At 42.3% G+C, this 135,527-nt stretch overlaps 2 protein-coding genes and 1 non-coding gene across 3 annotated transcripts; 1 reads left to right on the plus strand and 2 right to left on the minus strand.

Annotated features, from left to right (window-relative positions):
* Positions 1 to 24,772: 24,772 nt before the first annotated feature.
* On the minus strand, positions 24,773 to 44,361 carry F11 (coagulation factor XI). The gene is made up of 15 exons (XM_047716704.1): positions 43,647 to 44,361; positions 42,515 to 42,570; positions 40,153 to 40,315; positions 38,329 to 38,435; positions 37,529 to 37,688; positions 36,111 to 36,220; positions 35,291 to 35,450; positions 32,856 to 32,965; positions 32,591 to 32,753; positions 32,395 to 32,501; positions 28,967 to 29,135; positions 27,691 to 27,866; positions 27,001 to 27,096; positions 25,941 to 26,080; positions 24,773 to 25,511 (listed from the first exon to the last, which is right to left on the minus strand). The coding sequence occupies exons 1-15, from the start codon at positions 43,676 to 43,678 to the stop codon at positions 25,350 to 25,352; spliced, it is 1,911 nt and encodes a 636-aa protein (XP_047572660.1). The 5' UTR covers positions 43,679 to 44,361; the 3' UTR covers positions 24,773 to 25,349.
* Positions 44,362 to 49,178: 4,817 nt separating this feature from the next.
* Positions 49,179 to 72,152, minus strand: KLKB1 (kallikrein B1). The gene is made up of 15 exons (XM_047719771.1): positions 72,047 to 72,152; positions 71,395 to 71,453; positions 66,808 to 66,970; positions 65,342 to 65,448; positions 63,262 to 63,421; positions 62,735 to 62,844; positions 58,447 to 58,606; positions 57,618 to 57,724; positions 57,295 to 57,457; positions 57,083 to 57,195; positions 56,750 to 56,918; positions 53,284 to 53,462; positions 52,230 to 52,325; positions 50,163 to 50,302; positions 49,179 to 49,660 (listed from the first exon to the last, which is right to left on the minus strand). Exons 2-15 carry the CDS (start codon positions 71,450 to 71,452, stop codon positions 49,481 to 49,483), a joined length of 1,905 nt encoding a protein of 634 aa, XP_047575727.1. The 5' UTR covers position 71,453; positions 72,047 to 72,152; the 3' UTR covers positions 49,179 to 49,480.
* Positions 72,153 to 101,755: 29,603 nt separating this feature from the next.
* Positions 101,756 to 101,881, plus strand: LOC125094623 (U4atac minor spliceosomal RNA). Its single transcript, XR_007125632.1, has one exon. It is a non-coding gene; the product is annotated as a U4atac minor spliceosomal RNA (small nuclear RNA).
* Positions 101,882 to 135,527: the final 33,646 nt, after the last annotated feature.

Raw genomic sequence — 135,527 nt, forward strand, 5'->3', positions numbered from 1 at the left:
GATTATTCACCACGACCAAGTGGGATTCATTCCAGGGCTGCAAGGTTGGTTCAACATCTGCAAATCAATCAATGTGATACAACACATTAATAAAAGAAAGAACAAGAACCATATGATACTCTCCATAGATGCTGAAAAAGCATTTGACAAAGTACAGCATCCCTTCCTGATCAAAACTCTTCAAAGTGTAGGGATAGAGGGCACATACCTCAATATTATCAAAGCCATCTATGAAAAACCCACCGCAAATATCATTCTCAATGGAGAAAAACTGAAAGCTTTTCCGCTAAGGTCAGGAACACAGCAGGGATGTCCATTATCACCACTGCTATTCAACATAGTACTAGAAGTCCTAGCCTCAGCAATCAGACAACAAAAGGAAATTAAAGGCATCCAAATCGGCAAAGAAGAAGTCAAACTATCACTCTTTGCAGATGATATGATACTATATGTGGAAAACCCAAAAGACTCCACTCCAAAACTGCTAGAACTTGTACAGGAATTCAGTAAAGTGTCAGGATATAAAATCAATGCACAGAAATCAGTTGCATTTCTCTACACCAACAAGAAGACAGAAGAAAGAGAAATTAAGAAGTCAATCCCATTTACAATGGCACCCAAAACTATAAGATAGCTAGGAATAAACCTAACCAAAGAGGCTAAGAATCTATACTCAGAAAACTATAAAGTACTCATGAAAGAAATTGAGGAAGACACAAAGAAATGGAAAAATGTTCCATGCTCCTGGATTAGAAGAATAAATATTGTGAAAATATCTATGCTACCTAAAGCATTCTACACATTTAATGCAATTCCTATCAAAGTACCATCTATTTTTTTCAAAGAAATGGAACAAATAATCCTAAAATTTATATGGAACCAGAAAAGACCTTGAATAGCCAAAGGAATATTGAAAAAGTAAACCAAAGTTGGTGGCATCACAATTCCGGACTTCAAGCTCTATTACAAAGCTGTCATCATCAAGACAGCATGGTATTGGCACAAAAACAGACACATAGATCAATGGAACAGAAAAGAGATCCCAGAAATAGACCCTCAACTCTATGGTCAACTAATCTTTGACAAAGCAGGAAAGAATGTCCAATGGAAAAAAGATAGCCTCTTCAATAAATGGTGTTGGGAAAATTGGACAGCCACATGCAGAAAAATGAAATTGGATCATTTCCTTACACCACACATGAAAATAGACTCAAAATGGATGAAGGACCTCAATGTGAGAAAGGAATCCATCCAAATCCTCGAGGAGAACACAGGCAGCAACCTCTTCGACCTCAGCCGCAGCAACGTCTTCCTAGGAACATCCCCAAAGGCAAGGGAAGCAAGGGCAAAAATGAACTATTGGGATTTCATCAAGATCAAAAGCTTTGCATAGCAAAGGAAACAGTTAATAAAACCAAAAGACAACTGACAGAATGGGAGAAGATATTTGCAAATGACATATCAGATAAAGGGCTAGTATCCAAAATCTATAAAGAGCTTAGCAAACTCAACACCCAAAGAACAAATAATCCAATCAAGAAATGGGCAGAGGACATGAACAGACATTTCTGCAAAGAAGACATCCAGATGGCCAACAGACACATGAAAAAGTGCTCCATATCACTCGGCATCAGGGAAATACAAATCAAAACCACCATGAGATATCACCTCACACCAGTCAGAATGGCTAAAATTAACAAGTCAGGAAATGACAGATGCTGGCGAGGATGCGGAGAAAGGGGAACCCTCCTACACTGTTGGTGGGAATGCAAGCTGGTGCAACCACTCTGGAAAACAGCATGGAGGTTCCTCAAAATGTTGAAAATAGAACTACCCTATGACCCAGCAATTGCACTACTGGGTATTTACCCTAAAGATACAAACGTAGTGATCCAAAGGCCACATGCACCCGAATGTTTATTTTTTTTTAAAGATTTTATTTATTTGACAGAGAGAGATCACAAGTAGACAGAGAGGCAGGCAGAGAGAGAGAGAGGGAAGCAGGCTCCCCGCTGAGCAGAGAGCCCGATGCAAGGCTCGATCCCAGGACCCTGAGATCATGACCTGAGCCAAAGGCAGCGGCTTAACCCACTAAGCCACCCAGACGCGCCCACCCGAATGTTTATTGCAGCAATGTCTACAATAGTCAAACTATGGAAAGAACCTAGATGTCCATCATCAGATGAAAGGATAAAGAAGAAGTGGTGTGTGTGTGTATATATATATATATATATATATATATATATATATATATGAATGATGGAATACTATGTAGCCATCAAAAGAAATGAAATCTTGCCATTTGGAACAATGTGGATGGAACTAGAGTGTTTTATGCTTAGCAAAATAAGTCAACTGGAGAAAGACAACTATCATATGATCTCCCTGATATGAGGAAGTGGAGATGCAATGTGGGGGGTTTCGGGGTAGGAAAAGAATAAGTGAAGCAAGATGGCATTGGGAGGGAGACAAACTATCAGAGACTCTTAATCTCACGAAACAAACAGAGGGTTGCCGGGGGGAGGGGGGTCGGGAGAGGGTGGTGGGGTTATGGACATTGGGGAGGGTATGTGCTATGGTGAGTGCTGTGAAGTGTGTAAACCTGGCAATTCACAGACCTGTACCCCTGGGGCTAAAAATACATTATATGTTTATAAAAAAATTTTTAAATTAAACAAAAAAAAACTAAACAAAAAAAAAAATGAACTGAGAAATAGAGCATCAAAACCTCAAATAAATTTCCTATTAATGATTGTAAAGATGATTTAATAGATAAAATATATTTTGCATTAAAAGAATTTTTATTCTTTATATACATAAAAATTAAAAAATAAATTAAATTACCTATTAGAATAGCTAAAAATTTTAAAAACTGATAATACCAATTGCTGGTGAGAATGTGAAACAACAGGAACTCCCAGCCATGACTGACAAGAAAACAAGATGTATGGCCCCTTAAAAATATAAGCTGGCAGTTCCTCACAAAGCAGAACATAGTCATAATATATGACCCAGCAATCTTGCTCTTAGGTGTTTACCCAAATGATTTGAAGACAGTCTATGGAAAAACTTGCATGCAGATGTTTACAGCAGCTCAAACTCACCAAAATATTGGAAGTAATCAAGATGTCCTTCAATAGGTGAATGGATAAACATATTGATACATCTGTCATGGAATATCACTAAGTAATCAGAAAGAACAAACAAGCCATAAAAAAGACATAGATAAATCTTATTATTGCTAAGTTAAAGAAATCAATCTGTGAATGCTACATACTACATGATTCCAGCTATGTGACTTTCTGAAAAGTCAAAATTACGGAGGCAGTAACCAGACCAGTGGTTGCCAGGGATTCATGGAAAGATGGGGGAGGGGAGGACAGGAGCGCGGTGTTAAATACAAGACGTGTAGGTTATTTTACTGGTGAAATTATTCTGTATGATCCTGCAATGGCAAATGCATGACACTAACATTGTCAAATACTACATACAGAACTGAATATCACAAAGAATAAACCGTCAAACTGTTAGCAGATGGACTGAGGCATGCTAAAATTTGTGAGTTTATTTGCACAAACATTAATTCCAACTGGGCAGTGCTTAACTGAAACTGGTTAGGAGCACTCTACCAACAGAAACTACAGGAAAGGTTTTTACAGAGGAGACGTGGAAGCAAAGCAAAGAAGTTATTTGATTGGCTATAGCTTAGAGGGAGTTGTTCTTCCCTTCATTATTGTCCTTTGGGTATTTAGCTATGTACTCTGCCCATATCAAATAGGTATCAAATAGGTGTAAAAATACATTGAATGAGCTGGCTAATAAGGTTATTAAATACTGAAATACTTCATTTTTACTTTGGCATTAGACCAATTACTGGGAGCAGGATGTGGCTGACAACCTACATGGACTCCCAGGCCATCTGGAGAGAGACCTCTGTGACTGCAGCCCCGAAAGGACCCACTGGCAATGCTGGAGGGGTAAAGGCACTGCCTGGTATGGGAAGAGTAGAATGGGGGAGACTGGAGAGAACTCCATGCAGGAAAACAAATAGAAAGGTTACTACCTCTGCAAAGAATGGCCCTCCTGTGCAACTCTGACCCACCTCACAGGTTGGATAACCATTTTTTCCAGTAGGAGGGAAAGTGGTTTTATTCCATCACAAGCAATATTGAGAATATTCTGTTTTTAATGGACCTAAAGAGAGGAAATGGAAAGGGGATCTTTGCTTTCACAAATTAGCCCCTCTGCTCCAGCAGGTGAGCTGGGACGGATGGGGTAGGGGTGGGGGAGGTGCGGTTTGGGACGGTTTTCTAGGGTGGCCAGGTGGGAAGCTGGAAGCAAAGCAGCTGAAATTCTATCACCAGGCTCTTGCCAGCACACAGTAAGTGTCCCATACATTCCCTCTACTTCTGAATAAAAGCTTGAATTATTTAGTTCAATATCATCTTCTATTTCACAGCAAAATTTAGTTAGAGCTGGTTTTAAATTGGATTTTTTTTTTCTCTCCTCTATTGGGACAGGAATGCACAGTGTCATCTACCCTGATCAGGTCATGGACAATGTCAAAAACCAGAATCTTGTTCTCTGGAAATCAGCCTTTCTTCTCTCTGTGTGGATCACTACATCATCCTTTGCAAGTAAAAGAACACAGTCACTTTTCCATGATAAACACCATGACATTCCTTGCATATTAGAGTAATGGAAAGAGGTAAGTAGTGCTCAGGGAAGCCCAAAAGGAGAAAGGAAAGCAGACTAATAGGTGTAACCTGATCTCTAAGATCAAAATAAGTAATTTATGATACAATTAATGACACGGAGACTGCTAAGAAAAGGAACTTATTTTAAGTTTACAATGTAACCCGGCAAAACAATCATTGTAACCACTTGTTGAGTGTCTATGTGTACACTGGATAGTCTCTAGTGACTTTTAGTCACATTACTTATTTCTCATAATAACCACAATGTAGGTATTATGATGATCAGAGTCAGTATAGCATAGTGTGGGGACCAGCCAAAGTGTAAAGGACAAGATACTAAATATTTTAGGTTTTATGAGCTATAGGGTATCTGTTGCAACTTCTCAACTCTGACATTATAGTGCAAAAATAGATAATTTGTAAATGAATGGTTTTGTGTTCCAATACAACTTCATTTACAAAAACAGGAATGCATTGTGTAGTAGAGAAAAGCACAGATTCATAAACCAGACACTCTGGATTTGATTTTCTAATCTATCTCTTACTAGTTCTGATACTTAATCTCTCTTTGCCTCAGTTTTCTTATCTGCAAAATTATAACAATAATAGTACCTCATACAGTAAGTGCCTAGTACATCGTTAGTACTATATAAGTACTTGATATTTGATTTCCAATTAAATCCGATTTTTCTATTTCCAATTAAGTTCAATTTTCAATTAAAAGTGGCATACAAAGATGGTATTGGGATTCAGAGATGTTAATGCATATCTAGTGAAATCTTTTTTTCTTTTAAGATTTTATTTATTTGACAGAGAGAGACAGGGAGAGAGGGAACTCAAGCAGGGGTAGTGGGAGAGGGAGAAGCAGTCTTCCTGCTGAGCAGAGAGCCAGACATGGGGCTCCATCTATCCCAGGACCCTGGGATCATGACCTGAGCCTAAGCCAGATGCTTAACCACTGAGCCACCCAGATGCCCTATGAAATCTCTTTAAAATGTTGCTCCAGAATCTTAATTATCACATAAAACAAAATCTCCCCAAATGATATTCAAGTACATTGAGAGGAAAAGCACACAAACCATTTTAAAACCATAAATGGTAATGTTTCAGGAGTCCTGCTTCATATGCCATTGGAACTGGTAGTTGGATTTTCAAAAGGCCTATTAAAATGGAAACCAAATAAAATATGACTTGTAGGGGTGCCCGCGTGGCTCAGTGGGTTGGGGCCTCTGCCTTCAGCTCAGGTCGTGATCCCAGGGTCCTGGAATCGAACCCCGCATCGGGCTCTCTGCTCAGCAGGGAGCCTGCTTCCTCCTCTCTCTCTCTCTGCCTGCCTCTCTGCCTGCTTGTGATCTGTCAGATGAATAAATAAAATCTAAAAATATATATATATATGACTTGTATGCCCACTGCACTTTAGAAAGTAAGCCAAGCAAAAGCAAGCAACAGGAAGGAAATAATCAAGAATAGAAATAAATGAGAGAAGAGAAAAACAAAATAATAACTTAATGAACACATGTCATTCATTTGAAACTATCAATAAAACCAACAAGCCATTAGTGAGACAAGGAAAAAAAAAAAAAAAAAAACCAAGAGAAACTCAAATGACTAAAATCAGGACCAGGAGGAAACAGCACTACTAATCCTACAGATTCAAAAAAAAAAAAAGGATTATAATGGAATACTATGAACAACTCTATGCAACTAACATAGAAGATAGGGACAAATTCCTAGAAAGATATAAAGTACTGAAACTGACTCAAGAAACAGGATAACCTGAATAGACCTAACATAAATCAAGACATTAAATCAGTAATTTTAAAAATTTGAGAAAACCCGAAGCAAGCTGCAGATTCAGTGCAATCTCTATCAAAATCCCAATGGCATTTTTCACAAAAATAAAACAATCCTAAAATTTTGTATGGAGCCACAAGGCATCCCAAATGGCCAAAATAATCTTGAGAAAGGACAAAGTTAGAGGCATCGTGCTTCTTAATTTCAAACTATATATTTATATTTATATTACCTGTAATAATCAAAACAGTATGGTATTGGCACAAAAACAGATAAATGAAGGGAAAAGAACAGAAAGCCCCCAAATAAACCCACATATATAGTCGATTAATTTAAAACAAAGGAGCCAAGAACACATGATAGGGAAAATAGTCTCTTCAATAAATGATGTTGAGAAAACTGGACAGCCACGTGCAAAAGAATGAAACTGGACCCCTATCTTACACCATACACAAAAATCAACTCAAAATAGATTAAAGATTTAAATGCAAGACCTGAATCCCTAAAACTCCTAGAAGAAAACATAGGCAGTAAGTGCCTTGATATCAGTCTTGGTGATGATTTTTTGGATTTGACACCCAAAGCAAAGGCAACAGAAGCTAAAATAAGTAAGTGGGACTACATCAAACTAAAAAGTTCTGGCACAGCAAAAGAAGTCATCAATAAAATGAAAAGGCAGCCTTTCCAATGGGAGAAAATATTTGCAAATCATGTATCTGATGAGGGGGTTAATATTCAAAATATATAAAGAACTCACACAATTCAATAGAAAAAAATTTGATTTTAAAATGGGCAGAGGATTGGAGCGCCTGGATTGCTCAGTGGGTTAAAGCCTCTGCCTTTGGCTCAGGTCATGAGCCCCACATCACGCTCTCTGCTCAGCAGGGAGCCTGCTTCCCTTCCTCTCTCTTTGCCTACTTGTGATCTCTGTCAAATAAATAAATAAAATCTTAAAAAAAAAAATGGGCAAAGGATCCAATTTGGTATTTTTCCAGAGGAGACAGATGGTCAACAGGTACATGAAAAGATTCTCAATACTAATCATCAGGGAAATGCAAATCAAAACCATGAGATATTACCTCCCATCTATTAGAAAGGGTATTATCAAAAAGACAAGAGGGGCGCCTGGGTGGCTCAGTCAGTTGAGCATCTGCCTTCAGCTCAGGTCATGATCCCAGGGTCCTGGGGTCAAGCCCCAGATGGGCTATCTATGAAGTGGGGAGTCCACTTCTCCCTCTCCCTCTAACTGCCACTCCTCCTGGCTTGTGCATGTTCACTCACTCCCTCTCTCTTTAGAGAAAAACAAAAGACAAGAACGACTGTTGGTGGAAATATGGAGAAAAAGGAACTTGTGCACTGTTGGTAGGAATGTAAATTGGTGGAAAGAGTATCGAAATTTCTAAAAAAAATTAAAAGTAGAATTACCATATGATCCAACAATTCCACTTCTGGATATCCAAAGGAAGCAAAGACTCCAATTCAAAAAGGTTATCTGCACTCCCATGTTTATTGCACATTTATTGCATTATTTATTTATAATAGCCAAGTATGGAAGCAAGCTAGATGTCCACTGATAGGTGAATGGGTAAAGAAAATGTGGTATATATACACAATGGAATATAGGTCAGCCATAAAAAAGAACTCTTGCCAGTTACAACAACATAGGTGGACCTTGAAGGCATTATACTAAATGAAATAAGATAAAGACAAGTACGAATGAACTGACTTCCACAGGGAGTCCGAAAAGAAAACCCCCTCAAAACAAAAAACTACATTCACAGATTCAGAGAACAGATTGGTGGTTACCAGAGAACAAGTTGGCGGTTAGGGATGGGAGGTAGGCAAAATGGGTGAAGAGGTCAAAAGGTACAAACTTCCCATTATAAAAGAATTAAGTCACAGAGATTTAATGTACAGCATGGTGACTATAGTTAATTAACACCCTATTATTTATTTGTAAGTTGCTGAGAGATCTTTAGAGTTCTTCTCACAAGAAAAAACAATTGCAGCTATGTGCAGTGATGGATGTTAACTAGATCTATTGTGATCGTTTCACAATGTATACAAATATCGAATTGTTATGTTGTATACCCGAAACTAATAGAATGTTACATGTCAATTATATTCTAATTTTAAAAAGTCCTTCAAAACATTAAGTATACTGTTACCATATAACCGAGCAATTCTGCATCTAAGGTATATACCCAAGAGCAAGGGAAATGTATGTCAACACAAAATCTCGTGTCTGAATATTAAGAGCAACATTATTCATTATAGTTAAAATGAGGAATCCAAATGTTCATGTACTGATGAGTGGATAAGCACCACGTACATCTATGCAGTGGGCTCTTTGGCCATAAAAAAGGAATGAAGTATTGATACATGCTACTACATCGATGAATCTTGAAAATGCTTTGGTAAGGGAATGAAGCCAGATACAAGAAAATGGCATCCTGTAGGATTCCATTTATACGGAATGTCCAGAATAGGCAAACCTATAGATACGGAAAGCAGATGGCTGGGGTACGGGGGAGGGAAAACAGAGATGGGATGGTAAATGGCTGCTAATGGGTATGAGGTTTCTTTTTGAGAGTGAAGATGTTCTGAAATTAGAATCATAGTTGCACTACTCTGTGGATATTTTAATCATCACTGAACTGTACACTTCAAATGAGTATATTTTGGTATTTGTGAATTATAGCTCAATAAATCTGATTTTAAAAGAATACATACTACTATTACAGATGACTTATTAACGTGACTTACCACGGATGACGTCAACCTCATTCACCTAGCTGGTTTCACATTATAAGACTACCTTTTCATCCCTCTCCATCCTCTAGCCATCAGAAGAAATGGAGAGAGGATTAACCCCCATTTCTGTGACAGGAGGAATACCTCCACAAGTTATTTGTAATTCTTCTGTGTAGGAGTTTTATTTCTCCATTCTCACTCATTTTTATGTTTTTTTCAGTAGCTTTTTTATCAGCCTAAACTCATGGGTATTTGTATTTTTTGCTTTGGAATATAATCCAATGCTACATTATTCATTTCACTACTCAAATTGTTCCAGCTTTGGTCATGGGAACTCTTTCAGGTCCAGGCTTATGTAATTATAAATAAATTACTACTTTACAATAACAAGTAGCGGTGTTCTGGACATGCAAACAAACAGGCAGTTCAGAAGCCGGCCGTCAGTGAACAGAAGCTCACATGTGCACTGCAAAGTAGCCTTTAAGCCGTGAGCATTTCATGGATGGTGGAATCAGCCAGGGTGTCCTACAGGAGTTGTGCGGAGGGCTGGCAATGAATCTGAAAGTCAATTTAAGAGCTTCAGCTCAAATGTTAACTCAAAAACAAAGCCTACCATGCAGACAGAAAATATCGAAACCCCCAAATGCAATTGTCCAATGTTTTCAGAGACATTTTGTTACTATCCAGGCAAAGAATCTTTTTTCTTTAAGATTTTATTTATTTGACAGAGAGAGACAGCCAGAGAGGGAACAACCAGGGGGAGTGGGAGGAGAAGCAGGCTTCCCACTAAGCGGGGAGCCCTATGCAAGACTCAATCCCAGGATCCTGGGATCATGACCTGAGCCAAAGGCAGATGTTTAACGACAGAGGCACCCAGGCACCCAGGCAAAGAATCCTATGGTTTTCAAACAACACCCGCTACCCGTCCCCACTACCTGATAGGAGATGACTTAGCATTAAAACAATCCAGACATGCTAATGAGACTTCTGAAAGGAATGCAACCTCTTTCTAGAGCTACAGAGGTTGTCTTGGGTGAAGAGCACAGCCTGGGCTGCAGAGAATTTATTGCTCTGTTCTGTTCCAAAGCCCATTTCTTGCTCTGTTCTGTTCCAAAGCATGTTTCAGACCCTCTCCAAGCTTTAAATGGCAACTTTTTTTTTTTTTCAGCATAACAGTATTCATTATTTTTGCACCACACCCAGTGCTCCATGCAATCCGTGCCCTCTACAATACCCACCACCTGGTGCCCCCAACCTCCCACCCCCCACCCCTTCAAAATTCTCAGATCGTTTTTCAGAGTCCATAGTCTCTCATGGTTCACCTCCCCTTCCAATTTCCCTCAACTCCCTTCTCCTCTCCATCTCCCCTTGTCCTCCATGCTATTTGTTATGCTCCACAAATAAGTGAAACCATATGATAATTGACTCTCTCTGCTTGACTTATTTCACTCAGCATAATCTCTTCCAGTCCCATCCATGTTGCTACAAAACTTGGGTATTCATCCTTTCTTTTTTTTTTTTTTTTTTTTTTTTACAGCTTTATAAACATATATTTTTATCCCCAGGGGTACAGGTCTGCGAATCGCCAGGTTTACACACTTCGCAGCACTCACCATAGCACATACCCTCCCCAATATCCATAACCCCACCCCCTCTCCCAACCCCCTCCCCCCATCAACCCTCAGTTTGTTTTGTGAGATTAAGAGTCACTTATGGTTTGTCTCCCTCCCAATCCCATCTTGTTCCATTTACTCTTCTCCTACCCCCTCAACCCCCCATGTTGCATCTCCTCTCCCTCATATCAGGGAGATCATATGATAGTTGTCTTTCTCCGATTGACTTATTTCGCTAAGCATGATACCCTCTAGTTCCATCCACGTCGTCGCAAATGGCAGGATTTCATTTCTTTTGATGGCTGCATAGTATTCCATTGTGTATATATACCACATCTTCTTTATCCATTCGTCTGTAGATGGACATCTAGGTTCTTTCCATAGTTTGGCTATTGTAGACATTGCTGCTATAAACATTCGGGTGCATGTGCCCCTTCGGATCACTACGTTTGTATCTTTAGGGTAAATACCCAGCAGTGCAATTGCAGGGTCATAGGGTAGTTCTATTTTCAACATTTTGAGGAACCTCCATGCTGTTTTCCAGAGTGGTTGCACCAGCTTGCATTCCCACCAACAGTGTAGGAGGGTTCCCCTTTCTCCGCATCCTCGCCAGCATCTGTCATTTCCTGACTTGTTAATTTTAGTAAATGGCAACTTCTTAAAGAATCTAAGTAAATCTCAACATTTTGTTGACCTGTGATAGAGTCCCTTTTAGAGAATAGAAGAATCTATTCAGTTGTTTGCTTGCCATGTTAACAGTAATGCTTTCATTATGATAGATGTCTACTCCAGGGGACAGATGTTTCGGGGCAATTACATTCTATTAGGGAAAATTACACAGAAATTTGAATTTCCAGTAACAAACATGGGAAAACAGAAAAGCATTATGAACTGAAACGTTATGTTGCTCTAGTTTTATAAATGTATGTTTAGGATAAGCCCCCAAGAAGCAACTGGCTTTCTGCATATTCATTAACTCATTTGTGTATTCATTCACTCAACAAATAGTTACTGAAGATCAACTATATTTTAGAAGTAGAATGTCTAGGATAGAAAATAGGAAAAAAATGTAAGATATATTTTAGTGTGATAAAGTCATAAAGTTATCATGTTGGTGAGGACTCATGTCAGGGTTTAGTTTGTCTGGATAAGCAAGACTTCTCTACAGATGTGGCATTTTTATTAAATTTATAATGTTAAACTATGTTAAATTAATATTTAAATATTTTTATATATTAAAATAATAAGATCCACTCAAGTGAGAGCTGAGAATGGTACCTTCCAGACAGAGAAGCCAGTACCGAGGGCCTCAGCAAAGTGCATTGGTGGAGAATGGGAACAAAGATGGGGAGTGATGGGTAAGGAGGTCAGTCAGAGATGCAGGAGCCAGAAAGGTCAGGGATGAGAAGTCTCAGGCAAGGAGTCTGAATTAAGTAAAAATCAAAGACCTTAGAAAGATATGATCTAGAAGCCCAATAATCCGCTTCCTATGTTGAAAAATTCGGCTTACTTGAAGAGAATGCATTGTAAGAAAACAACAAGAGGCGGTAAGGATAACCATTTGGAGACTCGAGTTAGTTCAGGCAGGAAAGTGGTGGTGGTTTGTGGGCATTGCCTGGCAGCAAAGAAGAGGTACTGAAATTGAAAGCAAACACCCTGCTGATCAATGAGATGTGTAAAGAAGGCCAGGGTTCCTGAATTCAGGGAAGAGACTTGCACCTTGTAAGATTACAATTTATTCAATAATACAGAAAATATCTGAAGGGGGGGTGGTCACACAAACCGTGGGTGAGGTAGAGTATCTTAACCTAGATTTCCTAGCTACCTCAGAGAAATTTACAGTTTCGTTTTACTAAATGTCCACCATATTTTTCTTACTTGAAGGGAAGTAAGAGGCTTTATTTGAAAGTAGTTAATTTTCTTCAGAAGCTGTACATTCATGAATGTGAGAAACAGGGAGATCAAAGCCAAATCTGTCTGGGCCAGCATTGTGTTCCCAACCCTGTCTTCCCACAGTTGAACAAAATCAGTTCTGCACTCCCCTGGGTGCATTAATAATGCTACTAAGTGCGTGTGGAAAAGAGCAATGGACCCCCAACATGGCTGACCTTTCCTCTGTCAGTTCACCATAGAACAGTTCAGAGTGGGGGCAGCTCCTTCAGCCTCCTCACTGTCTCCCTTTGCTTATCCTTCCAACAGTGGAGCCTCACACAGTTCTGACAAGATCATTATTCTTAGGACATTTAAGAAAAAAATCTGCTAATACAGATGGTGTCTTTGAATAATAGGAGTTTGCATTCAGGACGGAATTTCAGCAGCAACAGAAATACACCCCGGTAAAGCAAACGTTTTTAATGTATGCATTCGTACTTTTAATGGTCTTCTATAAAAAAGTCAACTCCACCTACAGGGAGGTTTTTAAAGGTGTGGGCATTAATTTCCTATTGCTGCTCTGACAAATTACCACAGACTCAGGAAGCTTAAAACAACACAAATGTATCATCGAATAGTTCCAGAGGTCAGAAGTCTCAATTCAGTCTCACTGGACGAAAGTCAAGCTGTGGGCAGGGCTGCAGTGTTTCTGGAGGCTCTGAGGGGAATATCCCTTTCCTTGCCCTTTCCAGCTTCTAGAAGGACCTGCACTCCTTGGCCGGTGGCCCTTCCTTGCATCTCACCAACCTCTTGCTTCCATGGTAATATTACTGGGTCTGGTCCTCCTGTCTCCTTCTCATAAGGACCCAGTGATTGTATGAGGCTCACTGGGATAATACAGGATAATCTCCCCCAACACAAGATGCTTCATCACCTCAGTAATGTCCCCTTTGCTGTGTAAGTTAACAAAGTCATGGGTTCTGAGGATTAGGACATGGACATGATGGGGGGCAGGGGGCAGTTAGAATAACCCAGCCTACCATACCCTCTGTAGTCAAATTTCACATCCTGGTCTCTGCAATGTGCAATGAGGGAGGGAGAATACAACTGGTAACTCCTGACTTTAAAAAATAACTTACTAGAAGTAAAAATAAGAAAAACAAATAAGACATTTGAAAAAATGCCATCAAATTAGTAAAATCTCATTCAAGGCATCAACTTAATTTTAGCGGCCTTGACTGTCATAAGATTTATCATGGTCTTTTTGCTTCTTAAAAGTATTTGTGGACAAGTAGGACTTTAAAATGTGGGGGGAAAAGGGAAGACTGTAAAGCCTCAGACAGTGATTATCTGCGATTCATAATAAACAGAGTACCAGATATGAATGCCAGTGAAATATACACAACTATTTGATGGCATGATGTTTTGGTCTGTGGGTGCACTGGTGCTAAAAATGAAATTCATAATAAACAAGGTTCTTCCCGTATTTAAATTATCTCCAGATTAATTCAGGAGTCCCTTTAGGGCAGTTGAGCAGCTTTTCATTCTGCAAATACACTACGACTGGAGAATTAAGAGTATTAGAGGAAGGGGGTTTTAAAAAACTCACTGGAACTAGAACAGAAACTCTATTATGTTGCCTGTATGGTAGCTTATTTTTTAAATACTTCCATATCCATTGGTTCTTTTGTTTGGTTATTTGTACAAAAATATTTGAGCCTTTCCCCTCCATATGCCAGGTGTGTCTTGTTGAGGATCCAATAGGCCATTACATGAGGCAGGTTCTAAAGGGGTCACTTTGACTCCTAGGTTGACACCGGATAAAGAGAAGGACTAAATGGAGGAGACTGGTGTGAACAGTGTGATGTCTGTGTGTGACAGGTTACTCTCAACAGTAACAGGAATGCTTACTTAGGATCTAATGTACTCGAATCAGTAGAATCAGTAACCTAGAGACGGTTCCTTAGTATTTCAAAGGATGCTATCAGAATCCACCACAGGGTTTGGTAGTTAGCAAAATTAACAAAGAAGCACAATTGTGTTGTTTAGAATGGTTGAAGGCCAGTTGGAAATAATCTGCACAGGCCCTACTACCCTTGCCTGAGTGGAGTATGAGAAGCCTGCAAGCCCACGCTTGTGGCTTCAGTCCGCCTTCAAGGTCTGGAGCTGTTGCCCCACTAATTCTCGATTTGTCTACTGAACCCCACCTTGAGGTGGACTGATCCTTTTATCAGAATTCTGTGTCCCCCTAAAAGTAAACCTGATGACACCTCAAAACTACACAGATAGGTTGTATAACCTTTTGTTACATGCTTGCTAACAAATATTTATATTTGGCAGAATTTGGTCCAAGACTTGCTTTCTCTGTCACATACTATCTTACAGGCAGTTAGTGGGGGAAGGGAGGGTAAGGCAGCCAACCTTTCTCTAGCCGATGAGAAGCTATTCACCAAAAGAACCTGACATTTTTTGGAGAGGTCAAATCAGTTTAGACCCATTCACATCTAATAAAATGATTTAGCTCTTTATTTTAACCCAAATCTGGATTCTATGCACCTATGTTTCATGTTGGATGTTTCTATGTTCAAATATAATATTGCTCTGAAGTTTCCCTTTCAAGCTATCTTTATTAGGTTCTAGAAATATAAAAATGGACAAAATTCAGTCAGAGCATGAGCAGTGCATTGGGATTATGGGTAATTTTTATTCATATCTCTGTACTGTGATGTAGCTTAAAGTTTCAAGAAACATACTTACAGTCCTAAAATTCCATGAAAAATTCTTAAACATTTTAAAGGGCATTCAATCATTATTTTTGGTATTTTGAAAGTGAACTTGGGCCAAAAGCTTCCATTAGTTAAGAAAACAAAGTTTTTTAGATAATATTTAACAGAAACTTTATGATTTTATATAACTACTTTTTAGGGTGTACAACATACACAAAAATCTTTAAGGAATCATATTTATATTAGTATTTATGCATTAGTTATATTTTAAATTCACCCATTGTTTTTGAGAAAAAAAATTCAATGTGAAATATAATGAAAATATTTTCAATAAATTCTCATAGAACATTTAACATTTCTCATTTATATTGTTACCAATTGTGTTTTATTTTATTTTTTTTAAAGATTTTATTTATTTATTTGACAGACAGAGATCATAAGCAGGCAGAGAGGCAGGCAGAGAGAGAGGAGGAAGCAGGCTCCCTGCTGAGCAGAGAGCCCGATGCGGGGCTCGATCCCAGGACCCTGAGATCATGACCTGAGCCGAAGGCAGCGGCTTAACCCACTGAGCCACCCAGGCGCCCCACCAATTGTGTTTTAAAAGTTTCTTCCCCCTCACCCTCCATTATAAAAAAATGACAGGTACAGTCTCAAAATCGATTTTAATGATTATTCTTGGATGAAGTGGGTTATGGGTGAGGCAGTTCCTTTTGTTAGTTTTTCTCTGGAAGTTTTGAATGTTTTGGTATTTGCATCTTTGCGTCCTCTGCTTTGTAGCAATCATTAATTAAGTTTAAAAAGAAACATTTAAAGTGAAATTCATTCATCATACTTCTGTGTAGAAGTTTGCTCTGTATTCTAATAGAGACTATGCTCTCTTTTTTAGGTAAACAATTCAATGGGTTACATCTGAATAAAGTATGACTTCTAAGGCTTCACTCCCCCCCCACCCAGTTATGTGGTTCTCAAATAGCTGCACACCAGGCACCTCTTGCCAAGAGGGTCATCACCTGAACTCACTTTCTGAAGGGAGCTTTTAAGAAAAAAATTTCCAGGGGCACCTGGGTGGCTCAGTGGGTTAAAGCCTCTGCCTTCGGCTCAGGTCATGGTCCCAGGGTCCTAGGATCAAGCCCCACATTGGGCTCTCTGCTCCGTGGAGAGCCTGCTTCCTCCTCTCTCTGCCTGCCTCTCTGCCTACTTGGGATCTCTCTCTGTCAAAAAAATAAATAAAATCTTTAAAAAAAAAAAATGTCCACAGGTGATTTTAACTTAGTGCTGTAATGGCAGAGCTGGGGAGACATTTCAAGTGTATTCCTGCAATGCCCAGGCACGGCAGAGTTCTCCAGCCAGGCTTCATGGGAACCAGATGAAAATGGACAGTATCTGCAAATTCCCAGCAGCTCTGCACCACAGGACCTTCCACAACACTTGAGTATCTATAGTTGGTAGCATGAGCGATAATTTTGGTATAGGCTGTTCCAGCGAGGCGCTTTTGGAAAACACGACAGCTACAGATTGGAGGCAGGATAAGGTGGGACTGAGGGAGGATGCCATTTTAAGGCTGCAAGCAATTTCTCAACTTCTGGAAATTCTGCTGCCTGGCTTTGGCATGCCAGTTCTTAGGATAACTGCACCCTCTGGTGGGCACCTTTGGAAGCTATGAAGATTTCACGCTAAGCCCTTCAGAGAACTGCAACCTTAATATTTGTTCACTGCACTGTCTTTCCACCAGTTTTTTATTTTCTTTTTAGAAGCTCCTAAGCCAGCTAGCCAACAGACTGCACACTGTCCACGAGTCAGGGAAGATCCATGCGTGAAGCCTTTGCTCTGTTCACGTGAATTGGACAAACCAAAACCAGATGAACCTTCTGGCCCTAAGAGGCTTTACTAAGGTCAAGAGTAGTTCCCCCCCCCACCATGCCTGGGGGCACGTTCCCAGATCTCCAGCGGATGCCTGAAACCGCAGATAGTACCCAACCCTCTCTATATTATGGGTTTTTTCCCTATATGGACACAACTGTGATGAAGTTTAATTTATAAATGAGGCACAGTAAGAGATCAACAGTAATTAATCAGAACAGTAACAATATGCCAAAATAAAAGTTATGTGAATGTGGTCTCGCTCTCCCTCTAGACATATTCTCCCAAGGTACTCACCCTTCTTCCCGTGATGATGGGAGACAGAGACGACGAATTGCGGTCGCAGGGGAGGAAGTGAGGTAAATATCCCGCAGCCACTTTGTGACGTAGGGTGAGGCTGCCGTTGACGTTATGACGCTGCGTCAGAAGGAGGAACAGCTGCTTCTGGACCCCGGGGAACTGAAACCAGATGGTAGGGACTCCTGTGGTCACAGATCAGTATGGGCAGAATGCCCTGTGGACCCTGTGGCTGGAGTGTGCTGAAGCCGGGCCTTGCCGCACACAGCCAGCAGGGAAACCTCCAGGAAGGACCTTCACCCCTGGAGTTTTGGAATCACTGTGTCCATGTCTACTTCTGAGCGTGTGCATGTGCATGTCTGTGTGTTTGCCTGTACGTGTATATGTTTGTGGGAGAGGTGTTTTTTTTTTCTTTTTCTGTTATCAAACCTCTAGTATTCAAAGACTGTGTTCATCTTAAATATTGCAACTTGATGTTAATATTCTGAGTAATCAAGGGAGGGCCTTCCGTTCCCATGTTCAGCAAAGCAGCTGTGGTGGAGAGGCAGGGAGTGACCAGAGGGTTGAGGGGGCGGTAGAAAGGCGTGGGGAGGGCTGTAAAGGCTTAAAGGAATCCACAAAGACGTGGCAAGAAGTAATTCTGAGCCACGTGACTCAGCTACATGGCAAATGACAACAGGGATGGTTTGGGGGAACAAAGGAGAGCTGTCCGCCTACCGCCCTCCAGGTGTCTGAGGGGCACAGCTGTGCACCTCAACCCCTTGTGCACCCAGTGTTGGGGGCTCACAGTAGTCAGTCACTAAAAGGAAGCGAGGTTCCCCCAAAGCTGAGGACTCTGGAGCATATTGTTCAAAGGAGAAACTACTATCCAGAGACTAGATATTTACAACAATTATATTTGAAAAGTCAAGCATATCTGAATTGGTGTAGTTGATTCAATGTTTCCAGATATTGTAGCTACATAGAATTGTTTAGATAAATTAAGCGCATTCTGTCTGGACTATTGTGGTTTAAAATGTAACAAAAAGAGGTATCAAAGTGCCATCTAGTGGGATGATGGAGAATTAAGCTGAAAACATGTACCAGCTGATGGGGTTTTTTCCCTGTAAAAACAAGTAACATTATATTATGTTGTAATGGAAATGCTAATACCTTGTCATACGTGGTGGTAATAAGGGGTATGAGGCGGTAGGAGGGGTAAAGTACACGGAACAGCGTGCAGCAGGTAGCAGGCACTCCGGAAGAGGTAGAGATTGGAATTCCTTATTTGTATCTGCCTTCAGCTCAGGTCATTATCTCAGGGTCCTGGGATCAAGTCCCACATCAGGCTGTCTGCTTGGCGGGGAGCCTGCTTCCCCTCTCTCTCTGCCTGTCTTTCCGCCTACTTGTGATCTCTCTGTCAAATAAAAATCTTTAAAAAAAAAAAAAAGCGGGGGGGGGGGGGAGGGCACCAGGGTAGTTCAGGTTAAAGCCTCTGCCTTCGGCTCAGGTCATGATCTCAGGGTCATGGGATCGAGCCCCGCATCAGGCTCTCTGCTTAGCGGGGAGCCTGCTTCCCCCTCTCTCTCTGCCTGCCTCTCTGCCTTGTGATCTCTGTCTGTCAAATAAATAAATAAAATCTTAAAAAAAAATTCTCTGCTAACTTCTGCTAATCAAATGATATTATTAACAATATGAATCACTGATTGTTGGGCCTACTGAATCTCAGGTTTAAGATATCCATTTAACAAGCTCTCTGCTTAACTCTAGAACGTCCATTTTAACTATTTGGGGATAGAACGAAATGATAATGATGGGAGAGCCTATGGTCACCCCTTCCATGGGATTGCTTAAAATGCTGCTCAAGAAGTTTGTTTCCACATACAGTATTCCCCAACACTGAACTAGAAGCTGCTGGAGTTCAGAGGAAGGAGAGAGGAAAACACATATCCAGTGAAATACCTTCAGTGTCGATGCCATGGGAGCACACAGAAGAGCAGTTAAATGTAAAATGCCTGTGGGTAACGTGTGGCATCTTAGAAACCTGTTTCTTTCTAATGCATCCCACAGGGCAGCAGAGACGACTCTCTTCACATGGGATTTAATACCCTGAGTACCGCAGGGCAGGGAGGTGAGGGGAGAGACTGGAAACATAGATATCAATGTAAAATGCCCAGAATTCAGATAAATTGGACCGATGAGCAAATTGAGTGTCTGAGCTCTAATGGAGCTGCAGACCGTTTTCATAACGAGTCATCAGTATGTTGTTAAACTCACGTACCGATGTCAGAACATTAAAGCTGCCAGTCCCACCTGAGATTTTCATTCCGTTTCTCATTTACAAAGTAGACTCTGAATAAAGGAAAATTAACTTTCGAGTCTGGGAAAATAGTCTTACCTTGATTGCTACCACTCTACACATTGAAATACAGATGATGCAGAAATATCACTCTAAAATAGCTTTATTAATCCTTCCCTCAACTAAGTGAAGGAATGACTTGAAAAATATATCCAGATCCTCCAAGCCAAATCCAAATTAATCATATGATTATGTAGATACTCCTGAGAAAGGAACTTCTGGCCCTGATTCCTCTTCACTGCTTTACCATTTTTATAATGGGGCTAATTACTTTAATTGTGACAGCAGAGACTTTAAAAAAAAAAAAAACACCTATTTTGTGGTTGATACGGTTTTCCATGTAAGAACCAAGGTTTCATATTTTTGTATACTTTGTTAAGGTGCCTTTCTGGCCAAGATCACGAGCGCTGCCCTGGCTGTTCTTTTAAGAGTATCCAAGCATTGATATTACCTATAAATCCTCACCAAATTTAGAAATTCCTGCCTGTGCACAGCAGTGTCCTTTGAAAGTACCTTGTGGTTACAAAGTGTGTACCTGTTCACTGGGGGGTGTTGGATGAAATGGGAAAGCTGCCTCAATAGATAAAAGTTGACATCTTTTTAGGTAAAACAAACACGTACATACACAATTATAATCTCCATCTGGAAATCCCACCATTTATTATTACATTCGTCACAAAATTACCTGATACCCCAAGGACAAGAGGGAGGGAAGTCATTTATTGGATATGCTTCATGCCAGTTACCACATGAGTCATTTGAATAGTCTCTTCTCTGAACATTTGGGTTAAATGGACAATGACAGTAAATGATACATTATTTTACACGGAAGGTTGGGGCTCTTAATCCAACATGACTGGCATCCTTATACAGGGGAAGAGACAAAGGGGAGGAGGCCATGTGGGGACAGAGAAAGAGATCAGAGAGAGGCAGGCAGAAGCCAGAGAATAGCTGGGGCCACCAGCAGCTGGAAGAGGCAAGGAAGGACCCTCCCCTGGAGGCCTCAGAGGGAGTGAGGCCCTGCTGACACCTCAGTTTTGGACATCTAGTCTTGAGAACTGTGAGAGAATAAATTTCTGTTGTTTTAAAACAGTTTGTTGTAATTTGTTACAAAAGCCATAAGACAAAAACCACATGTGAAGATGAAGAAGCTTCGAGACCCAGAGAGGAGGTGAAGCTGAGGTGACTGTTAAATATTCATTTCATTCTGTCTGTCTCTCTCTCACTCTCTCTCTCTCACACACACACACACACACACACACACACACAGGTACATTCCTATGGGATGACCTTGGAAATGGCAAAAATGTTCTCCCAAGAAGGAAGAGAAGCCCACGCTGCTCTGATTAATGGACACCACATGCACACAATTTGAGTCGGAGTTGGGTAGAGCCCACAGACCACAGCTGGCCTCCACCTCTTCCTGACATGGAGAGAAGCCCTCTCAAGGGGGACAAGCTCGCCCACAGACATCATGTAGAAAGGCCCACTGACAAAACCTACTGTGACAACACACCACGACCAGTAACTGCTGCTGGGACATCCATGTGGTTGGTGATATCTCTGAAGGTGACCTTCTAGTCACTGTCAACCAGGATGTGGAAAATCTTCTCACACAAGGAAAGGGAAAAGCCATTCTAACCCAGATTGGTGTAAGGTGTGGAAAAGCACGCAAAAAAGGAAGTTAACACAATGTAGAGCCCAGAGGATGAAGAAAAAAGAGGGACTAAATGGGCCCAGAGGGAAAGATGTTTCTTCATCAAAATGGATCAGGTACCCCGAGTGTTTAATGAGGTTGGGCAACAGGTAGGGCCCTAAGAGTAACATATATAATACAAAATGTGTTGTTTACAAAGTCTTTCTTAAATAAATGTCTTAATATTGTATATGATTCTCATTCCAAAGTTTGGGTTCACTTCCTAGAATCTGTGATAATGACAGCCTACAGGTGCCCAGGGTGCCAGCCTGTGAGAATCGCTCTAGGTGTGGCCCATTTGTGGCCTCATTACTTGCTTTCCCAAGCACCACTCATCAGAGAGACACGTGGCTCTATAAAGAGTCCCAACCAAAATTATTCAAGAAAATAGAACTTCTAAAATTAGAAGAAAAAATAAAGGATGTGCTGTCAAATAGTACAGTTCTAAGTGCCTAATATATATAGGCTAAAGTTAATTGAATCAGGGTAGTAATAATACTTGAGGTCACTAAGTCCCAGTGCATCCCAATGTTTCAGCTGCAAGTAACAGAAAACCCAATTTGAACTGCCTTAAACACAAAAGGGGATTGATTTACTGCTATGAAATAAGGAAGCCCAAAGTTGGTTCAGCCTTCGGGCATTCTGTCTCCATGTCTCGGTGGGCCCTGGGCTGGCTTCTCGAATTTTGCTGCCATGAGTGCTTCCTCATTCGCATGGAGGTGGAGGAGAAAGCCATTCCCTCAACAATTAAAGTCTTACATGTTGCTCAGACTGACATCTCTGAGCCAATTCCAGGAGCTGGGGGAGGCCATGTGCCAGCTACCTAGACCTGCTCAGCCACAGACGGATGGATCCATCCCTGGAACCAGAGATGGCACTCCTTCCACACCAAATCTATGCCTGTAACCTGCAAGGACAACCAACCAATATTTTCACAATACTGAGCTACTGTCCAGTTTTAATAAGATAAGCTCTGGAAGTTTGGTTTTTGTTTTTGTTTTTTTTTTTCCTTGCAAGAATTCTTACCATGTTGTAGGGCTGCAAGGATCGTACTCTATTTTTGTCTACATGGTAACTACTAAATATTTAAATAAAAATTAAGCTGTTAATAAGTTGGTGACCTTATACATGTGATGTTTAATGTCATTTGTATTAAGGAAATCACAAAAACAAAACTATATTGAGACACCTTTTTCCAACTATCAGGCTGTCAAAAATTCCCAAGTTTAATGTCATCAAGTTAGCCAAAGTGTGGCCCTGCTATATTGCTAATGGGAGAGAAAATTGCCATAGGTTTTTGGAAATTGGATAACATTGAAATACAAATGCATTTACTCTTTTGGTTTTGTTTCGTTCTCAGCAATTCTACTTCTGGAATATATGCTACAAATTTACCACATGTGAGTGAGTGAAAAAACTGAAAACCACTTAAGTGTCTATCAGTAGGTGTTTGGGTGTTTGGAATCCCCACACTGGAATACCATACTTTTGTAAAAAAAAAAAAAAAAAAAAATACAAACTGAGGAAGCCCATTGGGTACCAATCAGAAATATTTCCAAGGCAGAGTATAAAAAGGATAACAGTGCTGAACAGTTAGGGTGTGCAATCTTTTGGTGTGGGGCAGGGAACCTTCTCATTATAGGTATAAGGTGTATTTTATATGTTCTCCCAGTATTTTCATTTCTGAATCATGGGCATATGCTTACTGTTCAAAAATTAAGATAATATTCAATGTTAAGTATGACAAAACTAAAGTGTGTGTTTTTCTCAAATATTTGTCAGGGAAGACTTTTCAGAAAGATCTTTCTCTCTCTGCCTCTTTTAAAGAGCAAACATTTATTCAGAAATGGATTAGTAACACATGGTCTCCTCCCCCTTTCATGCCTCTTCCTCTCGTTTTGAACCACAAAAAAGACACAAATGGGGAACATAGAGGGAAGATCTCTTCCTACGAAGAATTATATCCCAATTTTTTTTTAATGTGAAGTGTTACATCAAGACTACTAAGGTAATAAGCAGATAATAAGAAAATTATTACTACTGTTTGGTAATTTTAATGTGCTCAAGTCTCAGTCTCAGTCTTGTTTGACTCTAAAAATGTTTTGGATCTGGCCCTGTTAGACCATCCCGGTCTTTTTGATTTGGGGTTCTGTTCGCTTTTGTTTTTCATTTGTCCTCCTCAGCACAAGCTCATTTTTATCCCAGTCTTTGAACCTGCCCCAAATGTTCTTCTTCCTGTCCATTGTCACAGAGCCCTGTACGTCCCTCCCACTGAAGTTTCACACTTGTGTCATTCTTTGATTTTTGTTGTTCATGCTAACTAGACTGGGGTTCCATGAAGGTAAAGACATAGCACTTTGCTTACCACTATGTCCTCATAGTTCAGTGTGCTCCCTAAGTATTTTTCATACTGGATAAGATGTAATGTTGTTGACACAGGTTGAAAACGGCAGGGGAAACAGTGCACAGTCTAGTCATCAGAAACAATAACCAAATACTCGCACTAGAGGGCAAACCCCAACACTTAGCATACAGGGAGCTGTTTTGAAGATAAAGAAGACTCTACAAGAGCCATCCACTTGTTCCCAAATTGTTTTTTCCCTGAAGTCTGGAGGTACTTTGTATTGAATTCTGTCAAACCCTTTATTACCATGAATGCAGATTTGTAAACTCACACTCACCATGGCAGCTTCTCTTCGGAAAGCTCTAGCTTGCTCCCCTCACCTCCATCAGCTTCCCTTATCCAGAATCACACCAAATAAATATACAATCTACGCACCAGTAGTTTTCTAGGCAAGTACAACTTTAAGATTCTTCCCTTAAGATACCACGTCCAGGTGAATTACAGCCTTCAATCCATATAGAAACCATATAGAAATCCTAGAGTCCACATTCACATGCATTCATGGTTCATGTCCACCCAAACTACTTTAAAAACATATTAAAAACCGAAATGACAGGGGTGCCTGGGTGGCTTAGTTGGCTGAGCAACCAACTCTCAATTTTGGCTCAGGTTATGATCTCAGGGGCATGGGATCAAATCCTGCATCAAGCTCTGTGCTGAGCATGGAGCCTGCTTAAGATTCTCCCTCTCTCCCTTCCCTCTGCCCCACCCTCCACCCATTGCTCTCTCCCTCTTAAAAAAAAAAAATTGAAATGACAAAAATTCCTGATTATTCTGAAAACCACCCATTGAATCCAGTCAAGTTCTTCTTTCACAAAAGAAAGATGTTCACGTAGGCAGAGTACAGATTCTTGCAAAATGAGGGTGACTGTCCTTGTCCCCCTTTTCTCCAGCTCCCCGTTCTCACTTCATGAATTTTTTTATGGTGGTTGCTTCTGGCAGCTCTACTGGAGCCTCTGGTGCCACAACTGGATTCTTGAATCTTAAAAAATATCAATACTTGAATTTTTAAAAAATCACCATAGAGTATTTCTTTGGCCCAGTAACATGTGATCAAAAACCAAGAGACTGGATGCTGAAAACAACGATTATCATAGAATGGAAGTTTTGAAGATGATCATTTGTTTCTCTTGGCACATTCTCACAAATACCCACCCCCTTCACTGCGTTACTATCTCAGTACCATAACCTGTGGAGGAAAATGGAGGCCCAGCTTCTGTCTTCAGTGCAATCAAAACCCTCCTCCCAGAAATAATCTGGTTTGCCTTTCAGGTGTCAAATGGCATGTGGGGACTCTTTCACACTGCTTGAGTTTTCTCCAAAATCCAGTCCACATACTTAACCACGTTGGTGTAAACCCCTGGCCGTTCCCTTTGACCACAGCCTTCTCCCCAGCTGGTGATGCCCACCAAATGCCAGACCTCGTTGTGTTTACAGGACAGGGGGCCCCCTGAGTCTCCCTGTGATGGGGTGAAGAAGGGGGAAGAAAAGGTGCACATGTGAGTTCAGATGCTTCTGATCTAAATACATTTCCCTCAGAGTGATTTTGCTTAAAATTCTGTTCTTGGCTCTTCAATAAACTTCAATGTAAATAAAATAATATATCATGGTTTCCAGAAGATTGCTTTTTAAATGCATTAAACTTTCTGGGGTGCCTGGGTGGCTCAGTCAGTAAAGTGTCCAACTCTTGGTTTTGGCTCAAGTCATGATCTCAGGGTCGTGAGATCAATCCCCACATCAGGCTCCTTGTGTGGAACATGCTTGGGATTCTCTCCTTCGCCTGCTGCCCTTCCCCCGCTTGTGTGCATGCGCTCGCTCTCGCTCTCTCTTTAAAAAATGCATTAAACATTCTAATGTGAATGTATTCAACTGGTTGAAAACACTCTTACCTTACAAGCATCCTTCCCTCCCTCTTTATAGCCTGCACAGATCATCTTATTCGTTATTTTATGCCTTCTGTATCTTATCTGGCATTCTTCAGTCGTCACCAAGGGTATGCTAGCTTTCTGGAGAGTATTTTGTATTTTGCCTGAAAAAAAAAAATGGTTAATGGAATCATCATATATATATAATATAAAGGTATGAATTTAAAATCAAAATCATACTTATATAAAAATCTAGAAAAAATATTAGGTTTACCTCATAAACCTTTTATAATTACAAAATATAGAGATTATTTGTGAACATTAAGTTCAAAATTAAGTATGCCTCTAACTGGAATTATAGCCCAGAGAAAATAACTGAATAGGCCAGGACATTTCATGGAAAGTGCTAGGTTTCACATTAAACGTCAATTAAAAATAATTAGTCTTTAAATGAGATTGTCATGTTTAAAATTTCCAATCAAACAGATGTGGGATCCTCCTCACTTGGGCAACTTTACCTTTTTATTTTATTTAAAGATTTTATTTATTTATTTATTTGACAGACAGAGATCACAAGCAGGCAGAGAGGCAGGCAGAGAGAGAGGAGGAAGCAGGCTCCCTGCTGAGCAGAGAGCCCGATACGGGGGCTGGATCCCAGGACCCTGAGATCATGACCTGAGCCGAAGGCAGCGGCTTAACCCACTGAGCCACCCAGGCGCCCCTACCTTTTTATTTTTTTAAAGGTTTTATTTATTTATTTATTTGAGAAAGAGAGAGAGAGAGACCAAGAGCATGAGCAGGAAGAGGGGCAGAGGGAGAAACAGACTCTCCGCTGAGCAGGGAGCCTGATGTGGGGATTGATCCCAGGACCCTGAGATCGTGACCTGAGCTGAAGGCAGACGCCTAACTGACCGAGCCACCTAGGTGCCCTGCCTTTCACTTTTATTATATGCTTTCTGTAGTTGAAGGACATGATTATTTTACTCACATTTTAGCTGTATGCCATGATACAGCAGATAAGGGTAAACCTGAGCTATGTTCTTTACCTTTAGGATGGAGCACACTGAGAAACATCATTTCTTACCTCTTAACTTTCTGTACCCCCATCCAGTCACCCAGCAATCAGTATATATTACATTTCTATCTCCTTTGGAAGGTAGACATATGGGCCTCTGAGCATCTAAATTTTAAAAATCATAGTTTAGTCATCAGAATCAAATTATATCTTCTCTCCCAGGAGAGACTCTCTTCTTTAGCTTTACATCATGTTGGTGTTCTCTATTTATTATATTTGGGTTTTGCCTCATTTCCACTCATTTTCACTCATGTTCAGCATTATCCGTCACATACTAGATGGGTAAGAATGAGGCAGAGACAAGGCACAGCCCTCCCCATGAACTCCATCTCTCTAACTAGGTCTGTGACCCTGTAGAAATTGCTTACTTGTTCTGACCTGCAGTCTTTTTGTCTCTAAAAGAGAGATATAAATCATCTTTAATATTCCAACATGTTATAGAGTTATGTCATTTGGTGCATCTGAGAAAACCTGCAGAAAACTTAGCTCTTCACCCACATCCCACAATAAAATTTATTTATTTAATAATCAGGAAAGAGTGCCAGTCTTAACAGACTAAAAGACTAGCTTTGCAGACCCTCTCTCTTTCACGATCACACCACCTTGAGATTGCGGAGGTCAGGTCATGAATCTGGAGATGTTAAACATTACCTCTAAGAAATCATTCTTGATAACTTCCCATTTAAAATTCCAACATACCTGTGTAATTTATTGCGGTTTCCAGTTTCAACAAGGCAATATCATACCCACTTTCTGCCACTTCATATTGATCATGAATTATTATTTCTTGAACCCCAAAGAAAGATGTGTCCTTTTTAATTTCTGATTGGTTTAGAATGCCACTATAGACACGCAAGATTTTAGGTGACTCTACCCTAAGGAAAAAACAATAAGAGGATAAGAAATTCCCATTACCAAGTTGCTAATTACCTATTACTAACGTTTTCTACAGGTGGTGGGCTTTCTGATGGAAAGGAGTGATTGCATAGTAAGCTTTTTCACTCACATATTCCTCCCATAGAAAGCTCTGGGTTAGTATATACTATAAAAAACACATAAAAATGAATGAAGGCTCTTTTCACCCAACACACCCCCCCCACACACACACACACACGTGTTCTCTCTCTTTTTCTCTCTCAATCTCCCTCTCATGAAGAGTTCTAGGTTCTAGTCTCAATCCTAGCATTATTAGCTGTGATCTTGAGAAATTCACTTGGATTTCTGGTACTCCATTTTCTCATAGGAAAAAGGTGTTAAAAAAAAAAAAGGTAAAGGAGACTATGGACTTCAAACATATCTGTGAGTTATAATGTGAGTATGCTACATATTGGCGGAAAAACACACACACACACACACACACACACACAATACCATGTCTGGAAACTCAGAGAATTCTGAGTACAAAGAGCAAGTTTGGCCAACTAAAATTCCCTGGGATACACATAATCTCCCGATGGAGCTTTTAGGTCTGGCCAATATTGAAAATGACCTAAGTAGGGAATCCAATTTGAGGATTTATAATGAACTCTTCCTTCTGTATTTGGAAACATAGGGAGAGAAGAGAGAGAGAGAGAGGAGGAGGGGGAAGAGAAAAGAGAGACGGGGAAGAAGCAGCAAGGGAGAGAATGGCATATTAGATTTAGAGAAGGGGAAATTCTCCTTGTGTTTAGTTCTGGACCCGAGGCCCAAGACAATGCACAGAAGATATGTCCTGAAGGAACTACCAAGAACACTCCTGGACATTTGGATGCATTTAAATGGGCACATGAAATAGTATGCCATCATGTTTCCGCACCTCATCTGATGCTGGCAGACCATAAGTGGTTCTTACCTTCTGCATTTCTTTTTTTCACTCTAGAAATTTAATTTAGCAAATAGGATAATTTGCATTTTTAAAGTACTTACTAAAATGCTAACGACAGATTTAATATATGTGTGAGCCTGGGGAACTAATAAAAACAGGAATGGTACCAACTCGTCGAAACAGTGAGCAGCTGTTAATATCCACCGGTTTCCAATGATGGAGCCTCCACACAGGTGTCTCTGGCTGGGTGACGTGATCTGCAAAGTTATCTGCCATGGCCACTCGCCATGAACAGATGCCGTTCCTCCAACAATTCTGGGTTTGATTTTGGTTGTACACACTGCAACAGAGGGGTGGCAATGAGGAGCTTCCTAAATCTTCCTTTTCCATCAGTAGTTACGTCCCTTCAGGTTCAAAGAGGAGAAAACCTTCCCTTGATTCCATATTCTATCATGACGCTGACATGAAGAAATTTTGTAATCAAGTTGGCAAGCGAAGCATACACAGGAAAACTGAATGACTGAGGCGCCTGGTAATCACACGTCCCCAAAGAAAGTCTCATCCAGTATTGCATGCAGTCTTATCCTCCCTCACATGATAAACCCTAATGGTTCTTTCAAAGAAGTCATTGTCAAGGGTGGCCCTTAGACCTATCACATCAGCTGGGAATTTGTTAGAGATGCAACCTCTTGAGCTTCCCTCAGACCTGATAGATCAGAAACTTGGACAGCAGAGCCTAGGAATCTGAATTTAAATCATCCCTGAAGCTTGAGAATATCCTTCCACTCAGTTTACAGCATCTGTCCAATTCCCCCATCTTCTTCCCTTCGGGCTGACCTTTGATCCCAGTCTCTCCTGCTCCAGCTGCGTTCCATCTAAACCTGAGCTGCTCTTCTGTTTTTGAACTGTTTCTGCCTTTGGGTCTTGTTGACAGTTGGACGTTCTCTCAAGGACTTTGATTCTGATTTACCCCTCTGTTTCTTCCTGTCTTAGCTGCCCTGGGTAGGACAGTCCATTCTGCTTCTACTTCCTAAGATGCCAAACATGAGCACCCACCCTCCTGATGGGAGTCTTGGCCAAATCTGGCCCAGCAACCCAGGTAGAATGGGAATGAGGTGCTCATAGACAACAGTTTTCTAGAGCAATTCTTCTCATATTTTAATGTGCATATGGATCACCGGGTTATCTTTTATTTTATTTTTACTTTATTTTTTCACTGATTGTTTTTTAAAATACTGATTCTGATTCAGTCTAGGGTGAAACCTGAAATTCTTTCTAGCAAGTTTACTGGTAACCTCAACATGCTACACTCAGACCACACTTAGAATAGCAAGGCCCAGAGGATCAGGGAAGGTTCATGGCCTTAGCTAAAGGAGGAGTGTGAAATTAGCAAGAGAGTCACTAGTCAGAAGCCTAGATGGTCCGCCTCCTGGTTTTGTGGGTAAACACAAAGTATGGGTAAACACAAAGTCAGTAAACAGTCTATCCAGGCCTTTTTTTCCTCAACAGGGAAACGGATATATAATCCTGGGGCAGACTTCAAATCAAAAGAGAAGTCAGGAAAAGGAGTCTTGGAGAAAACACCAGTTGGTGCATGTGGAGGCAGGAATAAGCTTGATGTGCTTAAGAAAGCCTAAACAGGCTGGGATGCTGAGAGAAGAGTTCTCACCTGAGAGTAGATGGAGTGAGATTAGCTTCAGAGTAACATTTTGAAGATTTTGACTAGATTCTGGAATTTCAGGGAAGCCATTATGATTTACAAGAAAGGAACGGCAAAGTTTAGGAAAATTAATAGGTAAGCCATAACTAAAATATGTTACAAACAAGAAAGTCTTTCTTAGGGATAAGTAATAGGTCTTGTTCATTCCCTTTCATCTCTCAGTTTAAACAAAATGCTAAAGATATGTGTTTAGCGTTAGATTTTGTGTCAGGAAACATTTTTTTTTTATGGCAATTGCTATGTATCTTTAAGAAGTTATGAAGACCAATGACAGTGTAATACATGATAACTATCTCCAGTAGGTATCCCCCCTCCCCCTGCCAACTAGGGTATTATTTCATCTAGTATAGTGCAGGAAAATCTAATTATCTAGTTTCAGAAGGTGCCCTAAAAAGTTGTAAGATTTTATTTCCCTTTATCTTGTATTTTCTGCTTCAGCTATCAATTTCTACGTGATATATACTGTAGCCTTCACGGACCAGAATCCATACATTTGTTAGAGAAAAAGCTAAGAAGGAAGGTGGGTGGGGAATGGATTCTGCAATTTAAGGTGTAAGTGTGATTCCCATTTTAGAAACTATATCAATATCACTAACAACAAAATCTGCCAAATGTCAAGCATCCCTTCTAGTGCTTAGCAGATGACAGAATTATTGTAAATGCTCCTTCCGTCTCAGGTAAATGTATTGTGAGGAAAACAGAGAATATTTGAGATACAACATCATTGGCTGGCTTTTTAAAGGAGCTTAAGGAGCTTGGGCCATCCAAAGATTCCCATCAGACCCCTCTACACCCCAGGAAGGCACGGTTTCCTAGTTAGGATGTTAAGCACTACACACAATATGGTATATGCTATGTGACAAGTTCTCAGAAGTTAAGGATTTACTCATCTTCTCAGCAGAGAATTCTAACACAAAAAAATTTTCATACTCTGAAAACCATTACAAAGTATAATCATCACTCCTTTTTATTCACTAAATCTCATTGAATCTTAAATTTGTAGTACTTTATAATACTGGACATTAAGCAACAAAAATCTAAAATGTAGTTTTATGTAAATCAGTAAATACTGAAGTCATAATGGGTAATTTAGGGAGGAGTGTGGTATATTCTTTCCTCTTGGGGATTCTGTCCCTTAGATCGTCTGTTTGCCTAAAAACCAGCACTTGGTACTATGCTTAGAAATTAGCCCCTGGAATTGGCCACAGCTGGTCTGATTTCCATTAAAATGTTTATGTTAGTATAGGTCTTCTTTAATGTATACAATCTTTTTATTTCCTTTCTACCCTACCACACTCATTGTTATAAATTAAAAAGGTTTTACTGTAAATTTTTGCCAATAGTAATAGATATGCAGAACACTTGTAGACAATCAGAAAGAATGAAGGCCCCTGAGAAGGAACTACTTTATTTTTTGAATAAATGCATAATTTTTCAAACATATGATAATTATTTATCTTTCAGTTAAAAGTCAAGTCATGGCCGATGGACAGAAAATGAATGATTTGATTAACCAAAATGTTGGCTGATATTCATTTTTTAAAGGATGATAAGAAAGATCACTGGCCTTCATAATAAGAATCAAACATCAAAGTGTTGGCTAAACCTGAGTCTCACCATGAAACACCAGCTGTATAAATGTGTCAAATTAAAACACATATTCATTTAATACTAGCAGAGTCTAGTTAAGGCCCAATAATTACCCATAAAAAATGGTCAGCCTGAGTGACGGGAGCAAAAATAAGAGAAAATTGCATCTAAGTTTGTATCGTACTAATTTTCTCCCCTTTAAGGCTATTAATGACTCTCTCTGTCGTGATATATTTGGTACAGAGTAACTCCTTCAGATGTATTTTTCCTCAGGTAACATTAAACTCACCATTATCCATTTTACATAACCTTAATGTATATCCAGAGATGCCTCCTCTCCCATGAAGTATTTTAGTTGGAGATCCATTTGAAGAAAGTTTTAAGTAACATTTACCCCTGCAAGTTGGAAACAAAAGAGTATAAACATAACGCACCCCTCTAGAAGATGGGACAAGAGTGTATACGTAACTCTTCATAGGTCTTACTTCCCTCCGTTGCAAGATTCTGGAGATGGGGAATAGGTAAAAAACTGGCAGCGTATGGCGTCAGTACACATTTTCTGGCAAGCTTCGTGCCCTTTCGCATCAACAATGTCCAGTTCTTCTCCCAAGAAATCAGTGTCGTGGTAAAATGAGGAGTGACAAAACACTAGGCAGCAAACCACAGATCAGATATGAGACACAAAACCTCAGCACTGGTCAGCCTCGGCTGTGCTGAGCTCGAGCAGGAGAAAGTACTTTCACAGCTTACCTGGGACACTGTGCCTGCAGCTTTGCAGACTGAACCCAGAAAGAACTTTGTTCTTTTTAATGCGTGTACTCGGTAATCCACTTTCAGATGTTTTCAGGAGACAAAGATTTCTGACCATAAAAAAAGTGGGGGGGGGGTAATGTAAATATATCATGTAAGACATATCAAAGAGAAGAACCATTTTTTATAGCACATACAAAAGGCAATTAATTCATGTTGATCCTGGACAGTGAAAAAATTTTCATTTTGTAAGTACACTTCATAAATCATTGAGTGAGACCCCATGATCCACAGGTGGCAGACAGATCTTCAAAACGAAACCACTTGCCTCCATAAAAATTTTCTGAGCTGGTTCTATTGTCAGTGTTCCGAGCACTTTCCTTCTTTACCCCCTTTCTTTCAAATCTCCTAACCCAACTAAAAGATTCCATCACTTTCGTGTTAACGGAGAAATCTGGCGTCCGGAGTTGCTGGGTGACTCTGGATGGCAGATTTATTCGTGGCTTAGACAGGGATAAATGCATTCCAACACAGACTCTGCACAGGGAGCATCTTCCTAGAAGGAAGGAACTTTTCCTAATTAGCCCCAAATCACAGTGCAGAGCAGAGCTGTCCAACAGAATTTTCCGCAGTGATAGAAATAGTCCATGTCTGTGCCATCCAAGGCAATGGCCATTAGCTACATGTGGCTAGTGAGCACTTGGATGTGGCTAATACAACTGTAGAAATGAATATATACTTCTATTTAATTTTAATTAATTTAAATGTAAAAAGCCAAGGCTTGGCCTATAGTGTTCATCCCCCTCTCTCACCCTGTACTGAGGATCCAATGTGTTACTCCTCTTACATTGATTGAGAATTTTATAAAAGGAATACAAAGAAAAAGAACAGCGATGAACCCAATGGTATCAAAGCCATCTTTCTAATTTGTGGCATTTATCATGTCCCACGGCTCAATCTCTGAACCTCCTTTCTTCTCTGCCTGCTTTCAGTTCTTTAATGTTCTCACCCAGTTTCAGTCACTTCAATTACCATGTATGCTGGTAACACCTGAACACAGATCTAGAACATAAACCTCTCTTCTTCATTCCAGATTTCTCTTTCCAATTGCCAATTCAACACTTCTGGATGTCTACTAGGCATCTCTTCCCTCTTGAAATCTACATCCCCGTGATGGGGTTTTCATCCTCTCAGCTCCCTGGGCCAAAAGTCTTAGCGCTATCATTGACTTTTTTTCCTCCAGAGCCGATGTCAAATTCATCAGCAAATCTTATTGGCCCTACGTGGACAATATATCCTAATATGATTACTTCTCTATCACTTTCACTCTGGTCCAAATAGGGCAGGGTTTTTATCTGTTTATTTCATTAATAGTATCCCTGGTATTTAGAACAGTGCCTGGGGGCGCCTGGGTGGCTCAGTGGGTTGGGCCGCTGCCTTCGGGCTCAGGTCATGATCTCAGGGTCCTGGGATCGAGTCCCACATCGGGCTCTCTGCTCGGCGGGGAGCCTGCTTCCCTCTCTCTCTCTGCCTGCCTCTCTGTCTACTTGTGATCTCTCTCTGTCAAATAAATAAATAAAATCTTTAGAACAGTGCCTGGTATACAGTAGGCACCGAATAAATTACATTATGTTGTTGAGTAAATGAAAGCAACAGATATATTTTCATGTGACAGACTGAATACTTTTGAAAGTTGCTCAATGGAAAACCAGGCTTGCTTGATGGACAAGGAACTTGAGGGCTACCCTGGTTGGATTGCTCTTGGGGATACAATCCCCATGTGGGCAACCAAATCAAGTGAATACCAAGGATTCTGAGAATTCTGATTCAGATAATACAGAGAACCTAGATTTTGAAATAGACTTAGGGTTTTTTTTTAGTAGGTCTTATTAATGAGGGGCAGCAACCCCAAAAAATAACCCTTTAATGATCAAAGACAATTCTTACGCTTTACTATGGTTTCCTGTATTAATACCTATCAGTAGGGAAACACCACCTCAAGTATCAAAACTCCCTCCGCAATTATCCCCCATTTCATTAATATAGGCCTTCACTTCCCCTTCTCTTCACAGTGATTGGACATTTCACTGGTATTCCTAGCTTTTTCTGCTCAATGATCTCAAACTGGGCATTGGATGAAGTTGCCTCTTAATGGTCATCCATGTTTTCTTCATTCCGTTAAGAGCTAGGCAACTCTCTTTGCTGAAGGCAGGGACCTCCCCCAGCTAAAGAAAACAAGAGTTCTTGCTAACATGGGATTTGTGGCCATTAGGTTGGGAACAGAAAGAGAGAGGAGCTAGGAATTCTTCTTTGCAAATTTGATCTACTCTATGCAGGCATTTAGATCAAATGTGTAGCCGCTCAGAATTGTTAACAATGGATTTTGAGCAGTTGTTTTAAAAGATACCACATTAATCTTAATCTGAACTCCTTACCTTTCAGATTCCTTTGGCCATTCTTGAGAAAAGAAGGTAAAAAACAAACAACTGGGATGGTGAGTACAAATGCGGCGACAGACAAAGGCATCTGGAGCCACGACACTGTCAATGTTACTGTCTGCAAACGCCGTACCAGGGAAAATGTCCCTAATGCAAGCTGCACAACAGAAGACACTATGCTTAAGGAATCAGTTCTCCCACACAATCGGTAAAATCCCAGTTATCATATTTGTAAATGCCATATGAAAAGTTAGGGGGCGAGGGAGGGATGAATAGGCTGAGCACAGAAGAATTTGAGGGCAGTGGAAATTCTCTGTATGATACTGTAATGACATTGTCCAAACCCACAGAATACACACCACCAAGAGTGCAAGTGAAAGTGAACCATGGACATGAGGGGATTAGGATGGGTTCACGTACATTAATCAACTGTAACGAACATACCACTCTGGAGGGGAATATTGATCATGAGGGAGTCTGCGCATGGGTGGGGCACAAGGGTATATGGGGCATCTCTACTTTCCCCTCAACTCTGCAGCAAATCTAAAATTGTTCTAAGGTAATAAAGTCTCCATAACAATTTTTTAAAGTTTTTTTTAATCTCAGGATCTTCAAAATTTTCTTTTAAATGAGGAAACGTAAAGTGATTATTTTAAATTCCAACGTAGCTCTAATTATACAGGACATAATGAATTTTTTCACAGGAAGAAGGTAAAAGATCATTTGGTCCATTTCATCAGTGAGCACCCATCATACATACCATCAGCACGCATTACTATTTAATGGCCAAACCATCTCACGAAGTAATAATAGTTACCCAGGTTAGAAAGCGCACAGGATTTCAAGGAAAATCCAGACACCACTGAACCAAGCTTCATTATTCTGGTTGGTAGCCCCATTTGGGTGTACTTCAGGAGACAAATGTTACTGATTAAAAACAAAAATGGAAAAATGTTTTACTCCTCTAAATACAAGCAGGAAAAAGCGTAAGGTGATAAGAAATTCCAATGTAGACACTACCTGGGCATTACAGCTAAGGGATCGCTCTGAAAAGCATGAATCTGAGAACGGGACAGCTGGACTTCAGTCCTTGCTCTGCCAAGACCTGGTGGGCCTGTGAATTTTGTCAAGTTTGTTTTTCATCACAAAAATGCCAGCTTTGGAGGAAGGATGGTCTAAAGAGTATCAGGTGGGAAGTAATGAATTCTCAAGCCCTTCTCAATTTTAGCAGTTTAACTTTTTTATAATGCCCAGCAACTTCCAAGTTCCTGGCTTGCTGTCCCCATTGTGTTAAGTCTTAGATATAAAATATGTAAAAAGATATATGAACTAAGCTAAATACAAACCATGAAAGCTTGCTTATTAGGGTTTTATCATTGTTTTTGAAATAAATCTCTATTGCTTTATTTGCTTTGCATTCATGTCCCTGTTGTGAATATGGAGAGTGGCAATGTTAAAACCCAAAAGTAAATTCAAATGTTAGTCATTTGAACTTATTTCTCTTTCTCTATGGATTCTACATAAGTATAATTTACCATAGTACTCAAAAACATCGCAAATATTTGTAAATCTAAGTCAGTGATATTTCTTCCCTAAACTTTTTTTAAAAAGAGAACACAGATTCATCATTAGAGATCAAGTCCTTTTTATATCCTACCCATTTATCTCTAGAATATTTCAAAATCCAATATGGGAAAGATTTTAAAACACTTCACATGGGTTTCAGTTATTTTGTCTTAGGTAAGAAACTTTCATTTAAAGAGGCCTGAGCGGGTTTTTCCTTTTGGTTCTATAATCCTTTAGGCAAGGAATGGCATAGTCAGACCAATAATAACTCTCAAAACTATCAATGAAGAAATGTGTCATTTTTAAATTAGTTAGGAGATGGGTTAATCTTTTTTTTTTTAATGTAACAATGTCAGTAAAAGACAGACTCCTTACTATAAGGAAATGCATCCGAGTTGGGCCTTAAACGCGACTTTCTGTGAAGAAGACTATCAGCACTGTACTTACTGTAATAATGTCATTTAGGGGCTAAAAGTAAATTCTGGCATTTAGCTAAAGAGAAATTTTGTTTTTCTTTTTTTTTCTCCTTTTTTAAAAATTTTTATCTTTTCAGTGTTCCAACATTCACTGCTTCTGCACCACACCCAGTGCTCCATGCAATACATGTTTTTCATCCGATAATGTAATGATCTACTTACTGTCCTTGGATTCAGCCCATTGCTCACTCACCGATGCTCTGCGCTGGGAAACTGGCTTGTTGCGTATGTGAAAAAGTGACAGTGCACATCATTCGTACACCTCTCTTGGCATTCCTGAACATTCCTAGCGATCGAGCCATTATAGTTCATGCCTTTCATGTCCAAGCCCACATACACCTTTTTGTTGCAAGCTGGAAACAAAAGCAGAAAATGGCAATCTTCCAGACTCCAGGGGCAATTGGAATAATGCTACCTTAGCAACTGTCCCTCCTGACTTCCTCTTTCCACACTTACTGCCACTGTTCCTCAGAAATCCTTTGTTTTCATCTTAATCTGCTTAATTTCTACTCTCAGGTGGAAGCCGCAAAACAATGCCCATGTCCTTCTTATATTGCAACAATGTAAACTTGTAAATCACTGTTTCAGTTTTCTGCCCTCGCCTCCCTGATCTCCTTTAACCCTCTGACTGATTGACTAAACTATCCAGGAATCTTTTGACTATTAAGGCAAGTGTCATCTCAACTTTTACAGCTGCTCTTTTGATTTGAAGTCATATGTTTAATAAGGACTTTTATATAAAACTTTAAACTGGGAAAGAGAAAGACAACAAACGAATGGTGAGGACTAATGTAGTAAGATCATGTCCTTTTATTGTGTAAATTTTAATGAATGGGGGGGATATGCATGCTTAGTTTTTATTCTACACTGAAGAAACTAACTTCATTTGGAGACTCTATGACCATACAGCAGGGTTTTGTTTTATAATTATAAAACCATATGTGATATACATCACAGTAACTAGTATTTACAAATTCTAATAAGACAACTTACCACTTATTTGGTGTGAGCATTGCTTGAAAGAATATCCAGAAATGGCTCCTGTCATATTCACCCTTGGCAGTGTTTCTGTTACACTGTCTTTCAGGATACAAGTAAACCTGTTTAAAAAAAAAAAAAAAAAATTACTGCATGAGAATTTATATTTTAAAAGAATGAATCTTGGGGCACCTGGGTGGCTCAGTGGATTAAGCCTCTGCCTTAGGTCATGCTTAGGTCATGATCTCAGGGTCCTGGGATCAAGCCCCGCAGGGCTCTCTCTGCTCAACAGGGAGCTTGCTTCCTCCTCTCTCTCTGCCTGCCTCTCTGCCTACTTGTGAGCTCTGTCAAATAAATAAATACAATCTTTAAAAAAATAAAAATAAAAGAATGGATCTTAAAAGCCAGCACACAGAAAGTCAAAGAGAAAGAAACAAACTCCTCTATCTCCTGCCAAAACAAATATTTTCTTGGCAAAACTGCAAATTTGTTTCTCATTCCAACATCCCTACACTTAAAAGATCACATATTATATTCCCTACTACCTGGAAACAGGAGTGGGTGAACTCTGGCCTGTTGGTAAAACAATCTTCCATCTGTTTTGTCTGGCCCATGAGCTGAGAATGGTTTCTATATTTTTAAATGGTTACATTTTAAATGGTTATATAAGTACTTAATATTCTTGATTTTGCTTTTTGACCTGTAAAGCCCAAACTATTCCCTGCCTTGTCAAGAAAAAGTTTGCCAAGCTCTGCTCTAGATTCTAGAATAGTAATTTCATAAGTTCTGGGTACTATGTAAATATCTATGAATGTGGCAATAAGACACAAAGATGTTGATAACTTAGTTCTGTAGTAAAGCTTTGTTACTGAATTTTCAGGTTCAACATGGAAACAAAAATTGTGGATGGAATGTCCTAAAATTTTAAAAATGTAACTCTAGGGCACCTGGGTGGCTCAGTCGGTTAAGTGACTGCCTTCGGCTGGGGTCATGAAACCCAAGTCCTAGGATCGAGTCCGTCATTGGGCTCCCAGCTCAGTGGGGAGTCTGATTCTCCCCCTGATCCTCTCCCTCTCATGCTCTCTCTCACTCACTCTCTCAAATAAGTAAAATCTTTAAAAAAAATAAAAATAAAACCATAATTATAGATATAAAACCACTAAATGCAATTTGTGATCAAATGCAAATGCAATCTTCTGAAGAAGATTCTGGTTAATAGCTATAAATTATATTTGGGGGACAACTGAGATGATATAAAGGGATTCTTGTTAAAATTATATGTTTTTCGTGTAGGAAAATGTATACTGAAATATTTAGGGGTGAAATGTTATAATGTCTTCAAATTAATTCAAGTGGTTCAACAGATAGATTAGACTGATGATAGAAAGAGAGGTAGATAGGGAAGAAATGGCAAAAGTCTTGGTGGTGTCAGGGGACTACCGTACTATTCTTTGAAACTACCATTACAAATATTTACCTCCTAATAAAATAACTGAGGGAAAAGCACCAGTTTAAATAACATCCAACATCAATAACAATCAAAAAGCAAAGAACAAAATGATTAAGAGGCATAAAAGTGGAGAGAAATAGGAGAGAAAGTACACCATTAAAATCTAGACCACAGAGAAGTTGGAAAGTCCACACTGAGGGGCACATCTGCTCCTCCCCTATCTGCCAAAACACCATCCTTTTTTTTCTGTAATATTTTGTATTTCAATTGAAGGACAGTATGTTTTCCAACTACTGACTATACATTTTATAAAATGGTAGATGAATACTCATTGGTAAGTAATCCTCATGTAAAAACTATTTCTGCTATGTAGAAATGCAAACATTTACCATTTGGTAGGATCTTGAGAAGACGATTCAGCCACGAAGGTGAAAAGCAAACAGCGTGGGTGGTGGGTGCAGACGAGCTGGCAATGCCTGGCACTTGGCGTGAAGACGGTAGTGATGTCTCCTCCTTCGAAGCAGGTGTCTGTCAACAGCTCGGTCACACAGTCTGTGATGTAATACATTGCATGCCTTATTTTGGATTTTAGTTGCACGTAACTGATTAGAAAATAATCTCACAAAGGCCAGCAGAGCAGGTCTACATAACAGAAAATATGCCTGACCTTGGAAATCAGAGCAATCAATACTTTTATGGTAGTTTATTGGGTGAGAAGTCTCAGACAGAAAAGGAAATCACAAAATGGCACGTTTGCCTTAATGGAATGGTGCAGATGGGGGTTGTCTAGGAGACACGGGAGCTTTGTGGGTGACTGAATAATTGCACAGAGCTTTACTGGCCCAAGATGTTCTTTAGCATTGCATCCAAGTCTGGACTGGGCCACCTGCTCTTTCCTTTCCCTGCTGCTTGCTTGTTGAAATTCCATGTTTATATGAAACAAAGGATCCAGACTGACCACTTTTGAATAGTGCTCAATGGCCCTGGATGTGATATTCAGTATCATACTACTATTTTAAATGGGCCAGTTTAGTAACAGGAACTTTAGACGCTCAGAAAAATAACTGAATCCCATTCTAACTGAAACCATACACAGGTTTGTGTTTTTTTCTTTTAAAGCTAAAGTGCATAGATTAATTTTTTTTCTGTTTCTAGGAAGAGATAGCTAATATTCCAGATTATGACTCTTTGGGTCATTATTATTTAGTCACTGAATAAAAGGTTGTAGTTTTTAATCTTGGTATATTCCTATTAAGAAGTACTACTATACCGCCCATGGTCTTCTTAATATCTTTCATATACATTTACTATATGCATACTATATATGTAAATGTATACATACAGATTTGGTAAAAATGAAATACTTTGGGAGGATAAAATATAACTCAAATATTTATTGTAGCAATAACCAACATACCAAATATATAGGAAAATATGTAAGTAGGGAGAGTGAAAACTATCACTAGAGGCTTACAGGATTTAGGTAGCCCATGGCCTTGGATGGGGAAAATTCCAGCTTTATTTTCTCTAACCTCTAACTGAAATGTGGCATAGACTTCTCTTGTTAATGTAAGTAACAAAGCACATAGTGTTCACAGTATCTGCAACTTTGTTATAGTACAATTATAAGATTTAAAAAGAAAATACTACCCACAGATACCTTAAAATACCATTATCCTCATGACTAGTTTGGTAGTAATTATTACTCTGCATTTTTAGACCACTAAAATTTTAGACCACTAAGATTTTAACCACTAAATCTTGTTATATCATGTGTTAATATGAAGCAGATCTATTTTTAATATCAGAGTTCGGGGTGTTTTTGTTTTAAACACATTAATTAAGTATATTGCAATATACTTGATTTTCTTGGTAATCCTGTGTATTTTTACTTTATGTCTTTTTTTTTAAAAAGATTTTATTTATTTATGTGACAGACAGAGATTACAAGTAGGCAGAGAGGCAGGCAGAGAGGGAGAAGGGGGGGGGAAGCAGGCTCCCCGCTGAGCAGAGAGCCCGATGCGGGGCTTGACCCCAGGACCTGATCATGACCTGAGCCGAAGGCAGAGGCATTAACCCACTGAGCCACCCAGGTGCCCCTACTTTATGTCTTTAAAGACATTATTCTGAGAATATAGTCTCCATGGATTTATGGGGAAAAAGGAGTAAGGATCCCTGCCACAGACTCTGCTCAAAACCCACCATATATACCTTCTAAATTACCCAACTACAACCTCTGCAGATAGCATAATTTTCTCCGAAATTGGCAGCTAGCCAAGAATGACCTGGAGGTTAACAGAAACCTGCCCCCCACAAGTTCTGCGTTGCTTCCAACAGATTGTACAGCAGTTCCCCCCACCCACCGCCCCACCGCCTTAATGAAGTCTATTAACAGCTCAAAATACTCCCACTGCCCACACATCCCACCTCTTGGTGCAAAGCAAGTACTAATTACCATCAAACTAGTATGAGTGATATGGATTTGGATATAAATATAGTACAGATGTGTATATAGACATACATATAGATTATTGCTATTATGAAGAGTTCCTGTACCTCATTTGTCTCTCCTGTTTTGAAAACCCCCAGAGCCTTAAGTGAAAAATAAAACTATGATGTCCTTCCCTGGAATAGATGGCATGGGACCTCAGTGTGATTTCCGTCCCTGGGATCAACCCCTTTTGTTTCCTCGTTTTCAAGTCAGGGAACCAAGCTCTTTCCAATTCATACCTAAGATTAAGCTCTACTTACCACCAGAAACTGAGGCAAATAAAATGAAATGTACCACTTGATATAATAAAATCATCCTACAAAGAGAAAAATGTGCATGTGTTTAAAACGTAAAATGTGAATTTATAATTAGCTTACTGCCATCAGTGTTTATAAGACATAGGGAGGGAGGGAGTGGTTAATTCCATAGTGTTCCCAGGGTTCTTACCATAATGCTGAATTTTTCTTTCCCCACATCCCAGGACATTCTTCAGCATGGTTGTGTGTAGAGTTCAACACTTTCCTAGTTCTGAAGAACCCAGAACTGACAGGGGAGATTACACCCCTCATCTTTGCTTCCTCCCCGCCCCCACCCCCACCCCGCCTGCCCCTCACCATTAACCAGAGATTTCTCACGGCCATCATCTGACCCTTCCCCAACTCCAATTTTTCCACTTTTATTTTCCCTTAGAAATTGCTTCCTTACTTTCCATCGCTGAAGTCTCTATAGCTGTTGAGCTCCAAATGATTTCTACTTACAAAGTTTCCCATTTTAAAAATTCTGCTGCAAATATATTCATAGACTGTCTTGGTCATCCATAAATGTACTCATCCCCACAAAGTACTGATTTAACTCTTCTATAAAAAACCGACCATCAGTGATAAAAATCAAGACTTTTTTTTTTTTTAATTTATTTGACAGCACAAGTACGCAGAGAGGCGGGGGTGGGGGGCAGACTCCCCGCTGAGCAGAGAGCCTGATGCGGGGCTTGATCCCAGGACCCTGATTTCATGACCAGGGCCGAAGGCAAGAGGCCCTAACCTACCGAGCCACCCAGGCGCCCCAAGACTTATTTCTTAATATTGATCTTGAAAACCTTTTTAATTTGCAAAATACTTGTCATTAATTACAAATGATTAGTCTTCTTTCATTCTGCATCTTCTCTCAAACTGATTAGAGCTATAAGCTTCTAAAATGTCAGGTCAGACAAATTTTAATAAACCAATCACTCTCCATTGTAAAAAGAAAGAAAGAAAAGAAAGAAAGAAAGAAAGAAAGAAAGAAAGAAAGAAAGAAAGAAAGAAAGAAAGAAAGAAAGAAATTTAAGCCCCAGTGGTAGAAAAAGGATAATTGCTTGGGAGAAATCTTAAATAAGAATTTTCGAAATCATACCTGAGAACATTTTGTTTGCTTGTTTGCCGCATTCTCAGCAAGAGTGTTTTTCTTCTTCCCAAATAGCCTTCATCCTCCTCTACATGAACTTATGCAGGTAATGCTCACTTTGATATTTACTTTAACTGATTCCCAATGTTATGCAACCTTGTCTCTTTGTGGAGCACTTCCGCAAGGCCCTTAAAATCTCGGCATATCAAAAATGTTCGTCGGTCGAGTTGCTTGCTCTTTTTGTCTTATTTTACTGTGTCTTCCCTCCCCCCCCCAAAAAAAAAAAAAAATGCCCAGAGAGATTGTTAGATAACTCGGATTTGTCTGCATGCCTTAGCAGTTGGGCAAACTCCCATTAGTGTATGCCTGCTTGCCAAAGCCTCGCAGAACCACATGTTCAAATACCAGCTGTTAATCATTAAACCCACCCGAACCTGAGCCTCGCGGTCTGCAAAGAAAACAAGGAAGACCTGAGGGACCTACTGATGCTCAGTATAGCAGGGGGGACGGAACCTCACCTGTTGGAGGCGGGGAGGCTTCTGCCGAGGTCTATGCTGATAGTTCTAAGAAGCTCTTTTTTATTCCACTCACAAACACTGAAAGTCTAACTTACTTTTTTTTTTTTTTAAACGGAAAAATATGGAGCTTTTAAAGTATCTTCTTTGGATGTTGGCGCCCTAAGACAAATGGAGAGCTGGGAAGTCAAGTATCTAGCTTTTGCAGGAAAAGCAATGGAAACAGAACAGGTCGATTCTCTTTGTCTTGGGGGGTGCGCCCTAGTGATAGGACCTGGTGCAGTTCACAAAGAGGAAAGCTTGTGAAACTTTCTTGGGTTTCGCCTGGTTGTATTTGTTAAGCGCCTTCCCATTGATCTTGAAAGAAAGGCTAAAATCTCTATAGAAGCCGAGGATGAGGCATGTCCTCTGTTATTTATTCATTAGTTTACTATTCATGGAACCGCAGCAGAAACCATCTTGCTGCACTGTAAACCAGCTACCTGTGGGTCCTTGGCCAAGTTGCCTTATCTCTCTGAGCTTCAGTTCCTCATTTATAATATTAGACAATAACTAGCCCTAAGGATTTCTATGTGATTTCCTGGAAGCCTAAAGAAATTTAAAAAAAAATTTTTTAAACCCTTTTTAGGGGTACCTGGGTGGCTCAGTCCATTAAGAACTGTCTTTGGCTCAGGTCATTGTCTCACCATCCTGGGACTGAGCCCCTCACAGGGCTCTGTAAATAGTGGGGAGTCTGCTTCTCCCTCTCCTCTGCCTGCCACTACCTTTGCTTGTGCTCTCTATCACTGTGTCAAATAAATAAATAAAATCTTTTTAAAAAACCTTTTCAATATACCTGATTTACATAAACTTTAGTTCCCTCACAAAAATAATGTAGATAAATAAATAAATTTAAGAGAAAGATAATTTTATGGCTCAAAGAAGACTTCTATTTTCCAGAGAGAAGCAAAATAAGATTTTACATTCACAAATGAAGTCACAATCTTAAAAAAGTTCTGAAGAGGAAAGAAGAAATAAAATTACAGGTTTGCCCCCATTTGAGATCTTGCTGAAGTTATTGGTATCAGAGGAAAGATACTTTGTTCAGGGACACTGTACTGATATGAGTGTGATCTTCCAATCTTAGAAAATGCCACCAGTTACTTTGAGCCTCTCAATATTTGGAGATAGAGACAATCTCATTTTATGTCCATTATAACAAGGTCAACATTATCTGAACAGTTTCTGACAGTGTGTTGGGGTGCCTGGGTGGCTCAATTAAGTGACAGACTATTTTTCAAAAATATTCTTTATTTAAACTCAATTAAGCCAACATATAGTACATCATTAGTTTCAGATGCAGTGTTCAACAATTCATCAGTTGTATATAACACCCAGTGCTCAAATTCTCCCTCTCCCTCTGTCTTCCCCACCCCCACTCACATGTGCTCTCAATAATGAAAGTGTGGAATACCTAGTCTCCATTGGCCAACTGCCTGTGTAGAAAGACAAGCAAAGATTAGGAATATTGGACGCCACTTTCAAAATTTGCAGAAATGGAACTGCAGTAGAAGAGAACTTACTGAAGGAGACAGTGAGAGTATCATTAGTGAAGTAAGGTAGATTTGAAGCTTAGCCCCATATAAATTCATTGGAGACTCTGAAAAGAAGAGAGAAGCCAGCGTTATGTTGCAGAGGGCAGAAAATGATAATGGGGATCTGGACTCAGAAGAGGGCTTTATGTGTGACATTCTATCTGGAAGGCAGTTCTTCAGATAGTTTTAATTCATCTATTGCCAAGATTGTGTGACCAATCTTGACATAGAGTCATTAGCTGCTTTCTTGAGTTTCCCATTTGAAATTAAGTACATTCCAGCCAAACAAAGAGCCCATGTTTGTGATGCAATGCTTTTTAAGAAGCTCAAACACAGAATGGCAAATTTATGCCAAGACAGGTTTATATGGAAAACTGATACATGAAGTGATATAAGGTCCTTACATCCTTGTATTGTTTACTTCATGAAACCCCATCTCTATCCTAAAGCTCCAATAAAAAAGACTATAATGATAACCTTCCAACACTTTTCAGAGAAACAGAAAGACTCTAGTGACAGCAATACTTCATTGGGAAACCAGATAATATCTTACTAAATTTGCTTTAGCTAGTTAGTGAAACCTCTAAAGTCTTTGAAATAATATAAAAATTTCAGAATATTTTTGTCCATTCAAATAAAAGCAGAATAGGAGTTCTACTTGCATGGAAACTCTTTGAGATTAAGTAGACCTTCCTTTCAAAGTGACAGTAAATATTCTAAAGACTTTTTTCAATTAATGCTACTGCAGTTTAGAATTCCAATGTCAACTGCTTTTATCTTAAAGGTAAGTTTCCCCCCCCACCACCACCACCCAGTGAATTAAAAAGCTTTTGAAGGCTAATGGAAATAGGGAATTACTAGACAAAATCTTATGAAGAATCTAGAACTTAGTCTACAGAGACCCAAGTGCAAGTCAGAGCTTATAAGCATTGGTGACCTAAAATCCCCATCTGGGACAAAGGAAACCACACAGACACATTGCAGGTAGAGACCCCATTTTAGGTCACAGCCACAGTCAATTTGCTCTTGGAGCTCTTCTTGCTCTCATCAAGATTTGCTTTGAAAAGGGGCACAGACTCCCATATCCTACAATCCCATTCTGCCATTCCCTTTTCATTATAAGGTGTTAATGCTGACCTTCAATTGGGGTTTCTCTACACTGCCATTTTTGATATTTGGACCAGATCATTCCTTGTGGTGAGGTACTGTCCTGGGCCCCATAGGATGGTTAGCAACATCTCTGGCTTCTATCTGCTAGATGTACCCCCTCGCCCAGGTGTGAAAACAGAAAATGTCTCTAGGCTTTGCCAGATGTCCTCTGAGTGGGGATTGTTTGCAGTTGAGAGTCACTGTTTTAGATGCTAATAAAAATAACAAATAATGGTTTTCAATGCTCCTGTCACCTTTTATCCTTTTCATAGAATGAGGCAACATAATCAGGACTAGAGACACAATCTGGGATATATGAATGCCATGTTCAGTCTGGATCTGTCCTTAACAGTGACCTTGAGGTCATCTTTGTACCTCTTCAAGTCTCCCACGGCCTCATATCTAGAATAAAGACGCATTCTTTCATAAGATATTCACTGAATGCCCATTCATATGCAATATGAATGAAAAAGAGCCTCCTTCAACGTTGCTCACAATTTAGTGAGGAGATAGAGGTAAACAATAATTAAAAGTTTTTAATTTAAATCAGAGGTTTTGCACACCTTGGTGAGGAACCAGACGGATGTTGGAGCCCTGGGCTAACCTCGGATTAGATGTGCACCTGTGGGATACATGGGCGCATGGGGGACACACTGAGAAGAGCAGTGACAGCTTCCAGGCCTGGCACTGCCACTACCCTCTCCTGGATGGCACAGCTGGGGACCCACACCTCCTCCTCACTCTTCCTCGTGAAGGTGAAGTCATCCCAACCCCTTGCCTTCTTAGCCTCTCACATTTCTCAGTCCCACATGGTTCTTCCTGCGTGACGGGCTCCTCTCTTCGCCCCCATACATGACAACATGGTGAGTAACAGAGACCAGACCCGGACCGCGGGCCCCGATCAGCAACTTTAAAATAATCATTCATACTCTAGGGGAAGTCCACATTTCAAAACTCTCCTCCTGGTATCGCCCAGATGAGGTCATTCCCTGACCAGTGTTTTGTCCAGCAAGCATTCCAAAGTCCTGTTCAAACACCCATTTGAATTAGTACTAAAAGCCAGAGATAGGAGATTCTCATAGCAAACCACTTTTTTTTCCTTTTAAAGATAAAATGAGGGGCGCCTGGGTGGCTCAGTGGGTTAAGCCTCTGCCTTCGGCTCAGGTTATGGTTTCAGGGTCCTGGGATCAAGCCCCGCGTCGGGCTCTCTGCTCAGTGGGGAGCCTGCTTCCTCCCCTCTCTCTCTGCCTGCCTCTCTGCCTACTTGTGATCTGTCTGTCAAATAAATAAATAAAATCTTTAAAAAAAAAAAAAGATAAAATGACACCCACACAGAACAAGGGCCACTGTATCTATTGCATGCCAAAGTACAAGGTGAAGCTGTACTTATTTTTATATTGTAGAACCCAGCCACGTTTTATAAAATCTAGAGCATTTTTGGAGTAAACTCTTGGGTCTTCAGATTCCTAGTGTGTGGGGTGTGACTAACTCAGACCTTATGGTTTTTCTTCAGCCCCCTCCCCCCCATCTTTGGCCCTTTCTATCACTTACTGTGTCTTTGAATGTGGAAGGAAAAAAAAAACATTTAGAAATTTCACTTTTCTATTTTTTTCTACTTATTTTGCACAATATTTTGTCAACGGTCAACTTTGTAAATGTGAACTCAGTTTAATGGAACTGAATATAACAGGCTAGTGTCGGTTGTGGTAATCCTGGACAAGTTGGGAATTTGTGATCCAGGCAGATTTACATCAACTCTTTTCTCCAGGGTTACCACAAATTGACAAGACTGAATTTATGATATACTTTATACCCAGCGCTTCTTGAATTACTACTGCAGAACCCAAATCCACGGACATCCCCACCCTCACCGCACAGAGCAGATTCCTTGTCCTCCATGAAGGCTGTGTGATACCCCCACTCCCCAGGCCTCTCCTGTGCACCCAGCCCCAGGGCCTTGTGCCAACACCAGCTAACGAGGTAGGAAGGCCCAGATGGAAAGGTGCACTGTTATTCTCCCACGTTCAGGAAACCCATCTCTTTCTTGGAAAACTGAATATTCTGTACTTGGCAGAACAAAACCCAAGCTTACTGGCTCTTCACTCCACGTGAGGCAGGCAGTAGTAGGTTTTCATGACCATGCAGGTGAGGAAGAAAGAAGAAATTACCATCTCTAAGAGAGACTGAGCCCCAGAGCAGGCAGTCAGACAAGAGTGATCCCCGTCCAAGCACTGTGCTAGAATCAGGAGTACCTTACCTTCCATTCTGTCTCACAATCAGAAGAAAACACTTGTAAATCACATTCTTTTGCCATTTTATTTCACAACAAATAATCCTGGAAATGTTCAGTTGTTATCGCCTGTTATTAGCATTGTTACTGAATGTCTAAAGCCTGCCTCTACACAACATTTTCCTCTCAGCAGCTCTGAGTGCATTGTCTCTTTTTGCCCGTATGACAAGGACATGAAGGAGATACCACTCTCCACGTTTTTGCAGACAAGTGCCCCAAGGCTCACTATTTGACTTGGACCCAGGCTGCAAAACTTACACTACAAACTGGGCTCTTTCCCACCTCTAGAAAGCTTCTTCATGCTGGGTTTCTTCATCAAAGACTGGTGTGCCCATCACTGACCTGTGTTTTCTCTAAAATCCAGTCCACATACTCCGCAACTTTGGTGTAGACACCTGGCTGTTCTCTGCGGCCACAGCCTTCACCCCAACTGGTGATGCCCACCAAATGCCAGATTCCGTTGTGTTTACAAACTAAGGGACCACCGGAATCTCCCTGTGTCACAGTGGGTGGAAAAATAAAATAATAGAAAGTTTGAGAGATGTGCCTTTCAAATTCTTTAGTCACACTGCACACAACACATACAGGTCCTTATAGTTCTTCAGGTGTCTTATGTTCCTCAGTAGCTATTGGACATGATGAAAATAATTTAATTCAGTAATGCATGGTTGTATTTTTTGTTTAGTCCAACAAGGAAATGTTGACATCATAATTTCAATGTCAAATATATCTAATGCTCTAACATTTTAGTATTATTATATGTACAATGGTGCTCCCTTAAACATAGTATGCTTCTGCACAGATTGTGAGATACATATATAATATAAATTATATACATGTATATTCAGTTCATCAAAGGTTACTTATGAAATTGTCAGATTATTTGGCTCTGAATTTTTAAAGAAAAATATAATGAAATATACTATGGAGAATATATTTTGCGGTTGACTTTTCTCAAGCAGACCACTGTGTGTTTTTTCATAATTGAATATATTACCTTACAGGCATCTTTCCCTCCTTCTTTATAGCCAGCACAGATCATCTGTTTGGTTACTTCATAATCTCTGTATTTTTTCTGGCATTCTTCATTTGGTACCAAAGGAATATTTGCCTTTTGCAGAGTATTTTGGATTTCCCCTAGGAAGTAGTCAATATGAAACTTCAGAAGGAGGAAATACAATGAGTATGAAAATACTAAAGTCTTAAAACAAGTCAGAATAATGAACCTTTCATTAAGGTCATTTTTTTAGATAAAAATAGTAAGGGTGGGGATGCCTGGGTGGCTCAGTGGGTTAAGCCTCTGCCTTCAGCTCAGGTCATGTTCTCAGGGTCCTGAGATCAAGCCCTGCATCAGGTTCTCCGCTGACAGAGAGCCTGCTTCTCACTCTCCCTCTCCCTCTCTGCCTGCCGCTCTGCCTACTTGTGCTCTTTATCTCTCTGTTGAATAAATAATAAAAATCTTAAAAAAAATAGTTAAGGGTGAAAAAGTAGAGTTAATCACACCAACAGAGAGAGAGAGAGAGAGTAAAAGAGAAAGAAACTGAGAAGCAGAGAGAGGGAGAGAGAGAGCGCATGCCATGTATTGGCCCGTGCTGTCCAATGTTAGGACCAGCCCAGCACCTCAGGCTGACCAAAGACTTTGCTTCCAGATTCTCTGCTATCCTCTTAGCTCAAAAGAAGTCTCTCAGAAATTCCCTCTTATCACCTCCAACCCAAAACCTGGAAGTCCTTACCTTTAAGTTTTTGTTTTATATATTCAACATGATCATTTAAAAATACATGATTTGGGGGGGAAAACACCCACCGAACCTCTGGCAACAGAGGAGCATTTTGTTCTTTGAGTAAATGCAAGTATTTTTCAAGAAGAACAATTTATTTACAAATAATTGAATTTCTACCGGTGTCTGGGTTCCCCTTGAACATATGTTGGGAGCTTTCCTTGTTTAGTTAAGGTTACTCTTAAAATTTCTTCCTGTCTTAAGGTCCTAGTCAAAAACTTGAAAATTTTGAATTCCTTGAATAAAGGACTACATTAGGAAAGAAGGAAAGAGCTTGACAAGCCTAAATATGTAAAGAATGATGCCAATACTATCCCTTATAGTCTCTATCAGGAACAAAATTTTGGAAAGGGAGAATAGTCTGTTTCCTGGGAAATTCAAGGGCAATTGAGATATATCAACTACCTGTGGTCAGGGGTTCTTAAACTGGGGTCCACAGAAAGAATTCACTTGCTCTATAAACTTGGATACGAAAAAGCATCTTTATTTTCACCATCTCCAACTGAAGCCTAACGCTACCTTCAGTTATGAATGCAGGCAATAAAAATGGCAGAATCAGCAGTGACTTTGATGACTTTGCCATCAGCCGAGGGCGCAGATATTTTTGCATCACAGTCATGATATTTTCACATGACAGATGTGGCCAATTAACAGAAAATATCAGTTAATTTCAAAATTGTGGTAGTTACTTGAAACACTTGCTATTTAACATATTAGTAAAGAAACTCATTTATTACCATGTCACATCTCTTAAAAGTATTTTGATAACTCTATTTGCAACTTCACTGGGTATTTTCTTTAAGTGTTTAAAAGCGCCATTACAGAAGGGGCTCATCCGTTCATCGGACTGCAGGAAGGATGCATGAAACAATAAAAGATTTAGAACCTTCCAGAAAGAAAGATGGTGTGCCTGCCCATATTCCTGGTGCTTGGTAGCAAGGCAGAGAAACAGCACTGATAGATGGGAACATTATGAATAGTGAGGACAGGACAGTCTTGAGTGATCTTGTTAGCCCCATATGGGACCAGTCCTTTATATGAAGTCAAACAAGTGCTCTTTATTATTAAGTAAGATGCTTGAAAGGTTACCTTATAAAGTTTTCCAGACCCAAACAAAAATACATCTCGGAAATCACTGAGTAAATATTTGGGAATGGATAGACTGGAAAGGTCATGAGTTTGGAGAAAATTTCACACAGAGGCCAGTTAAACTGATTTAAATCCCTCCATGTACTTTTACATAAAAAACTTGTTTTAGGAACAACATTTAAAATGCCATACTGTACCTTTTTCTTTTGTGAAGCCCCATCCAGTTACCCAACAATTAGTATAAATTGTATTTGTATCAGCTTTGGAAGGTAGGCATATTGGTTTTTGGAATTCTGAAAGTTAATTTTGAGATTAGAGTTTGGTTAAATAAAGTTACAGATATTGACCCACACATTTTCTTTTTCCCATATTCTCTTTCTATAGAGTAGCACCAAGAAAAATCACGCTTTCGCTCTCTGCTCAGTTGCTAAGGCCAATGATTCAAGAAAATTTCTCTTTACCAGACTCATTTTCACATGACATTTTGGGTGTCAAATTTTCTGGATTAAATCTTAAAACTCGGAACACACATTTCTGTCAAAAGCCTTTAGAAGTTTGTGTGTTTTACCCTGTGTGTGATACTTGTAAAAGTAATAACAAAGTGTCTCCATTGTCAGAGGCACTATTTTAAGTGCTATTTAAGTACTTAAATTATTAACTGACAATTTTTATAACAAACAGGTGACTGTCATGCTCATTTTACAGATGAGGAAATCTGAGGAGCAAAGAGGTAAAAACAACTTGCCTGAGGTCGTGGAAATGATACCTGACACAGCGGGCATTCGCCAACTGTAGTACCTTGTACCAGAGGCCTTGTCTCCTACCACCATACTACCTGCTTCCTAGAGTTCCTACCACATCGGTGTCTCTACTCGAGTTAGACCTGGGAATTAGTATCTGGCCTACTTGCCTTCATGCATTCTTAATATGCCCAAAGCAATGGTAATCCTACTATTCTTGTCAAAGGGAGCCATTCTTCCCAAGTGGCCAAGACATTCACCATGTGCATTATTTCAATAATGTATATGCCGTTCTATTCCTACCTGAAGAAACCATTTACTATTTCTTACCCCGTAAACAGAAGAGATTTATCCAAGTCACAGGTGTTGTCCCCCTTGGCAACTCCTTACCTTGCCCCCAACTCCACCAAGCAGAAAATAAAGACAATCTCTCCAGATTCTGCCCTCTTGTTCAAGTTGATGTGAAAATTAAAACCACTGAACTCGGCTGTATAGCTTGAATTATACATACCCGTATAATTCAAAGGAGTCTCGAGTTTTATTAAGGCAATATCATGACCACCGCCATCTGAGATTTTGTAATTTGGGTGAATAATAAGCTCTTTTATTTCTGAGAAAGGTGTTTCTTTTGTTATCTCTGACAGTTTTAAAATGCCACTATAAATGCGCCAAACATTCGACAAGGGAAGCCTAGGAGGGAAAAATAAAGACCTATGTGAAACCAGAAAGACCAGCCTTTGATACTGGTCCATTTTCCTTTCAACTTTACATTTTGAAAATAGTACTTTTCTGGGAAGAAAATACTACGCACGGCATATTTTTACTTACCTAATTTTGCTTCCTTGCAGTTTGTCATCACCACCAGCTATAGTACTGATTCTCTGAAGATTTAGTTAAAAACACTGAAATGTACATTTATGTAGCTATTTAATGTTACTAACCCCTCTTGTGTTCTCTCTTTCTCTTTCACTCTCTCTCAATGGTCTACATGTTCCCTGTGTACTTGAGAAGAATATATAATCTGGTACAGTTGGATGGAGTGTTCTATAGATGTATATCAGATCTAGTTGGTTTATAGTTATATCTTTTTGTTGATCTTCTATCTTGTTGTTTAATCCCATATTGAAAGTAGGATATTGAAATGTCCAACTATTATTGTTGAATTATCTTTTTCTCTTTTCAATTCTGTCAGTTTTTGTTTCATGTATTTTGGAGCTTTCTTTTCAGTATATGTGTGTTCATAATTATTTTATCTTCTTGATAAATTTGAATTTTATCATTATAAAATGACATTTTTATTTGTAATAACAACTTTTGTGTTAAAGTATAATTTGTCTGATATTAGCATAACTGTTCCAGTTCATTTTTCACTGATGTTTGTGTGGCATGTCTTTCTATCTATTTACTTTCAATTTAGTTTTGTCTTCGAATCTTAAGTGTGTCTCCTGGATGTAGCATGTAGCTGGGTCCTGCTTTTTTAAATAAATTCTGATAATCTCTTAAAAAATAATAATAATAAAATAAAATAAAATCTTAAAAATAAATGAATAAATAAATAAATAAGGAACCTCCATGTTGTTTTCCAGAATGCCTGCACCAGCTTGCATTCCCACCAACAGTGTAGGAGAGTGTGAAAACTTATATTAATTCTTTTTTACTTAATTATTTTTTAAAAGATTTTATTTATTTATCTGAGAGAAGAGAGAGAATGTTCAAGCAGCGGGAGGGGCAGAGGGACAAGCCAACTCCCCGCTGAGTGCGGAGCCCAATGCCCAGCTCAATCCCAGGACCCTGAGATCATGACCTGAACCAAAGTCAGACGCTTAACCATTGAGCCACCCAAGTGCTTCTAATTTTTAAAAATATGAATACATACAAAGTAAATCTAAAATTATGTCTATAGCAAAGTCTTATCTGTGGTAAAGATTTGAATATTTTTATCATCACTGAGAGATGCAAAATACATTTGCATAAAATTCTAGAGAAAATCATGCAGCTAGGGGCAAGGTGGTTTTCTTTCAATTAAATCAGTGTTTCCATGTATATTATCTCTTATAAACTCAATAACACTGAGCCTTCAAGAATGAAAATTCTTAATATAAATTGGAGCAGCCACTATAGAAAACAATATGGAGGTTCCTCAAAAATTTTAAAATAGAACTACCTAAGATCCAGCAATTCCATTTCTGGGTATATATTCAAAAAGAATGAAAATACTTCGTTGAGGGATATCTGTACCCCTGTGTTCATGGCAGCATTCGTTATAATAGCCAGGACACAGAAACAACCTAAGTGTTCATCAGTGGATGAGTGAATAAAGAAAATGTGGTATAATATGTACAGTACCTACATACACACACACATGATACATATATATATGTATTATATACACACATATGTGTATTTAAGCCTCTATGTGTGTGTGTGGTGGAATACTATTCAGCCATAAAAAAGAAGCAAATCCTGCAGTTTGCAGCAACATGGATGAGACTTGAGGGTATTATGCTAAATGAAATAATTAGACCGAGCAAGACAAATGTTACATGTTTTCACCTGTATGAGGAACCTAAAAAAACTGAACTCAGACGCAGAGAACAGACTGGTGGTTGTCAGGGGAGTGTTGTGGCAGGAATGAGTGAAGGGTACAAACTTCCAGGTATAACATGAATAAGTTTTGGAGACCTCATAGGCAGCATGGCAACCACAGTTAACCATACCTGAAATATCTGAACGTGGCTAAGAGTGTGAATCTTGAAAGTTCTCACCACATTCACAAAATGTGATTCATGTGTGGTGATGGGCCTGTGGATGTCTTAACTAACCTTACTACAGTAATCATTTTGCAGTGTATGCCTATATGACAGCATTACATCATACACCTTAAATTTACACTTGCTAAAGCTGGAGAAAAAGGATGAAAAGTCTTGGTCCCAAATTATGGTACATTCAGTAAAAAGAGGACCCGCTATTCTCCTTCCCAGAGTCTTTCCTTCCAAGTCAATAGCTTTCCCCTTGTGGAGCAGGGCCACTGACTGGAGCTCCCATGCTGCAATGCAGAAACCAGGAAGGAGCCTTATCTGCCGCTGTGTCCCCGACTCTGATATACTTCAGTGGCCGGATGCCCAACCCTGACACATGGCAACCACAGCCCTACCCTTTTATTTAGTCAGGGGAAGAGGGAGAATTTTATGGGGCGGGGGGGGGGGGACAACTTTCTGAGAGAAACTGAGTTTCTTTTATTTTTAGGGCTATTAGTATTTCTTGCTATTCCTATGCTTTGTCCATTTTAACATTTCTTATTTAATCATAGCTTTTTTTTTGTAATTTTTATGTTCCAGGTATAGGCCTTTAAGTGTGTCACTTAACCCTTCTAATAACCTTATGAATTAGATATCATTACTATTCATATTTCACAGATAGGGAAATAAAGCTTAGAGAGATTTACAAATCGCCCAAGGTCACTCATACCTCTAATAAGTGACAGAGCTGGGACTCAAGTCCTGTTTTAACTACAAAGTTGAAGTGTTTTAGAAATATTATATCAGATTTTATCCACTGAAATATATAGGGTAATAAATTTGTTTTTTTGTTTTCCCTATTACTATTCTTTAGCACATTTGTGAATAGAAGAGCTGAAAGTAAAATCTCTATCGGCCTGGAAATTAAGTCTTTGAAGAATATACTTGGGGAGTGGCAGATGGAGGTGGCAGCAGGTGGGCATTTTTTCCTTATTCTTTAAAGCAGGAGTGACATCCTCTCCTGGGAGTGTCAATCCTGTGAACAGACCACACTGTGTTCTGCTGGGTCAGTTCATTCGGTGCTCAGACCCTATGAGTTGTTCAACAATTTGAATACCAGCCTTGCTTTAAAATGTCTTTGATTAATACACTGATGTGATGATCAAGACACCAATCACAGATTCTTCCAAACAAATTTTCAAGTTAAGGGTACCTGGATAAAATGCATCCAAAACTTACTCATCGAAGCAATGGGCGGCAGTTAGCACCCACTGGTGTCCAATGATTGACCCTCCACACAGGTGGCTCTGATCTCTCAGCTTCACTTGCAGGCTGACTTGCCAGGGCCACTCTCCCCAAGAAGAGTTGGTTCCTCCAACAATGCGTGTGTTTGTTTTTGTTGTGCAAACTAAAAAGAGAGTCTTGACCTTAACGGTTGGAATTCAAGGTGAGTCAGAGTTCACCTCAGCCAAGGAAAACAGAATACATAATTCCATTATCGAAGACCAAGCAAGCTATTGAGACAACACAGACATCCCTTTACAGTTCCATGAAAAAGTGAGACTTACTTACCAGAACTATCCCCACTTTTACACAACCTCAAAGAATAACCAGAGGTCGCTCGTGTCCCGTACGTAATCCTAGTTGGCGAACCATCCAAAGATAATCGTAAGGAACAGTTGCACCTAGATAAAATGATCGGTATAAAGATTAAACCTTCACAGAGGGGGATAATTCATGAAATTGTCTTGCTGACTGTCTTTGAAAAATAAATTTTCACTAACTTCTTTCCTCTACAGTCTTCTGGGCGTAAAGAATAAGTAAAAAACTGACAGCGAATCATCTTTGTACAAGTCTCTTGGCAAACATTCACTCCTTCAACAAAGGTCACGTTCAGTTCTTCCCCTTCAAAATCAACTCCTGAGTAAATTTTGGGATGACAGGGCTCTGTGTGAATTAGAGATGTAAAAAGTTATAAAATGAAAATAGCAATAAACCCACACTTATCCAGGTTTTTGGTACTGAAGACTGTTTTCATCGCTATTACTTGTTAGAAGATCATAAAGTGTATCACATTTTATGTACTATTATTATCGAATCACATTACCAGGCAAGGTTTTGCAGGTTAAAAGGCTATATCCAGATATGGTGTTTTCTTGAGGAGTAGGGGATCTTGGTGTCCCGCTTCTGGAAGTCTTAAGAACACAAACATTTCTATTAAAAAAAAAAAAAAGCAAAAGAGAGAGTAACAAAACTGCATTAAAAGCAAACACAAAAGCGCATCGTATTTTGGAAAGCACCTCTGCAAATTTCCTTTCTCTGAGAAACTCTTTTCAAAGTAAAGCACACCACAGGACCATAATAAATCACAGAGATTAAATGTAAACCAAGCCACATCTCCCTCTGAAGAAAACTGATAGGCACAGATAACCTGGAAAGGGGAGAATGGTAAAGTTCCACCTTCTCATTGAGAAGAAAAAGAAAAAAGAAAAGGAAAAAAGAGCCAAGACCAAATTCTGGGGGTTACTGTATAACTATGCATCCCTCTCTTAGCTCTGTCTTTGTGTAGAAGGAACAGGGCAAGTTATCAGAAGGTAAAGAGGTCAATCAGGATAATTAGGGCTCTAGTTTCTGAAACACAGGAATCAGAGATGACATTAATGGCTATGCTGCCAGTGAGTGGTTTTTACTTCAATTTAATAAGACAAAGTATTAAGATCAGTTAGAAAGGTATCTGATCCTTTCATCCATGAATCCAACGTTATGTTTCAGGAAGAGAATGTAGGTGGGAAAGTCAGCTCAGCTCTTAACTCATCTACACCCGGCAGGAAAGTACCTCCTTCACCCGTGGCTTCAAGTGCTCAGAGGGAAATGAATAGAACTATAAAATTACAGTGATGACAGGACAGGAGCAAATGTTACACAGTCTCACTCACCTTTGTGGTTCCAGATGCCACGCCTTTGTGTAGAATGTAAAGAAGAGGCAGCTGGGATGGTAGGTGCAAATAGTTTGACACACAAAAGCATCAGGGGTGACAGCTCTGCCAACATCCACATCTGAAAATGCAAGGTGCTGGAAAATGTCCATGCGGCAACCTGTGAACTCACAGACAGAAGACAGCCCTCAGCAGGTGACGCGACGCTCAAGTGACTTGTCCTTTGTCATCACGGCTAAGGAGATTATGACTGTTATTTATAGTACCAGATATCCTAAGTAAAAAAAGTGTCAGTTAAAATATCCTCAGACTTGTGGGGTGCCTTGGGTGGCTCAGTCGTTAAGCATCTGCCTTCAGCTTGGGTCACGATCCCAGGGTCCTAGGATTGAGCCCTATATCAGGCTGTCCGCTCAGCGGGAAGCCTGCTTCTCCCTCCCACTCCCCCTGCTTGTGTTCCCTCTCTCACTGTGTCTCTCTCTGTCAAATAATATCTTAAAAATAAGTAAATAAATAAATAAAATATCCTCAGACTTGTTTGCCATTTGGAAGAAGGAAAATTGGTCTAAATCTGATAAGAGATATATTCCTATATCAGAGAAATGAAACACCTCGACCTAGGCTCTCAGCTCCATCCCAACCCATGTAAAATATTTAGGTTACTTAGCATATGCTCAGCTTTTCTTTCTATTACCCTGACCCTGAATTCCAGATTTTAGGAAAGGTTTTGTGTTACATTTTCCTGAATATTATGAAAAAGATTTTGATAAAAACAGATTAACAAAAACATCAGGTAGCTAAGAAAAATGTCATGTGCCCATTGAAATTAGAACAGGAGAAAGCCCACTTTCATTTTCCATATATAATCTTATTTATTGATTGATTGATTGATTTTTAAGATTTTATTCATTAGAAAGAGACAGTGAGAGAGGGAACACAAACAGGGGCAGTGGGAGAGGGAGAAGCAGGCTCCCCACTGAGCAGGGAGCCTGATGCAGGGCTCAATCCCAGGACCCCAGGATCATGACCTGAGCTGAGGGCAGATGCTTAATGACTGAGCCATCCAGGCACCCCTAATCTTATTTTTTTTAAGATTTTATTTATTGATGAAAGAGAGAGAGAAAGGGACAAGCAGACTCCATGCTAAGCACCAAGCCTGACATGGGGCTCGATCTCAGGACCCTGAGATCATGACCTGAGTTGAGACCAAGAGTCGAATGCTTGGGGCACCTGGGTGGCTCAGTGGTTAAGCCGCTGCCTTCGGCTCAGGTCATGATCTCAGGGTCCTGGGATCGAGCCCCGCATCGGGCTCTCTGCTCTGCGGGGAGCCTGCTTCCTCCCCTCTCTCTGCCTGCCTCTCTGCCTGCTTGTGATCTCTCTCTCTGCCAAAATAAATAAATAAAATCTTAAAAAAAAAAAAAGAGTCGAATGCTTAACTGACTAAGCCACCTCTACCTCTAATCTTATGTCTTAATTACACTTTTATTTGTGTTCTTATTATTTACTCACTTTACTCAATTTGATTACCCAAATTTTATTTAAATTATGGAATAATGATAGCAATTATAGGAAGGACAAAAGAGTACTAATTTAAATGAACATAGTTGTATCAAGATAATGTACCTCGGTGACATAATATCGACATAGGGGCAGTCTAGGAAATTAGGCCTCAGCTAGTTAAATCTTTCCAAAACAACAACAACAGCAACAACAACACACACAGACTCCAGAAGCTGGAAGAGAATTTATGGATCACCATGCCAACCTACAAGTATATCCCCTGAAGGATGTCCCCAACAAGTTGTTTATCTTTTACTAAGATATTCACAGTGATGAGGTGCTCACTACCTCATGGCAAGGCCCAATTCTTTTCTGGACCATTCTAGGTGTTAGGTATGTTTTTCCTATTTTCTTCAGGAGAATCTACCTTAATCTGTCTAATGGAACCACACAGATTAATCTAATCCTTTCTCTAATGAACGCCTCTATAAACAAAAATTAAGACAGTCATCCTTATCTTTTTCAGCTTAAATGCCTTTAACTGGTCCCTCTAGCGATTTTGTGTTTTCCATTACTTCTAGATATGTTACTCTCCTGGCTACCTCCTTTCGAAATGCTCAAGGTTGACCGTTGCTACATACCACATATGCAACATGAGCTGTATACAATGTTTTGGTCACTCCCCGGCCCATCCAGATGACAAAAACACAGGAGCTATCTTGTTAAGAACCATTCTCTTTTTTAAAGCTAGTTTTTTGGTTTCATGTGTTTTGTTTTGTTTTATCAAAAGCACTACAGGATGTGAGTGGAAATGGCAGAGGAAGGAGCTCTGAAAATCCTCACCTCCATAGAAGAAATGGGAGCATGGACAAAATTGTCAAAATCTATGTTTTCAGAGCTCTAGAAATTAATCAAAATTAATCAAATTATAACAGTCCAGGGAGTACTTATTCAAGAAAAATGACTGAATCTCTATAAGAACAGTGAGTTTTGTGGGGTTTTCATTTGCCTTGTTCCCATTCTCCTCTTCCCAGTACCATGGAAGCCTTGAAAACAGCCCCACCATCATGCTGGAAACCAGCCAGTAGTTCAGCACCCCTAGAGGGGCCAGAGTGGGTTTGGGGCTACTCCAAGGCCCCATTCCCATCCCCAGTTAAAACCATTATTTGACCTGTCTGGAAATTCTCAGGAAAATTCCACTCACAAGGATTGAGTTTATCTGACATGACTCAGAGCTTCCTTCGGTACTAACAGCTTTTTCCTTGCAAGTGTTCGTCAAAAACAAACAAACAAAAAGTGCCAATTATGTAGCACTGCAGCTTCCTAGGGCAACAGGAATTGCTGGAGCCAACAATAAACTGACAAAAGTCTTAAAAGGAAAGTGAAGGACAAGAGGATGGTGATGAAAGTCTTTATTTACCACATTCCTGGGAATCTAGAAGACCATATGTAAGTACAGGGCTATGTGCATGACCAGGGCTGTGCACATGTCCATGAAAGAGCTGAGAAAGTCCTAAGCTCTCAGGCTGTCCGACATTGCGCCTGGGGTCAGCAAAAAGCAAAGGCCAAGGCAAAGTTGCGAAATGCCTGTCTGCACATTGAAGCCATGCCCAGCACTCCCAAAAAACCCGTTAAAGGCCGGGAAACTTACTGATTCCAGGGAAGTAAGGACCAGAGGAGAATGCAAACAAATCGGAAAAGAGATACCCTGTTGCTAACTTTCCAAACACCCTGCCCTGGGAGTGGGGGTGCTCTAACTTCCAGATCTCCCTGGGAGTGGGGGTGGGGGTGGGTCTTCCCCAGAATCTGCTGCAGAATTCCGCAGGAGTTGACACTGGATACTGCGTAGCATTGAGTATTGGTGATTCAGTTTCAGTAACATCTTATCGAGGACATGCTGGTAATTAAGTGAGGTGTAAGGTTATGACAATTTTCTGGATAACTGAATTGAAATTACCTAAATGTCTGAAACTATAGCACTTTCTTGATCATTATGTTGAGTCATTTCACTATGCAATGGACACCACCAAGAAACGATCTTACGGTTTTCTCCGCCATGTCATTGCTCTAGTTCCCTAGAGCTGCTGTAACAAATTATCACCAATGCAGTGCCTGCAAATAATATAAATTTAGTATCCCACCATTCTGAAGGTCAGAAGTCTGAAATGTGTCTCACCGGGCTACAATCAAGATATCGGCAGGGCTTTGTTCCTTTGGGAAACTATTCGGGAGGACCTACTTCCTTGCTTTTCCCAGCTTCTAGGCTACCTGTGTTCCTTGGCTTGTGGCTCCTTTCTTTATCTTGAAAGCCAGCAGGGTAACCTCTTTAAAACTCTCTCTCTCTCTCTCACTATGACCTTTCTGTCTTCCTCTTTCTCTTACAATGACTCTTGGATGACATCGGGCCCATTCACAGAATCTGGAATAATCTCCCATCTCAAAATCCTTAGCTTGATTACATCTACAAAGCCCCATTTTTTTTTAAGATTTTATTTATTTATTTAACAGACAGATCACAAGTAGGCAGAGAGGCAGGCAGAGAGAGAGGAGGAAGCAGGCTCCCCGCTGAGCAGAGAGCCCGATGCGGGGCTCGATCCCAGGATACTGGGATCATGACCTGAGCTGAAGGCAGAGGCTTTAACCCACTGAGCCACCCAGGCGACCCTACAAAGCCCCATTTGCCATGTAATGTAACATAGACACATGTTCCAGGAATTAGGATACAGATGTCTTTGGGGGACTCCAATTCTGCCTACTACAATCACATAGGAAATAGTAGCCATAGAATTACCAGTTTCTGAGAGTGCACAGGGCTTCAGAGAGAATCCAGATGCCACATGAGTCAGCACCTTTATACTGGTGGGCGTTCCTCCTGGACCATGCTTCAAAAGGCAGCTGTTTCTAAATGTGAAGAAAGGAAGTTACTTCTCTTCCTAAATTGCAAAGACATGTGTAGCAATCCTTTTTTGCATTGAAATAATCCTTGGTCAGTGGGAAATAAAACAATCAGAATAATGAGTTTGACACTGATTGGCCCAGGGTTTGTATTTTTAATCAAAGAGACATTTTTCTGCTCTGCACTAGGAAGGTTAGGGTTAGAATGGGATGGGAGACATTTTTCAACCAAACCCTCACTCTCCAACCAATGGGAATTACTCTCCTTAGCAAAATGACACCAAAACTGAGTAAATAAAAAAGCAAAATGGTTAGGTCTGAAGGCCCTGTCTGGTCTTCCATTGTGGGGGAAAAAGTTACAAAGAGTACAATTAAATCTTAAAAGCACCACCAGAAAGAACAAACACTATGCATGTTACTTACCGGTACTCTACACTATAAAATCTCTCAGTGGCATAGGTGAAAAATTGGCAGTGAATGCTATTGGTGCACTTTTTTTGGCATTCTTCAACACTTTTTACCTTAGAGACATTAAAATTAACTCCTCTCATATCAATTCCTTTATGAATGTCTCGGTAACAAGCTGTACAAATAAAATGCACAGAGAAAATTTAGTAAGTTTCCTTCCAGAAGTACATGATCACTGAGTCAGGGTAGTTTCAAAGGATTCCATCCTGTTTTTCACAACTGCCCTTTTAACTACAAGATTTAGATTTTTTGTTACATCATGACATTATCAAACTCTTCTTGAAATAAACACATTCCAGAATGTTTCAGAGCACTAGCCCTGAGAAGCAGGGGAAAAGGGTTTGTTTCCAAAACTGTATGGTATATGCAACTGTATAAGTAATATTTCACCCTGATATTATCAATGAGCAATGGAAGAGACAAACAAGGCAATGATAGTGAGGGCCCTGATGATTGTGCTAGGGCTCTAGCACAATCGAAACAAACTCATGTGTCCTCGACAAACTAGTAGGAAAACAATATATTGAGGTGAGCAGGGCAGTGGATAATTCACAGCTGATTCATGCACATAGGACTTTGTAGATTCTAGAAATGAAGTCTCTTTCCAATTCCGCTGCACACGAGAAAAGAAACCAGCTGAACTGGGATAGGACACTTACAAAGTAAAAATATTTCTTTATGATCAGTGCAAAGCTATAAACCTACCTATAAATGTTTTAAACCAAAACTGGTCCCAAGTTTAGGGACTTTATGTCCTTGGGAGTAATTACTCACTTTAATTTGAGATACTCGGGGAGAGTTAGGAGGGAATATTAAATCAAGTTCTGGAGGACAAAGTTTGGGAAAAAAGTAACAATAACTAGGAGTATTGAGGGAAGCAAAATACTGTTCTTTAACTTTTACTATGATAGCATAATTAAAAATAATGCTTAAATGAATGATTTGCCCTAAACTGTATTAAGACACAAATTTGACCTTATAACATAGGACATGTACTCATCCTCAGGTAAACTACATATTGACTAAGTCACATATCCCTGCGTCCCTAACTAAGGACAGGTTCCCATACAAACAACAGACACAAAGCACACATATGTATTGAGGGAGTGGTGGTAACGGGGGAAGGGAGGATAGAAAACTTTAAAACATCTGAAATTTGAAACTACACAATTAATTGTAAATAGTAAAGGTAAAATAGCAATGATGGACAGTTGCAAAATGGTTCTTTCAAGTTTCTGCCAGCTCGTCAGTTGAGAATCTTTTTAGTACTTTTCGCTTTCAGATAGATCAGTTATGTCAGAGAAATTGTTCATCTCCCTTAAATTAGGATAGGATTAGAAACAGTTTCCCAGGACATTAGTAGCAATAAGTGTCAGAATTTAAATTTCCCGGCCTCTTAGTCCTCATATTTTCTTCTAAGAAGTATGATTCTCATTAGCAAGATTTACAGAACCCAGACCTTCAGTTTGGGGGCTTAATGAGGTTTCTTAACTTCTGCATTATTGACATTTGGGACCAGAAAATCTTTATTGGGAGGGGGGGGCCTGTCCCTGGGCCTTGTGGAATGATTAGCAGCATCTCTGACCTCTATCCACCAGATGTCAGTCGCAACCCCCTAAGCCGTGACAACCAAAAATGTCTTCAGTCGTTCCCAAATGTGCCCTTGATGAAGGACAAAATCACACCTGGTTAAGGTGTGCAAATTATCTCAAGTAAAACAGGGAGAGAGACCACCCTCGGTGTTCTCTTTAAGATTCTTAAAGTCAGGAATGGGGGAAGGGGGCAGCTACCATTTGAACGTGTATTCACTTTCGGCAAATCATACCCTGTAGTGCTAACCTCATAAGTAATAGGGCCCTTGAGCATGGAACTGATAACGGGAGAGGGAGGATACAACCAGTTAATAGCGCCCCCCCACCCCATTATCTTTCTGAGTGCTCCCTTCAAAAGTCCAAGGCAGTACAGAGTTTGGGCAGAAGGCATTTTAAGGTAAACCCATTATTCACTCAGAGTTAGTTAGAAATCAACAGCTTACCACTTATTTGATGACCACATTGCTTTAAGGAATGTCCGGAAATTGCATTTGTCCGTGACACTCTTGGCAGGGTTCCTGTAGCACTGTCTTTCAAGAAGCAACCAAATCTGTTTTTTAAAAGTACTTTCAGTTAAAAGTAGAATAATAAACACACACTGAGGAGATGTCTGACATTTTTTGGAAACTAATAAATATGTCCAGGAATAAGGAAAATAATAGAGCCTCCCTGACACTTGCTGGAAAGAACACTCTTAGAGGAAAGTCCATAAAATCTAACAGTCTTTGTAATACCTAACTTCAGCATTCTTTTTCTTTTTTAAAAAAAACACTTTTAAGTACAGAAAGTTGATCATATTAAAGAGGTAATGATTTTTCCTGTGTTCCTACAATTTGGGGAATTATGTTCTCACCTGGTCATTGTTTTTATTTAAGAAATTAAATCAGTCATGAGAGTTGGATCTATCTATAGTGTTCAGCTTTCTTATTAACTCCTTCTGGTTCCCACTAATGGTAGACTTCATTCTATCTCTGCTGTTAATCCTAACGGTGTTCTTTCATAAAGATTCTAGAACCTAACTCAACAAAGTTGATGCCTCTCACCCACAGTCTGGGTTTTCTGTACAAGTTTAACATGTAGAATCAGGGGGTGATGATCTAATTCCTAGTTTTCAAATTCAAATGGAACTAAGATAAAAGAATAGACTTATGGATATGGAAATAGGAACAATGAAGAAATGCTCATTCTGGATATTGATCAAAGTGAAAGAAAATTATGATGAAACCATGGCCACACTCAGTCAACTTTATGACCTAATAAGATCTTTAATGACTATTTTTTCAGGGCTCTTACTTTTCCAAAATGCCAGTTAATAATATATTTGCATGTGCACACTCATGCACATAGACACACACACACACACACTCTACATCACAGATGCCCCCTACAGGCCCATTCCAAACAGATCTTTCCTGAGGTCACAAGCTCTGGATCTTACTCAGTAATATTCTCAATAAAATATTTGCCTTCCATTATATTTTCTTAGGCCTGTGCTATCCACAAATATAATCCTGACTTACACAGTATGTTTCCTTGCTCAGGAGAAATATTCACCTATTTCTAGACCCTTTCTAGAGACAATCACTTAACCCAATGATTTTCAAGCTTTCTCCCTGAGGCCCTGGATAAACCCTAACTAGTGTCTATGACTCTAGGTCAATGCAGCAACTGTTTGATATGCACATTGCCAGGCCCAAGACACTTGGGTTCAGTGGGCTGAACCATTTGGGTCTGAGGCTATGGCCTAAGAATCTGCTAATATAAGAACCACTCCAGATGATTCCAGTGAAACTGGCCCTTGGATCCCATTTGAGAAACATAACCCTACAATATCTACACCTTTTTGCACACAACTGGTTCTATTTTGAAAAATGACTGGCTTCTCCAGTAATGACATATCAGTGTTTACCTTTTGTCTGTGTCATTAGTGGAACCTTCAGGAAGAAAGCTGAAGAGCAAACACCTAGGATGAAACGTGCACATCATCCGACAGTGTTGAGCGTTTGGGGTGTACAAGGCCGTGAGGTCCCCACCTCTGAAGAAGGTGTTTGTATATAGTTGAGTCAGGCATCCTAAGGTACAATCATTTAAAAAAAGGCATTAATTTGCAATGAATGCAAATAATTATTTTGATAGAAATATGTCTGTGTTCTGAGCCTTCTTACTTCCTCCACTAAATACCGAAAGAGCTTTACAACAGGACTTTAATTACAGAGGAAGCATGAAACATATTAAGGTGACTATTTGAACAAGATATAATGTTATTTAAAGTCAGTCTATGGGTACTTCTACATAAAAAACTTGGTTGATTTGTATGAAATCAGAGAATAATTTGCATATAAATTATCCATAAGAAAATACAATTCTAGCTTGGTTTCTCCCTATGGCCTAATGTGCTATGAGAATGTTGTTACTTAAAAAAAAAAAAAAAACAGGCAGGGTCCCTGGGTAGCTTAGTTGGTTAAGCATCCAACTCTTGATCTCAGCTCAGGGTCACAAGTTCAAGTCCCCCACTGGGCTCCCTGTTAGATGTGAAGCCTACTAAAAAAATAAAATAATAAAATAAAATAAAATATAACGGGCTTCTAGTTATGGAATAAATAAGTCATGGGCATAAAAGGCACAGCATAGGGAATATAGTCAATGATACTATCAATAGTGTTGTATGATGACAGATAGTAGCTACACTTGTGGTGAGAATAGCAGAATGTACAGAGAGGCTGAATCACTATGTTGTATACCTGCAACTACTTTAACATTATGTGTCAACTATAGTCACAAAAAAAAATTTAAAAAAAAAAAACAATGTAGAATCTATTTCTCAAAATCTTTCCATAATAAATATCTCTGTAAGGGGAGTTAGAGACAGACTCATTATAAGCCTCTGATTATTGTGTTTTGTTGTGTTGTGTTTTTACAGAAAGAAGTTGAGTAACTGAGCCTTAGGGCAGTACAGATTTGTGCAAGACCCATGTGGCTAATGAATGTCCTAGGAGAGAAACCTAGCTCTTTTCACTCCCAGTCCTGTTCCCTTTTCTAGCATGCAATGTTGAATGTTGTTCCTCATCTCAGTTTAATTTAAACAAACCAAGAGTTATTGGGTACTTACTGGGATCAGTACATTTATTTGCTCGGTTTCTATAAGCAAACGCAAATGTGTGCATATGCTAAATTGAAAGTCCATTCTGGACTATTTGCTGTTTAGAATTGTTCAGAGTTCTAAAGTACCCTGCATCCCACATATTATTAGAATATTAAGTGCTACCTTTACTGTTCTACTGTTCCATATATTAAAAGTAAACTTTAATACATGAATTTGAGTTTACCTTGAAAGACCCACTTTAAAGTCAGCTTAATAAGCTTTTCCAACTCAAGCAGCACATATTTCTGTCAACTGTCTGTTAACCACAGGATATCTCAATGGCAACTCTGTCCATCCCCTAGAACATCTATTTTTGTATTGCCCTTCAGGGAATGGACAGCTTAGACACATGTGTTTCATTAAGCACTGAAGATTAAAATTTCCTTTGCACTATCCTACCCCTCTGGGGTGTCTAACCCTGAGCTTTGCTAGGATGACCTAACCCAAGAAGATTGCTTTTCTCCCTCTTAGAGGTGTGGCTAAGATGACTAACCCTTGGGTAAGTTTCATATTTTGAAAAAAGCAGAGATTCCCTAGAAGTTGCCAGGTGTATATGCCTGGATTTCATATACACACAAAACACTGAGTAGCTGGTCCAGTGACAACACTAACTGCAAAGTGACCTGTGTTTTAAACAGTTGGTGAATTTGGCTGATTCCTAGTTACCAAGCAGCCACCTTTCCCCCATCCCCACAAACATGAGTACAAACAATACCCTGTGCTAGCCTGGGAGTTCCCATTCTGCAGCTAAGCCTTGTGAATAGCCATGAAACTTGATGGGTGGAAAGGGGCAACCAGAAACACACCAACTTTGGAGCAAGCTGGAAGGAAAGCTCTAATAGGTGTTCTGCTTATCCTCATAAGCTGGTAATAAGGATGACAATGGTGATGACGATATCAATGATAGGCTTGTTGATATTGTATTTCAGAGTGTTTTAAAGCACTGTTATAAAAGTTATCCACAACATAAAATAATATCACGCTGCCTCCTGCATCCATGGACTTTGGGCAGGTTATTTGGTCTTGTTTAAAAAAAAAAAATCTACATGATCAATAATAAGAAGAAAACCACTACATTTTTTTTAATTGGGCAAAGGACAGGAAAAGGTAATTTACAAAAGAAACACAAGCAAATAGTAAGTATACAAAAATGGAAACTATCATAAATTCAGGCAAGTCAAAACAGTTGATGCCATTTTACTCACCAGATTAGCAACAATTTTTAATTGTCTAAGTTACCAGTGTAGATTGGCTGCAAATGATTTAAATAAATAAATAAATAAATAAAACCTAGTTCAACGTGACTTAGTATAAATGAAATGTATTGGTTCGGAAGCCAGAGTCCATGGCAGATTGGGCTTCAGGAATCACTGGACAGAGTACTTGACTGATCCCATCAAGATTGAATTTGTCTTCATCCCTTTACTCTGTTCACGGTGTTGCTGTTGCTCTCAAGTTCCACATAGAGGCAAGATGCCAGAAGCTCAGGGCTTTGCACTCTCCAATAGTTCAAGTCAATTGGAAATAATAATAAGAAGGAGAGTCTTATTTCCAGAAGTGTAAGCAAAGGTCTTATTGCAACCCTTTGGCTCTGATTTGGTCACTGTAGCCAGCAGGATGTGTGCCCCTGTTTACTAATTCAGGTCAGCTTAGGTCACAGCCACATAGACCCAAACTTGGAGGCAGCAGTTTCCCAGAAACAGAAGGATACAGTTTCTAGAAAGGTGAATATATGTCAAGCCATATAGAAAACTACTAGAGTTGGCCCAAGTGGAATAATGATCACTCTTAGCAGCTGGTGGAGAGAGTTAATTGGAGAATCACCTTTCTGAAAGATAATTTCATGATGTACATCACAGAACCTTCCAAACTATTCACACCTTTCTATCTAACATTTTTATTTCCAAAATTTTATTCTACAGAAATAACTGAATATGTGTATAAGAATGTGCACACGGGGGCACCTGGGTGGCTCAGTGGGTTAAGCCTCTGCCTTCGGCTCAGGGCGTGATCTCGGGGTCCTGGGATCGAGCCCCGCATTGGGCTCTCTGCACAGCAGGGAGCCTGCTTCCCCCTCTCTCTCTGCCTGCCTCTCTGCCTACTTGTGATCTCTCTCTGTCAAATAAATAAATAAAAATCTTAAAAAAAAAAAAAGAATGTGCATACAAAAATACCATCATGAGGGAAGATTACTAAGTTCCAAAAAATATGACATATATAAAAAGATAGCTATAAATGGGTAACATAGATTATAAACAAAGTATCTATAATTAATAACATCTTTGTTAGATGTGTAAATAGACATATAGAAAAATATCTGAAAGACTAAAAAAATATTTTAACAGTAGTCATTTCTGTATTATAGGACTACAGATAATAGGCAATTTCTCATTTTCTGATTACCTGCACCTCTAATTTTCCTAGCATGATCATAATTTTTTTTTTTTTGCCTAAAAGATAAAACTGAAATGGCCATGGTCCATAGCATCCCTGGTTTCTACCCCTCAGCATTCAATGGATTTAATGATCATGGCTTAAAAAAACAATTAGACATGGAGGGGTGTTGGTTTAGGAGGGGAAAAAGAGCTTCCTTCTAAAAAAAAATTATATCTCTTTATAAATGTAACCTTTACATAAGAGGTGTTTATCTTCGCCATACATCTGAGAGGTAGGTAAATAATCACTGCAGTGTCCATCTTAAGTCAACACAGACTCAAAATCTATCCATAACGATGGCACAGAGAAAATGCCATTCTATAACGATTAATAAAGAACTGTGTCCAAAATCATCTTTATTCCCTGAAAATTTAACAGAATGGCTAGAGAGAGAAATACTTTCAAAACTTGGTGTTCAAACCAGAATTAGTCAAAGGGATGATTTACTAATTTAAATTTAAACCAAATACTTTTGTTTCTGAAGCAGTTCCCCTGTGGCCAAAAGAGTAAAAATATGCACCCCGTACCTATTACAACACTTGGGTTTTGGATCCAGATAGTACAAAATGCCTACACAGTAAATATTAAGATAAAGTTGATTTTTAAAATATATTGATACTAAAAATAGAGGGCTGAGTGTTTAAGATCTGCTTTGTAGAGAGTCGTTTGCCAACAGCAGTTTCTGCTAACACAGGCACAAAGACATTCTCACTTCCAGGCTCCCACTCCCATACATCAAGGGCAATACCTCTGAAAAGTGGCAGTTGCCTCTGGATATTAAAAGGATATGTGTCCTGACTTCTTGGGTCTGCCTCCTTCCCAAAGCTGTCTGTTCAATAGTTTTCTCCAGGTCTGGCATGTCTGGTTAACTATTCCTCTCCCACACACAATTTGAGATTTTAGAGATAATTCACTCACCACAGGAAACGGTAGCAAAGAAGCAAGTGAGATAAGCTGCTTGAGTGGGTGAAATCATCCTAAAAGAGAAAGCAACACATGCATGACCCTGCTGGTGACAGATCATATTTAACATGAACCTTCATTTAAGGTAATAGAGATCTTCTTATAAATGTCCGCATTGCAAGTCTAAGCACATAATTACCAGTACAGGGTGCAAGCGCTCTCTGTATATTTTATGACAGGTACTTGGCACAGGATTCAAACTGAGATCTCTAGACTACTACTGCGTTCATAGCTCACTTGTCACCGATATTGATAATTATGGAAAGGGAATTGGTAGAGGGAAATTAAACAGTTGTGAAACCTCTTGATTTGAGCAAAAAGAAAATGATTGTAAATAATGGCCAGCATATCGGTCCAGAATCCCTAAGAAAATCTCTCAAAATACTAAAGGTCATTGAAAAATTTTTAAGCAGTCGATATCCTCTTTGATGTTAAAATATCTTACACTAAAAGATTTCATATGTAAGAATGTCAGTTTCTCCTATATTCTTAAATACACCAGAAATTAGAATACATACTGATAGCTTCTTCTCAAAGTAGAATTATGCTTAATTTAAAAAAAAAAAAAAACTATTGGGAAGCAATCAGAATAAAAGAAATTCTCTACCTGAGAGCACAATTCTTCTATGGCTCTGAAGGTGAGGGTGTCTCTCGCCACTTAAAAATGGACGGTCCTCAAGCTTTCCTAACGGGGCACTGCAGGCCGTTATTTGCTTGGCTCTGATATTGACTTTGATTTTCTGCCAACAGTTTCAACTTTTTGTCCTGTCAACATATTCTGTGAACGTCCCATTCCTGTGTTCAGCTATTTAATATATTAACTATTTCGTGTTAGGGCCCCACAATGCATGCCTGGATTTCTATTTTTATTTTTTTATTCCTTTTTTAACTGATTTTATTTATTTACTTATTTATTTATTTATTTATTTGAGAGAGAGAAAGAGTGAGAGAGCATGAGAGGGGAGAAGGTAAGAGGGAGAAGCATATTCCCTATGGAGCTGGGAGCCCAATGTGGGGCTCTATCTGGGGACTCCAGGATCATGACCTGAGCCAAAGGTAGTTGCTTAACTAACTGAGCCACCCAGGTACCTTAGATTTCTATTTTTTTAAATGTTCATAACTTTTCCCATTATTTGGAGTCATGCAGCTTAAATCTTATTTAACTTTTCCCATTGCAATTATCTGGATGACAACTGAATAAGGGATGGATATGGGTAGCTCTTCTGGCAGGATCTTTTGATGAATGATATCTATGTTTTTTCATATCCTCATCAAAGAAGCATGTAACACCAAAGTTTTGAGTATGGAAGGGAACTGGAGGATGATTAGGTCCTTCTCACACCCAGTTTAGGAAATGATATATAGCAGGAGTTGACAAACCACAGTTCACAGACCAAAACTGGCCTGGTGACTGTTTTTATAAATAAAGTTTTATTAGAACACAGCCACGCCCATTCATTCATATAATTATCTATCCTTGCTTTCATTCTATAACTACAGAGTTAAGTAGTTGTGACAGTATGGCCTACAAAGCAGAAAAAGTTTATTATCTGGTCCTTTTCAGATGAAGTAAGCAGAAACCTGCTATATATGGCACTCCTAGTAGAATTTAGACTTCTCTGTCAGGATGCCTCATCTGGAAAAAAAAAAAAAAATGCCTGTTTTCCTAGAAATCTGTTCCTTTTCTATTTTATTTTTTTAAAGATTTTATTTATTTATTTGACAGACAGAGATGACAAGCAGGCAGAGAGGTGGGGGGAGGGGCAGGGGGAGCTGGCTCACCGCTGAGCAGAGAGCCCGATGTGGGGCTCAATCCCAGGACTCTGGGATCATGACCTGAACCGAAGGCAGAGGCTTTAACCCACTGAGTCACCCAGGTGCCCCTCTATTTTATTTTTAATAAAAAGTCTCATTATTTACTGAAATGCACCTTCTTGCAACTACTTTAATATTTTAATATTTACTTATTTATTTATTTAGCCTGTGTGTGGAGCCAGGTGAGTGGAGAGGCAGAGGAAGAAGGAGAGAGAATCTTTAAGCAGGCTCCACACTCAGCACAGAGCCCAATGCAGGGCTCAACCTCACGACACTAAGATCATGACCTGAGCCAAAATCAAGAGTCAGACGATGAGTCAACTGAGCCACCCAGGTACCCTCTTCTTGCAACTTCTATCCTTCAGTCCTAGAAGTACTTACTAGATCCATACAAAATAATTTATTCTCTTTTTTGTGTGTGCTTCTTAAACTATTTGAAGACCATAATCACTTGCCCACTAAATCTCCTTTGTTTCCTAACCCTCAAAATTATAGTACATCATTCTGACTAGTAAATCAGATTTGTAGGGAGTTGATTACTATATAAATATTTTATGCATATTACTGCAATGCAGAAACGTGTTCATTAAAAATGTAGCATAATGTTTCCAGTAAAATATTTTCTGGCTGTAATGAAGTAGCATATTTCAAATATGCCCACTGTACCACCTTGTAGATCCAGGGTATCAACTAGTACACCAGCAATCAACAACAAACCTCTGCCTTGTGCAATATAAAAGAATTTTTTTAAAGTTTTTATTTATTTATTTGACAGACAGATCACAAGTAGGCAGAGAGGCAGGCAGAGAGAGGGGAGGGGGAAAGCAGGATCCCTGCTGAGCAAAGAGCCCAATGCAGGGCTCGATCCCAAGACCCTGGGATCATGACCTGAGCCAAAGGCAGAGGCTTTAACCCACTGAGCCACCCAGACACCCTAATACAAAAGTCCCTAATCCCAGGGACTGAATGTTACCAGCCTCAACAACAACAACAACAACAAAAAGATGAAAGGAACAGAGCTACCTTGCCTCCAAAGCACAGCAGAACCCCTAGAGGTTGTTTCCCTAAAAGGTGAGATTACAGATTTTAACCTTTTTATATCCTTCTGTGTTCCATTTGAACATTTCCTCTTTTTTTTTAATTTTTAATTTTATTTTTTATAAACATATATTTTTATCCCCAGGGGTACAGGTCTGTGAATCACCAGGTTTACACACTTCACGGCACTCACCATAGCACATACCCTCCCCAATGTCCATAACCCCACCCCCCCAACCCCCCTCCCCCCATCAACCCTCAGTTTCTTTTGTGAGATTAAGAGTCACTTATGGTTTGTCTCCCTCCCAATCCCATCTTGTTTCATTTACTCATCTCCTACCCCCTTAGCCCCCCATGTTGCATCTCCTCTCCCTCATATCAGGGAGATCATATGATAGTTGTCTTTCTCCAATTGACTTATTTCGCTAAGCATGATACCCTCTAGTTTCATCCACGTCGTCGCAAATGGCAAGATTTAATTTCTTTTGATGGCTGCATAGTATTCCATTTACTATTCCATAGTATTCCATTTGAACATTTCTTACAGCAAAAAATTTTAGTAATACAATAAATGTTTTAGTAATACAATAAAACTAAAATTTCCATTTTAGAAGAATGAAATCAGAAATAAGTTGAAAAGAGGCAATGGTAGGCAGAACTGTAAAATGTTCCCCGAGATTTCCCAATCTAATCCCAGGGACTGAATGTAGGATGAGATGCCCTGTCTGTCCATGATTGTGCTGGGTTACATAACAGAAGCAATTTTGCAGGTGAAATTAGGATTGCTAAAGAGTTGATTTTGAGCTAATTAAAATGGAGATGATGTGGGGACTTAATCCCATCCTGGGTGGGGAGGGGTGCTCTTTGAAATCACAGTTTTCTTCTGCTGCTAGCCTAAGGAGAAGGCAGAACCCAGGTGTGAGAGGGAGGTAGTTGGCTTTGACCTGGATGGGGCCTGTGGCAAAGCCCCCACAGTTGCCTCTAATGTTTCCAACAAACTGAGCTTGGATGAGGTTCTTCCCATGACACCCACATATTGATTTGGGGCTTGTGAGATATCAAAAAGGGAGGGAACTCAGCTAAGCCCACTTACTGATGCACAAAATGCAAAAAGGTAAATTCAGGTTGTTTTAAACTGCTAAGATTATAGTCAGTTATTACCGCAAAAGAACACTAATACAGAAGAGTTAATATCAAAAGTGACAGTGGCCTAGAGCTGAACACTTCTGTGGGGAGGGAATGGAGGAGTCCCTAGTGGAGGACAGGGCCCTTGGGTGGGAAGGTGGGCTGGCTGCTGAGTGGTGATCTGCCATGGGAGCTTTCAGAGAACCTGTGGAGTGTTCTGTTTTGTTTTGTTTTTAAGAAAAAGCCCTGAGTCTTTATTGAAGCTGCTGTGTGGCCAGGAGATGGGTGGTCAGGAAGGAGATCAATGAACAAAACTACACTCTGCTGCTCATTAAGAAAAGAATCTCAGGGGCACCTGGGTGGTTCAGTGGGTTGGGCCTCTGCCTTTGCCCCAGGTCATGATGTCAAGGTCCTGGGATCGAACCCACATCGGGCTCCCTGCTCAGCAGGGAGCCTGCTTCCCTTCCTCTCTCTCTGCCTACTTGTGATCCCTGTCTGCCGAATAAATAAAATCTTTAAAACAAACAAACAAACAAAAAAAGGAATCTCAGGTCACTGAGGAAGGTCTTTGGTGGTGACCTTTGACTCTTGAAAGATTTCTGCTCTCCACATTTCTATGGCATTAAATGTCCCTGCGAAGGGTCACGCTTTAGGCTCTGCTCTTCCCAGTGCACCTCAGTGAGAAGTAAGGTATCTTATAAATATAACACTGCTATTATAAATGTACACATAAATAAAATACATATTAACAGAATAAATTACAAAATAAATATCTTAGCGGAACAGGTGTGGTAGGGCAACGGCTAGGAGGGGAGGGTAGAATAGACTGCTATTTGTAAAGGACCAAAAAGAGGAAAGAGGGCAGTAGGAAACACAAGATGGCATCATCAAGCATCTCATTTAAAAAGGCATCTTCCATCCCTCAAGTCTCTACTATGCTTTATTTTTCTTCATAGCACCTACCACTATCTGATGCCGTGTGCCCTATTTGCTCGTTTTTATATTGTTTTTTTGTGGTATGCTAGCTAGACCTCACATCTTGCTGATAGGCTTGGATCTCTATTCCCAGAGCCCTGAGTAGTACTTGGCAGACATTTATTAAAGGAAAGAGTGAAATGATGAATAAATATGTAAATAAATAAGAAATTAAATGTTCTTAAAAGAAGGAAGGAAAGAAGGGAGGAAGGAAGAGAGAGGAAAGAAGAAAGGAAGGGAGGGAGGGAACGAGGAAGAAAGAAGGAAGGGAATAAAGGAAAGAAAGGAGGGAGGGAGGGAGAGAGAGAAGAAAGAAAAAAGAAAGAAAGAAAGAAAAGGACAGAAGAGGAGGGGAGGGGAGAGGAGAGAAGAGGAGAAGAAAAAAAAAAGAAAGAGGGGGGAGGAAGGAAGGGAGAAGAGAGAAAGAAAAGAAAAAAGAAAGGAAGAAAGAAAGGAATGAGGGAAGGATGGGAGAAGAAGAAAGGAAGGAAAGAAGGAAAAGGAAGAGAGGTAGAGATTGAGGACAGGATGGCCTTTACCCACAGTTGTGGACCATCTAAGTCAAGTATGAAAGTCACTGTCACTCTGGTAAATGAGGATGAGCTGCCAGTTGTAGATAACCCTGATAGCGATTATTAAACAAATAGCCAGACTGGCCTTAACCCCATGAATACCCTCTATGGGGAGCAGATGTCCTCTTGAGGTTCCACCCAATTGCTCAGTAGGAAACACTGCAGTCCTTGGCTTTCATAAACAACATTGTTTCCAGTGATAAGGAATCAGCATTGGGTACAACATCAAGCATTACTGATGGAAAACAATTAATGAAGAAGGCACAGGAGGTCAAAAGCCTGAAGGACAATCACATGCCTATGAAGCTGTGGCCTATGAAAAACATTAATTGTGCTTGAGTGGATTAAAAATCTTAATTTACTCTATTTCCAGAAGCATACATTAAACCGGCAACCGACTGGAGCAAGAAAGGATGCCAAGAGTACAATATGGTGAAAGAGAGGAAGGCCTCCATCCTGGGAGTGCCCAGGAAGCATGTTTGTGCCCACACACCCTTTACCATTCAGCTAAAACTCACACTTTTAAACTGTGTATAGCATTCAAAAATAAGTTTAAAACTTTCTAAAACTAAGAAAATCATGCATAAATATAGTAACGATTTTTATTTTGAGGAAAAGCCTATCATAAGTTTTTATATAGAAATAGGAGTTTGAGTACAGCCTTTATTTCCAGGAGACATATGTTGGCTAATACCAGGAAAGGCAGGAAAGAGTTCATGTAAACTGCAACCAAAAGAAAATGCTGGGGAGGAGGAGGCAGGAAGTAATGGGATGGAAAAAGAAGGTGCCACAAGGTAACTCATGGGATCAAGAGAGTGGGAGGAACAGCTATAGTCTGGGACTAAATTTAGAAATTGAATTCAGTGTAAAAGGCCCAGAGTAATACTCCCATTTTGTGAATTTCTGCAAAATAAGCAGAGGAGAGAAAACACAGTCCATTCGTAGTAATTACAGATGAGAGATTTGTCCCTGGGATTGTCCCTGGTATTTGGAATACAGCTAGCCAGAAGGAAAACTGAGGTGAATCTGGCTTAATTAAAGCAAGAAAAAATGATAAACTAGTCTGGGGAATACATCAGAATGTAGCTGAGAAACTCAACTCTTCTGTTGGGCTAATTCCTGCTGTATTCTAAAATAAAGTATTGGACTTTTAATTCTGGTACTATGTAGAAAAGATGGAAAACCTGCATTTCCTCAAATGCCATTGTATTTATCATTTCACATACATACAAACATCAAATCATGGCTGTTATATACCTGAAACTAATATAATATCAGTTAAATCTTAATTTTTAAAAATTCGATTGCATCTAAATGATTAGCAGACATATGTTATTGGCTGATGTTATCCAGCCTAGGGACGTATTGAACAGCAGAAAGGAAAGAGGATGAAGATCTAAGATCATGTCTGAAGAATAGAGCAACTTTCTTCATCCCACAGCTGAGCTAACAAATACTAAGTTGCCTCTGATTAGAAATGAAAGACCATTAACCTAAGCAAAATGACAATAGCCCGGCTGTTGGGCTCCAGGGTAGAGTGAATAACTCAACAGTGCACAGGGCAGGCAAGCATGGTATGGTTAGAAATCTCGTGATAATTCATTTCAAATATTCTGAGAACTCAGGGAAATCTCGTGACTGATGTCCAAATCTCATGAGATCTCAATCCAAATCTCATGAGATTTCAATCAAATCCCATGATATCTCAGTCCAGATCTCAAAAGATCTTGGTGCAAATCTCATGAGATCTCAGACCAAACCTCATGAGAACTCGAGCACTTTCCAGGAGATTCCTACACAAATATCATGAGAAATCTTTCCAAATATTATGAGATTTCAGTCAAATCCCATGAGATCTCTGTCTAAATCTCCTGATATTGCAGTCCAAAAACTCCTGAAATGTCAGGCACATCTAATGAGATTTCTTCCCAAATCTCATGAGAGATCAGTCCAAATCTCATGAGATCTCTGTCCAAGTCTCAAGAGAATTCAGTTACTTATGAGTTTCTTCCCAAATATCATGAGAACTCATTCCAAATATCGTGAGATGTCAGGGAAATCTCATGAGATCTTAGTTCAGATCTCATGAGATCTTAGTTCAAATTTCATGAGATCTCAGTCCAAATCTCATGATCTCTGTCCAAATATCATGAGATCTTAGTTGAAATCTCATGAGAACTCAGATCCCTAGAGATCTCAATCCAAATCTCATGATAGCTCAGTCCAAATCTCATGAGAACCCAGGCATCTGTCAGGAGATTTCTACTCAAGTCTCCTGAGAACTCATTCCACATATCATGAGATGTTGGGGGAATCTCATGAGGTCTTATTCCAAATTCCATGATATCTCAACCCAAATCTCATGGGATCTCAGTCCAAGTTTCCTGAGAAGTTGGGCATTTCTCACAAGATTGCTACCCACATCTTTTGAGAACTCATTTCAAGTACTGTGAGAACTCAAGGAAATCACATGACCTCAGTCCAAATCTCATGACATCTCTGTCCAAATCTCATTATAACTCAAGTTGGAGTGCTGACTACCGCCACTGGAGGGAGTGGTGAGCTGCAGTGGGAGATCCTGGAAGAAGTGGCATTGCCAGTTCACACCACTGGAGGCCATGGTGAGCTGCACAGTGAGAGGTGCTAGAAGACGGGACACTACAGCTTGTTGCCACTGGAGGCAGGGGTGTGCTCCAGTGAGAGAGGCTGGAAGAAATTGCAATGCACTTTCACACCACTACACCTGTTGGAGAGCTGTAGTGTGAGACCCTGTAAGGCATAGCAGTGTAGGTTCCCACCACCGGAGGTTGTGGTCAGCTGGAGTGTGAGTGACGCCTGAAGGCTTTGCAGTGCTGCCTATGGCCACTAGAGGTAGTGCTGAGATGCAGTGAGAGACCATGGACGGTGTGACTGTGCAGCTTGTCGCCACTGGAGGCAGTGCTGAGCCTCCATGAGAGCTGCTGGAAAGAGTGGCAGTGAAGTATCCCGCCACTGGAGGCAGTGTTGAGCTGCAGTTTAAGACGCTGCAAGGAGTAGTAGTGCAGTTTCCTATCACTGGAGGCAGTGGTGAGCTTCAGGGCGAGATGGGGAAGGCGAGTCAGTGGTCAGTGCTACTTACCACCACTAGAGGCAGTGTTGACACACAGTGGGAGACCATGGATAGCATGGCTTTGCAGCTTGTCACCACTGGAGACAGTGATGAACTATAATAACTACAATACAAGATGCTGAAAGGAGTGTGAGTGAAGTATCCTGACACTGGAAGCAGTGGTGAACTCAGTGGGAGATGCTGGAAGGCATGGCAGTGTCAGCTCCTACCACTGGAGCTGGGGTCACCTGCAGTGTGAGGGATGCCTGAAGGCATCGCAATGCTGCTTACTGCTACTAGAGGTAGTGTTGAGATGCAGTGTGAGGCCATGTAAGGCGTAGCTGTGCAGGTTGCCACCACCAGAGGCAGTGGGGAGCCTGTCCCACTCCCTCAACTCAGCATCACAGGGAGCTCACACGAGCACCAGCAGATGGGGCCTGCCATGCCCTTAGGCCCTAACCCTCACTTGAGATTTCTGGCTTTGGTGCCTCGAGGTCTGGCACCCAAGGCCTCCACATTGGTCCACCTACCACCCAGAAGGAAAACCGAGCCATCTGGAACTCTGCAAAGGATTCAGAGCTGGAGAAATCTGCATACCCACCTGAGGCCACTCCCACTTTAAGAGGCCTCCTGGACACAAACCCGGAGACTGACACTCAAGCTGACCCATGCCCTCAACTCAGCCCACTGGGGAGCTCACATCAGTGGAGGCAGATTGGGCCTGCCATGCCCCTAGTCCCTAACCTAAACCCTACTTTGCATTTTCTGGTTTCTGTCCCCAGAGGTTGGCACCCAAGGCCCCCAGATTGGGACACCTGAGCCATACCACAGGACTCTGCCTGCCACCCAGAAGGAAACTGTGCTTTTTGGAACTCCACAATGGTTTCAGAGCAGGAGAAATCTGCATGCCCACCTGAGGCCACCCTTACTTTAGATGGCCTCCTGGACAAAAACCAAGAGCCTGACACTCAGCCTGACACATGTCCTCAACTCAGCATCCCCCACCCCTGGGGGACTTTGCCTCAGTTCCTGCAGATTGGGCCTGCCATGCCCCTATGCTCTAACCCTTACCCTAGTTTGGGTTTTCAGGCTTCTGTTCCCAGAGGCCTGGCACCCAAGCCCTCCAGACCAGAGACACCTCCATCATACCAGAAGATTCAGCCTGCCACCCAGGAAGAAACTGTGCCATTTGGAACTCCAGAAAGGAATCAGAGCAGGAGAATTCTGATTGAAATAATCAGTAAATCCCTGTTTATGTATATGTTTGTTACCATACTGAACACAAACCCTGAGCCTATTACTCTCCCTATCTGTAGCCCTCAAATAAGTCCTCTACGACATTCTCCTCATGTCAGCAGATCACTCCTTCTATGCTCCTGAGCCTTAACCCTAACCCTCACTCAAGACATGGATGAAAACCTGAACAAGCATTCCCTGAAGACCATATACAAGTGACTAACAGACACAGGAAGGAGTGCTCAACATCACCAGCCATCAGGGAAATACAAATCAAAACCATGAAATACCACTTGACACCAGTTAGAATGGCTAAAATTAACAAGTCATGGAATAACAAATGTGGTTGAGGATGGATAGAAAGGGGAACCCTTTTCCACTGCTAGTGAGGATGCAAGTTCATAGAGCAGTCTGTAAAATGGTATTGGGTTTCTTTAAGAAGGTACAAATAGAGCTATCCTATAACCTAGCAACTGCACTACTGGGTATTTACCCCAAAGATACAAATTGAGTGAAAAGTAGTGGCACCTGTGCCCCAATGTTCACTGCAGAAATATCCACTATAACCAAACTATGGAAAGAGCCCAGATGTGCACAGACAGATGAATGCATAAATACAATGGAATATTACTCAGCCATCAGAAAGTATGTATACTTATCATCACATCAACCTGATTGGAACTGGAGGGTATAATGCTAAGCAAAATGAGTCTATCAGAAAGAAAATTGTCATAGGGTTTCACTCACACATGAAACAAAAGACAGCACAGAGCATCACAGGGAAAGGGAGGGAAAACAGAATGGGAAGTCATCAGAGAGGGAGAAAAACCATGAAAGACTCTTAACTACAGAGACAAACTGAGGGTTGCAGGAAGGAATGTGGATGGGGGATGAGGTAACTGCATGATGGGCATTAAGGTGGGCATGTGATGCAATGAGCACTGGGTGTTATACACACCTAATCTACTATTGAACACTACAACTGAAACTAATGATGTGCTCTAAGTTGGCTCACTGAATTTAAATTTAAAAAAACAAAGAACTCAAACACTCCTAAAAATTTGTAGGGAACCACCAAAGGTACTGAACAGCCAATGCAATCACTCAGCCATAAACCCACAATTACGTGACCAATTAATCTTCCACAAAGCAGGCAAGAATATCAAGATGGAAAAGGACAGTCTCTACAAAAAAATGGTGTTGGGAAAACTGGACAGCTACAAACAGAAGAATGAAATTAGACCGCTTTCTTACACCATGCAGACTAAAAAAATCTCAAAACAGTTTCTTTTTTTTTTTTTGTAAGATTTTATTTAGTTATTTGACAGAGAGAAAGAAGACAGTGAAAGAGGGAATACAAGCAGGGGAAGCGGAAGGGGGAGAAGCAGGCTTCCCGTTGAGCAGGGAGCCCAATGTGGGGCTCGATCCCAGAATGCTGGGATCATGACTTTAGCTGAAGGCAGAAACCCAATGACCGAGCCACCCAGGCGCCCCTGAAAATGGTTTCAAGACCTCAATGGAAGACCTGAAACCATAAAAATCCTACAAGAGGGCACAGACAATAACTTCTCTGACATGGACCATACCAACATTTTTCTAGACATGTTCCCTGAGGCAAAGGAAACAAAAGCAAAAATAAACTACTGGGACTACATCAAAAACAAAAGTTTCCACAGAGCAGAACAATGAAAAAATAATCATCATAAGACAACCTACTGAAAGGGAGATGATATTTGCAAATATCCTATGGAATAAAGGGATAGTGTCCAAAATATATAGAACTGATAAAACTCAACACCTGAAAAACAGAATCCAGTGAAAAAAATAGGCAGAAGATATGAACAGACATTTCTCAAAGAAGAAATACAGATGGCCAAATGTCTATGAAAAGATGTTCACCATCACCCATCGTCAGGAAAATACAATCCAAAGTACAATGCGATATTACCTCACACCTATCAGAATGGCTCACATCAACAGCACAAGAAACAACAGGTGTTTGGAGGATATGGAGAAAGGGAAACCCTCGTGCACTCTTGGTGGGAATGCAACCCGTTGCAGCCACCATGGAAAACATTATGGATGTTCCTCAAAAAATTAAATAGAGAACTACCCTATGATCCAGGAGTCACACAACTGGTGTTTACCCAAAGAATAGGAGAACAATAACTAAAAAAGATATATGTTGCCCTGTTTCTTGAAACATTATTTACAATATAACAATAGGGAAGAAACCCAAGTGTCATTTATAAATTTATATTTTTATATTTATAATTTATATATCTATTTATAAACGATAGATATGTACACACACATTTACACACAATGGAATGTTACTCAGCCATAAAAAGGAATGAAATTTTGCCATGTGCGGACTCATGGATGGAACTAGAGAGTATGATCCTAAGTGAAATCAGTCAGTCAGAGAAAGAAAATATCATAGGATAATACTCTTATGTGGAACTTAAGAAAGAAAAACATAAAGGAGAAAAAAGAGACAAACCAAAATAAAAAGTTTTTTTCAAAAGATTTTATTTATTTATTTATTTATTTATTTATTTATTTATTTATTTGACAGAGGGCTAGAGAAAGAGCACAAGTAGACAGAACGGCAGGCAGAGGAAGAGGGAGCAGCAGGCTCCCTGCTGAGCAAGGAGCCCCATCTGGGGCTTGATCCCAGGACCTTGGAATCATGACCTGAGCCAAAGGCAGACGCTTCACTGACTGAGCCACACAGGTACTCCACAGACTCTTAACAATAGAGAACAAATGGATAGTTACCAAAGGAAAGGTAGATGAAGGGATGAGTGAACTAGGTGAAGGGGATTAAGAGTATGCTTTTCATGATGAGCACAGAGTATTATATCAAGTTAATGATTCACTCTATTGTACATCTGAAACTAATATACCACTGTATGTTAAATCAATTAACAAAAATTAAATTAAATTAAATTTGGAATTAAAGCATAAAAAATATTTTTCTTTCAGTAACCTATTTGAAAAAGCTTTTGCTGTGCCATGTTCATAAGCCCTACTTGGGAATATTTCCTCAACAGCATTTATTCACTCTATGCCTCAAATTCAAATTTCACTGAGTTCTTATACTTAAACTGTTAATCCTAGCCCACAGGAGCCATGGTCCCTTTCAGCACCTAGGCATTCAACAATGTAAATAGAGAGAGATGCCACATCACAGTCCAGAAATCTATTATTTCTGTTTTAATGTGAGATAGTCACAAACTGTGGGATAGGTTTCAGAGCAGGTTTATTCTCTATCCTGGATCTCTAATTCAACGGTTCTTCCCTGGATCCATTTGGCCAATAACTTCCCTGTGAATGGGCTTCCTTCCAAGCCCATCTATGGAAGATGCAAAGGTGGGTGGGCTCGGTGCAGGACAGGAAGAGGTCAAAGTACAGACAAGGGTACAATCCCTCCCCTGATCCAGGAACTGCCATGGGAGCAGGTATGGAAGGTATAGGGAACAGGAGACCACCGAAGTCACCAAATGAAGGCAGGAGGCACAGATCGCAGAATCTTAAGATGCAGGGTTTGGAGCTCTAAGCTATCTCTTGGGGTGGGGGGTGGGAGAGGAATGAGAAAGACAAACTTTCTGCCCTGGCCCATGCTAGTTGCTTACTGCTCCTGGCACACATCTGTCTTCATAGCTGACAGAGAGCCTGGGCTCAGGATGGGCTGGCTCAGATCCCTCAACCCTCAGTGAGACAGCTGGCCCCAGGGCTCAGGGACATGCTGAGGGAGGTGATAGGGAGAGGTGTTACCTCTCCCAGGTCATCTCTTTTTTGAGCAGACAGCCCTGCAGGACTGCTGAAAACCCGCCAACATGCCATGGATGAATGAAGGCATGGAGAAATAGAAAACAATATTGGTTTTTAAGGTCAGAGCTGTCAGCTCAGGAAGTGGGGACAGCTTCCCTGAGGAGGACTGAAGGGAGGGCAGGCCAGGCTGAAAAGGAAGACATGGCTCTCCTGATTGGGGACCTGCATCCCCCTTTCAGGGCAGGGCATCATCCTCACCTCACAGGGGATCCATGGAAGTGTTCCACCAGGGGACTGACAGAGCAGCCTCTCAGGAAGGCTACCCTGAGGGCGCCTGGGTGGCTCAGTGGGTTAAAGCCTCTGCCTTCGGCTCAGGTCATGATCCCAGGGTCCTGGGATCGAGCCCCACATCGGGCTCTCTGCTCAGCGGGGAGCCTGCTTCCTCCTCTCTCTCTCTCTCTGACTGCCTCTCTGCCTACTTGTGATCTGTCAAATAAATAAATAAAATCTTAAAAAAAAAAAAAAAAAGAAGGCTACCCTGACATCGGGTTTCACAGGGTACAGGGAGGAGGGCCAGATGGATGGAGGGCCATAACCTGGGGGGCCATGGGGAAGAGCAGAGGCTCATGACCATGAAGATGATAAAAAGTAGGAGGCTACAGCATGGGTGCCAGCTGGAAAGTACCATGGGCACCATGTCCACAGCTACAGTGACTGGGTGCCTACTGAGCCAGGCATGGCTGACCTCGGTAGTCCTGACCACAACCTAGGAAATGTGAACCACTACTGCCCTCCTTTCCCCATGCTGCTGCTAAGAATCATAGTCACAGACCCTGGTCAGTTTATATGGAAATAAAGGAGTCATTCGCCCCACACACTGCCTCTCTGGTGGCAATCCAGTGAACCCTTGTGCCTGACCAGAGACTGCTGTCTACCTGTTTCTATACAACTCAAAAGACAGGAGGGTGTCCCTGAATTCCACAGGATATGATGAGACAGATCCACAGGCCCTGCTACCTTACCCACCAACAACAATCAGTGGGTCACTTGGGACCTCAGCTATTGTCATAAAGCACACCATGCCCCGTTTCTTTCTTCCAACAGAAACTTGGGTTCTGATCCCCCAATTTATCATACATCCTGGTTGCTGACCTGGGACCATGCCATAAACCCATATGACACCTTTCCATTAGAGAAGGCCACCCTGTACCTCCTACAAAATGTTTCTAAGGAAGTACAAGTCCATCAGGGCTACAGTGTGAACAGTGGTACACAGCCTGCATGGTAGTAGTCAGTAATTCTAACAAGGGTTGACCCCTAACCCCTTCCTGCTCCAGTCTCACAAAACATTCCTCTGTCTCCATGGAATGCGTGGTCTTTCTTCAGGAAAAAACAAACAAACAAACAAACAAACAGGAAACTAACCATTAAACTGAACACTCCCTTCACCCTCTGTTTCAAATCTTGTCCAACCACAATGGTATGAAAGTAGAAATCAGTCACAAGAAGAAAATGGAAGTCAGAATTACGTGGGGATTTAACCACATGCCACTAAACAACCAATGGTCAAAGAAGAAATAAAAAAAAATTTTAAGTACCTTGAGACTAATGAAAGAGAACCTATGAAAACTTAGGGGATGCAGCAAAAGTAGTTCTAAGGGGGAATTTCATAGAAATTCAGTTCAGAAATTTCAATTCAGTTGAAAGTGCTCCAGTTACCAACTTAAATTTACATGGGAAAGAAGTGGGAAGGGAAAAAAAAAAGCCAACAAGCAAAGCCCCATAACAGTAGAAATAAGGTAATAACAAAAAGAAATATAGAAATAAATCCAATGGAGACAAAAATGACAAAGGAGCAATGAAAATACAAACTGCCTTTTTTGGAAAGATAAACAAAACTGACAAACTTTTAGCTAGACTCACCAAGAAAGAGGACTCAAATACATCAGGAAAGAAAGATAATTGACTCCTGTCTCACATCAAGATCCTAGAGGAGAACACAAGCAGCAACCTCTTGGACCTTGGACACTGCAACTTCTTGCAAGACATGTTTCCAAAGCCCAGGAAAACAAAAGCAAAAATGAACTATTGGGACTTCAACAAGATAAAAAGCTTCTGCACAGCAAAAGAAACAATTAACAAAAGTAAAAGGCAACCTACAGAATGGGAGAAGGTATTTGCAAATGGCATTACAGATAAAGGTCTGGTATCCAAGATCTACAAAGAACTTCTCAAACTCAACACCCAAGAAACAAAGAACCCACTCAAGAAATGGGCAGAAGACAGGAAGAGACACTTCTCCAAAGGAGACACACAAATGGCCAACAGACCATGAAAAAATGCTCCATATCACTTGTAATCAGGGAATTCAGAACAACAATGAGATACCACCTTCCAGCAGTTAGAATGGCTGAAGTTGACAAACAGGAAACAAGTGTTGGCGAGGATGTGGAGTAAGGGGAGCCCTCTAACACTGTCGGTGGGAATGCAAGCTGGTGTAGTCACTCTGGAAAACAGCATAGAGATTCCTCCAAAAGTTAAAAATAGAGCTGCCCTATAACCAGCAATTGCACTAACAGGTGTTTAGCCCCAAAGATACAGATGCAGTGAAAAGAAGGGGCATATGCTCCCAAGGTTCATAGCAGCAATGTCCACAAGAGCTAAACTGTGGAAGGAGATGAGATGTCCTTCAACAGAGGAATGGATAAAGAAGATGTGGCACATACATGCTCTAGAATAGTACTCAACCATTAGAAGGGATGAATGCCTACCATTTGGATCGAAATGGATGGAACTGGAGGAGGTTATGCTAAATGAAATAAGTCAAGCAGAGAATGACAATAATCATATGGTTTCACTCTTATGTGGAACACAAAGAATAGTGTGGAGGACCACAGGGGAAGGGAGGGAAAACTGAATGGGAAGAAATCAGAGAGGGAGACAAACCATGGGAAACTCTTAATCATAGGAAACAAACTGGAGGAGAGGCAGGTTGGGGGCGGGGTAACTGGGTGATGGGTATTAAGGAGGGGACACGTGGTGATGAGCCCTGGGTGTTACATGCAACTAATGAATCATTGACCATTACATCAAAAACTGTACCTTAGCTAACTGAATTTAAATTTAAAAATGTGAAATTTTTTTTAAAAAGAAAGAAAGATGAACTACTACAATGAACACCACAAAAATACAAAGGATTATAAGAAACTACTATGAGCAAGTAGAGGCCAACCTCTTGGACAACCTAGAAGAAATGCATAAGTTCCTAATGAACAACCTAGAATGATCCATGAAGGGAAAAAAAAAATCTGAACAGACTGATCACTAGTAAAAAGATTGATTCGATAATCAAATCCTCCCAACAAACAAGTGCCCAACACCAGATACTTTTACTGAAGGAGTTCAACCAGATGGTAGAAGAAGAATTAATACCAACCCTTCTCAAAATTTATTTTAAAAATCAGAGAGGGCATATGTCCAAACTCGTTTTATAAACAGCATTAGCCTGCTACCAAAACAAGACAAGGATGCTACAAGAAAAGGAAAGGCCAATATCCCTCATGAACAGAGATGCAAAAATCCTCCACAAATTATCAGCAACATTAATTCAACAATACATCAGGAGAATCACACAACATGAGTCAGTGGGATTTATTCCAGGGATGCAAGGATGATTTCATATCTGTATATCCACCAATGGGATACACCACCTTAACAAAATAAAAGATAAAAATCCTAGGATTGGGGGCGCCTTGGTGTCTCTGCAGGTTAAGCCTCTGCCTTCAGCTCAGGTCATGATCCCAGGCTCCTGGGATCAAGCCCCACATCGGGCTGTCTGCTCAGCAAGGAGCCTGCTTCCTCCCCTCTCTCTGCCTGTCTCTCTGCCTGCTTTGTGATCTCTCTCTCTCTCTCTGTCAAATAAATAAATAAAATCTTTGGTAAAAATCCTAGGGTTGTTACAATAGATGCAGAAAGAACACTTGACAAGATTCAATATGCATTTATGATAAAGATTCTAAACCATCTGGGTACTGAGGAAACATATGTCAACCAAACAAAGGCCCTATAAGAAAAGCCCACAGCTGACATGATACTCAAGGGTGAAAAGCTGAAAACTTTTCCATCACCAGCAAGAACAAAATTAACATGCCCACTCTTACCACTTTCATTCATCATCATATCGAAAACCCTAACCAAACCATTTAGACAAAAAATAAAACAAAGATATGAAACCTAAATAGGAAAATAAAATGGTCACTATTTGTAGATGACATGATACTATATGTAGAAATCCCTAAAGAGTCCACAAAAAAAAGAAAACAAACAAACAAATAAACAAACAAAAAAAAACCTGTTAGAATAAACAAATTCAGTAAAGCTGCAGGACACAAAGTCAATATACAGAGACCTGTTGCATTTCTTTTTTTAAAAGAATGTATTTATTTGACACAGAGAGGGAGAGAGAGAACACAAGCAGGGAGGGCAGCAGAGGGTCAGGGAGAAGCAGACTCCCTGCTGAGCAGGGACCTCAATTCCAGGCTCATTCAGAGAACCCCAGGATCATAACCTAACCTGAAGGCAGACAACTAATTGACTGATTCACCCAAGTGCCCCAACTTGTATTTCTATATACTGATGACCGACTTTCACAAAGAGAAATTAAGAAAGCAATGCCATTGACAATTGCATCAAGAAAAAAAATTAGGAGTAAAAGTAACCATGAATAAGGAAGGCCTGGTATACTGAACACATGGCAGAAAAGGAAGGAAAAACATGTACGTGTTGGCAGGTGAATGTATGGGCCAAAGATTTGGAAGATAACACAAATAAACGGAGGAATACTCCATGCTCATTAACTGGAAGAGTTAATAATATTAACATATCCAACATACCCAAAGCAATCTACAGATGTAATGAAATCCCTATCTGAATTCCAATGGCATTATTCAAAGAAATAGAAGACAGTCCTAAAATTTGAATGGAATCACAAAGACCCCAAATACCCAAAGCAATCTGGAGAAAGGAGAGAGAGAGTCCAAGATAGTGGAGGAGTAGGACACCTTAATTTCATCTTTTCCAAGAAATTTAGCTAGATAACTATCAAACCATTCTGATCACCTGCAAATTCAAGCAGAGATCCAAGAAAAGAATAGCTTGCAACTCTACAAACAGAAAAGTGACCACGTTCCGCAAGGCAGGAGGTACAGAAAAGTAAGTCTAAGCCAATAGGTGGGAAGATAAACTGTGGGGGGTGGGAGCCTCAGTCAACCACCAAGTGCTAAGGGCAGCAGAGCACAAAATCTTCTCTGGTGAGGGATATCACTCTGGCAGCTAAGCAGAGGGGCAGAATCCCTCGATAGGACAGTGTGGTCTCAGGTTCCTCTGGGTCCCAGGAAGACCACGGGCACTTCAGTGCAGCAGAGCTCCCAGGTATCAGAGCAGGGAAGCTGGCTACAAAGAGTGAGCCCAGGAGTGGATTCTAAGCTGGAGGTTGCCATAAACTGTGATCCACAGCATTCTGACAACTGCTCTTTGAGAAGGGGCCCAAGAAGCAGCACAACTGGGGAGAGCCCCTTCCTCCCCCAGGAGGAGTGCTGCCTGAGCATGCTGCAAGAATCTGCCAGATTTCATGACTCCAAATGGGGTCATGTGCCAGAGATAAAAATGCTCGGTCATAGGTCTGGTGAGCATGGAGCACAGACAGAGAACAGGAAGACACAAAGGATTGGGGGTGCACTGAGGAGTGGGACCCTGAGCTCTCAGCTCTGGGGCCAAGATTAGGAATCCACCATGTTTATTCTCATCCTAAAATATTGGGATTATTCCCTGAATATTTTAAGACCACAATACTTTGAAAATGGAACTCAATCATGAGAGGAAAGGTGGAAAGAACTCAAATACATGGAGGCTAGAGAGCATCCTACTAAAAAATGAATGGGTCAACCAGTCAATTCAAGATGAATTTTAAAAATTCATGGAAACACAAGAGAATGAAAACATGACAGTTCAATATCTTTGAGACGCAGCAAAGGCAGTCCTAAGAGGGAAGTATATAGCACTACAAGCCTTTCTCAAGAACCAAGAAAGGTCTCAAATACACAACCTAACCCTACACCTAAAGGAGCTGGAGAAAGAGCAGCATAGAAAGCCTAAATCCAAAAGGAGAAGAGAAATAATAAAGATGAGAGCAGAAATCAGTGAAGTAGAAACCAAAAGAACAGTAGAACAGATCAACAAAACTAGGAGCTGGTTCTTTGAAAGAATTAATAAGATTGAGACACCCCTGTCCAGATTCTCCAAAAGAAAAGAGAAAGGACCCAGATCAATAAAAATCATAAATCAAGAAGGAGAGATCACACCCAATACCAAAGAAATACAAACAATTATAAGAACATTGGATGGCAACTCTATGTCAACAAATCAGGCCGTCTCAAAGAAATGGATGAATTCCCAGAAATAGAGAAACGAACAAAACTGAACCTGGAAGAAAAGGAAACCTGAAGAGACCCATAATCAGCAAGGAAATGGAAGCAGTCACCAAAAATCCCCCAGGAGACAAGAGCCCAACGTCTGATGGCTTCCCAGGGGAATTCTACCAAACATTTAAGGAAGATTTAATACCTCCTTTTCTGAAACTTTTCCAATAGAACTGGAAGGAAAACTTCCAAACCCTTTTGATGGGGCCAGCATTACATTGTTCCCCAAACCAGACAAAGACCTCTCCCAAAAGGAAAATTATGGACCACTATCCCTGATGAATATGGATGCAAAATTCTCATCAACATATTAGCCAATAAGATCCAACAGTCCATTAAAAGTATGATTCATCACCACTAAATCGAATTTATTCGTGGGCTGCAAGTGTTCCTCAACCACCACAAATCACTCAATGTGATACACTACCTTAATAGAAGAAAGAACAAGAACCATAGGTTCCTCTCAATAGATGCAGAAAAAGCATTTGACAAAGGAAATCATCCTTTCTTGATCAAAACTCTTCGCCATGGAGGGGTAGAGGGTACATACCTCCACATCATAAAGGCTATCTATGGGAAACCCACAGCAAATATCATTCCCAATGGGGAAAACTGTGAGCTTTTCTCTTCAGGTCAGGAACAGGACAGGGATGCCCATTCTCATCACTACTGTTTAACACAGTACTAGAATTCCTAGCCTCAGCAATAAGACAACAAAAAGAGAAAAAAAGCATCCAAATAGGCAAACAATAAGTCAAACTCTCACCCTTTGCAGACAATAGGATACTTTTTGTGGAAAACCCAAAAGACTCCACCCCAAAATTGCTAGAAATCATCCAGGAATTCTTTAAAGTGGCAGGATATAAAATCAATGCACAGAAATCACTTGCATTTGTCTACAGCAACAATGCGACAGAAGAAAGAGAAATTAGGGAGTTCATTGCACCCAAAACCATAAGCTACTTAGTAATCCATCTAACTGAAGAGGCAGAGGATCTCTACTCAGAAAACTATACAATAGTCATGATAGAAATGGAGGAAGACACAAATAGAAAAACATCCCCGCTCATGGACTGAAAGAACAAATACTGTGAAAATGTCTATGCTACCTAGCACAATCCACAGATTCAGTGTAATCCCTCTCAAAATACCACCTACATTTTTCACAGAACTGGAATAAATAACCCCCAAATTTTTATGGAAGCAGAAAAGACTCCCGAATAACCAAATGGATGTTGAAGAAGAAAATCAAAGCTAGTGGCAACCCAATTGCAAACTTCAAGCTCTATTACGAAGCTGTAATCACCAAGACAATATGGTACTGACACAAAAACAGACACATACATCAACAGAACAGAACAGAGAAACCGGAAATTAACCCTCAACTCTAGGGTCAACTAATCTTCTTCAAAGCAGGAAAGACTATCCAATGGGGTGGGGGGGGGAGTGTCTTCAATAAATGGTGCTGGGAACATGGGACAGCTACATGCCGAAGAATGAAACTGGACGATTTCCTTATACCATACACAAAAAATAGACTGCAAATGGATGAAAGACCTCAATGCGAGACAGGAATTCATCCAAATCCTTGAGGAGAATAGAGGTAGCAACCTCTTTGACATCAGCCAGAGCAACTTCTTGCTAGACACGTCTCCAATGGTGAAGGAAACAAAAACAAAATGGAAGGAATAAAAAACAAAAACAAAAATGAACTGTTGGGATTTCATCAAGATAGAAAGCTTTTGCACACCAAAGGAAACCGTCAACAAAACCAAAAGATGACAAACAGAACGAGAGAAGATATTTTCAAATGACATATCAGATAAAGGGCTATCATCCAAAATTTAGAAAGAACTTACCAACTTACCAAACTTACCAAAACCCACAGAACAGATAATCCAATCTAGAAATAGGCTAAAGACATGAACAGACATTTCTTCAAAGAAGACATCCAATGGCCAACAGACAAAATAAAAAAGTGTTCACCATCCCTCCATAGTAGGGAAATACAAATCAAATCCATAATGAGATACCACCTTGCACCAGTCAGAATGGCTAAAATGAACAAGTCAGGAAATAATAGGTGATGGTGAGGATGTGGGGCAAGGGGAACCCTTTTATACTGTTGGTGGGAATGCAAGCTAGTGATGCCACCCTGGAAAAAAGTGTGCAGGTTCCTCAAGAAATTGAAAATAGAACTACCCTACAATCCTACAATTGCACTACTGAGAATTTACCCCAAAGATACAAATGTAGTGATCTGAAGGGGCATCTGCACTCCAATGTCTATAGCACCAACGCCCACAATAGCCAAAGTATGCAAAGAACCCAGACGTCTATCAACAGTTGAATGGATATATACAGATATATATACCATTGAATATTATGCAGCCATCAAAAAATGAAATCTTGCCATTTGCAATGACATGGATGGAACTAGAGGGTATTATGCTAAGTGAAATAAGTCAATCAGAGAAGGATAATTATCATATGATCTCACTGATATGTGGAATTTAAGAACAAGACAGAGGATCATAAAGGAAGAGAGGGAAAAAAGGAAGCAAGATGAAACCAAAGAAGGAGACAAAACATAAGAGACACTTAAACTCAGGAAACAAACAGGGTTTCTGAAAGGGAGCAGGGTGGTGGGATGGGGTGGCTGAGTGAAGGACACTGGGGAGGGTATGAGCTGTGGTGAGCACTGTGTGTTGTGTGAAAATGAAGGATCGCAAACCTGTACCCCTGAAATAAATAACACATTATATGATCATAATAAAAAAGAAGTGAACGAAAAACATTTAGAATACAAATGTAAACTAAGTAAAAATAAATAAATAAGAAAGAGAAAGAAAGAAAAGAAAAAAAGAAGAAAGAGATTAAGCAACGTGGACTCACCATACTCTAATTTCAAACTAGATTACAAAGCTGTTGTCATCAAAACAGTATGGTACTAGCATAAAAACAGACACACAGATCAATGGAACATGATAGAAAGCTTGGACTGATAACCATAGTACTTTTAACAAAGTTTATTTATTAGTATATTAAAGGTATATTAAACTTAGCTCTGATAGAATTATTAACTCTGAATAGGAATTAATAATATTTATGTCCTGTTCAAAATGTTGCTTCCAATAAATGCATTTCTTTAAAATGCTGTTTTCTATAAATATATATTATGAAATAAGGATGATTTAGAATCCACATTTTTAAGAGAAATTAAGTTCACTTTAATAAACCTACCACAGAAAAGGAAATATAGATATCCATCATCACAACTGAGAACATCACAAAAGAAGACAATCAGACACAATCTGGTATCTGATGGAAGAATATAATACTACTCAAGTAGTTCTGCCCAAATGTTCAACCTGTTGAAAGCTATAGAGCCAGCTACTCATTTACAAAACACAGATGTCAGAGAAAAGTCCTAACAGAGAGTGTCACCAAAGAAGTCCGCACTGCATATATCCCGACAGGAAAAATATTTTCCCAAGACTATATTTCCCAAGAATATATACCAAGAATATATTTTCCCAAGAAAAAAATCTTTCCCAAAAAAGAAAGAGAGAAAGAAAGAAACAGAGAGAGAAAGAAAAAAAAAAAAGAACCTGAGAAACTCAGAAACTAATCCACACATGTATGGTCTTAACTTATGACACAGCAGCAGAAAATAAACAATGGGGGAAGGAACTGTCTCCTCAGTGAACAGTACTGGGAACACTGGACAGTAAATGCAGAAGAATGTGACTGGATCACTTTCTTGCACCACACATACAAATTATGAATTGGTGAATGACTTGAACATAAGAACTGAATCCATAAACCTCCAGGAAGAAAACACAGGTGGTAAGTTTCTCAATATTTGTTTTGGGGAAGAGTCTTCTATATCAGACACCAAAAGCAAAGACAACAAAAGCAAAAATAAACAAATGGAAAAACATCAAACTGAAATTTTTGCATGACAAAAGGAACCATCAAACCCTTAAAAGGCAACCTCCCTGATGAGAAAAAAATACCTGCAAATCTAGTGTATGAGAAGAGGCGAATATCCAAAATACACAAAAAACACTCCTTCAAAGCCAAACAAAAACTGAATAAAAACTGGGGAGAATATGTCAATAGATACTTTCCAAAGATGGCATACAGGTGGCCAACAGACACAGAAAAAGTTGTTCAACATTACTAATTGTCATCACGGAAACATAAGTCAAAACCACAATCAGCTCTCACCACACAACTGTGGGAATGGCAGTCGTCCCAGAGACAGACACCAGGCATGGTCAAGGGTGTGTACACAAGGGGACCCTGTGCACTGTTGGTGTGAATACCAATTGGGGCAGGCACAGTGACAAATGCTATGGAGTGTCCGGGAAAAAATGAATACACCTACCACATGACCCAGTAATTGCTCTACTGAGTATTTCTTTGGAGAACACAAAAACACTCCCTCAAAGAGAGATGCCCTCCCATGTTCATGACACCATTATCCACAATAACCAGACAAGGAAACATTTACCTTGGGAGCAGCATGCTAAGTAATTCAGACACAGAAAGACAAATGTCAGAGGCTCTCATGGACCTTCCACATGGAATCCAAAAATTACTGAACGCATGCATACTGAGAACAGATTGGTGGTTGCCAGATTCAGGGAAGGGGGAAAGGAGTGAAGGTGGTCCCAGGTGCCATGTCTGAGTGATAAAATCTGTAAGTCACGGAATATTCTATGCGGCATGGAGACAAAAGCTAACCCCGCAGGACGGGCTACAGGCTCCCCCGCTACTTGAAAGTACAGTGTTCCTAGAAAACCTTTCATGGCAGAAATGGTGTAAAATGAAAAAGGAATGATCATTCATTTCTATAGAAAAATGAGCGAGCATGCTCAGACACCAAAAGTTCCTTCTCTATGGCCTTATTAGGCCTCAGAACACAACATTCTAACAGATGCCCAAAATACATGGAGATAAGCAGAGTAGATGTTCACAGACACAATTCAAAGTGCTGTGGCTGGACACAGAGTGCAATGCCCAGGAAGGAGTTGGTTGGGGTACATGCTGCCTCTGTAGTGGTTCCTGACAAAACAGATACTGAACACGATGCCCACTTTTTGACTTTTTTCATAAGAGGGAAATCCTCCTCTGGTTTCTTCCTGCTACTGGAGCTGGGTAATAATGTAGATCTTTCCAAAAAGCCAAGTGTCTTACCATGAACTTTGAGAAAAGTGGGGGAGACTTGTACTTGAAAGTTGCTGAGGGGTAGAAGTTCAAAGTTCTCCCAGACACAAACATCAGCAGATCCACTGTGAAAGGCACCTTCCTCAGCAGGTGAAGCATGGACTACCTCCTTCCCCTAGAAACCTCCTCCTTCACCTTCCTTGGGACAACCAACAAGAGCTGGAGTTACCTCAATTCCTCCTTTCTCCCACTCCCAATATCAAGCCCATCGGCAAATCCTGTGAGCTCCATCTTCAACAGGTATCCAGAATAGCACTAACCTCTCTTTCCAAGGCCACCTGCCTCGTCGACACTAGAGCCCTTCTCTTGCCTGAGTTCCTGGAAAACCTTCATCATTGACCTCCCTTGCCCCACCTCAACCCTATGTCATCTGTTCTCAACATTATAGCCAGGATGGCCCAGTAAAACAGGGTCCCATGGGGACACAGCTCTGTGATGGCTTTCTGTCACATTACTGTCACCTCCCTGAGGTCATGTCCTAAGTTGTCTCCTTGGCCACAGGGACTTCTTGCTGCTCCTGGACATAACTGGTATGCTCCTGCCCCAGGGCCTTTGCATATGCTTTCCCTTCCATTTAGAAGGCTCTTGATGTGCTATCACTCACCTTCTGTAGAACTTGACTCAAGCATCACCTCCCTAGTGAAACCCCACCTGACCCCTATGTGAATAGCAAGCACCACTGCCACCTCCCCTTCAGCACCCAGCCCTGTCTCCTGCTTCACAGTTCCAGAGCAGTCATCACAGTCACCAGGCCATCTCAGCAAGGGAGAAAGGGAGGCCTATTCAGATGGTTTCACCACTGACTCCCTCTGATTTCCTAGTCCAGAGCCCTGGGGGGAAAGGTGACCAGGATGCCCAGGACAATGAGTCCACCTATGGCACCCTGAAGACTGTCAGGAAAATGAGCCATAAGAGGTATCCACTTGCACATGAAACTTGAAACCAGACACCTTCCTCAATTACAGAAGAGCACACACACTTCCTCCACTTGCCTGAGGTGCTCATCTGAAAAACCTGAGCAGAGAAGCATCCCAGGGTCCAAATCTCCCTCTGGCCAAGGTCCTGGGAAACAGACATCTCTCCTTCCTGCACCAGCCACCTGTGATTGACATCCGGCATCCTCCTGTGCTGGGACAGAATGGTGCACCTGTCCCTCTTTCCTGGGATGTCATCACAAGCCGGGCTTTGCTGCACACTTTTCAGGAAGGAACCTGCAACAGCAGCAGCGGCAGCAGCAGCAGGCTGCCCAGGTTCGGTCTCAGTCTCACACATGAGGCCCCATGTGGAACTAGAGCGTCAAGGAGACTGGTGTGCTGTGTGGCCTTGGAGCCTAATGGCAGGAGCTGAGATTTCAGTTCCAGATGAAAACTGGCCTCATCCACAGAGCACAGGAAAGGGGAGGATTTTTCAAGAAATGCTTCTGGTGGCTGAATTCACAGAGCCAGGCAGAAGACACCTGCGGTTCCTCATCCGAGGAAGCAAGGGGCACACTGGGCAAGAATCCATTAATGCTGCCTGTGGGCTGCTTCCCTCCAAGCACCCTGCTGAGACAAGTGCTTAAGAACCCAACAGGAAACAAGTTTCATAAACATGGCTCAATTCCCCTGTGTTCTAAGATTATAATCTAGTTAATTTCAGGCTTTAAAGTGTGTAGACTTGCTTCATGGCCCATTTCATCTACTTGGGTAAATATCCTAGGACCACCTGAAAATAATGCATTCTGTCCTTAATGTGGAATGTTCCATATATGTCTTAGGTCACATTTTTTTACCAATGTTTCATCTGCTTTTTCTATCAGATATTGAGAAAGGCATATTAAAATCTTCAAACAATGTTACCCTAGTCAACATTGCATTGGAGAATCTACCAAGTGTTATAAGGAAAGAGAAACAAAAAGAATAAGAATTGAGGGAATAATTGTGACTATTCACAGATAACATGAGGGTGTACATACAAAATAGAAAATAGTCTATAAATACAATATTAGAATTCAACATGGAAAACTTACAAATCTTAGAACCAAGAAAGCAATCCAGAAAGCAGCCAGGGGGAAGAGATTTCTTACGTACAGAGGGAGGAACATCAGAATAATGTCAGACCCATCCCCAGAGACCAGGCAGGCCAGAAAGGGCTGGCAAGTCATATTCAGGATATTAAATGAGAAGAACATGTAGCCAAGGACACCATATCCAGCAAGGCTGTCATTCAAAGAAATAATACCTATTCTTCTGAAGCTGTTTCAAAAAACAGAAACAGAAGGAAAACTTCCCAACTCATTCAATGAGGCCAGTACTACTTTGATCCCAAAACCAGGTGAAGACCCCATCATAAACGAGAATTACAGACCAATATCCCTGATGAACATGGATACCAAAATACTCAACAAGATCCTAGCCATTAGGATCCAACAATACATTAAAAGGATTATCCATCAAGCCCAGCTGGAATTTATCCCTGGGATGCAAGAGTGGTTCAACATTCACAAATCAATCAACATAATAGAGCACATTAATAAAAGAAAAAGCAAGAACCAAAGGATCCTCTCAACTGATGCAGAAAAAGCATTTGACAAAATACAGCACCCTTTCTGGATTAAAACTCTTCAGAGTGCAGGGATAGAGGGGACATTCCCGAGTTTCCAAAAACCATCTATGAAAAGCCCACAGTGAATACCATTCTTAATGGGGAAAAGCTGAGAGCTTTTTCCTTAAGATCAGGAACACAACAGGAATGCCCACTCTCACCACTGTTGTTCAGCATAGTACTAGAAGTCCTAGCCTTAGCAATCAGACTACGAAAAGAAATAAAATGCATTCAGATTGGCAAAGAAGTCAAACTCTCTCTCGTCACAGATGACATGATACTTTATGTGGAAAACCCAAAAGGCTTTGCTCCCAAATTACTACAGTTCATACAGCAATTCAATAATGTGGCAGGATACAAAATCAATGCACAGAAATCTGTTGCTTTTCCATATACTAACAATGTTACTGTAGAAAGAGAAATTAAGGGATCAATTCCATTTACAGTAGCACCAAAACCTGTAAGATACCTTGAAATAAACCTAACCACAGAGGTAAAGGATCTATACTCTAGAAATTACAGAACACTTATGAAAAAAATGGAGGAAGACATGAAAAGATGGAAAACAATTCCATGCTCATGGATCAGAAGAATAAACATGGCTAAAATGTCTATGCTGCCCAGAGCAACCTACACTTTCAATGCCATCCCTATTAAAATACCCTTGGTGTTTTTCATAGAGCTGGAACAAACAATCCTAAAATTTGTATGGAATCAGAAAAGACCCCACACAGCCAGGGAAATGTCGAAAAAAACCAAAGCTGGGGGAATCACAATGCCTGACTTCAAGCTATATTACAAAAGTGTGACAGTATGGTATTCACAAAAACAGACACATAGATCAATGGAACAGAATAGAGGCCCCATAAATGGACCCTCAACTCGATGGTCAACTCATTTTTGACAAAGCAGGAAAGAATATCCAATGGAAAAAAGACAGTCTCTCCAATTAATTGTGCTGGGAAAATTGGACAGCCACATGCAGAAGATTGAAACTCAACCATTCTCTTACATCACACACAAGGATAAATCAAAATGGATGTAAGACCTCAGTGTGAGACATGAATCCATCAAAATCCTAGAGGAAAACATAGGCAGTCACCTCTTTGACATCAGCTACAGCAACTTCTTCCTAGACACATCACCAAAGTCAAGGGAAACAAAAGCAAAAATGAACTATTGGGACTTCATCAAAATAAAACACTTCTGTACATCAAAGAAAACAGTCAACAAAACAAAGAAGAAACCCATGGATTGGAGAAGATGTTTGGAAATGACATGTCATATAAAGGGCTGGTATCCAAGATCTATAAAGAATTTCTCGGGGCCTGGGTGGCTCAGTGGGTTAAAGCCTCTGCCTTTGGCTCAGGTCGTGATCCCAGGGTCCTGGGATTGAGCCCCACATCAGGGTCTCTGTTCTGTGGGGGTAGCCTGCTTCCTCCTCTCTCTCTGCTTGCCTCTCTGCCTACTTGTGATCTCTGCATGTCAAATAAATAAATAAAATCTTAAAAAAAAATTTCTCAACGAAGATCTATAAACAACTTCTCAAACTCAACACCCAAAAAACAAATAACCCAATCAAGAAATGAACAGAAGACATGAACAGACATTTCTCCAAAGACATGCAAATGGCTAACAGACAGATGGCAACATCACTTGCCATCAGGGAAATACAAATCAAAACCACAATGAGATACCACCTCACACCAGTTACGATGACCAAAATTAACAAGTCAGGAAATGACAGATGTTGGTGAGGATGTGGAGAAAGGGGAACCCTCCTACACTGCTGGAAAAGCAAGCTGGTGCAGCCACTCTGAAAAACAGTATGGAGGTTCCTCAAGATGTTAAAAATAGAACTACCCTACCACCCAGCAATTTCACTAGTGGGTATTTACCCCAAAGATACAGACATAGTGAAAAGAAGGGGCACCTGCACCCCAACGTTCATAGCAGCAATGTCCACAATAGCCAAACTGTGGAAGGAGCCAAGATGACCATCAACACATGAATGGATAAAGAAGACATGGTTCATATATACAATGGAATATTACTCAGTCATCAAAAGGATGAATACCCACCATTTGCACTGACAGGGATAGAACAGCAGGGAATTATGCTGAGTGAAATAAGTCAGGCAGAGAAGGACAATTACCATATGGTTTCACTCATGTGGAATGTAAGGGAGAGTGTGGAGGACCACAGGGGAAGGGAGGGAAAACTGAATGGGAAGAAATCAGAGAGGGAGACAAGCCATGAGAGACTCTGGACTCTGGGAACCAAACTGAGGGCTACAGAGGGGAGGGGGAGGGGGTAACAGGGTGATGGGTATTAAGGAGGGCACGTGTTGTGATGAGCACTGGGTGTTACACACAACTAATGAATCAAAAACTAGAACCATCCTTTTCTTGGGGTTGCGCTACTGTCCAATGAACGTCTAGTGAGGACAGTACTGCTAACGCCTAAACAACACACTCGCATCAACTAAAGCTTTGCTTTATCTTGGTGCAATTTTTGGAAAAAAAACTAATGTACTGTATGATGGTTAACTGAAAATAAATAAATAAATAGATACTTTGTGCATGAAAAACATATAATAATGGGTACAGAACTTCAGATTTGCATGATGAAATAGTCTCAAGATATGTTTCACAGCAGTGTAAATATACTTAACACTACCGGACTTTATACTGAAAATGTTTAAAATGGCAAAATCAGTATTAGGGGATGTTTTATAATTTTTTAAAAGTACCTTCTATATGATTCCATTTTTATAAAGATTTTGTTAATTTATTTTAGAGAGGGAGAGAGTGTGGCATGAAAGTAGCGAAAGAGGCAGGAGGGGGGAGAGAGAATCATGAGCCCACACTGCACTGAACACAGACCCTACGTGGGGCTCGATCCCACACCATGAGATCACATCCTAAGCCAAAATCAAGAGTCAGCAGTTTTACTGACTGAGCCATCATCCATCTCCTTGGGTATTAGTATTGGTGCATTCCCTGCTCTTTCCACCACCGCTGTTCTGAACAGTCCTGAAAAGACATCTGTGAAAAATTGTGCCAGTTTCCCGGGGTGCGTCTGAGTACGAGCACTGCTAGGTGATGGGTGCACCTGTGACCTGGGATGGGTGTTGCTCACTGTTTTCTCAGACAGGGGTGCCCGTCACCCTTCTCTCCAGGGGACCCCCATGTCCTCAGGCACCTGAGGGCCACCCGGCCCAAGAATTCACCTTCTCTAGCAGAGGACAGATGGGACTTCTTTCTCTGGCCAGGAATATGAACCCTGATCCTGGGAAAGGAGAGCTCTCCTAGGACTCCTGGCCCAGCCAGTCAGCCGTGGCCACCATGTATGTGACAGAGCCAGAGTGGCTGGGCCTGAGTGGATGAGTGAATGAGGCCTGAGGGAATGAGTGCCTTAAAGCAGCCTTGCATGGGGCATGTGGGAGCAGCAGCCCCTGCTTCTTGGGGAGCAGTAATGTGTGCAAAAGCGGGGAGGCTGGACTGGAGCCTTCTAAGCCATGCCACAGTCCCTCCCTTGGTCGTGAAACCACCAGGAAGGGAGCTCTGAGGACAGAGACCAGGTGGATTCCCATCCAGGGAAAGGGAGCCCACTGGAGGGCACTGAAGCTGCCAGCCCCACCCGCCGCAGGCCATTGCACAGGATCATTTCTGGTGCATCCTTAGCACATTGTCCATGTTCATGTGTGGACAGTGATTGGCCCACTCAATGCTTGTGCACTTCCAGAGACAGACTAGAACCCTTCCAGGGCCTGCTCATGGGTCAGATGACCCCCACCCAGAGAAGCAGAGGATGTCCCTCTTCCTCCAGCGCTGGGGAAGGCAGCCACCATCCTGGGGCAGGACCTGGTACAGGCAGGTGTTATTTCTGAAGCCCCTGCTTTCAGTGGACATTGCTCTGTCTGAGAAAGGCCCCCTCAGCCTCAGAGTTGGGAGCCATGAGGGGCTATCTCCCATCCTGGCCCGGGATAGTGACCTGAAATGACCATGTCTTTGGGAGAATGGGTCTCCTTCAGGAGCCAGGGAGGGGACTGGCCCCTTTCCCCTCCACAGGTCCAGAATGCCCAGGACCCTACAAGATCTCTTTATTCAAGGAGGAGTCATGGAGAGCGTGTGTGTCTCATTGGCCCAGCAAGTGAAAGAACCAAACCCCAATGCTCAGGTTCTAACAGAAGCAAAATTTCAATGTCCTGTTTGGGGGCAGCCACCTCCCCACTTACGTGGTCTTGGGGTACCCCAGGGAAAGTCTTCCTTGCTCTTGTGCGCTCGGAGGGAGGAGCTGGCCCCATGTCCCATGGTCCCCACCCTGTCCACTGCTGAGGAAGAGCCACACACAGGGACCTGGTGTCAGGAGTATGGTCTCCTAGGGGCCTGATGGCTGCATGGAAAGCCTGGATGGATTTTGGGGCAAGGGATGCTCACTGGTCACACTGATCACATCCCCCACTGCACTATGCAGTCCAGGCTCTGTGCCCAGCTTAGGTCAATCACCAGCACCCCCCATGCTCCTGCCATGGGAGCGATCATTCAGCATCACCACATCATGCAGAGGCAGACAGTGAGGCCCAGAGAGGGGAGGAAAATGGCTCTAGTCACAGGGCTGGTCAGCAGAGGGGCTGGAAGCCAGCCCTCCTGAGCCCCTATTAGCCCAGCCAGGGCCTCCCTGAGCCCAGAGCAAGCCCTCCCCTGCCTGCCCAGCCACACACTGGCCCCTGAGCTGGATGATGGACTGTTCTTCTCAGCCCTGAGGGTGTTGCTGGCCAACTAGGAAGGGGAGGGCACCTGGTAGGACAGGCTGTAGCTACAGGACAGAGTAACACATCTGAGCTAACAGGAGCCATACTCTGGTTTCCCTCCTGGAGTCTGCCTGGGAGCTGGAGTCTGAGTGACCTAGGGGCCAGCACACAACACTCTGCCCTCTCCCAGCCCCTGTGCCGCATAACTCTCCTCACTGTGCGGCTCCAGGACCTGGAACCAGGCTCCATAGGGCTGGCTCAGCTCCAGCTTGTAATGAGTTTACAGCCTCCCAGAGCAGCTGGATTTCCTGGGGCCGGAGGGAGGACTGGCTGCAGACAAGGACTGGGCTGGGAGAGATGTGGGGCCTCGTGGAGGGTAAAGGATGGGCCAGGGGCTGAGTCCTGGGGCCACTGCTCATGCATAAAGAGGGCTGAAATCCCTAAATGCCCACAGGGTCCCTCATTAGAGTAACAAAATCCTCCATACTCGGGCATCCTGGTGGTAAGCTCCTCCTTCCTGTCCTCCTTCCCACACCTCTGACTCCAGCCAGGGTTGCAGCCTGCAGGATCCAGACAGGGTGGACCTCTGTCCCAGGATACTACCAGGAAGACAAAGCAAAAGGCAAAGAGGAGAAGGGAAAGGAGTGGACTGTTCCTCCCTGCCCTGAGTTGGCCTCCATTGCTGCCTCCAGGTCCTCTGACCCAGCCCTGCACTCAGCTGGACCCTGGGAGGGAGTCTGCATTCCCAGCCAGCTGGGGGGGGGGGTGGTTATTCAGTGACCTTTGCATCCCCAGATGTCCAATCCACCCGGCCTTGTACCCTGAGCCTTGCTGCCTGGGATGGGCATGATTCTGGGATTCAGTGGACTTTGGGGCCACAGAGCACTAGATGGTGGTGAGGGAACACAGGGGACAGGCCAGGTACAGGGCCATGGGTCTTGTGCACATCTTCCATGGGTCTGGGTCATGGTACAGGTGCTGTGTGCAGTTCCCTGTGCATACTTGGCTCTCTCAGGAGGGAGGCCTGTGTGCCTGTTACACCATCCTCCATCTACCCCCGGAGGAGTGGCCATGTTCAAGCATTTCCATGTTCAACCCTCAGGGACAGTTGGGAACCTGGGGTCAAGAGAGGCAGGGACTGGCCCAGGACAAATGAGGGATACAGAGTCCAAGAAGCGGAGCTGCTCCCCAGTCCTAGGCCAGCCCCAACCCTCCCATGAGGTTCACTTTGGGGGTGAGAACCCCTCAGATCCTCAGGGATAGCTACCTACCCTGTCCCATGTGGGGACATGACCTTGGGCATTCCCAGACAGGTAGAGGCATATGCACCCCTATACACACACACACACACACACGTACGCACACCACTCTAATTGCCCAGCTGGGGGTGAGAAGGGGCGGACACCCTGGGAGCAAGGTGGGTGACAAGGGGAAAGAAGAAAGAGGTTGGAGATAGCTGGGCCATGGGGCAGGGGCATCAGGACCCCTGACAAGAACCCAGATCCATAGCTTGGGGAGGGGAGACAGGCCAGACTACTGGTCAGGGGGTCCCTAAGGGCCCGGAGGGTTGCCAGGGCACTGGGAGAGGACAGGGTCTGGGGTCTGGTGTCCATCACCATCCTGGGCTACTGGAAGTAGGAAGAGATACTCCCCCAAGTTTAGATGGGGCTACAGCACAAAAGGCCTCAGCTTACTCTTCTGTCAACTGGGCTGTAGAGATGGGGTGTCCCTAGGGTCCCACAGGCTTGTAGAAAAGTCTGTTGGCCTTGGATCTCCATTCATGACCCACTGTGCTCCCAGTCCTGGGAAAATGCTTTGTACTCCCTCAAGGTCCTTATGAGAAGAGGATAGCCTAGGGGCTTGGGGGCCTGATGACCTGGGTTTGCAGAATGTGGCACAGCACTGGACCACTGGTCTGGGGACCAAGGTCAGGACCCTCCTTGTTGCAGCCTCAGGGTCCCCATTTGGAAGAGGTTCCAGAGTCAGTGCTCTGGTCAGAGTGAGGAGGCCTTAGGAAGGAAACAAGCACCAGGACAGGAGAGAGAAATGGGGAGAAGAGAGGCTTCTGAGCTTTCTCACATCACCCCCAGAGCCCCCAGGTCCTGCTCCTGGGAGACAAAGAAGGCAGAGACAGAGAATGAACACAAGAGAGGGAACCAGGAGAAGTGACCGACTTCCTTCAATCAGGTTGGAAACAACATCCCATGGTGTTGCTTCATTCTATTCCTTAGAGCACAGTCTCACAGACTATCCACCCTGGGGGGGAGAGAATTCCACAGGCATGTGTGACCAGGATTCTGGAATGCCAGGAACCACTGTGGGGACTGTCCAGCACATGGACACGACCAGGCCCTGGGACCTGGGCTTACACCCAATATAAGCCCCTGAAAGCCTGTGTCGAAAGAAGACAAGGTGAGAATTAATTCAACTGCAACCTTCCCGCTGGGGCTGGGAGACAGGCAGAAGGAGGGTGGCTTTGCCTGGACCCCGGAGCAGATCCAGGCCCCTCTAAGCTGTGTTCCAAGCCCTGCTCAGCCCCCCAACTCATCCTTGCATTGCCAAGTGCATGTACCAGCCTCCTGTGATAGCAGGTACGGAACACAGAGGTCCTACCCCTGATGGTGTCCTAGAAGTAGAAGCCAGAAGACCCCACTGTGCATATGGGAGCCTGGGGAGGCCCTGAGAGGCACAGGGTCTGTCCAGGGTCACACTCCTGTGCATGAGCAAGAACCCAGTCTGAACCCAGCTCTGTGTCCTCACAGAGGGGACACCAGCTGCACCCAGGCCTCGTGTGGGCTGTGGGTGGGTTGTGTGGGTGTCACTGTATGGATGGGGTAGAGGGTGAACATGGAGCACCTGGGGGTGGGAGGCCCTTAGGGGGGCTCTTGTGTGAGGAGGAAGTCAGGTAAGTGGACCCCAGGTAGTGGTGACCTCACTTCCCTGACAACGGAGCCTAACAGAATTTGGAACACAGGTAACCAGGCACCCACATTTCAGAGATAGCCCCCTGCCCAGCTCATTTCGTTGGAGATCCTCAAATGAAGAACATGTTTACATGTTGCATCCCAAAGTCTGGAGGCTGCAGGCAGGAAAGGCATTCTGCAAACACTTTCCCTCTCTGGGGATGTTGTGTCAGGGCTCCGTGAGATCTCTGGCCATTTGGCCAAAAGGACAGAAAGGTGACACCATGAGGCCCAGAGCCAGCCCCCAGCTCTATAGGCTCTGATCCAACCTGGGCACCCAGGTCCCCTCCCTGTGTGTGTGTGTGTGTGTGTGTGTGTGTGTGTGTAAAGAAGGCTCACGTGGGGTGCACCCACCCCATTCAAGAGCAAGTTGATGAGGAGTCAGATGCCTGGCAGGCAGATCATGTTCACACCCCAGGTCAAGGCTGGCTGGGTGAGATAAGGTGCGGGGGCCTGTGAGCTTCTCCCCAGGGTTTATCTTGTGTCCTGCAGGTATGGGCCCCTGTCCCAGTGTGGGCTGTGCACAAACAGGTCTGTGTCTGATCTGAGAGGAGCTGGGGACTGGGCAGGAGGACAGTGAAGATGGCCAGGCAGGGCTCTGATGTGTCCAGGCCGGGTATCAGTCCCTGTCTTTGCAGGACACCAGGGATGATGAAATAGGGAGGAGGCTGGAGGACACCTGCTCCATGTCCCAGACACAGGGAGTGACCATAGGGGGCTCTCCAGGAGCAGGGACTGGGGACTACCTGGGAAGGCCTCTGACACTGCCCAGGCTACTGTCCCTGGTGGTATTACACTGGGTTGTGGTCCAGCACCCGGAGCCCACAGAGCTGAGCCTGAGAGTGAGAAGGCCAGGGCTGGGTGTACGTGGGTGTCTGGGGATGGGTTGGTGCCAGGCCCCATAGGCAAGAGACCCCAGAGGCTGGTGTGGGGCCACGAGCAAGGACTGGGCTCAGAGCACCCAGCAGGTGGACTGTAGTCAGGATGATGTCCTGGTGAGGGTTCCCTCCTGGCTATAGCTTCTCTGGGAGGCACTGGGCTGAACTCTGTCTCTGCAAAGGCATGCAAACATGTTCCTAATTCAAGGGTCTCCAATGAAATGAACTGGGCGTGGATCTGTCTCTGGAATGTGGGTGCTTGGTGTCCTGGGTCTAGCTCTGAAGAGCTAGAGCTGGCCCTGACTCCATCCACAGCTCTAGAGGTGGGGGGATGGTGCCTGGAGAGACTTCAGCAGGAGACCAGGACGCAGCAGTTGACCAGGCACCTGCCCACGGAGAGCCTGACGCTGTCCCAGAAGAGCTGGTACCTACCCCTGCCCCAGCCCCTGCTCCTGCTACAGTTCCTGCTCCTGTCCCTGCCCCTTCCCCTGCCCCAACCCATGCTGCCACACCTGTTCCTGTCCCTGCCACTCCCCCTTCCCTGCCCCAGCCTGCATCTCCCTTGCAGTGGCCTGCATCTTCCTGCACTGGGTCCCCTCTGACAAGCCTGTGAGGTCAGCCTGTGCCCATGTCATAGCCATGGAGGCACAAGTCCAGAAGGTCCAGACAACCTGCTCCCAGTCCCACCATGTGGCCAAGGACAGTCCCTGAGCAGAGGAAGAGTTAGGCCCAGGGAGCCCACGGAAGGAGAGTGAGCACCATGGAGGCCTGGCACTCGGGTCTGCTGGGAAACCACATCCCCCTACCCTGGGTCTGTCCCCAGAGCTGGAGTCCCTTGGATATCCCAGGCAGCAGGCTGGAGTGACTGGCAGGGGAGGGGCACGGCTGGTGCAGGAGAGAGTCCTCCACAGAGAGGAGGGGGCAGGCACTCCCCCGGCAGCAGGGGCACTGGGGCAGGCTGAAGGAACATCAGCGGACAGCAGGGCCTGCAGCTGGGGTCTCCACACAGGCCCCTTTCTCAGGCTCAGCACAAGCTTGTCTGGATGGCCTGTGTCCCCAAACACAAATCTGGCCCAGGACCTCCCTTCAAGCTGCAACTCCCAACCCTTTGTACTCAGCTCAAGTGACAAGAAATGGTCAGTAGTTTAGGTGGTGTTGGCTTCACAGAGACATGTGATTTTCTGGACCATGCTGTAACATTGCTGGCACTTTAAACACCTTGGGGCTTTGATTCAAAAATGGTATGAGGCTGGGGACCCCAGACAGCTTTCTGCAAACCTGCCTCTGTGCCTTGCAGCCCTCTCATCCCACCAGCTCTGCTCAGAACCCCTCCAGGCCACAGGCCCGTGGTTTTGGGTCCTCAAATAGCCCAGACGATGTGCCTTCAAAAAGCTAACAATTATCCAGGCAATAGCTAGGTTGGAGAAAGCCTTGGATGACAAAATGGAATTGATTAGGGTCACCAGGGATGATGTTAACAATGCTCTCAATGAGTTCCAATCTAATCTAAATTCTCTAAAAGCTAGGGTAACAGAGACAGAAGACAAAATTAGTGATCTGGAGGACAAACAGATAGAGAAAAAGGATCAGGAGGAAGCCTGGAACAAACAGCTTAGAAGCCATGAAAGCAGAATTAGGGAAATAAATGATGCCATGAAATGTTCCAACATCAGAATTATTGGAATCCCAACAACCACGTCCACCCATGGGGAAAAAGATAAACAAAAGGAGGTAGATCCACAAGTCGCAATCTTGTTCTGCCCTATGAAGGAATAAAGTAAAATGGTTCATTTGTGGGAAAAAAATATGGGTGGTTGCTTAAAATATTAAACACAGAATTCCACTGCAGCCTCCCCAAAATTGAAAGTACAAGTACCCATATTCAGAGCAGCATTTCTCACAACAGCCAAAAGGTGGAGCCACCCAAGCGTCCACTGACAGATGAATGGATAAACAAAATGTGGTACATACGCAACGGAACACGATTCAGCCTTAAAAACAAAGGGAGTTCTGACACAGGCTACAACACAGGTTGAACCCGGAAGTCATTATGCTGAGTGAAATCTGCCAGTCACAGAAGGACAGATACTGTATGATTCCACTTATATGAAGTATCCAGACACACAATTTTGTATGCAGCTGTAGGGGCCAAGGGAAAGGGGAGTGGGAAGGTGGTGTTTCATGCACACAGTCTCCCTCGGGAAGAATGAGAAAGTTCTGGAGAATGATGTACAACCATGGGAATTCATCTAAGGCCAGAGAACTGTGTACCTGAAATGTTTTAAGGGGTCAATGTTCTTATGTTTATTCACTGTGAAGAAGTGAATGAAGGACTGATGCATGTCACAATGTGGATGGACACTGAAGACAGCCCCAGTGACATTAGCCATGTAGAAATACCACTCAGATTGGAGCTGTCTGTGCTCCTTAAATCCATCAAGGTTACCCAAAGAAGGGAAAGTCCTCAAAGAAGTTCCAGAAGAAGAAAACTGGATCTGAATGAAGAAGACATTTCAGACCGTCAGGCAGGGGATGATACCTGAAGTGGGCCTGTGGTCTGGATTCAAATGTAGGATTTTCTCATGATTTTCTCACTTGAAGTTCCATAGTGGTTCTGTGGGACACTGTTCCTGTTTGGGGTCAAAAACACTGAAGCATCCCATGGGAAGTGGCGAACATGGTGGAGAAATGACAGCTGGGGAGTCTGAGTGTGGAGATAAAGCATATTTGTGCTGCTGTAACAAGCTGACTGCACTTTGAAATCACTGCAGAGGAAAACGACTCTTCCAAACAACCACGTCGGCACTGCATCAGAGAAGCAGAGAGGACATCAGACTTCTGGATGGAGACCGAGCCCTCCCAGATCCAGGTCACCCACCGTGGAGCTGCCACTCACCCTTGGAGGAGGCCACATGTTAGCAAGAGACTCGTGGGAGGATTAAACCAGGGGCTCCTGTGTCTTGGGTACAGCAGAAGCACTGGGATTTGGAATTCCAATTTTCCACAGTACTCCCCCACAACCTGGTTCGAACTGTGAAAAAGCATGAAGGGAAGCTTCAAAAGCGGACTGGAGACACCAGAAGGGAAGGCTGGAAGGGGGCACTGGCTGCTCAGTGTCCATTACAGACCCCACATTACAACCCCCCACTGGAGAGACTCATCCATTCCAGGCCCCACAGGGGTTCATCTCCTGCAAGAAATCCACCATCCCCGTAGCTCAGCTGGTGAGAATCCTCCATCACCCCAAAGCCCTGTCTTTCTCCAGTGGACTTTCCTTCCCAACAACCCTCCCAACTTCTTCCTCCTTCTCCATGAAATAATGTTCCCCTCCTTTGTTTCTTGCACTTGCCTGTGATGGGACCGTAGCTTGCTCAACCCAGATTGCCATTCTCTGTTCTTCCCAAATTAACCCATGTTGCTGGTCAAGTAACTGGCAGTTTGAGTTTAAGGCAAACAGAACTAAGAAACTCAAGAAACTTGCAAGGAACAAAATCAATATACACAAATCAATTGCATTTCTATGTGCTCCGAAGGAACCATCAAAAAGAGACTATGGAGAATGATCTCATTTACTACTGCATCCAAAAGAACAACATACCTAGGAGCCCCCTGAACCAAGGGGGTGACAGACCTGTCCTCTGACAGAGTGGGACACTGATGACAGACAGGGAGGGAGACACACGGAGATGGGAAGACACTCTGTGCTCAGGGAAGAACCGACACTGGGAAAATACCTCCTCTCCCCAAAGCCGTCTACACAGTTCGAGCTGCAGCTCCCGAACTTCTAGACTCCGGACCAACCCTGAAGCGGGTGTGGACACCGGAAGGACCCTGCAGAGCGGAGGCAGAGGGAACAGGAGCACGGAGCCCGCAGCCGCTCCCTGACTGCAGACTGTCTGAGGAGCCCCAGGAACCGAAACCGCGGGCGCACAAACACAGACGCGGGACTCCGGGGAGCATCTGAGCGCAGAAAGGGGAGACCCCACAGCCCCATGCACAGCACCAAACCACGGAAGCCCCAGTGTCTACACAGCGCACCCTTCCTCCGTGGGATCCTGAGACCACGCACCCCCTCACCAGTCCCCACTCAGGCGGCTTCTCCTCACCTTCTCCTCCAGTGGCGGGTCATGAGGAGGCTAGACAGCTATCAGTGTGGATGCAGCCTCATGTCCTCCACAGCGGGTCCTGTCAGTGTGGATGTGGAGCCACATCCTCCCCAGCTTCTCCTGTCAGCCTGGGAGCAGACCCACATCCCCCAGAAACCTCTACAGCAGGTCCTGAGGAGGCCCGGCTCCTGTCCCAGCTGCGGCGGCGCAGGCCAGGCTCAGGGCGGAAGCGGAGGTCCTGCGCCCTCTGCAGGCGGTGGAGGCAGTGCAGGACAGGATTAGGGGCGCTCATCCTTCAATGGAAGCACCTGCTTCCTCTCGGAGTCCAGCTAAAGCCATCTCATTTTGGAAATTCAAGCTGCATGGAGCCCAATATCTCCCAACTTCTCCAAAAATAGCTAAGGAACAATGAATTGGGAACAATATGGAATGACAACAGTCTCTGACCTGAACAGCGGCACCAAACATAACCCTGGCCCTAAGGCAGACCTGTACTCTGACCTCAACTTGATCTCAAGTCTGGCCCTGACCCCAATCCAAGACCCTAACTCTAGCCATTAATCCAAACAATGTTCACAAGAATCAAAAGGTAAAAACTGCAAATATCCCTCAATGGTGAATGCATAAACAAAGTGTGGTGAAGGGTTTGAATTTGGGTTTGGGTTCAGGTTCCAGTCAGAGTTCTAGATCAGGCTTTGGGTTTAGGGTCAGGTAAGGATTTATAGTGAGGGGCAAGGGAACAGTTAGAGTTAGAATTTAGGGTTTTAGGTTTATGACTTAGGGCTTAAGGCTCAGGGCTTCTGGGATAAAGCTCAAGGTCAAATTTGGGATTTGGATTCATGCTGGGATATGGGTTCAGGGTTCAGGGTTTGGCTCCAGGGATCAGGTTTAGAGTCCAGGCTTTGGGTTCACCTTCAGGTTTGGGATTCAGGGTCCCAGTTTGGGCTTTAAGGTCAGGTTAGGTTTCAGCATTAAAATTAAGGGTTAAGCTTAGTTTTAGGGATGATAAATTTTCTTCAGTTCTAGTCATGGACAGAAAATTTCTATCTGAAGTTTCTAAATCTGAAATGTATTTCCTCTGGGTGTCAGGAGCTGGTTTGGAATTTAGCGTCCCAGTAATTCCCTACTGACAGCATTCTAGTCCTAGAGTCTCCCAGTCACCCAGTGAAGCAGCTTTTTTCTTGGCCCAAACATACTCTTGGCAGAGAAGGGTGAGCTGGTGCCAAAGTTGGGATGATTTCACAATGGTAGAGGTGTGAAATGAAATACTGGGGAACTGTTCATGGAAAATGAAATAGGAGACAAATAATTGGTTGACTCCTTATTCTTCCACGATAACAAAGACAAAGTTTCCAATAAAATCTGATAATGTTCCCTAGGAAGGCCTATGGTACTCATTACCATTACCAAAAGAGGGCCCCCACCCCTGTTTTAAATTAAGAATCACAGCAGTATACATCCTCCTTTGTGTCAGAAATAAAATTTTGTTGTTTGACTGTTCCACTGTACAATTTGTGGAAGCATTGACATCATTTTCCTTTCTCAAATCCTCATTAACACACGGGTTAAATGCAGGCAATGTTGTAATGCACTGCTCATTGGAATAACAAGTACAAGGAGGGCTATTATAGGTAATAAAAAGATATCAAATATGAAACTCAGAAAAAGCACCCTTGGTGGGCATTTAATGAGGATCCCTAACCATAAGAACTAATGTCCCATCCTTTGGAAGTCACCCATATAAATCATCAATAACAATAGCCTGGCTGACCACTGTAACCACCTCACCATTGACCTCTAGGCTTGTCACACACACTCCAACCTCTACAGACACGTTTCTCAGCAGCAGAACAGGACTTGCCCAGTCCTGGTGGACCAACTCTTACAGTGATGCCAAAAAATCCCACTCCTTGGAAATCCCAACCAGTAGGACAAAGTCACAGAAACCCCACCCAGAACTCAATAAAGAACAGACATCTCATGATCTCATGATGCGGATGCAGCAGATCACCACCACTCCCACGAAGTAACTCTACAGTGGACTCCAGGTCTGTACCCTCCCTGGGATTACACAGGACACTGCATTCTTCCAAGACTCAATCCTAGGAACAAAAACATGAACTGTCCTCCTCAGTCCTGTGTGCAGGCTCACAGTGAGCCCTGTGAAAGCCAGACACCTTCTTGAAAGCACAGAGCCCCCACACCTATCCTAGCAGATGGAGGGTGCTGCTCTCCCCAACTTCCATACCAACGAGAGACTACTTGGAACAAGTCTTGTCATACTCTGTGCAAAAGGCGTATTCTTCATCTACAAAATGTTGGCCGGTGAAACACCATGGATTCCCTGCACCTTCTTGAACCTAGGTAAAATAGAGATACAGCTTGGCCAGAGCTATTATGTCCAATCCCCCCCTCCCACACACACTCTTCTTTGTGCACTCCAGTTTCCATCCACTTTGCTCATCCTCAGCTATTGTCTCTGCAGAGTGATACAGTTGTACGGAGGTGCTGGGACTGAGGTGCTAGGTGCTAAGCCAGCACCTTGGGTGCACTTACTATCAGAAATTAATATCCATTTTATTAACAGATCTATCCCAGAAGATCTTGCGACCACAGCCATTAGAAAAGTCATTACAACAGAGGTCCTGACAACCTGTGCCAATCTCCACAGCTCCACTCCCTGGCTCCAGCGATTGGCTCATCCATGGGCATGGGACCTGATCCCAGCCAATAAGGTGGGAGGAACCTTGGGTCTCAGCCTTCAGAGCCAAGCCTGGGGTGGACCACCCATGCCAGGGGCTTTACCATCACGACTGCAGAAGTGGCTGAGGCCCAGGAAGCCAGGTGCTCCATAACATTGCTGAGGGCTGAATTGGACTCATCCTGAAGCTCACACATGCTAGATCCTCCGCTGAGGAGAACCCTAAATATGCCCATCTTGGCCTGAACAAGATGACCATCAGTATGATATATAACCCACAAGACATAACCTCCAGGCAATGGGGACATACTCCTCCAAACAATACCTACATGGAATTCAACCACCGACAAACATCTTGTGGGAAGCTCGAGGACTACAGAGAAATGCGGGGGAATTGCTGAGGCCTTAATTGTTGGCCAATCTCACTATCATCTTTTTTTCCTTTCAAGCGGAGGGGCCGGGGTGGGTCAGGCAGGATAGATCTCAGTGTACTCCCACTGCCATTGGAAAAAAAGAGCCCTCTCCCCCATCATCTATCATGTTGCAGATCTGGGCTGTGGGAAACTACCACCCATGGGAAAAATGGGACCTCCCTCTGTATTCTCTCAATCAAGTGTGTCTGGAACATTAGTTATGGATGGTCTGTGGCTGTTTTCAAGCCACAATCCAAGAGTGGAGTCAATGTCAGAGAGACCACATGGACTATAACACCTAACAGAAAATCTTTACAGAAGACTTTACAGAAAAGTCTGTGCTGATTCCTGGTCTCAAAGATCCTAAGATTATGTTACTTCTTTGAGTATAACGTAGCGCCTTCTGGGTAAAATGTAATTTCCTCACCCCCAAAGGCAAGGACTTCCATCCTTTTAGCCAGAACTCCATAACCACCCTCCCATCCTCCTCTATTTACACCTTGAATGGCTCATCTACATGTCTGCAGCCCAACGAGAATTTACTGTAGTTTACATGGTAGTGATGCTCAGAAATGGAGGTGTAAGTGTGAACTTGTGAATGTGAGCGTGTGTTTCCTCTTTGATGCCCACAGTGTGCAAGGAAAATACAGTATCATAGCATGCTTTCTGTCTCACAGGAATGGCCACGCAATGTGGTTCCATAATGATCTCGGAAGGAGGCCACCTTCATAGAACAAACTTCATCTGGGAGGACTCCCAAATCCCTTGTCCTGGACACTATGTTCCACCGAGGCTGGGGGCACACAGAGGGACAGAAACTCCCCCTGCCCATCAGGGTTTTGAAGGACGCCTGCTGTTCCAGGACCAAAGATCCCAAAACCATTCATCCACCTGTCACCCAACCAGGCTTCTGTGAGAGAGATCTACTCCAAGCAGAAAGGAGAGACCAAGAGACAATAAATGACAGCCTTGTGTGACAAGTGCCATGACAGGGGACACTCAGGAGGACTGGGGTGTGGAGGATTGGCCAAACTAGGGGGCATCAGGATAGGGAGTGCTCCAGGAGGATGTCACAGTTGTGCCCTTGTGTGGCTACACGTGTCAGTGTGACCGGGCATTGGCCAGACCAGAAATGACAGGGTGAGTGAGGGGTGGTGTCCCTAAACTGTCTTCTGCAAGGCAAAAGTTCAGTAACAAGATTTCTTTCAGTACAATTTCATTTCACATGCGTCTATGAGTCCCTAAAGCTGATTGTGTAGAACATGAAGTACATAGTTTGCCATTGCTTTCAAGCCTGAGGTGCTGGGGGCAAAGCACACCTGATATTTCTTTTTGTTACTTTCAGAGTATGATGACTTTTCCTGCCTTCATCTCTGACCCAAGGACAAGGAACAAAGGCCACACAGATCTACACTTTGAAATGTCAACAGAAATCTGCAAAGCCAAGTTCTCATAGGAGCTAAAGGTTCAGAACCAGGATGACAGAAAGGGGAGGCAGATATCAAGGAACCAAAAGAACATGTCATGTGTATGTGAGCTGGCCCACTTCTCTACCTGTTGGAAGCAAGCCATGCCTGACAGGAGGGAGTCCCACCTGCACCTGGTCTGTCTGTTTGCTGCCCTTGAGCGGAGCAGAGGATGTGCTGAGCTGGGTGTGGGTTGTCGGGGGAAGATGGGCAGCTGGCCATAGATGCTACCTGCCAAGTACCTGTAGGTCCAGCTCCTGGTCCTCAGCTAAGATGAAACAATAATTATGTTTAGTTAACTATTTCCTGGACAGGTAATGTGTTCAGTGCTTTGGTGACTATATCCTCTCCCTTGTATTAAAAAAAAAAAAAAAAAAAAAAAAAAAAAAAAAAAAAAAAAAAACTTTAGGCAGGTAAGATTGACATATAAAAAGCTATCCATAGTTAATGTATGAAACTTGACCCTGACCCTAACCCTAATATATAGTTAAGATAAACTCGATTTAGAATATCACTCATAAATTAGAGGATGGTTTTTAGGAGCTAAGAAATTCAGGGACCAACCTTCTGTCTTATTCTCCCTTGAATCTGCTAAGTTGGAACACATTTGGCCACATGCTATCTGGAGAGTGGCCACATGGGGGCAACAGTGAGTAAACATTGGCGCAAACCCCACCACAGAGCCAATTCTTCCCTTATCCTGTCAAGCCTTGTTCATTCAGTGTTTTGTTGAATTTTTTAAAAACCAAACCAATTCTTTCAACGTGTTAAAAATAGAAGATGTTTCCAAAAATCTCAGAGTTGGCGAACAGATGAAGGCCCAGGGGGCTGGGAAAAGGCTATTACTATTAAATATATTCAGGTCTACATGGGGGAAAAGGATGACTTCTATTCCACTTCTTTTCAGGAAGAATTTGTGTCAACTAACAGTACTGAACCCACACAAAATAGTGTAGCCCAGAGGAAAACAAAAAGAGAATCAACAGCTTCCAGAAGCAGAGAAAGACCCACACCCAGGAACCAAGAAGACATACCACAGAGGCTCTGCTCAGGCCAATTTGCAGTCTGTAGATCCTCTGAATCTAGAATGCCCTCAATGCCCCTGGGGGTCATGGGTCAGGCAGAGTGCACACCCTGACGTTGCACTGTTGTAACCCATGACAAGTCTCCTGGTCCCTTCCTCCATGTGACACCACCTACCCCCTGACTACTCCAGCCTGCTTCTTGGAACTCCCATTCCCTTTCTGACCCCATCATTCACTTTTCCTGCCATAATATAGAGTACATTTAACGACATGTTATTCTGTCATTTAAATGTCTTTTGTCATGTTTACTATGAAACTATACTTTGCATCATCTACCCTGATGTAGAAACACTTGAATCCACAAGCAACTTTCTGTTAGAGAAGGCCACCCCTGCACCTCCTACAAAAGGTTTCTAAGGAAGTACGAGTCCATCAGGACTACAGTGTGAATTGTGGTACACAGCCTGCATGGTAGTCATCAGTATTTCTAACAAGGGTTTACCACCCTTCCCCCAGTCTCACAAAACCTTCCTCTGTCCCCATGAAAGTCATGCTTTGCCCTCAGAAAATACCCCAGGAAACTAAACTTTAAACTGAATGCTCCCTTCACACTCTAGTTTTAATCTTATCCCACCACAACAGTATGAAAGTGGAAATCAGTCACAAGAAGAAATGGGACAGTCTCAAATATGCAGAAATTTAACAACATGCTAGTAAACCACCAACGGTCACAGAAGAAATCAAAAGAAATTTTAAAAGAATTTGAGACAAATGAAAATGAGAACATATGAAAAGTTATGGAATGCAGCAAAAGTAGCTCTAAGGGGGAAGTTCATAGAAATTCAGACCCTCATCAATCCACCTGAAAGCTCTCCAATAACCAATCTAATATACAGGGGAAAGAATTGGAAAAAAAAAATACAAGCAAAGCCCCAAATCAGTAGATGTAAGGAAATAACAAATGGAATATGGAAATAAATCCAGTGGAGATGAAAAAGACAAAAAAATCAATGAAAATATGAGCTGCCTTTTTTTTGAAAGATAAACAAAACTGACAAACTTTTAGCTAGACTCACAAAGAAAGAGAGAGAGCTCAAATGCAATCAGGAAAGAAAGGTAATTGATTCCTGTCTCACAGGAAGAGACACTTCTCCAAAGAAGACACACAAAGGGACAACAGACCATGAAAAAATGTTCCACATCACTTGTCTCAGGGAATTCAGAGCTACAATGAGATACCACCTTCCAGCAGTTAGAATGGCTAAAGTTGACAAGACAGGAAACAACAAGTGTTGGCGAGGATGTGGAGTAAGGGGAACCCTCTAACACTGTTAGTGGGTATGCAAACTGGTGTAGTCATTCTGGAAAACAGCATGGAGGTTCCTCCAAAAATTAAAAATAGAGCTACTCTACAACTCAGCAATTGCACTAATTGGTGTTTACCCCCAAAGATACAGATGCAGTGAAAAGAAGGGGCATATGCTCCCAAGGTTCATAGCAGCAATGTCCACAAGAGCCAAACTGTGGAAGGAGCTGAGATGTCCTTCAGCAGAGGAATGGATAAAGCAGATGTGGCACATACATGCTCTAGAATAGTACTCAGTCATCAAAAGTGATGAATGCCCACCATTTGGATTGACATGTATGGAACCGGAGGGGATTATGCTAAATGAAATAAGTCAAGCAGAGAATGACAATAATCATATGGTTTCACTTTTATGTGGAACATAAGGAATAGTGTGGAGGACCACAGGGGAAGGGAGGGATAACTGAATGGGAAGAAATCAGAAAGGGAAAAAAACCATGAGAGACTCTTAATCATAGGAAACAAACTGGAGGAGAAGCAGGTTGGGGGTGGGGTAACTGGGTGATGGGTATTAAGGAGGGGACATGTGGTGATGAGCCCTGAGTATCATATGCAACTAATGAATCGTTGACCATTACATCAAAACCTATACCTTAGCTAACTGATTTAAATTTAAAAGTGTGGAAAAACTTTAAAAAAGAAAGATGAGCTATTATAATGATACCACAAAATATAAAAACATTTAGAATACAAATGTAAACTAAGTAAAAATAAATATATAAATAATCTCACTGATAAGAAAGCAAGCAAGCAAGGAAACAATCGATTAAATGACTTGGCATCACCACACTCCAATTCCAAGCTAGATTACAAAACTGTTGTCATCAAAACAGTATGGTACTAGCATAAAAACAGACACACAGGTCAATGGAACATGATAGAAAACTCAGAAACTGATAATCATAGTAATTTTAGCTTATTTATTCAAAGTTTATTCATTAGTATATTAAAGGTATATTTAAACTTAGCTCTGATAGAATTAACTCTGAATGGGAATTAATAATATTTATATCCTGTTCCAACCATTGTTTCCAATAAATGCATTTCTTTAAACATGCTATTTTCTATAAATATATATTATGAAATAAGGATGACTTAAAATCTACTTTTATATTTAATTATTTTTATAACATATAATGTATTATTTGCCCCAGGGGTACAGGTCTGTGAATCGTCAGGTTTACACACTTCACAGCACTCACCATAGCACATACCCTCCCCAATGTCCATAACCCAACCACCCTCTCCCTATCTTCCCTACCCCCAGCAACTCTCAGTTTGTTTTGTGAGATTTGTCTCCCTCTCCATCCCATCTTGTTTCATTTTAACCTTCCCTGAGGGTTTAGCTCAGAGGTAGAGCATCTGACTGCATTTTAACCTTCCCTACCCCACAACCCCCCCACCCTTCCTTTCAAATTCCTCATAGCAGAGAGATCATATGATAATTGTCTTTCTCGGATTGACTTATTCCATTTAGCGTAATACTCTCTAGTTCCATCCATGTCATTGCAAATGGCAAGATCTCATTTCCTTTGATGGCTGTACACACACACACACACACACTCTCTCTCTCTCTCTCTCTCTCTCTCTCTCTCTCTTCTTTATCCATTCATCTGCTGATGGACACCTGCTGACCGTTCTTTCCATAGTTTGGCTATTGTGGACATCACTACTATAAATATTTAGGTGCACATGTCCCTTCTAGAAGATCGCTACATTTGTATCTTTAGGGTAAATACCCAGTAGTGTGATTGCTGTGTTGTACAGTAGCTCTATTTTCAACTTTCTGAGGAATCTTCATACTGGTTTTGAGAGTGGCTGCACCTGCCTGTATTCCCACCAACAGTGTAGGAGGGTTCCCCTTCTCCGCATCCTCGCCAACATCTGTTGCTTCCTGACTTGTTAATTTTAGCCATTCTGACCGGTGTGAGGTGGTATCTCATTGTGCTTTTGATTTGTATTTCCCCGATGTCGAGTGATGCTGAGCATTTTTTCATGTGTCTATTGGCCATCTGGGTCAAAAGCTTTTGCACAGCAAAGGAAAGAGTCAACAAAACCAAAAGACAACTGACAGAATGGGAGAAGATGTTCGCAAATGACATATCAGATAAAGGGTTAGTGTCCAAAATCTATAAAGAACTTACCAAACTCAACACCCAAAGAACAAATAATCCAATCAAGAAATGGGCAGAAGACATGAACAGACATTTCTTCAAAGAAGACACCCAGATGGCCAATAGAATCCACATTTTTTAAGAGAAATTAAAATCACTTTAATAAACCTACCACAGAAAAGGAAATATAGATATCCATCATCACAACTGAGAACATCACAAAAGAAGACAATCAGACATAATCTGGTGTCTGATGGAAGAATATAAAACCACTTAAGTAGTTCTATCCAAATGTTCAACCTGTTGAAAGCTATAGAGCCAACCACTCATTTACAAAAACACAGATGTCAGAGAAAAGTCCTAACAGAGAGTGTCACCAATGAAGTCTGCACTGCATATATTCTGACAGGACAAATATTTTCCCAGCAAATAAACTGTAAGACCGGAAGGAAGGAAAGAAAGAAACAAAGAAAGACAGGGAGGGAGGGAGGAAGAAAGAAAGGGAAAGAAGGAAAGAGGAGCCTGAGAAACTCAGAAACTAATCCACGCGTGTATGTCTTAACGTATGACACAGCAGCAGAAAATATACAATGGGAGAAGGGACTGTCTCCTCAGTGAACAGTACTAGGAAAACTGGACAGTAAATGCAGAAGAATGTGACTGGATCACTTTCTTGCACCACACATACAAATTATGAATTGGTGAATGACTTGAACATAAGAACTGAATCCATAAACCTCCAGGAAGAAAACACAGGTGGTAAGTTTCTCAAAATTGGTTTTGAGGAGTCTTCTACATCAGACACCAAAAGCAAAGGCAAAAGCAAAAATGAACAAGTAGAAAAACATCAAACTGACATTTCTGCATGACAAAAGAAACCATCAAACCCTTAAAAGGCAACCTCCCCAGTGAGAAAAAATATCTGCAAGTCCTATGTGTGAGAAGAGGCTAATATCTAAAATACACAAAACACTCCTTCAAAGCTAAACAAAAATTGAATAAAAACTGGGGAGAATATGTCAATAGATACTTTCCAAAGATGGCATACAGGTGGCCAACAGACACAGAAAAAGTTGTTCAATATCACTAACTGTCGTCACAGACACATAACCGCAATCAGCTCTCACCACAAAACTGTGGGAACGGCAGTCGTCCCAGAGACAGACACCAGGCGAGGTCAAGGGTGTGTACACAAGGGGACCCTGTGCACTGTTGGTGTGAATACCAATTGGGGCAGCCACAGTGACAAATACTATGGAAGGTCTGGGGAAAAAATGAATATACCTACCGCATAACCCAGTAATTGCTCTACTGAGTATTTCTTTGGAGAACACAAAAACACTCCCTCAAAAAAAGAGATGCCCTCCCATGTTCATGACACCATTATTCACAATAACCAGACAAGGAAACATTGACCTTGGGAGCAATATGTTAAGTAACTCAGACACAGAAAGACAAACATCAGAGGCTCTCATGGACATTCCACATGGAATCCAAAAATTACTGAATGCATGCATACTGAGAACAGATTGGTGGTTGCCAGATTCAGGGAAGGGGGAAAGGAGTGAAGGTAGTCCAAGGTGCCATGTCTGAGTGATAAAATCTGTAAGTCACGGAATGTTCTGTGCAGCATGGAGACGAAAGCTAACCCTGCAGGACGGGCTACAGGCTCCCCCGCTACTTGAAAGTACAGTGTTCCTAGGAAACCTTTCACAGCAGACATTGTGTAAAATGAAAAAGGAATGAACATTCATTTCTATAGAAAAATGAGTGAGCATGCTCAGACACCAAAAGTTCCTTCTCTATGGCCCTTATTAGGACTCAGAACACAACATCCTAACGGATGTCCAAAATACATGGAGATAAGCAGAGCAGATGCTCACAGACACAATTCAAAGTGCTGTGGCTGGACACAGAGTGCAATGCCCAGGAAGGAGTTGGTTGGGTACATGCCGCCTCTATAGTGGTTCCTCACAAAACAGATGCTGAATGCAATGCCCACTTTTTTACTTTATTCATAAGAGGGAAACCCTCTTTGGGTTTCTTCCTGCTACTGGAGCTGGGTAATAATGTAGATCTTTCCAGAAAGCCAAGTGTCTTACCATGAACTTTGAGAAAGTGAGGGAGACTTGTACTTGAAGGTTGCTGAGGGGTAGAGTTTCAAAGTTCTCCCAGACACAAACATCAGCACGTGGAACATGGCCTACCTCTTACCCCCAGAAACCTCCTCCTTCACCTTCCTCGGGACAACCAACAAGAGCTGGGAGTTACCCCAATTCCTCCTTTCTCCCACTCCTAATATTGAACCCATTGGCAAACCCTGTGAGCTCCATCTTCAACAGGTATCCAGAATAGCACTAACCCCTCCTTCCAAGGCCACCTGCCTGGTCGACACTAGAGCCCTTCTCTTGCCTGAGTTCCTGGAAAACCTTCATCATTGACCTCCCTTGCCCATCCTCAACCCTGTGTCATTTGTTCTCAAGATTGTAGCCAGGGGGCGCCTGGGTAGCTCAGTGGGTTAAAGTCTCAGCCTTTGGCTCTGGTCATGATCCCAGAGTCCTGGGATCCAGTGCCACATCGGGCTCTCTGCTCAGCGGGGAGCCTGCTTCCCTTCCTCTCTCTCTCTCTCTGCCTGCCTCTCTGCCTACCTGTGATCTCTGTCAGATAAATTAAATCTTAAAAAAAAAAAAAAAAAAAAAAGATTGTAGCCAGGATGGCCCAGTGAAACAGGGTCCCATGGGGACCCAGTCCTGTGATGGCTTTTTGTCACCCTACTGTCACCTCACTGAGGTCATGTCCCAAGTTGTCTCCTGTGACCACAGGGCCTTCTCACTGCTCCTGGACATACCCGGTATGCTCCTACACCAGAATCTTTGCAAATGCTTTCCCTTCCATTTGGAAGGCTCTTGTTGTGATATCACTCACCTTCTGTAGAACTTGACTCAAGCATCACCTCCCTAGTGAAACCCCACCTGACCCCTATGTGAATAGCAAGCACCACTGCCACCTCCCCTTCAGCACCCAGCCCTGTCTCCTGCTTCACAGTTCCAGAGCAGTCATCACAGTCACCAGGCCATCTCAGCAAGGGAGAAAGGGAGGCCTATTCAGATGGTTTCACCACTGACTCCCTCTGATTTCCTAGTCCAGAGCCCTGGGGGGAAAGGTGACCAGAGCCCTTGCACAGCCAGGATGCCCAGGACAATGAGTCCACCTATGGCACCCTGAAGACTGTCAGGAAAATGAGCCATAAGAGGTATCCACTTGCACATGAAACTTGAAACCAGACACCTTCCTCAATTACAGAAGAGCACACACATTTCCTCCACTTGCCTGAGGTGCTCATCTGAAAAACCTGAGCAGAGAAGCATCCCAGGGTCCAAATCTCCCTCTGGCCAAGGTCCTGGGAAACAGACATCTCTCCTTCCTGCACCAGCCACCTGTGATTGACATCCGGCATCCTCCTGTGCTGGGACAGAATGGTGCACCTGTCCCTCTTTCCTGGGATGTCATCACAAGCCGGGCTTTGCTGCACACTTTTCAGGAAGGAACCTGCAACAGCAGCAGCGGCAGCAGCAGCAGGCTGCCCAGGTTCGGTCTCAGTCTCACACATGAGGCCCCATGTGGAACTAGAGCGTCAAGGAGACTGGTGTGCTGTGTGGCCTTGGAGCCTAATGGCAGGAGCTGAGATTTCAGTTCCAGATGAAAACCGGCCTCTTCCATACAGCACAGGAAAGGGGAGGATTTCTCAGGGGTGTGGCTCTGGAAGAAGAGCTTCTGCTGGCTGAATTCACAGACGCCAGGCAGAGGACACCTGCAGTGCCTCATCCGAGGAAGCAAGGGGCACACTGGGCAAGAATCCATTAATGCTGCCTGTGGGCTGCTTCCCTCCAAGCGCCCTGCTGAGACAAGGGCTGGAGAACCAAACAGGAAGCAAGTTTCCTATCACATCTGCAGCAAGACGGCTGGCTGGGGAGCAGAACCCTGCCCCTGGAGCACAATGGCCTGTGGATCAAGAGTGAAGGCCACCGCCATAGTTCACAGTCTCCCAGCTATCTGATCTGACTCCCCTGCCAGGCTCACACCGTCTGACATGGTGACTCCTAAGACCCAGAGACTGCTTTCCTCCCCAGCTCAATGCTACTCACAGAGACGCCACCTCCCATCTCAGAAACATGTTCATTGTTAGCTCTGGAATTCCCTGGGTTCGTCTACACTGGCCCACCCAGGTGTCCCTTCCAGATCATTCCTCAGGTACCCTAGGGCTTCAAGCCACCTTCAAGCTGCCCTTCAAAAGGCAGGGACAGGGGGTGCCTGGGTGGCTCAGTGGGTGAAGCCTCTGCCTTCAGCTCAGGTCATGATCTCAGGGTCCTGGGATCGAGCCCCACATCCGGCTCTTGGCTCAGCAGGGAGCCTGCTTCCTCCTCTCTCTCTGCCTGCCTCTCTGCCTACTTGTGATCTCTCTCTCTGTGTCAAATAAATAAAATCTTTAAAAAAAAAAAAAAAAGGCAGGAACAGATCCGATTAGGCAGACCAGCCAACTCTGTGTGCGGGAAACTCGAACATCCTCCTCCCTGAACACCAACGCTTCCAAGTCCAAGCTTCAAGCCTCACTCACGGGGCACGGAGCACCATGTCAGCATGAACACTGCTCTTTGAAATCTCTTGTCTCCCATTCCTTCAAATCAGAAACCAAGCTCCAGTCACTGCTCTATTTTCCCTTCAGAGAAGGAAGAGGATAGAATAAAGCACTGCGTGTGTACAGCACACTTCCACCCAAATAGAATTTCCTGTTCTTTCTCATCCGGGCAGCCCTATGCTTCCCATACTAATGAGAGGTACAAGTTCAGTCATCCTATATATAGTTGGCCTTTTGTTTTTCCTTTAGATATTTATATCCTGAAGTCAATGTCTAGATTTCTTTCTTAAAATAAGAAAAATAATAATGACATGGTCACATAAAGGTCTGGGTCTCCATAATCAGACAACATGGCTCTTCTTCAGATAAGGATGAAGACACATCCTCTTCCCAGGAAGCAAAGCCCACACCCTCAGGGATCCTAGCAGGCCTCACGGGTGATGAGTTCCTTTGCCCCATGGAGTTGTCCGAGTGCAAAGGATGCAGGCACCCTCCAGGGTTCATTCTGTTTTCTTCATAAATTCCCCAGTTCAAATCACAAGTGATTCACCTGGTCAGGTTTCAGAGCCCAGGATGGGCCACCAGGTGAGCAGGACACCTCCCACCCTGCCATCAGAAAAGGCTACCAGGGGCCTGTGTTCCACTGGGAGCACAATGAGCCACTCTCTGGGCTCCTGAACAAGCCACATTCCTCCTCCATTTCTCCCCCTCATGAAGGGCACTGTACCCTGTTACAGCTCTGAGGCTGTGCTTTACTTTAAAAAATAATTTAAAATTTTTTTTCATTTATTTATTTGACAGAGAGAGAGCAAGAAAGGGAACACAAGCAGGGAAGCAGCAGAGGGAGAGAGAGAAGCAGGCTTCCTGCCGAGCAGGGAGCCCAATGTGGGGCTCAATCTCAGGACCCCGGGATCATGACCTGAGCTGAAGGCAGATGCTGAATGACTGAGGTGCACCTCAAAAATAATTTTGAATATTTGAAAGTGGTTCACAGAAGAGAAAAACACGAACCCCTGCAAAGGATTCTTTGACTATTTCAGAAGCCTGGTTTTTCGTTGTTTAGTTAGGACAGGAAAGAAAAACACACAGACTGTCCCTTCCACTAGCAGGTCTGATTCACGTCAGTGACTGGAAGAAGAGCAGGAAATAAAAGAGGAACAGATGTTCTGATGACCCGTCATTTCCACCATTTAACTTTTAAAACTTCACCCACACGCAAGGGGCAAAGCCCAAACCAGTGTCTTGGCTTGGCAGAGCGGAGAAGTCTGAATTGGAGTGACAGGGACAAAGAGCTCATGTGTGTTGGCTGCGGCTGGTGGCCCAGAAGCAGGTGCTCTGCCAGCTCTCCACCTGGGCTTCACCTGTCCTCAGCCAGGAAGCTGCTCACACCCCTGACCTGTCACAACTGTCACACAGGGGACACAGAGTCACCCTGGACCTGGCCTTGCCCACAGCCTCCTGCAGAACACACTCCACTCTCCTCAGGAACCCTGTCAGCTCTAGGCAGACCTGGAGCCCCCCTGTCTGCTGCAAAGCTCCAGGACACTCCCCCTTCCAAAATTACACTGGCCCAAGGCTTTCATGAGAAAGGCAGAAGGCTCCCTCCTGAATGCTTAGCACCTCCTTTCCTCTTCTGTTGTAGTTCTCTGCAGTTACCTTCCTACCTGGGCAAACTGTGAGTAACATATCAATGGAACATGAACATTCTCTGAGATCTGAATCTTTCATGGCAGCTGTCCGAGGATACCTTGTGCAATAAGGAACTAGTGTATCCTACCACAGTGTGTTTGAAAGCTATCATCTACAGAATAGGAGAGTGAAAATCACTCCATTACTTCACTCTTCATGAAGCAGAACATGGTCTTTTTCTTTTCTTCGTTGACTTCAATTCCAGTTAGCATCCATGCAGTGTTCATTCTTTTGCTCTGGGGGTAGGATTTCATGATTCCTCACCTGGATAGAACAGCCGGGGCTCATCACAACAAGTGCCCCCCAATAGCCATCACCCATTTAGCCCTTCCCCCCACGCACCTGCCCTCCAGCAACCCTCAGTTTGTGCTGAGGTAGAGTCTGTTTTCTCATTTGTCTATCTTCCTCCCCCCACTATGTTCAACTGTGTTCTTTCTGAAATTCCAGAGGAGTGAAGTCAGTGGGTATTTGTCTTTCCTTACAGATTCTGCTTAGCTTAGTCCACTCTAGGTCCATCCGCATTATTGCAGATGGTAAGATTTCATTCTTTGTGAAGCTGGGTCCTATTCCATTGTATGTTTATCTCCCACAACTCCTTTCTCCATTCATCAGTGAATGGACATTGGGACTCCCTCCACAGTTTCGCTATTGTTGATAACAATGCTATAAACATCACAGTGTTTGTTCCCCATTGAATGTGCATTTTTGTGTCCTTTGGGTCAATACTTAGGACTGCAGCTGCTGGGTCCTAGCATCGTTCAGTTCTTAGCTTTCGGAGGAACCACCATACTCTCTGTTCCAGAGTGGCTGCAGCAGCCCGCATGCCCACCAACAGTGCAGGAGCAGTGCTTTAATGTGCTTTAAGCACATTACCTGCCAGCAATTTTCTAAGGAGGAAACGGAAAACCTGTGGGATAACCTAACTCACCCAGCATCAGGCAAGCAATTCCAGAAATTCACCCCAGGGTTCCTAACACCAAGTCCCTTGAAGCCACCAGCATGCCTCTATTCAGGAGAATTCCCAAAGACTCTTCTTTTGACTTCAGCACCAATGAAACTACAGAGAAAATATGGCACGTCAAAATATCTAGATAATCCATTTAGTGAAACCAGAAAGTCAAGCTTCACTTTTAAACCATAAAAGCCTCCTTGGTATCATTTTGAATTTTCCCTCCACCCTCATTGTAACTCTTTGAATGAAAAGACTAATCAGGGACACCTAGGTGGCTCGTCGGTTAAGCCACTGCTCTTGGCTCAGGTCCTGTGATTGAGTCCTGTGTCGGTCTCCTTGGTCAGCGGGAAGCCTGCTTCTCTCTCTGCCTCTGCCTGCCACTCTGCCTGCTTGTGCTCTCTCTCTCTCTGATAAATAAATAAAATCTTTTTTAAAAAGAGAAAAGACTAATCAGTTAGGAAACATCACCTTTGACAAGACATCATCCAAGTCTCTATCTGACCGCAAAAAGTCACATAACTCTAGATGCTGGTCACTCCACCACAACCTAGGCTCAGTGGAATAAACACTGTTAGATGAAGGAACAAATTATATGTTAAAAACCACACAGAGTAAATCTCTTCTTTTCTTTCTAATCAAAGTGATTGGCTGGGAAAGAGATGTTCCAAATGCCTTTGTAAGCCAGAAATTAACAGAGAAAATGGGATCCCCTGCATTGTTCTACCTGCAGGGAAACTAAGGAACTCTTGCACCCACTCTAGATTGCCGACAGCTACTTCAGTTTTACTTTGTAGCTACACTAGAGACAGAGAAAAGCCCAGGAGGTTTGGGGCTAAGGAGAAGTTTTACCTCCCATCCTGACATGAATATGGCATTGCGCCCAATGTACCTGCTGCTTTCTCTGAATGCTGATGTCCTGTGACAAGCTGCATGACTGACTCACCCACTGATGTTCAACACTTTGGGTCTCGTGGAGCCAGACTGAAGAAGTGCTGTCAGGTGGGGATAAGAAGGGACCTCTGACCTAAGGCCTGTACACTTGCTCCAGTTCATGAAAGAAGGGGAGACACATGCTTGTTTCTTAAGTAGTAATTAGCTTCATTCTAAAGTTGACCGATGTCATTTTCTTTTGGAGAAGTAAAGTTACTCTTCCAAAAAATGCTCATTGGTTCAAAATGCAACATGAGTTGGGTCTGGTTTCCTCCAGGCTCCAGACCCCCCACTGGGAGGTCCCTCCTGCACCATCCTAACAGCCCATTACCACCAAACCCAGGGATACAGGGCACAATGGTGAGTTGGTGGATGGCTCTAGGGGTTGTTACTACCACTCTTGAACCTAGGGAAACAGACTATACAGTTCACCACTGTCTTCTGTACAAACAAGCTGCAGTGTGTCGCCTCTCAGGGTCTCTCACCCAGCACCTCACCACTGCCCTCAGTGCTGACAGGCTGCACTGACTCCTCTTCCAGCGTCTTTCACACTCCAGTTCGCCACTGCCTCCAGTGGTGGCAAGCAGCATTGTCATGCCTTCCAGTGACTCTCACTCTGCAGCTCACCACTCCCTCCAGTGGCGTGACCCTGCACTACTGGGTCTTCCAGAGTCACTACAGCTCACAACTGCCTCCAATGGTCTCAAGCCACACTGGCACATCTTCTACCATCATGCAGACTGCAACTCAGCACTGCCTCCAGTGGTGGAAATCCGCACTGTCTCTCCTTCCTGTGCCTTGCGTTATATCTGTTCACTACATCCACTGTCAGGAAGCACCAACATCACATCTTCCAGCATCTCACCCACTGCAGCTAAGCACTGCTTCCCTTGGCAACAAGCTAAACTGCCCCTTCTTTCAGCATCTGTTGCACTGGAGCTCAGCACTGCCTCCAGTGGTGGAAAGCTGAATTAGGAGAACTGCTTGATGGCATGGCAGTGCAGAATTCTGTCACTGGAGGCAGTGCTGAGCTGCATTGTGAGAGCTGCTGGGAGATATGCCAATGTAGCTTGTAGCCACTGGAGGCAGTGGTGAGCTGCATTGTGAGACCCTAGAAGAAATGGAAATGTTGATTTCCGCCAGTGGAGGCAGTGGTCAGCTGCAGTGCGAGGGTTGCCAGAAGGTTTTGCAGTGCTCTTTAACGCCATTAGAGGCAGTGATGATCTGCAGTGCTAGACAATGGCATGCCGGTGCAGAATGTGGCCACTGGAGTCAGTGTGGAACTGCAGTGTGAGACCCTGGAAGACATGCAGTGATGGTCCCGCCACTGGAGGGGGTGGTCAACGCAGTGTGAGGGATGTCTGAAGGCTTTGCAGTGCTGCTTACGGCCACTAGAGGCAGTGCGAGGCCATGGATGGTCTGACTGTGCAGCTTGTCCCCACTGGAGGCAGTGCTGAGCTGCCGTTCAAGATGCTGGGAGAAGTGTCAGTGAAGTATCCCGCCACTGGATGCAGTGTGTTGCCCGCGCTGCCATGTGAGAAATGCCAGAAGGCTTTGCAGTGCTCCTTACCACCACTAGAGTCAGTGGTGAGAGACAGTGCAACACCATGGGTGGTGTGGCTGTGCAGCTTGTCACTGGAGGCAGTGTAGAGCTGCAGGGCAAGACGTGCAAAAGTGGCCATGCAGGTTCCTACCACTCGAGGCAGTGGTGAGCAGCAGTGTGAGATGCTGGAAGAAGTGGCAGTGTCAGTTCCTGCTACTGGAGGCATTGGTGAGCTGAAATTTGAGATACAAGGAGTGCCCCTCAGGTTACCTAGCACTGGAAGCAGTGGTGAGCTTCATAGTGAGAGGATGGAAGATGAAGCCATGTTGATTCTTGCCACTGGAGGCAGTGGTCAGCAGCAGTGCGAGGGATGCTTAAAGATTTTGCAGTGCTGCTTATGGCCAAAGGCAGTGCTGAAATGCAGTGTGAGACCATGGATTCGATGGCTCTGCAGCTTGCCACTGGAGGCACTGCTGAGCTGCCACGCAAGACCTGGAAGGAGAGACAGTGAAGTATCCCTCCACTGGAGGCAGTGACGAGCTGCAGGGAGAGACGCTGGTAGGAGAGGCTGTCCATTCCTGCCACTGGAGGCAGTGGTCAGCTGCAGTATGAAGGATTCCTAAAGGCTTTGCAGTGCTGTTTATGGCCACTAGAGACAGTGTTGAGATGCAGTGCATAACCATGGACGGTGTGGCTCTGCTGCCTGCTGCCACTGGAGGCAGTGCTAAGTTGCCATGCAAGATGCTGTAAGGAGAGCCAGGGATGTATCCCGCCACTGGAGGCAGTGGAGAGCTGCAATTCGAGACGTTGCAAGAGTGGCAGTCTAGTTACCTAGCTCTGGAGGCAGTGGTGAGATGCAGAGTGAGACAGTGAAGAACTGTGTCGATTCTTGACACTGGAGGCAGTGGTCAGCTGTAGTGTGAAGGATGCCAGACCTTGTTGCAGTGCCATTTCCCGCCACTGGAGGCAGTGGTGAGCTCTAATGCAAGAGGCTGAAGAAGTTGCAATGCACTTTCACACCACTGGATGCAGTGGAAAGCTGCAGTGCAAGATGTTAGGCAAAGTGGCAATGTCTGTATGAGTTGCTGGAAGAAAGGCAGTGTCTATTCCTGCCACTGGAGGCAGGGGTCAGCAGCAGTGTGAGGGAAGCTGGAAGGTTTTGTAGTGCTCTTTACTCCAACTAGAGACAGTGTTGAGATGCAGTGTGGGACCAGGGATTCCGTGGCTGTGCAGATTGTCACCACCAGAGACAGTGGTGAGCTTCAGTGTAAGATGCTGGGAGGGGCAGTGTCGGTTCCCACCACTGGAGGTATGAGATCTCAATCGAAATCTCATCAGAACTCAGGCAGTTCTCATGGATTTTTACCCAAATATCGTGAGAACTCATTCCAAATATCATGAGATGAGAACTTACTCCAAATCTTGAGAAATCTCAATCCAGATCTCCAAAGATCTCAGTTCAAGTGTGGTGAGAACTCAGGCACTTCTCATGAGATTCCTACTCAAATCTTGTGAGAACTTATTTCAAACCCCCTGAGATCTCAATCCATATCTTGTGGGATCTCAGTCTAAATCTCATGAGAATTCAGGCACTTCTCATGAGATTTTCACCCAAATATTGTGAGAACTCATTCCAAATATTTTGAGATATCAGGGAAATCTCATGAGATCTCAGTCCAAATCTCCAGAGATTTCATCCAAATCTCCTGAGAACTCAAGTAATTCTCATGAGATTTCTACCCAAATTTCACGATTTAGGTAGAAATCTCATGATAATTCATTTCAAATATCATGAGAACTCAGGGAAATCACATGATCTCAATCAAATCTCATGAGATCATGGTCCATATCTCATGAGATCTCAGCCGAAATCTCAGGAGAATTCAGGCATATCCCACCAAATTTCTACCCAAATCTTGTGAGAACTCTTTTCATATATTGTGAGATTGCAGGGATATCGCATGATCTATGTCCAAATCTCATGAGAACTCGGTACAAATCTTGTGAGATTTCAGTCACATCCCATGAGATCTCAGTCAAGATCTCAAAATATCTTGGTGCAAATCCCATGAGAACTTATTCCAAATCTTGAGAGATCTCAGTCCAAATCTCAGGAGATCTCATTCCAAATATCCTGAGTGTTCAGGCAAATCTCACGAAATTTCTACCCAAATCTCAGAAATCTCTTGAGAACTCATTTCAAATATCATGAGAACTCAGCGAAATCACTGGTTGTCTACTCTACTGAATAGAATAGATATCAAATATCTATGTATTTTAAATCTAGTAGGTATCTCTTTGTATCCATCTTTATTTGCCTGATTGCTAGTGAAGTTGAATGTTTTCTCGTGCTGGTCATTAAGTTTTCATTTATGTGAATGGTCTGATCATTTCCTTTTGTTTTTTTAAAGATTTTATTTTGGGGACCTGGGTGGCTCAGTTGTTAAGTGCCTGCCTTGGCTCAGGTCATAATCCCACGGTCCTGGGCACAAGCAGGGGAAGCAACAGGCTGAGAGTAAGAAGCAAGCTCCCCGCAGAGTGGGGAGCCTGATATAGGACTCAATCCCAGGCCCCCAGGATTGTGACCCCATCCGAAGGCAAACACCCAACCGACTGAGCCACCCAAGCATCCTTATCATTTCCTTTTAAATTTTTTTTTAAAGTAAGTGCTACTCCCAACATGGGGCTCAAACTCACTACACCAAAATCAAGAGTCACATATTCTACTGACTGAGCCAACTAGGCACCCCATCCTTTGCCAATTTTAAATGAATTGTTTCTCATTAATTTAAAGGATATATATAAAGATCTATCTACAGAGATGTCTACCTATATATCTATATAGGTATATCTCAATATCTCTATATACACTATATATATATATGTAACTGAATGCCATTATATCATAGTTATAGATAGACATCTTGACCTGTCAAAAAGTGTTAACTTTATAAACAAGAAGTAGTTTAATGTTTGGATAATTTGACTTACTTGTCCCCAGTGTACTTTAACAAGTAAACATATATCATTATGGCTGAGTGTGAGGAAGAATAAACAAATTCTAGAGTGAATAATACCTGCTTCCTGTCTTGAAGAATTTAACAAAGATCCAGAGTGCAAGTCAGACTCTGCCAAGTGTTCTTGGAGATATAACCAAATGCTGTGGGGCGAGGGCAGAGAACTTGCTTTGACTCGGGGAGAGGAGTTTGGCTCTAGGAAAGGAAGGTCAAATTCATAGGCTGTGCAGAATGCCACAGGCAGGTGGCCAGGAAAGGCCATGAGAGGAAATAGTGCTGGACAGAGGGGTGTTGGCTGGGACAGCAGGGTTGTCCTTCCAGTCTAGCTGGAATGTGGAGTCTGAGAAGAGAATAATGTTGGAAAGGTAGGTTGGGGTCAGTTTTCAAGTTTGGGGTTGCTTATCTGAGGAATCATGGACCTATTCTGCAGGTTGGCTTGGCATTGATGGGGATAAACATATCATCATACCTAATCTTAAAGCAAACATGTTTTTGCCCATACAAAATGAAAAACAACAAAGACATTATTTTTTTAAATTTCATTTTTTTTTCAAGTGTTTCAAAATTCATTGTTTGTGCACCACACCTAGTGCTCCATGCAATACATGCCCTCCGTAATATCCACCACCAGGCTCAACCCACCTCACACCCTCCACCTCTAAAACCCTCAGGTTGTTTCTCAGAGTCCACAGTCTCTCATGGTTTGTTTCCCCCTCCAATTTCTCCTAACTCACTTCTCCTCTCCATCTCCCAATGTCTTCCATGTTATTCCTTATGCTCCACAAGTAAGTGAAACCATATGATAATTGACTCTCTGCTTGACTTATTTCACTCAGCATAATACATAAGTTGGGTATAATACATAATACAAAAGTTGGGTATTCAGCAATTGCACTGCTGGGTATTTACCCTAAAGATAAAAATGTAGTGATCCGAAGGGGCACGTGCACCCGAATGTTTTTAGCAGCAATGTCTACAATAGCCAAACTATGGAAGGAACCTAGATGTCCATCAACAGACGAATGGATAAAGAAGATGTGGTATATATACACAATGGAATACTATGCAGCCATCAAAAGAAATGAAATCTTGCCATTTGCGACGACGTGGATGGAACTAGAGGGTATCATGCTTAGCGAAATAAGTCAATCGGGGAAAGATAACTATCATATGATCTCCCTGATATGAGGGAGAGGAGATGCAACATGGGGGGTTAAGGGGGTAGGAGAAGAGTAAATGAAACAAGATGGAATTGGGAGGGAGACAAACCATAAGTGACTCTTAATCTCACAAAACAAACTGAGGGTTGATGGGGGGAGGGGGGTTGGGAGGGGGGGTGGGATTATGGACATTGGGGAGGGTATGTGCTATGGTGAGTGCTGTGAAGTGTGTAAACCTGGCGATTCACAGACCTGTACCCCTGGGGATAAAAATATATGTTTATAAAAAAAATATTCATCCTTTCTGATGGAGACATAATACTCCATTGTATATATGGACCATATCTTCTGTATCCATTCATCTGTTGAAGGGCATCTTGGTTCTTTCCACAGTTTGGCGACTGTCGCCATTGCTTCTATAAACATTGGGGTACAGATGGCCCTTCTTTTCAC

Source organism: Lutra lutra, chromosome 2 (genome assembly GCF_902655055.1).
Source record: "Lutra lutra chromosome 2, mLutLut1.2, whole genome shotgun sequence".
Lineage (NCBI taxonomy): Eukaryota > Metazoa > Chordata > Mammalia > Carnivora > Mustelidae > Lutra > Lutra lutra.

Excerpts from the sequence above, each read along its gene's own strand:
- KLKB1 (XM_047719771.1), bottom strand. The coding sequence starts at position 71,452 with ATGATTTCACCCACTCAAGCAGCTTATCTCACTTGCTTCTTTGCTACC. Across the intron at positions 57,458-57,617 it reads AACCTGCAAAACCTTGCCTG|AGCCCTGTCATCCCAAAATT; the intron begins GTAATGTGATTC and ends TAATTCACACAG. Across the intron at positions 52,326-53,283 it reads GACTCCTTTGAATTATACGG|AATTCCAAAAACCAATATGC; the intron begins GTATGTATAATT and ends ATTAACTTTCAG.
- F11 (XM_047716704.1), bottom strand. The coding sequence starts at position 43,678 with ATGCGGCAAACAAGCAAACAAAATGTTCTCAG. Across the intron at positions 38,436-40,152 it reads TCTCAAGATCCTACCAAATG|GTTTACTTGTATCCTGAAAG; the intron begins GTAAATGTTTGC and ends TTTTTTAAACAG. Across the intron at positions 32,966-35,290 it reads TGGCCAAAGGAATCTGAAAG|AAATCTTTGTCTCCTGAAAA; the intron begins GTAAGGAGTTCA and ends TTTTATGGTCAG.